The following is a 127,821-nucleotide window of genomic DNA, read 5'->3' as shown; positions in this document are numbered from 1 at the left end:
TTTCCTTTTCCTCTTATTTCCTTCCCTCATATATCTTCCTTTTCCTTCTGTCTCTCTTCTTTCTCCTCTCCTTCCAGCAACTATTTTGACCTTTCCTTCCCAATCTTCTCTCTTTTATAACCAATTATTTCCCCCCTTAATTCTCTCTTTCCTCTTCTTTCCCATCTTCCTCTTATCTAGTTTCATTCCCTTTTCTTCACCTTTTGCCTCTTCTCTTCTCCTTTCTTCTCTTCTCTCCTTCTATCTTGGTTTTCCTCTCTTCTCCTCTTTCTCCTGAAAAATACTGTCCAACATTGAATTAACTTACTGTACAATTGTAAGTTAATTCAATGTTGGACAGTATTTGGAGTAAGCAGGGTGCGTTTGATTTGTGTTTGTGTGTGACATGGTTGGGGTCTGAATGGCAGTGATTCATGGGAAAGGGAGGGGTCCTCCTCCTCCTCCTCCTCCTCTCAGTGGGGTGTTTGAAATGAAGGAAGCAGCAGTTTAACATGAGGCTCTCGGCTGAAAGCTCTCTGTTGTCACTGTGTCGAGGTGATAAGGTTTGTGTGCCACTCAGTAGCTGCTGTCAGCGTGTGAGCAAAGGCATGCAGACACACACCCACACACACACACACACACACACACACACACGTGAAAGCATTGGTTTATGCAAACACAGACAGATTTGCAGATGTGTAAGACAAGCTGTCCATCGGTTGTGTTACTGTGTCTGTCGTGTGTGTGTGTGTTCGTGTATGTGTGTGTATTTGTGTGGTGGTGGGGGGGGTGTTTGTGTGTGTGTGTTTGTTTGTTTGTGTTTGTGTGTGTGTGAGATACATTATCAGAGTCCTGCTTCAAAAGGGAAAAAAGATTATCAGGCTGCAAAAAAACTTAATACAGCAATAAATACTGCCACTACTGCTAATAATAACAATAGTTGTAATAATGGTAATACTAAATTGTACAGTTAAATATTTGACTTTGTGAAGAAATATAAAAGCAACGTGCATTTCAATCAGTTGAGCAAGTTTTGCTGCTAATAAAATAGATATTAACACTTAGTTTCTATCTCATCAATAAATATCAAATTTAATTTGTGTATTTTTTTCACACAATTCCCACTTTCTACTAATTGTTCCATTGTGTATAAGCGATGATAATGAGCTGTGTGGGTTTGTGACAGCTGACCCTCCTGAAGATTATATAAAAAAAGTGAAATGAAAGCATCACAGCTTTTCTACACGTTTTACACTTTGTCTCCTCATCTTCCTCCTTAGAGTTTTTAACTGTCTTGGGGGAAAATGAAAGATATTAAACATCTGATATTTTCTTACATCTAATTAAATGTCCAACTGTTATTAATTGAAGTATTCTGTTTCTCCTCTTCTCTCACAATCTTTTACAGTTTTCTGATTCTTCTTCGCACTAGTTTGACTCAGCCCCACATCACAATACTAATTTAGCAGATTATATATATATATATACAGTATACTCTATTTGAATAAAGATGTTTATTGTGAATAGCTGCGATGGTCTCAAATCTGTGTGAGTAAATGATTCAGGGTTATCTGCAGCGGAAGCCGCCTCCTTTAAGCATATTTGCACTGATGGATATTGAAAGATAAAGACGGGCTTTTCCCTGCAATCATTTTATCTTTAATTACGTGTTATATTAATGTCACTTTTTATATGGAAATGTGATTATATTAACACCACAGACAAAATGTAGGGTTATTTAAAGCCCCTCTGCTTTTAATTTGGTGATTTTCCTTCATAAAAAAGAGAGAAGAATGGGGGGGGGGATTGGACGAAGTGGCTGTTTGAATATGTTTGATCCTTTTCAGTGTCGTCCTGATGCAGATTCACAATCAGCCCTGTGCCTGTCGGTCGGCCTTCTGCAGGGGAGATAGCGCTCTCTTCATTACGCGCTTCATTAATTTAAATGCTAATTGATTCTGCGAGGGGCTTTCAGACTGAGGGCCAAGTCCTGTCTTCCCCCATTGATTGTGTGTGTGTGTGTGTGTGTGTGTGTGTGTGTGTGTGTGTGTTGACGTGTGTGTTTGTGCTCGTGTCAGTGTGTGTCTTGTGCACCTGCTGGATCCTGGAGTGACACGTGGTGACAGAGCAGCCTCTCCTGCCTGTCTGTCTGACTCAAGTGTGGCACTGATATGGTTCGAGGGCCTCCCGAGCCACAGACACAAGTACTGACGACAAAGAAAAGCCTGGAACAACCAGACAGTGGGTAGATCTCTGGGCCCGAGTGGTGCACATGTGAATAAAGGCAGTTGGCAGACTGTGTGTAACAACTGGAAGAATAAAACATGGAGGATGCTGGGGCAGTTAAATGATCCGTGCTCCGTTGCTAGGAGACACCGGGGGCTGGATGGTGGAGATAAACGCTGTGATGATCCACTCCTGGCGGCAAGCAGAGGGTGGGAAAGAGTGGGGGGGGGGGCAGAGGGTAAGAAGAGGGAGATAGCAGGGGAGGGGGTGAGTCATACATGACAGCGGCTTCTCCTTAATGGCAGATAATCTTTTCTTTCTCTCCCTCCATCGCGTCTTTTTCCTTCATGTCGTCTCATGCGTTCTGAATCAAAGTTGCTCAGAGGCTCCAACCTGCTCACGTCTGGTTTCACTGCTTTGGACTCATTCAGACACTTTAAGATGAGTTTTGAGAAAAATAAATAATAAATAAAAAACCTCTGTGATTCTGCAGATTCTTTATTTTCACACATTTAACTGCTTGACAGAGTATAATTCCTCACTGACTGAACAAACCAAACTTAGATTTTTTTTTGTGCCAGGTAATGTTTCAGAGTTTTTACCCCCCCACCCCCACCCCCCCCTGTACAAGTTGTATGTAGATTGCTTTTCAAACCGCTTGTGACTTGGGATAGAGTCCTGATAAACTTTAATTTTATAAATTCAAGGTGATGAGCTCAGAGAAACTTTCCTCCTCGGCAGATTCATTCTTCTGCACCGTGAACCTCAAACGTCCAACAATAAGTGGAGGGGGACTTTGTGGGCCTCCCCACCCTCCTCTGTGGCTCCTCCTGAGATAGAGGGCGTCCTGCTGCACAAACAGTGAGGCACAGAAAGAAGAGTGAAAAAGAAAAGGAACAGGGAGTCAATTTTAGATTTTATATGAACAATAAATATTCTGCAGAAAGATTATCAGGCTAAACCATTTACAGTACACAGAGGAATATAATTATAGGGATTGTAGTATAATTAATAATACAATAATATTTTTTGCGTTCTGACATACGGTTACAATAAAAACATACTGAATTTCTTTTGGAAATGTGAATAGACTGTATGTTTATATGTATATGTATTAATCTATCAACAAATATGTTTCTTTTGCTCCCCTGAAGCTAAAAATATGATTTGATGCAGGAATAAACAGCTTCAAAAACAGTGGGAATGTGAGTGCTCTTGTTTTCTTGGACGCAATGTGCAATCTGATTGTTATTTAATTTCAGACTCACAGGTCCATATCAGTATAACAATTAAATAGATGAAATACCTAAAAATAATATAGAATCACAGTTACTCTGACTCTGTCATGTCTTTTCTTTCTTTATTTTCTTTTTGTTTGAATTTGCTTGTTCAATACAAAATAAGGATTTGATCACAAAACTTTCATAATGTGCCATGTGTAATTTGCGTAAATAGCTCCTCAGCTCATCGAGGCCAAGAAACCAAAATGAGCCGAACACACAGTTTTACTCGGGTACATGGGTAAATCTTCAAACTGGTAATCAAACCTGTGAGTGATCACTTCAGTCCTGTGGAATCTGCAACACTTTTATTTTCCATTTCCTGCCTCACTTGAATAACAACATGGTCGTCAGCAGCATCAGAAACTAAGGTCTAAATCTTCCTTCAGTGGAGCCATGTCTCACCGTCAACCGCAAAAAAGACAAAAGGAGGAGAGGAGTGCTTCCTCCATCGAATGTGAGGGAAGTGGCGGAGCTCTTAAGTGCACGTCATGATTAGTAGTGAGTGGGATGCAGTGGTCTGATTGGTGGAGGGAGCCGGGGGTCAGGCGTTCTGCCAGGAGCTCGTACAAGGCTGCTGATTGCTATTCATCCTCTGATTACAGTAATTTAGACCTGCAGCCGGCCGGAGGGGCCTGTGTCTGGCAGCCTGGCTGCTGCTGCTGCTGCTGCTGCACTTTGCTTAGAGATGTTCAGAATGGAGAGATTGAGGCTGTGAAAAGAACCAAAGAGAAAAACACGTCACAGCCGGACGGAGGAAGTGTGTGTTTCACGCTCTGTGGTCTGAAAGTATGATGAGGACGGAAACGAGAACAGAAACAAATATCTGCTCTCATGGAGAGAGAACACGATATTTGAAGGATGGTCTTTCAAAGTGTTTCATTTCAATTTTGGAAACAATGATGGAAATGCAAATTATTACATCTGCCAAATTAGAATAACACTCAGTAGAGCTCATACCTCCTTCAATCAAGCTGAACAAAATTTCACACAATCATAGAAATTATTCCCATTAATTCTGCCTGATTTGTTTCTTCAAAATTCTTAAAATATTTCCCTTGAAAAAATGTCCTTGGATCTGCCCCCTGATCCAGATCAGACCCGCACCTCACCCCTCCACCAAGTTCCATGGTAATCCATTCAGTAGTTATTGTGTAACGCTGCTTACTGACTGACAAACAAATGAAGATTTGTTGACGACAAACAACTAATCCTGTAAAAAAATAAAAAAATAGATTTTTTTTGTGGGTCCATTTTTTTTCTTCTTTAGGATTTGACACAAAATAATTCCCCTTCCCCCACAAATTCAAAATACATTTCTCCAAACTCTCACTTACTGAAACAAAAAAGGGGGTGAGTGAAATGTGATGCATGAGTTTTCCTCCCTTTGTCTCCGAGCGCCCGTGTGGACACAGTGGAACCTTGAATAATCAGAGCTGATGAGGCGGTTAGTTGCAAATGTTTTTTTTGGAGGAGCGATGCTGATGATCAATCAGGGAACTGAGCAGCAGTGGCCTCTCCACCCACACACACATTACAAGGTTAATCTCTTTATTGATCAATTCTGCAGAATGAACCAATACTTCACTTCAGATTTTTCCCCAGTTTCCTCGGAGCGTGTGTATGTTTGCTTCTCTCTTTGGATGCAGGGATGCGGCAGCAGGATCTGATGCATCTGCAGTTTTGATGAATGATGCTGGTGCAGATAGCATCTCTCCACCACACCCATTATAACCCCCATATTGAGAAAATAAATCATATTCAGCACAACATTAGATTCACATTTATTCACATAGAAAAGGAACGTTTTTCAAAAGTTGTTTTTCTTTCTACAGCAAAGTGGTTTCACATATGTATTAAAAAACAATGACAGGTGTAAAGGGCATAAATATACATTCTGATGTCTGAAGACTAAAATCTTCGACCACAGTAAAAGCACAGACACATTGTGATGATTAGTGTCCACATCACTGTCCATCGTTTAGTGTCGAGTGATTTTAAACAGTTCCAGAGATCTACAGCTAAACTTCTCCTTCTCTCACACACACACACAAACATTCACATATTTACAAACACAGACAGTGTCAACAGGAAACCGGTGTTGTGTGTGTGAACTTTTGCCCCCTTTATTTTGGTGTGTACGTGTGTGTGTGTCATGTGTGTTTGGACAACATGCGTCCATGTGCTCCGCTGCTCGGGGGTGTGTGGACTCACACTCCGCTCGCCCTCTGGGAAGCTGCTTCAGAGGTGACCTAGTTCTCCTGATTGTCAGCAGAAGGCGGTTTCATCAGCTCGCTTTGTGCCGAGGCACTGAACTGTGCCCGGGACCCTGGGATGGGCCAATTGGACTTGTGTAATGAAGCTCGTCACACACACACACATGTATGCACATAAACACACACACACACACACAACACATACGCACACGCTCCTGCTGCTGTCGCCAGGCCCAGGCCATCAGAATTTATAACAGCCATTTATTAACCCCCTCCTTTATCAGAGAAATGTGATTCCTCTGCCGCCTTTCCCATGCAGGCGCTGTGCTGCCATTAAGGTCCATTATTAGGGCGGTGACAGAGATGGAGCGGAGGGGTGTTGATGGATGTCGGTGCCGGGGCCGGCTGTCATTACTCTGTCTATCGAGTGCAGTGTGCGAGACGCTTCCACAAAATGGCCGCGCGGCGACAACATGGCTCCGGCTGCGAGGAGCGAACGATTGGCGCGTGACGTCGGGTACAAAATGTTAAACACATTCATTTGCTGCTTTGTGTCTGCGTGTGTGTGTATGTGGAATAACTTAATGGCTTCAGGAAGCTACGCGATCACATCAAACCGTCCGGCTGCACAGAATCCAGCAGGACCGAGAAATATTTACACAAAGACATTCATCTCCCTGGTCTGTTCAGGAGAAACAGATATAAAGAGGTCCGTCCAAAAAAATATGTACAACAACACTGCAAATTCCCACACTGGGTATGGGCCACTTAACACAACACTGAGTGCAGCGTTAGCCTAACATCTGTCTAGTCTACAGAATACTCATCAGATACGGAAGCAACAACGGTTTTACATTCATATAAATAACAATAACAACAATCCCAGTCCACCCCAGGAGTCCCTTCAGCACTTTCGGCTCCGTTCATGAGTTTAACTGAAGACCAGCTTCACGGCGAGTCCTTAACAACTCCCTTTTTTCTTTTTTTTCTTTTTAAAGACGTGCAGTCGCTGTCCTTGAGGTTGTGACACCAAATCCCCCTGGTATCAAAAAAGGGATAAAAGAAAGATCGTCTCTTTGAGCTCAGATCTGTGCAGGTCAAGGGTCCTTGGAAGTCCGTGGATTTTTATAAGGCCCAGGAGATTTCAGGGGTTTCACAGATAAAAGGGGGTGGGGGGCTTTGAATGGCACAGACGGAGGGAGGGAGAGAGAGAGAGAGAGAGAGAGAGAGAGAGAGAGAGAGAGAGAGAGAGAGAGAGAGAGAGAGAGAGAGAGAGAGAGAGAGAGAGAGAGAGAGAGTAATACAGATCAAGCGGTTTGTTAGTCGATTGATCGGCCTGTAACTGTGTGTTTACAAAGAGCTGACGTCCCAGCAGCATTTCCAGTTTGGCTTCTGTTCCTCGAGCATTTCAATGAATCTTCTCTGGTGGCCATTTTTATTATTACTATTAATGTTTCTTAAATAGAGAAAAAAAAGGGGTTCTATCCATATTCTGAGCTAAATGAGCGTCTGTTCATCTGCAGTGTGTTTTCAGTCAGTTAAGCTAAATCTGTCACATATAAACAGGTAAACAGGTTTTTGGAATCAAACTGAAAGGGTGTGGATGGCCAGGGGGACATAATAACGTTACACCAAAATGCATTTATATGATTTTTGTCCATAATTAAGGGAATAAAGTGTGAGGATGATTTCTTGTTGACCTTTACCTCACTTCAGCTCAATTTGCATCCTTTTTATTGTTTGCTTCCTCTATAATTGTTAATGATTGACTTTAATAAATAGTTTGGTCTGGGGTTTCAACTTGTGTGGCTTCTGAATGGAGGGGCCTGGTTTGGTGAATTTGAGAGAACCTCATGTGTTTGTGTGAGCGAGTTTCTAATCAACTCTGTATAATAAGTACATGTGCAGGAGAAAATGCTAACAGCTGATACCATTAAATACTTGTGTGTTGTCGTATATCTAAAGTGAAAATGACACAAAGGCCTTTTCTCTAGACGTCTGAACAAAGATCTCAGCTCTCTCTCTCTCTCTCTCTCTCTCTCTCTCTCTCTCTCTCTCTCTCTCTCTCTGGTTGTGTGTTCTGATCTTGTGTTGTCAGCTTAAAGTCAACACAGATGTCACACTTAAAATAATGTGGTTTTCTCTCCTATAAAACAACAAAAACTGCAGCAATTCAATTTTTTTGTAGAAAATGGACAGAAAACAAAGGAATCATGTTTCCTTTTTCATTTAAAGGCTCCAGAATGAAAAACAGGCAGTGTGACTGGCCTGAGAGAAGGGGAGGGACTCGGCTCTCTGTAGCCAGAGGTGCTCTGCAGCCCCATCTGCTCTCTAATGGTTGAACACGACGGTTCAGGAGGAAAGATGGTGAACCAAACTGCCCGGCCGCTCTCCCCTCGCTTTTCTATGCAGCAGGTTCTCTGTCGGAAGTAATGAGGCACGTCAGCAGCTCTTTCCCTCTCGGCACCGCGGCCCCAGAGAGAAATGATGGAGAGGAGGCAGAGGAAGATGGAGGGAAAGACGAAAATGCGCAGTGTGTGTGTGTGTCCATCTGATCATAGACTGCTTTTAGGCTCTGCTCCTGGCAGAGTCTCCCTTTTTCATTTTCCTCTCCCTCCATCTGTCTGTCTCTCTCTCCTGTGTTGCTCAGAGGTGGAGGCGGCGTGGATTTGATCTTTTCTCACGCTTTGCTATTGTCATCTTCAGAGACCTGTTCCCAGAATCCTTCAGTCTGTCCAAGGCCTCCGTGTCACAGCCCTCGGCCGGAGTTGGGTCTCAGCTTGATGACCCACTCCCCTCCTGGGTTATGGTTGTACAGATCCTGAAGGTGTGTGTCGGCGTCCAGACAGTGCTCACCTGCAGAAACACACCGGGAAAAAGTCTTAACTTGAAGCTCGAGTTATCGGAATCGTTCACTGCTGAGCTGGATAAAAGGTTTTAGTTTTTTACAGTTAGAGCTGCAACAAACTGTTATTTGTTTAATGTTTCTTTTACATTTTTTGAACTGTCCTGTTAACTGTAAAAATGTACAATACAATACAAATACAATTGAATTTAAATTAAAGTTTCGGCTTTACTATAAATTTCAAAACTTGTGTTTACATCAATATAATTTGCATAAGTCAGTGATCAAGGTCCAGGTTTAAAATATTTCCATCACAAAGTGGAGCTGACTGAACGTGTGTTACCGTGTCATCTCTCCTGTGAGAGCACAGACATGTGGAATAAGCTTTCGTCTGCTCCGATAACTGCAGATGCACTCGGCTCGCGTCTCTTTGCCGATTGCACAGTTCATTACCTAAGACCTCGCAACCCCCGTCCGCTCAATGAGCAGAAGGACATGCAAATGTCAGCGCTGCTCTGATCACGGGAAAACCGGCACAGCCACATTCACTCACCGATGTTCCCGCCCACTTCGTACACGGCGCAGTCCGGATACGCCACCGAGCCGTTTCTGTTGAGAGACATAACGTGCACGGATCAGGATCTGTCATCAGGTGACAAAACTGTTGACTCAAGTTTCTAGATGACTTCTGACTTCTGCTGGAGAGTTCTAACAGATGCATGTATGGTGAAAGCTTGGGTAGCCACATTCTGCTTCCTTTACTTTGTACATGAAAACTTGAAGAAGTATAATGCAATGAATTCAATTCCTGAATAAATGCAAATAGTGCACACAGCATTAAAATGATTAGAAAGCTGAGGTCAGCCTCTGTTGTCCTCTAAACACTGCTTAGTATTGTACCTTCGCATTTTGCCTTTTCCATTTTCGGGGCTGTGGACGAACTGACGGTGGAACTGGCGCTGAAACTGGGCGAGCAGGTCGGAGGTGCGTGAGTTGATGTTGAGCTGAAACTCCATGGTGCCGCTCACCAGATCCCCAACCTGGATCTTCACCGTACGGCTCTGCTTCAGAAAGAAAGAGAGGAAGAGAACATTCAGCACCATAATAAATATATAAAAGGAACAGCAGTAAAACTACACACAAAGAGTTCTGCTTAAACTGTGACCCCTTCAGCAGAAGTTACTGTTTTAACAGATTTGAATCATCTGTGGGTTCTCAAGCATTTGGCAAGTTTTAAACACTTGTGTGAGAATATCACAGCCCAGTATCTGCTTTTCACAGATCAACATGTGATTGCAAGTAAGCAATATGGCGACTGTCAAGAGGAGTAGATGAGAAATGTCTAAATTTCTAAGAGAAGAGAAAATTCACCATCAAATTCAACAGGATTTTTCTGGTGGGTGAGCAAGTGGCGTAGAAGCTGGAGCCTCGTTCAGTAGGAGAATTTGTGAGGGAGCCTCATTGCTGCTTACTTGCCGTTAACTGATATGGCAGCAGCATCATCACTACCATCTGACAGCAGATGCCTCACCAAAGACGGGCAGTTTCAGCCATCGCACGAGAGGTTTGGGTGATATGTTATAAAAGTCAAAAAGGTCCAAGATAGAAGGAGAAGATTCAGTGCAGTGAGATGGGAGTACTAGCAGGAGCAGTGTCATTGAACCAACTCACCTCTGAGGTGTTTTTGTCCGGTTTCTCCCGGCTGTCTGTGTGGATCTTCCTCAGCAGGTTCTTGATGCGACGGTCGTAAAACTGGTAACGTCGGTTACTGTTCTCGTTCACCTTACGCACCTGGCTCATGAGGAAGTTGGGGATCTGAGGGAAAAAGACAAACGGAGCAGCGTTTTAGTTATGCTTATATTTTCTTGCCAAGAAATATCTATACAATCTGAGCACAGCCAAAACCTCTTGTAACTGTTCATAAGGTCTGTTTACTTGAGCAAGAATGAACCTTCCAGTTAAATTTAAGCTTTAGCTGCTATTTCATTCCAGACTTGGAGAATGAAATGTCAAAGCACATGATGAAAGGCACATGTCTGCTTTCTATCACCCACCGTCCAGAGCAGGTCCTGGTAGCGGATGAGGAGCCTCATGACATCAGCTGCTTTCTCCGCATGTCCCTTCTCTGCCCCCTCCGTCAGTCTGCTGGGGATGGCCTTATGGAGGAAGAGGTTGGGAGCCATGATGGTCGCCACGGCCCAAAGGTTCATCCTGTTCCTCTTCTCCCTGGAAACCACCTTACTGAGGAACTCAAGGAGAGCCTGGAGGAGACATTAACAGAGACACGGATACATGAAGCTGGAGACTGAGACGAGTTTTGATCCGGCCTGTACAGAGTTTAAAGAGTCAGCTGAATGATGTGTGAAAAGCTCAAACTGGAGCACAGTGAGCAGTCAGGATGACCGAAACACCTCGGCTGAGAAGTGTGTTGATGCACAGAAGGTTTTAGCTGCCTCCACTGGAGTCAGAGTAATTACATCAGGTGGGTTTCATGCCTCTGGATGCTATAAGTGGAGCTGACTGCACTCTAGTGTCAGTGAGTCATCGTGCTTAATGTAAGTCATTATATAACGCAGCAGTGTTTAAAGTGTGCATTAGAAGCAGCCTAATGTGACATCGTGAAACAGTGTCAGTTTCAATTTAAAAAATTTGGTTGTCAAATTTTACAATTTTTAGGATCTTTTATAAATTCTGTAAGATTCTTGTCATGTTTTCACGTGTCAAGATAAAAGATTTCCAGCCAAAACACATTTTTAAAATATTTCTCCCTACAGATCAAGTGCGTGCTCGGTAAACATATTAAGACTATTGCAAATGTGCTTGAATCAAATTTGTACATCACTCTTAGAGAGTGTGTGTGTGTGTGTGTGTGTGTATGTGTACCTTCAGTGTGTTCCTGTTGGGCTCAGGCAGCAGCAGGATGAGCAAGTTTAACATGTGGAGTTTCTGCTTCAGCTCTGTGATGTCTAAAGAAGGAGGAGGAGGAGCAAAGGTAAGACAGGTTGAACACACAAACACACAAACGCACACACACACACCTACACACACGCCCTCTTCATTTCCTCTGTGTTTGACTGAGAATAATGGGATGTCTAAAGATGAATGGCTTCGTGACAGCTGGTCATTACATCTGTTATTTTACGTCTCTGTGGTTTCATGTCATATATCACAAGTCTCCTCACAAACCAGTGAGTCATCAATCAGTTTATATTAATATCAACCCATCGTTTCATTAAGGTGAAACTAAGATGAGACCCCTCACTCTCCTCTGTGTGTGTGTGATGCTTCTTTAAAGGCTCCGGACTTGTTCATCCTGAGGTTGATTTGTCAGATGAAGCGTCACACAAAGTTTTCTTCATGTAAAGACACTCAGGTGATTATCATGTCAACCCTGCAGAGCTGTCTGTAGATCAGGGCAGCACAAAGATTTGCAGCAGAGGTGAAGAGGAATTCTGTGAATGCCTGCCTCATACAGTAAATATGCAACTTGCCAGATATGCAAACACATAAATCACAAAGTCAGCCTCTTCAGCAACACACCCATCTACAAACTGACACGCGGCATGATTTATCACAGAGAATTATGTAACTATCTGGGAGCAGGACGTTTTGTAAGTGTGATTTAACACTGTCCGGAAACTGGAATCTAATCTGAACAGACCTTTGTCCTGTCTCTGCGGACAACAATGTGAAATGAGTATAACGTGTGTACAATTGTGTTGTAACACTGCAGAAGCATATTGTTCGGTGTGTGCACAGTATGAATCTTAAAAGGTGGGGTCCTCTGACCTCTGACGCCGCTGAAGGTGTTGAGGTACTCGGCGGTGAGCAGAGGAGCGGGCAGCTCCCGGATGAACTTCTTCAGGAGCGCGGCGGCGTCGTTTGGACTCACCTCGTCCCAGCTCACCTGACCCGAGTAGAAGTTGGCCTCCAAGTTCTGCTGCAGCAGCTGCAGAGAGACCGACAACCAGACGTTTGCATCAGAGCAGAGTGACGGCAAATAAACTGTACGTGTAGACTTCTGCCTTGAAGTTATTCGATTTTAGATGCATCTTATCAAGTTATGTTTTTGGAGAAGCTATATAAAAACTTGATTTTATATTACAATAATGTTGATTAAATCTAAATGACAACAAACCTTTAAAACCCAGCTCATTTCCTCCAATTAATAAACATTGTGTAAGCACAGTAAGGAGCAATCACACATAACAGACATGTTTTGCTGTTTATCAACTGTTTGTAATATTCTGATCATAAAGAAGATTTTAAAACCTTCACTCGGGAGCAACAATCACTTTTTGAATGTCAACGAAAAAATGATGTGACATTTATCATTTTAATTATCTATATCCACTAATATGAACATTTTTGTCTGCACAACAATATGGCAGAATCATTGCTCACAGCAGTCAAATCCATGATCTATACTTCTGTTTTCAGTGCACGTTGATGCCCTCTACTGGCCGTTTAGATTTCATGTCTACACAATCAGTGCATGTGGTGAATTAAACACAGAAACATGAAGGGCGTCCTGGCTGCAACTTTTAACATATTGATTTTGTTTCATTGGACCTTGTTTTCTTCTAAATGCCAAAGGTAGTCAAACTCAGTGTGTTGACTTTTCTGCATTTTACCCCTTCTGACATTTTACAGTATTGATATTTGGTCGGATCTTTAGGTCATGGAACATTAATTAATTTTCTTCGCTTTAAACGTAACACAGGAAGAAAGGGGGGACTTGAAGAGTCAATCTGCTACAGTGTTGGATGTTGTGTGACAGGAATCGCTGCGGATCCAGATTTTGTACCTTGATTCTGGACTGAGACCCTGGAACCCGCAGGATCCCCTCCGAGTCGACTCCTTTCTTCTCCAGAAATGACAACATCTGCAGAGAGAGAGAGAGAGAGAGAGAGAGAGAGAGAGAGTGAGAGAGCGAGAGAGAGAGAAAGCGAGAAAGAGACATTAGTGGAGAGCAGGCATTGGCAGATAAGCATCTCTTGCTCACCTCTGCTGGTCATTCTAAGTAACTGCTGCTACATACAGGGTGTGGTCAAAGCCATTCACATTTAGAGGACACAGATCATATTATCTGCTCAATCTTAAGATGTTGTTTATGAACTAATCTATATCGTGTACCTCATCAGGGGTTAAAAGCTGATGCAATAATTTTGCCCTCAAATACCACATTATAAAACCTTGACCTTACCAGTGTTATGCATCTTATCTTGAGCACAGCATCGTCTACATGACCAGAAAGCTCGTCCTACACTTTGACATTGAGTATCAACACATATATAAAAATCACAAGCTGCATCATGTAATCTCATCACAACGACGTGACCGCCGGCTCCTGAGAGGTTTGTGGAGGTCATGTAACACAACATGGCAATTTGGGTTCTCACCGCCTGCAGGAAGAGAGGCGTCGAGGTGTTGGGCTTCACTTTCTGATCGCTGTCCAGCAGCGTGGCCAACTGCACCCCGAAGAGAGAGCTCTCTGGAAAACATTAAAGTGTCCTTCAGTTGCTCAGTCCTTGTAAAGCATTGTGCACGTGTGCCTAGATCCACACTGCAGTGCAATCACTGCTGATATTGTGTGTGGGTCAGCGCACCTACATGCAGTTACTGCAGTGTGTCAAAATGTGGCTGCTCACTAAAAACTGCACAGATTACTTATTAATAATAAATGTTTTAAGAAAAAATATATAAGCATAGTATTTATTATTTTATTTTTGTTCGAGTGCATTGTAAAAATATTAAGAGATTAAAGCATATTCAGATTTTAAACATGCTGAAATAACAAACTGCACAGAAACAGTTTAGGTAGAACAACTTTTAAATGTCAGTTTATGTTATTGTTTTTCTTTGTCTCAAACAGAAAAAAACAACACTGCACATTCCAAACAGATGTAATCTACAGGACTATTTCAGTGTGTATTTTCCTTCCTTGTGTGTGCATGAACCCCGAGAGCCACCGTACCTGGGATTTTCCTCTTGCCCGACTTGTGTCTTTTGACCTCGAGCTCCAGGAGGTCGCACAGCGCCGTCATGTCGATGAGCGCCAGCTGACGCACCTTCTTCATGTCGGTGTGGGAGAGGTCCTGGATCCGAGTCACTCCGAGGCGGCACTTGGGGCAGATCACCCGCTGAGGAGGTGACAGCGAGGGGGGGAGGAGAGAAGGGAGGAGAGGGGTATTGGAGTTGGGGGGGTTGGAAAGAGGAGATAAAAACATGAAGAAATGTTAAACCAATGTTTAAAGCAGAGGAGAGTAAATCCAGAGCAGAGGAAATGGAGACTTTTATAAATCATTTGCAAACAGCAAGTTTATGTTTTTATTGTTTGAAACTTTATGAGGCGTCGTCCTGTAAATGCAGCAACTGGATAAATCCACTTACAATTAACCTCATTTAAAAAAACACTAATTCCTCCATGTTACTGATTAAATGTATTTAGGCCTGAAAAAGGAGAACAAATCTACTGGATACAACAACTCTGCTTTTGTTATGAGCTTATTCCTTTATTCCAAATAATCCTGTTATGTAACCCACAGTAGAGCTGAGTAGCAATAACTTTCAATGTGTGAGTGTGTATTTCTAATATTATTATTATCATTTTCCGGCTTACACAAAAATTCAAACTCAGACTGACCCAAATATAGAAAATAGACTGAAATGTTAAATAACTTCTGTGAAATATTAAGTGAAAACGCTGAACTACTACGATTGATTTTTAGAGTTGCAATTATGTTCATTTGTCACTTAATACAACCAAATCCTAACCACAAATTAAGCAAAAATTAAATCAATGGTTCAAATATGACTTTGGAGTAGATTCAAAGTTTGTTTCCTGCAATTGTATTAAATACTTTGAGCAAAAGAATACAAGAACGTAGAAAATCGTTTTAAATGATTTTTGACTGGGTTATAAAAAAGTTAAGAGAGTTAAAAAGAGATTGGAAGATACTCGATTTGAGACTAATAACTTAAAACAAAAAGAAAGAAGCTTTGGTCAGAGTGTGAACAACAGTAGTGACCACTTATCAGGTTTTAGTTTTGCATTTCAAATGGTTTAAAACTCAGTTCTAACCTTGGAAACTTTGTTTTGAATTTTACTGACACTGGCTGAAAAGACAGATGACCAAAGATAAATTCCACCCTGATGCACAAACCAAACTGTGAGTAGGTTTTGCAGTTCATCATGTGTGTCCTCTGCCTTTCCACAAAACGATGTCATTCTTATCAGATCCTCTTTTCTATAAACATTCAATCCGGCTTCAGTTTCCCTTTTATGTCCAACATTTCAAAATTACAGTCCTTTGGGACCATGAGTAGGAGTAGGTTCAGTGTTTGGGTTCTTACAGGCAGCGTCCCGTCCTCCCTCCTGCGTTGGCTGTTGTTATGCGGCAGTTTGGCCTGTTTGAGGAAGATGACGGCCTGTTCGCAGTAAGCCACGTCGGTGATGAAGAACTCCTCTTTAGGGACACCTCGCCGGTGCTCAGGTGTCAGAGCTGAGCAGAAAACACACACACACACAACGGACAATCAATTAGTTATTAATATTTTGGCAAGTCCACTGCTGAGGTGTAATGGAAAATTTGAAGGCACGTGACATATTACATAAACCTGATTTTGTGTAACTTCACTTCTTTAATATTCTTGATAAGCGACAGAATCTTTGTTGTTGTTCCCCCAATCACTGGGTAGTTTGATTTCTGATTCACTCTCATCACATTGTGTAGCTCTTACCTGAAAGTGGTGTCTTGGCAACAGAAGCCATGCTGTCTTGAGCCGGGTCTTCACCGTGCTGAGAGTCGGGCAGAAGAGTCTGGTGAGAAAGAACATCGACACGTCACACACACAAATACAACAAACTGAGTGAGTTACATTTCCTCCGTCCCTTGGAGCAGGAGCAGTGTTTCACTTTGTCCTCTGAGCGGAGGAACACGGACATAAAGACTGCTTCTTTTGACGAAAGGTTGATAGCGATCAGGAGAACACCGTCTCTCAGGACGTCTCAGACAGACAGGGAGGACAAAGCTTGGCCTTTACATACGATTTGACTGTATTGTCACAGGGCAGCCCCTCTGCACACAGCCAGACACGCACAATGCACCGGAACGATCCGACGTCTCGCACTGGGTCCTGACTGTCACATGGGAAACGGGTGCTCTACATTTTTCTGCATTTATTTTATGGAGGGGTGGCGCATGACCCAGGGAAGAACCCAGATCCGGATAAACGGGCAGATCCAGGATTAATGTTTCACTTTCTTTAAGTGAGGAGATAGGGTGTTAGCCTTGGAGGAGGTATGCACTTACATAGCGTCCCTGTAGTGCTTCAGGCCAGACAGGCTCTGTGTTTCACAGCAACAGTAATAGTTCAGTCACATTTGAACATTTAATGCAGCATTACAACAAGTTTAGTGTTTGGGGTCTGGGCTCCAACTTAATCACTCCCCCATATGATTACACAGGAATGATGGGAGTGATGAGCAAATACTTGTAACCCCCCCGTTGGAGCCTACAGGTGGATGCTGGGGTGGTGGAGGGGCCGAAGCAACTGGTGGCAATACTGTGGCAGCAGTGCAAGCAAGAGGGGTTGATGGGTCAAATTCAATCAAATTTGATTTGTATAGCCCATATTCACAAATTACAATTCGTCTCATTGGGCTTTAACATGGTGTGACATCCTCTGTCCTTCACCCTCAGCAAGAGTAAGGAAAAACTACTAAAAACCCTTTTAACAGGGTAAAAATACGTAGAAACCTCAGAGAGAGCCACATGTGAGGGATCCCTCTCCCAGGACGGAGAGAAGTGCAACAGATACCACGTGTAGGAAAACAACAGCGAGGTATGTCACATGATGTATGTCACATGATTGGCGCAGCATAGCTCGAGTTGCCTGCCAGAACTAGCATGTCACAGTAAAGTTGTGATACGTGAACTGTATGTACGGATGTTACCCAGCATTATGAACAACATATATACATATATATATATATATATATATATACATTATACCCTTCAATTACAATAATTTCCTTCTCATCTATGAAGATCATTTGAAAACTTGTGATCCTTTCTTTTTCCTCTTCCACCAGAGCCTCAGGGGTCGGTTAAAGGACAGCCTTCCTTACACAGGCCGAGACTCAGAGACTGAGTAAAGTCTTAAGTATCTCACAGGCCTGACCTGAGAGTTGAAGATGTCGCGAACGTCGCGGGGCGTCGATTTGTTCCTCTTGCGGAGGGAGAGCGTGTAGGAGTCCAGTCGGCGCTGGACGGCCTCGGCCTGCGTGCGGGTCAGAGTGGACAGCAACATCACATTGTCCACATCTCCGCTGTCCTCGCCGATGAGGTTGGACAAACCAGCGTCAGCCAACCACTGCTCCTCCTGCTCACCTTCTGAGACACACACAGGCGACACAAATGAGCGTCAGACAGGACACACATGAATACACACTGACAGAAAACAAGATGTGACAGTACTTTTCAGTTTGTATAAACTTTGACCAGCTGTCTAGATCGTGTTGCCACAGCAATTCCTTTAGTTTGTCAGAATCAGATGCCCCAACCATATCTCATATACATCTTCCTTATTATGTCAGAAAATGTACCTCCGCATGGCGGGAAGTCAGTTGGTCGGTCAGTCGTTTGGGTAAGTGTAAACTACTCAACTAATTTTCATGAAATTTGGTGGAGGGGTGGGATCTGACCAAATTTAAGAACCCACATTACACTTTGGTATCAGGGGCAGATCCAGGATCATTAAAAAAAGGCTGAGTTATGAAGAGCTGGTGCACCTGGCTCTTGGAGACTAAATACAGCATTTGGCACAGGGTTTTAAAAGAGATGCAAAACCAATATGTTTACCCTCTTAAAATAAGAAACCAGGCACAACAGACCAACACAGTAGAATCCAGACTTTAAAGGTTTTACTCATTAGTGAAAAAAAACAAAGCATCTTTGTTTAACATAAAATCAAACGCACCCATCAGAGGTGGAACTAACACAACCAGATAGCTTCAATGGACACAATCAAATGTTGTCCTCCTCAGGTCAGCACACGTGAGTGGCTGTTTGGTTTGTGGGAACAAAACATCCCTGCCCATGAGTGCTTGATAGCGTTGTCATGGTGATGAGGGCTTCTTTGCTGCATGAGCGAAACCCGATATGTTGCCATGGCAAATGCATCCCCTCATGGAGGACGTCGGGAGCAGCTGTGTTAAATAAAAGGCGTGTAATTCTCCTGCATAAACCCATGAGGACGGCTTGTATGTAATCTGCATCCATCGGTTTGTGCTCAGCGCCGTATTTACCTTCTGACTGTCGGGAGTCTCTCCTGCTGCAGTCCAGGTCCGTGTAGCCACTCCCCTGTCGGATGGTCTCCACCTCGCTCCAGAAGGAGTCCAGGCAGAGTTTGTCGGGGTGCTGCTCCTGGTCCTGGGCGGGTAGCGTGCTGTGTGGGTGCTCAGCGGCTGCCTGGTCCTGCGGGCTGGCCCAGGGCTCCACACTCATCTCGGTGGGGCTGGGGTCTCTGGTGCAGACAGACACACACGTAAAGAAATCGCACGCATGCATGCAAACGGAACGAGCAGAGACACAAAGACACATACAAACACAGGAGGAGCAGTGGAGAGGGTGTGTCAGCCGGGGGGGGGGGGGGGGGGAGCCCAGAGGGATGGAGAGACAAAAGGAGAGGGATGGAGGAAGGGCCGGCGTGAGGAGAGAGATGGCGAGAGGCAGAGGGGGGGTCTCTATTGTTCTTGGGAAATGTGGCCGGGAGAAAAGGTACCCTGTGCATCCACTAGATGTCAGTGTAGTGTTGTGAAATCTGTGGTCACACCCCTCTTTCAGCGGAAACACACACATGGGCTCCACCCACTGACAATAGCAGACAAAACATCTAGTGAAAAATTCAAATAAATATAAAAAACACAATTCATCTACACCTGCTGTGTTCCCCTTCTGAAAACAAGCAGGGAAAACACACTCTGCTTTTCCTGCACTCACTCAACAGAAGAGGATGCTGTTCTCTGACAACAATGGACACCACACACACACACACACAGCTGGTCCTCCCACCCTGCCGCACTAAAAATGTGACCCGCTGCTCTCAGACACAGGAAGTGGTCAGCTGACTCACTGGGTCGGCGTGCGGTTCAGTCACATTCCTGCAGTCAGCACATCTCTCAGTACGTATCTGAGGAATGCCCGAGTGAAGGCACAGATTGGAACAGAGACAATGATTGCAATTGTTGCCTTATGTATCACAGCTAAAAATAGTGATCGTGCTTTTGGCGTTGAAGCAATGTTATCAAAGATGATCCTCGCATCAGCTACTGCCGGCCGGCTGAACCCAGGTCAGTGCTGTGGTGTGTTAAGCCAGTTTCAAGGCGTCTCACGTTGGGGTGGGGGCTTTGATGTGAGAGTTTCAATAGATACTTGTTTAATTCAGAGAAAACCTCTGTTTCTACCAAGGGCAAAATACAATATACCAGTTTGGTGACTATTCTCCTGTCTCATTGAATGTGATATTCCTCCAAACACAGTGCTCTAAAGCAAAAGGCCCCTGTCACATAAAATATGATTAATGACTTCTTTACTGCAGTGATGGCTGTCTAATGTAATTGAGTGAAATGGGTCACACTATGTTTTAACTGATCTCAGAACCAGTGTGGTTACATTCCGACTTTCGGACTTTCCCCCCAAAGAGACGTTCTAACCCTCTACATGTCGCAACCGTGAGATGACGCTGAATGCACAGTGAGGAAGAGGAGGAGATAAGCACAGATTCTGTGTATTAGTCCGGGATCAGCAGTGATAGTGAAGTAAGTGAGGGGGTCAGATGTCGGCCCAGTGAGACGGACCGATCGATTATTCCTTCTGAGCGAGTATTTAGTCAATAAATTGACAGAGAAACACTCAAGTGAAATGTGAGCTCTTGCCATCTGCCGAGCTAAGTGCAACCAGCAGATCACATCCCTGAAGATATTATATTTACTATGACTTATCTAAATCAGAGAAAATCAGCAAATAATTGAAACATAGAAGCTGAAATAAGCCAATGGGACATGTTTGTTTGCTAAGTAAAATCTGCACGACCCTAAAAATGGCTATTATATGATAATCTCCATTAAGTGTTCTGAAGTTATGTGAGATCAAACCTTGCGGAGAGAAGAGCGATGAGCAGATTTGAATTTTATCTATAGCATCAAATCAGCAGATAATCTGAGTTTCCATGTTTGGATAGATACTGTGCGACTGAAGCATTTCCAATACAGAAGTGTTATTTTCATGCATCATGTGGCTCGCTGCTGTATCCCTCAAACACAGCTGTCCAAAGCCACAACACGTGCCCGCAATCTGCCCAACATATGCATAAATACACATCAAGCCTGAGAAGATCACAGGTCGGCAGACAGCCGACTCAGAAGCAGCCGCACTAACCAGATATTTATAAATGTCACCATCTTCAAAAAGTCATTACACAGACCCTGGGGCATGAACTCCACAAACCATAACGACCAAGTCTTCAGTGACATGTCAGCAGGTTGCAGTTCCCAGTCGGAGCTTTTATCTTTACTGTAAAACCCTTCACTCCAGGCGCAGACAACCTTCACCAAAACCTTCATGGATTGGTTCCTGCCGCTCCGACTCCAACGCTCCTGTTCCATCACACATACCTGGCTTTTTTCTTGGAGGACGACGGCTTCACGCGCTTGCTCCCCAGCGGGCTCTGGGCAGGACGAAGCCTGAAACGGCTGAGCCTGGTGTTTGGAAACGGCATGCTGGACCTGAGTCTGGTCACCACTACCTCCTCTCTGCCTCCCATGTCCACCGTGCTAAAGGAAATCCAGAAATTACGGTCCGGCGAACCTAGAGCTTCATCCAGTCTTTTTTAGAAACCATGTGAGTGAGAGGAAAAATGTGTCCACGGCTCCAGTCTCTGTGTGCGGTGGCAGGGAGGGAGTTGAGAGTCTGCTGGGGCTCAGGGCTGAGTGCTGTGTTTCTGAGCTGGAGCTGGAATGCAGGAGGGAGTGACGACTCCCTGAGCATCAACACATAATTCACACCTGTCCCCTCCCTCGTACCTCTGTGGTGACACGCCCTGCACTCTTGATGGCCGACAACTTCCTCTCTAGTTCAAACAGGACTCTATTACCATTACACTTCAAAACACTGAAACAGAGACATTCCTTCTTCCAAAGTGCTTCGAGACTAATGGACGATGAAGCCTCCGGCCTCAGAGCTGACTCGCTTCTATGTCCACTCACGTGTCCATCGGTCACTTCACTGACCAACTCAAAGCTTCTCTACCTGCGCTAATTAATCAAGGATTCTTTGTTGAAGAGATGGGACACGTAATCACCTCGGTGGTCCAGGAGGAGCTTAATCAAACAGATCAAACAGGAGGAGGATTTTCTCCCGCTTGGGATTCAAACTATGCAACAGGTTTACATCATATCAACTATCACATACTTGTGATAGTTGTGACTGAACAGTTGCAGTACACAGACATCAGGTAGCTGATACCGGTGCATGAGACCGAAGGAGAGAGTGTGAGTGCGTGAAAGTTTGTGAAGTGTAACAGGTCTGCTTGTGAGCATCGCTGTGACCCCCCCACCCCCACCCCCACCCCCACCCCCCACCAAGGCCCCCAGTCAATCACTGGCTCCTCATCTCTTTTGAATTTTCTCTTGACTTCCTCATGACATCAGCTGAGGATGTAAACAGACAGGACAAGAAGCATCAACGTGAGGCGAGGAGAAAAGCAAGAAAGACATTCCCTGCGTTTGGGTGACAAAGTGACATTCCACTTAAACCCACAAGTGTTTGTCTTTTTCTAAATTGTTTCCTGATGCACACGTAATTTTGTACATCAACTGAACTTTACCGTCATTTGTTCAGAAAACTATTCTAGGAATGCATTTCCAGGAAAATGTATCTTAAACCTGCCGTGCAGCTTAGGAACATAGTTACCTCTGTCATACGACTCTGCTTTCTATCAGATTATACACAGAGTTTCCAACCCCTGGAGCTAAACTCATATTACTGAAATTTGCAACTTAAAGAATTCAATTTTTTTCCAGGGATTCCTTGTTTTGGCTCAAGGACCAAGAAGAAAATCTGAATTGTGATTATTTTTAAACCTGCTAATAAAACCCTGAAACCATGCAAGCGATTCATTTAAGCTCCGCTATGAAACAAAACACAAGCTCCATGCTATGTTTGTGAAAGCACAATTAAAAAAACAAGGATTAGTAAAATGTCATGGTGCTATGCATTGTTTCTTTTTGAATGGACTTGCCATTAACACTGAGAATCAACAGGAAAACGTCCCCTGTGAGAGGAGAATGGACAAAAATGTCAAACTGTTCATGGTGGGAAATAATTTATCGTAACCCCGGCCACAAGAACGTGGGTCAAGGAATACAGTAATCCACTTGAAAAAGCAGTTTGTATTGAAAGCAACACAGTGTTTAATCCTCGTGGCTGAATTCCACTGCAAGCCTCTTAGCTCACAGAGAATGCAACAAACACAGCCTTGTGAAAGTGTTTCTACTCAAGATCTGATACAGAGCGTATTAAGACCTGCAGTCTGAAAATCCTAAAAACAGGGAATGACAAAAGAAGTGGTCTCAAAAAAGACAGATGCACCACACAGCAAAACAGGAATATACTAGAAATTAAACAATTGCTCCCTAAAATAGTTCCTCCAACTACTAAAAACACCAGTCCTACTATGAATCATAGATGAATAGTGTTTAATAATCCTTCCCAGCACCTAAACCCAGTTTAGTCTAATAGTTTGAGCCTAATCCATACATTGGCCTCATGCTCCTGAGTCCATATCAGCAGCAAAGGCCTGATCCTACCTGGCCTTGGCGCGCCCGATGGCTCTGCCCGACAGCAGCAGCAGCGCCGCCGCCGCCGAGCCGCTTCTCCCCCACGGCATCCTGCTGTTTTCCCCCAAGCTGCCGCGAGCCGTAGGAAACAGCAGCTGCCTGCCCCTGGCAAGCTGTATTTCCCTGTAACCTCTTCAGTGCACAAACACATTTAGGACAAAGACAATCTCAGTGTGCCGGCGGGGGGGGACGTCACTACATCGCATCCTGGGGCAGGAAAGGAGGTCTGCATGGAGGGGGTGCAGATTGGGAGACGAGCTGAGTGGTTGAATATCTGACCAGGGCAGAGGCTCAGACACCAAGAGAGGGGGGAGACTGTCTGAATGGTTGGTAGAGGTGGTCAGGGCCGGAGCTGGGAGCTGAATGCACGAGGACAGCTGCAGGCCTGACTGAGGGCCCGGCTGGCTGAGCGGCTTGACTCAGTGTTTGGATAATGTTACACTCATTTCCACCACAGGGACAAAGAAATATGGAAAACATCCTTTGCACTGGTGGCATCATGTTCACCCATTTATAGACTGGTTTGCTTAAAGCCAAGCACAAGAAACTGTCAGACTGATTTTTATCTTAACCCCCGTTCTTTAATTCCTATGGCTTTCACCAGTAGCTGGGGCCAAGGTACAGTATTTTGTTAACTATCGGGATTGAATATCAATCAATCAATATTCGCACAGGGTTTCCAGGGGCACACAGGATGTGAGGTCCTCTGTGGTGTGGATCTCATAATGTGACATTTTAGACCTTGTGCACAGGAAAAACCTTTTAAAACCAAAGGACATTGAGAAACTTTGGATCACTTGCACACTGCCCACAGATGAAACACACAGTTTTAATGTAAGTGTCTCTGCTTGTGCGAATAGCCCGAGGTTTAGTCATCCCATAGAGCCGTAGTGCAGATTTATAGTCCAAAATGAATTCCTGAAGTGGGCGTGTTTAAGTCGACAAAAACTTCATACTACAGGGTCGTGGGTGAGTGCGGCCAGCTGCTTTGACTTATTTTTGGCGGCTGCGGCTCAGGAGCGGCTTGTCAACTATCAGTTTTTCAATCCCTGTCTCCCGAAGTGTCCTTGAGCAAGACGCTGAACCCCAAATTGCCCAGACGGCTGTGCTTGTGGTGTGTGAATGGTATGTGAACAAAAAAGGTGAAGCATATAGTAGCGCTGTGTGAATGTGGTTTAATGTGGCTGTCATGTAAATCGCTATAAAAAAGAAAGTCCATTTATATACTCATCACTAATGGCACGATATTAAAGGACAAACAGGACCTAAAGGAGCCAATCTCAGTTTTGGGGAAATACAGAAAGTAAGCCTATGTGTATACGGCCTACAAGTGGAATGTAGAAGCATGAGACTATGCACTTTTCAATTTTTTCTATCGAGATCCATGAGTTATACTCTGAGAAATCAACTTATTTAGATTTCCCTCCTCACTAAATCCAGTATAACCACCTTAACTCCAGCCCTGTGACCTTAAGTCATATTCTGCTCTTATCTCCTGCAGGAAACCAAAACCTTCCTTAAGGTGTTTGAAATGCCTCTTTTCTTTCCCTTGAATCACCTCTGTTGTTCTTGGCAAGTCGTGCCCTTTCTCTCCTTCACTGACAATCTTCCTTGGCTCCAATATGTGCCAGGGGGCAAATCGTAGAAAACCTGGTGGCCCGTCTCTGTGTGACCCCACAGATGTCATGTGACAGACAGGGCAGCCTATTGCCCCACTCATCCACTTCTTGGCAACCAGGGCACGGAGTCGGGGCAGAGAGGAATATGAGGATTGGAGAGAGGAGCACAGGAGAGGAAAGAAAAACATGGAACAAGAAAAGAGGACAAATAATGACAGTGGCAGGTGTGGCAGGGGAGGAGGGAGGGAGGGGACGAGAAGAGTGGAGTGATATATTGACGAAAACCACAATGACATATTTCATTATATTTGAACTGACACAAAATGGGGCCCAGGCCGAGACTCATCCACACATCCAGATGGTATGACTTGCCAGCACATGGTGACAGACCCATGACGACACATCACTCATACCAACCACTCCAGAGGTTCAGTTAAAAAAACCACATGCCAACACAGTGTGTATATCCACTGGCGCACACACACAAAACCACAAATGAGTTGATCGTATGATGCCATCAAATTATATTAAAAATATTCATGTGTAATATATAATATAAAGCGTATATGTAAACCAAGGCAAAGCTGAGCTGCAGCGATTAAAATCCTGCATCGTGACGTTTGGCGTGAGTCGGCGAAAGCTTTAATTATCTGGTTGCATAGACATTGATGCATCAGTGAAAGTAAATACGTGACGCTGTGAATGAGAAGCAGAGCAACATTCTTGAATTGTTCTTTTAGCTGTTCTCCTTTAACTGTTCACTGCTCAGCAAACAACAGCAACACCGACTGTCAGCCGCCACATACGCACGGACGTGTTTTCATTTCTTAAAGAGACTATTGTTGAAGTAAAAGATAAACAGGCCTGGTGAGTTTAGGAAGATAAATACCACCTATGATCATACTCGCTCATAAATTATGACACGTGACTCTGGATTCCTGGCTCTGTCTCGATCACCCTGCAGCCATACGGTACATCAGTGTCATGCAGTTTAGCTGCACACCTGCAATCTTACTGGAAATGATGAGCACCTCATCATTTTATAACCCTTGGAGAATAAAACGCTGGAAATAAGTCAGGTGGTTTGCATGAGCTCCACAGAGGAGCTTGCACGGCTGACTTGATCTTTAAATCACTGAAACGTGATCTGTAACCACGGCTCTCCAAAAGATGAAATTCAACCCACTTCCATATTTCTTCTACTGACCAAATTCTCTCTGTTCTGTGTTCTCTGTTCAATCTGTTCTTACAGACGCTCCTGGCAGCAGCTGCATCAGTAAGAAGGAGATCATGGTTACACTTTGACTTCAGTTCATTTATTAGGGCCCGAGCACCGAAATCGGTGGGAGGCCCTATTGAAATTGTAATTGTATATTTGATCTTATTACATTAGATCAAAGATATAACCAAGGGGTGGCTTTGGCTGAGGGGGTAGAGTGGTCCTCCTCCAACCTGAAGGTCGGCAGTTCGATCCCCAGTCTGACCCATCTGCATGCCTAAGTGTCACTGGACAAGATGCTGAACCCTTAATGGCCCCCGATAGAATAACAAAGTGCTGCGAATAGATGCACTGTATGAATGTATGGGTGAATGTAAACCTGTACTGTAAAGTGTTTTGAGTGGTCATTAAGACTAGAAAAGCGCTATATAAATACAAAACCATTTACCATTTACATATATCATATAACGTCCATCTCCTTGCAGAGGCACCTGTCTGGTTTTGGCTGGCATCTGGTATTTGTGTTTCTGCACCATGCAAACTTGCACCCGTATACTTTCTCTCTCGTGCATCCACATGTAATCATTTGTTAATCAGCTTGGTTGCGTGCATCTCCTCCCTTTGTCGTAGCCGAACGCCGCGGTTTGTGTCAACGGAAACAAACGATGTGTCCTTGTGTAAAGTGGCAGCAGCTGGTTACCTGAGCTGTGCAGGGCTTAAGCAATGAAAGCTGGAATACCTGCTCTTCCTTTGCCATATGGAGCAAAAGGGGATTACAAGACCAGAACGACTTCACACTATGACTCTTAAACGTGGACGCGCTCACCCTTCAGCCATGCTCTCAGGGGATTATAATAGTTGTAAAACATGGTGGCGTGTAGTTTCCTTATTTACCTCCCTCACCATGACAGGTCATCGTTCATAGGAGACACAGGGAGTTATGAAGAATGCACACGCGTGGGCAACTCCACACAAGGTGCTTCTGATGCTGGTGATCAATACAAAGCACACACACCAAACACATGTCATGGGAAAACATCCCTCACAACAACAAGGTGGAAGCTTGTTCTGTGTTTTAGTGAGTAAATAAATTTGGATCATTTTTGACCCATGCTTTGCATTAGAAGGATCATCATAAGGACACTTGTCCTGCGAGTAACCCGCTGGAGATGAATCATTGTTAAGTAAACACCTCGCATGGGGACACATGCAGCAAACTATGCAACACGACCACAATCCGTTTGAACACGTAATACACAACCAGGGAGAGCCAGAGTTGTCATATTTGCACAGGGTATTTAATTACTCCTGCGACTGACTTAGTCATCTGACAGAAGAGAAGTTTTTATGACAACTTCAGGCTTCGGGTTCTTTATCATGTTTTGAGGGGGGACCTCAGGGGTATTTAGCTGCAACATGCAATATACCACAGATGTCACTGAATCCTGCACACCGAACCTTTAACACATCCAAAAAAAGCACTTTTACCAACTTTACTCACAAAAACACAGCACAAGCACCTCATTGATGTGAGGGATGTTTTCATATGACACGTGTTTGGTGTTTTTGTGTGTGTGTGTGTGTATTGTAATGATCACCAGCATCAAACGAAAGCACTTTGCGTGGAGCTGGCCACGCGTGTGTATTCTTCACAACTCCCTGTGACCTTCAGTGTATCACCGCACTTCACACACGGGCGCTTTGTGGAAAATGACGAATCTGCGACCGACAGACAAAATCTGAAATAAAGACAACGAGTCACCAGTTGCCCTGGTCACCATTGAAACTGGAACACCGGCTAGGAAAACAAAACGACCGGGACACCCTAGCAACCAGAAACGCTTCCCCTCGGATGGACTAAAAACAAACAAAGTTTACAAATTACAAATGTTAGCACGTCTTGCTTATGCACAGAGCACGTGGTGGAATAATTCTAATTAAACTGACTGATGGAGAAAGAAGTTTGCTTTTACCTGAGAAAACATCGTCGACGCCGCGAGAGGTGATGGTTTCTCCATGAAGAAGAAGAATAGAGACGAATCTCACTGTGAAGGATAACACCAGCACACAGGTGTCAGGAGACAAGAAGGAGAAGAAGAGGATGAGGAGGAGGAGGAGGAGGCTGCTCTGCTCCCTCCACGTTACCTTCCTCACCTTGCGGCTGACGTCATCACGCAGGGGTCCACAACAACAGTCGCACGTGATGAGCATATGGATGGATAGATAGATTGTACAGTGTCATGTTGACACTCATTGTAAAATCATCAAATCTCACGAGCTGAACACTTTCCCACTATATTTGAATGAGAGGAATTTGGAGGAGGGGGAAAGTGACTGTTGTTTTCTGTTTTTTTTTCTGCTGCTTCCACAGTTCCATTGTATTGTTTATTTTTTTTAAGATAAGATACATTTTATTGACTCCAAACACATACACAATCACACAACATGCAGAGTAGGGAAATCTGTCTTCTGCATTTGTCCCATCTGGACACACAGAGCAGTGAGCAGCCATGCACAGCGCCCGGGGAGCAGATGTTTGCGGAGTAAGGTGCCTTGCTCAGGGGCACTTAGACAGTGGGGGTAGGGAGAGTACTCTAGCCTAACATGCAGCATGACTCCAGGCCCGCTGCTTCAGTCCAGTCTAAAATCATCTCAACACCCACTGGATAATATATATATAGATATATATATAGCTATTTGAATGATTCCCTGACTTCTACTTTGGTTTCACTGACAGGTCTAAAGTTTAAACTATTACAATAGCTGACGCTTTTGTCCAAAGCGACTTACATGTTTAGTACACTCAACATTCATGAGGGGCCATTTAGGGGTTCAGTATCTTGCCAGGGACGCTTAGGCATGCAGATGGGAAAGAGTGGGATTTGAACCGGCAACCTTCTTGTTGCAGAGCACCCACTCTATCCCCTAGGCCACGCTCTCCCCTATGTTTATAGTTTATGTGTGTGGATGAAATTGTTTGGTTTTCACATTTAGCTTTGTGTGGTTCTTTTGAACGTTTCTTCCAATGACTGATTGAAATTGAATCACTATGTTAATATGATGTGCACCTTTGATCTATGTGTTTCCATTACACCCACAATCCACCTATCCTGTTCACCAATGTCTTCTCACAGCTCTCATATCCATCTGAAAAATAAATCACCCTCACTGTAGACATACTTATGCTGCAGGAGTTATTTATTTGTGGATATCGCCTTTCTAACCCACTGTCAACCAGCCTGACTCAGCTGTCTCTCCGCCCCTGCGTTCTGTCTTGCTGCAGCTCGTAGGTGGAGAGATCATTCCTCCCGGACAGATAAATTCTCTCTGGCATCCTGTTTTTGTTTTCATTGTCCTCTCAGTTCACACTGTGTGTGTGTGTATGTGTGTGTGTGTGTGTGGGAGAGACGCACAGATAGACAGAAAGAGGTAGGTAAAAACCAAGAGGGACAGAGAGACAGTGTTGTGCAAGTTCACACCTTTTTTTCTCATTTCATGGTTTTAAGGTGAAAAGTGAGAATGAAAGACTTAACTTGTTAAAGAAAACCGTATCCATCACTACCCCTTGCCTTTACTGTCGGAATCTTTATCAGACAGTGTGTAAAAATCCCTCAGATTATAAGAAGGTGCATCGGATCTCGGATGTAGTTTCTGAGTCTGCGTCTCTGCTTTCTCTTGCCATCTGTGTATGAGACCGAGAGCTGTTGTGTTGCAGGTATGGCCTGCCCCTTTAAGGAAAGTTTGTAGTGTGTGTATAAGGAGAAGTGACAGACCAGCTAGAGGTGATGCAAGTGTTGCTCCTGCTGTATGTCTCAGAAATAAAGTGGCCGGTAAGAATCACCCAGATTGTGGACATCATTAATGTTTATTTGTGTCGACATGACATGAGTCAGTACAGGGCTCTTTTGAAATTTTGTATTATATATTTGTATTGTTTTTTATAGCTTACAAATTTGTCTGCCTGTGTGTGCATCTGTTTACAGTCCAAAAGTTATTTGGTAGGAGTGTCGGAGTTACGAACAATAAGTGTGTCGTGTTTGCTGGACTTTGATAACGTTACACATAAAGGGAGAAGTTTCCTGTCGTCTAGAAGCGATATACAATATGAACGTGTTCACTGTTCATATTCATTATTTGTCATTGAGTCACGTTCAGTTCATCTTTCTCATAAAAGTGAACGTCTTTAACGAATTTTGCGTTCGGTCATGCACAACACTGCAGAGAGAGCACAGAGGACAAGTGAGACAGCCCACGCTCTTCCTGCCATTGTTTCATCTCAGGGACCCACATCAGGCTACGCCTCCTGGACACCAGGCCGCCCCCCCCCCCCCCCCCCTCCTCAACCCCAGCCTTCTCCCACCCTGCGGCTCCATGGAGACTGGAGAATATGCCTGCTGATGATTGCATCCCCTGCTGAAGGGCCCTCACAGAGAAAACAGAGCAGCTCAACCTGAAATCTGAACTCCGTGAGAAGTCACAAGAGAAAGGTGAAAGGTTTGGTATGCTTGTCTCACATAAATACTTCAGACAGTTCAGTTTCAAGAGGGAAATTGGGTCTTTTCTCACTGACTTGAATGTTTCAGGTGGTGAATAAGTCAAAATGATGTGAGTGAACGTTAAATCTCTAGATTGAAGTCAAACTTTTTAAAATATATAAAACTACAACATCAGAGCATTTTACAAAATACCTTTTTTCTGACGAATTGGTGGAATTGTGCTTCAGAAAGGGTTTTAGTTGCAAGGAGATCCTCCCATTTAGTGCATTAAAACAGTGTGGTGATCAGTATCAGAGTTTGGAAGAGGTGGCCTGATTTGTGAAACTGAAATAGCTGCTTATGGACACATGTAAGGATAGTGTTGGTTACACAGAACACTCGAAGGCAATGCCCTTGATCAGTCCTCCAACAGGATTTGATGACCTAGTGGGAGGAGACTTCATTCTCGACATGTTGATGTTATTCACAAACGTATTTTAACTTTATTCTCAACTTTTCCTCCTTCAGATATTGTCTTTTTAAATACCTATTCTAATCATTGATTCCCCTCTCCATTTATTATTTTCTCGTGAAAGTAAAAAATTTGGTTCATGTGCTTTGTGACCCTTTTTTAACCTTGTACAGATTGTTAAGCCCTATTAGGTTAATTGTGATTTGTGAATATGGACTATACAAATAAATATTTGATTTAATTTGATTTGAACATTTCTGCCTCATTCTTGAATAGCAATATGTAAAAAAAACTTGTTTTTCTCATGCCTGACCATAATACTATAAAATCTAAAGTTTTAAAATAATAAAAACTAAAGTGTAGATTTATACTATTCATCAGTACCGGTTGGTGTCACTGTGATGTTCATGTGCACATATGTCATTTAATACGTCAAGATTTATTTTGTGACGGCCGAGAGCAGCTTTTACTTTCCTATTGAGTTTCTGCGGCTGGTCTCTGAAGAAGAGGTTTAACATGAGCGGACCAACTGCATAAACTCTCAGACAATGGACACTATTCATACAGGGCTAAAACTGCTTTCTATATTTAACCATATCTTCCTCATTCATAGCAATATCCTGCTTTGGGATTAACCCTGATTGGAGCTGGGCAACAAGAGTATCAGTGGTTGGATGTGAGCTCAGCAGCACGAGTTGTGATGACGTTTGACGAGGGAATTAAAATACGTGTGCAAGAGAAAATAGTGATTATAATAATAAGAGGGAGAAGAGAGTTACTAGTTGATTTCTCTTATGTGATATGATAAAGTTAATCTTGATCCACTGGGAAAATTCTTGTTAACATTTCTGCAAAAAACTGAGGTCAAAGTGTGTTTTTCTGTTCTGAATTTTGTGTTAAATCCTTATGAAGAAGCAGGTGAAGTAGCACGTGTGTGTGTGTGTGTGTGTGTGTGTTTGTGCGTGATGCAGTGCTACAGTGTCACCTTCCTCTCACTCAGCAGCCTATGATTGCTCTTGCTGTGTTGTTGCTGAGGCAGGAAGAGTCAGTGTGAGGGGGCATTAGTGTCACTCTGCTGTTCAGGTGGGAAGGTGACACCTCACCAGAGCCCCCTTGTGTCATAGTCTGTGCACTACAGAAGTGTCAGCACGTGAACACGTTGTAAATCAAAACAGTATTTCAGCACATTCAAACAGTGACGTTAGAGGATGACATGGTCTAACACGTATTTATGAAAATAAATATTTGTGGCTGTGTTCAGGAACCCAGCAGTGTGATTGTTTGAAATTGAAATATTGCTTAATTTGTAATAGCGCAATTGAACCACTAGAGAGCCCTACTGTCTTTCTATATGGACAAGAATGACATTGTCTTGATTTCTGAATTTACTAATTGGAATGTTTCTTCATAGATGTTTTCTGTTCAATATAAATAAAAGTAATTGTTTTCCATATACCAAACTGAAATAAAATGGTTTATCCTGTGTTATAACTGAGAGATTAAGTGTTTATGCTTTTTCAAAATAAAATTTTTCTCTATTTACAATAAAGTGGTTAAACCACAGAATTAAATGTAAAAAGTTCAAATGAACATATTTTACACACTCAACTGTAATCACATTTCTAATTTATACTCTGATTCGCAGGAATATCTGAGGAAATCTGTGGTGACCAAATTTCAGCGGTTGTTCAGATTCAACAGAGTTTTCAAAGCTTTTGGCTGAAACACCACCGTCAGTATCTTCACTCCTCAAAAGCTCTGAGGATCTCCCACAGTAGCTCTGCTGCAGAGTCAGATCTCCGCAGGCCTCCAGCAGAGAGTGAATTTACACCACTGCTGTTATTGTGGGTGGTTGCTGTAAAGACTCTGGGAAGCTGCTGTGTCATTTTTGCAAACACACACAAACACACACACTGACATAGACACGGTAGCCTTTTATACAGTAGCTGCCAGCGACTATAATTGTTCTGGCAGTGGACTGTGATCTATGTATAGACGTGCATTTGAAGCCTCCACAGTCACTGGCACAATATGACAGGGACAGCCACACAATGCCAAGAAGAGATGGAGAGACCAGCGGGCAAAACATTAATTTTATTATTGCCAATGCAGATGAAAGGGAATGTCAGCGTGTTGCTGGCGAACAGGACTCGGAGAATTATATGGTTTACTGACAAATCCTCCTACAGAACACTCAGACCTTCAGGTCCTCAGAGCTGCAATATTGTTCCTCTCAGCACGACATGTGTGATAATCGTTGGCGGCTGTGGAGCTGTAGAGAGGAGCGGATGTTTGAGAGGCAGAAACTGACAGAAACTGAGAGACCTGCCTGCAGCCGGTGGTGAACAATAACTACCACACTGAGTCCAATACTCCTTATGTGAGTATAGTTCTGCAGAGGGCCTACATGTGGGTTACATGCATGTCAGGAGCACTGCTTGTATTTCCTGTCCCTCATGCTTTCCCCTCTGTCTCTCTGTTTCCTAACAGGCCGAGTGGCGTCCATACAGAGCTGCTGCTGTACTTCAGTAAATTTTACTTGTATCAAAACTTGACATACAACATTTATTTTCAAGTAATTTTTACTTTCACTCCACAACAAATTTCAGCAAATATCCTTTTGTGTCTCCTCTAATTCTTACAATGAATTGTTTACATTGTTTTTAGGTTATTTTAAAAGTAATCAATACTGGGTAATTGGTTCATTAATCCAATGAGAGTCAGCAGGTGACATTAGAGCCCGCCTCCTGCAGCAGCGGAAGGTGTCTATAAAATATCAACAGTTAAACCTTGGACAACCACAGAAACCTTCTTAGATGGTTTCATATATAAGTAATTTTCTTAGGAAAGCGAAGATTAGAGAGAAGTCGGAGAATTAAATTGAATGTTGAAGGTTGTTTCTCGCACCATTACTCATCTCAAAACCACTCAGATTTCTGATCGCTCCCATTAATATGCTTCAAAATATCGGTTTCAAAACACAAGTATATGAAAAGTAGATACAACAAGCTCTTAGTTATTTCACATTCTGACATAACATTTTGACTGATAAGGTGAATATCTTTATCTAGGCAAGGTTTTCAGAATGTAAGTCTCCCACTTGTAAGAGTGTGTTTACAGTGTAGTACATCTGAAAATGCAGAAAAAGTCATTGTAAAGCAGATTTTGTGTTGTCAGGAAAACCCATAAACATACTCTGATATTACAGAGCCACTGTGGAGTAAATCTTTGCAGGACAACAAATCGGTTTAAAGAATTACGAATATAAAAACAATAATCCAACTGTCAAAAAGTAAACTCGGCATCCCTCTTTTTTTTGCGCTGAATGTACATGGCTTTGTTCCATCTTCTAAATTCACGATCCTTGTCTTCAACTGAGACATCAGCATTATGCAAATCACGCCGGACTAAAAATGCTGCCAGGAAACCTTTATTTGTGGATTCTCTTTCCTCGGACGTAATGTAGTGACGCCTCCATCCTTTCAGTTCTCAGCAGGTTCGCTTTTCAAGAAAATAAATGTACCAGTTAGGGATTGTTGAGACTGCAAAAAAATGTCATTGGGGTTTCAGGTTTTTAAGTCGAAGGCTGACGTAATGTCTCTTTCCGAGTGCAGTAGTAGAAACTATGTGCAGGGAAACCTCTTTCCACTTCAATGCCAGGACAGAAAAAGATTTCGAGCAGCAGTGTATATAAAGTGAACATGGAGATTTAGTGTCACATCTAAACACGGAGAAACATCTCTACTTTCTACAAACCCACTTTGAAAGGTAATAATACTCAGTCTCTCACAGAGTGTTGCAGATAAAGTCTGCGAGAGTAACATGGAGCCAGAGATCAGATATAATTTAATCTGCCTCTCTCTGCAAGAGATCCATTCCCCTTTGGACTCTGTTGATGACAAATCAACCGCCGACGCAGCATTTATTTTCCATGCCAACGGTTCTTATTTACTAGCTGAATGAACTGAGAGGCTGCATGTGTCTTTTGCAACTGTTTCATTTGCATATCAAAGAAGCATTATGTCTCTAATCCTGTGGTTTCTGAGGGCCTTTGCACACTTTAAATTCCCAGAAAACGTGTTTTGCTTAGTCACCCCACTTAGATGTTTGACCACTGCTTTGTGACATCATCATCTCGGCATGTGCGTAGTTTGATGCAGAGAGAGGAACACTGGTCTGAGTCTCACATTGAATTTGAGTTTAAAATAAGATTTTCGGTCTCTGGGGCCAATATTGGCTTAATATACAATATGCAGTGTGACTTGAAAACTCCAGCTCACGTAGTCACATACAAGGAAGTAAGATTCAACTTGTGCCCATAATTTTAACTTTTGAAATTAAATAAGTCATGATTTTGTGGTTTTATAATATAATTTTAAAGGCACTAAAACTTCTAATAACTGCTAATCATTTATTTAGTAACAAATAATACATGTTAAAGAGAAAAAATATTTTAAAGTTTTAGCTCTTTAGAAGTTTCTAATGAGTTTATAAGACCTGTTTTTGGTAATGACATTTCAGACCAGAATTATTATTCCAAGCAGAGTTTGTTTACATCCATACATGCCCGGCACCTTTATTTTCTTCAGTGAGATTGTAAATTAATACGTCAGAATAATGGAGCAAGTCTGAATTACTTTACGTGTCAAAAACGCATAAATTGTTCTCGTCTTGAAATGAACAGTATAATACATTGGGACAGCGAGACAGCCGATGAAATGAATCGGTGTTTTGTTTTGTGGGTTAAAATAAGTTGAAGAATATTTGTAAATTGTAAGATAAAAGTGAGTCGTAAAAGTAGCATTGATATTGCTTAAAATGTGAAAATACTCAATAACAGCAATGCTTAAATAATCTTCCTCAGAAATATCAAAATGAATTGTCTAAAGTGAAACTACTGGTCATCAGAATGGCCCTTCACTGTGTTATATGATCCTTTATGATAAATTGCATCATATTCTATAAAACCGATATGTTTTATTATGAAAAACCTGATTCTGCAAAGTAACTATAGCTCTTAAATACATGTCGTATAATGTTCAAAGTTCCCAATGAAGAAAGTACAATAACATTGTAATACTCAAATGTACTATCTTTGATCAAGTAGAGTAATCAAGTACATATGTATACATGTACTGTAGGTAAGAATAAGTAGTCATACATATAGACTCAACTTCAAACAGACGACCCATTGTTTGCTCTTAACAAGGATAAAAAGTTAAATCCATTCCAAGACTCAGTGTAAAGTCCATTCCGGTAGTGTCAGCTCTTTGTGATAACTGTTGCAGGATGCAGGTCGACCATTAAAAATCCACAGAGCCCCTCAAGGAAAATGGGGCAATGCATGAATACCACGTTACATTGTGATAAATGTTACACGGATTAATATAAGTGCCAGCCAAAAAGTTGAAAGCAGTCGATAATCTGAGTGGACCCCATTCTCGTTGATGTGCTAATATCTTAATTGCGGGATTTGACAAGGCGGACTCTCAGCTGGCAGCAGCTGCTTGGCACTGATCCACTCTTCCCCACAGTCAGGAGAGAGGGATGCACAAAAGAGGAGGTGGATCAATGCAGGCCACTGTGGAGCAGATTTATAATATGATGTTAAAAAGCATTACTCAAAAAAGAAAAAAGGAAGAATTAGTCACCAACGTTGTGTCTCTTTGTCTGCCTGAAGCTGGTGAAGTGGAAAGTGTCTGATTTCAAAACTCACTTTGAAACACAGTGTTTAATGATCTGATTCATCACTTTCAAAGACACCAGAATTAACTCAGGCACCAACTTCAGAGGAGTCAGACAGAGACCTGACTTTCATTACCTCCGCTGTGGAGGTTATGTTTTCACCCCTGTCCGTTGGTATGTTAGCAAGACTGTACAAATACATCTCAATGGATTTCAACAGGACTTGGTGGAAGGGTGTATTATGGTTCAGGGATTAACCCATTCCATTTAGGTGAGGATCTGAAACAGGAGGCGGACATTTTCTTGAACATTGCTAGATCAGGCTAATTTGAACATTTTCAGCAATTTTCCATGGATCTTGATTCAGGCAGAGGATTGATATCTATAACTGAGTGAAACTTGGTGCAGCTCGATTGGATTTAAGGGACTGTTTGGACTAGGCGGAGGAATGAGCTCTACTGACTGCCCTTCTAGTTTTGAACAGTTACTCGTGGCCTTTGTTTTTGCCGTGCCGCTCCCATAAACAACACACTCCACCCCATTCTGCAGTTTGGGAGAATTGGGGCAAGTGCAAATCCATGAAATATGTAAAGAGTAAAGTCTTAAGCCATTTCCAGCTGCCGTGGGACTTGGGAGATTGGGGTTAAGAGGAGAGCGAGCGGAGGTTAGGAACAAATACTAGATTCCATCAACAATTTGGCTGTTGACCCAGATTCTCAGATTCTGTGGTGAATGTTTAAAAATGTATTTCCCAATTTGAATCCTACAGTCTGTGTTTGGATATAATTTTATTTTATGGAGGTGACTGGGCCTTTGCTGCGGCTGCTTCTAATCTTTGGAACAATTTACTTTTTCTTATCAGAACCGCTTAGACCCCTTGAAATTCTTCTCACTGGCTTTTAATTAGAGTTTGAGACTTGAGTTTTATCTGCTGTTATGCAATTCTCAAAATATTTATGATGTTAAATCTGTTATTGCTCATTGTATTTTGTATTCATATTTTACGGCTGTTCATCATTTTGGTTAACTGTGGTTGTCTTAAACGTGCCATATAAATAATATTTCAATTAAAATGCTATGATCATTTTGTTCCCCATTTCTTAGGAGTGTTACTGTGGCGGTTTGTCTGACCTCAAACGTCCTCCAGCCCTGAGGAATCCTCAGAAGCACAGACCTGATAGCGTTATTCTTCTCTGGACAACAATAATAATTGAGTCATTGATAAATAATTCAAAAGAGAAATGGATGCTCGGGCAGCTCATTTACTTAGACAAGCTTAATAAATTCAGGTTCCCTATGGGGATCATGAAAAGTTCTCCTGGCCAGACGCTGTTAAAGGCACCATGACATCATGAACTGGTCTGGGATCTGCTCCACTTAGAACCAGGGTTCACCATCATATCTAGAGCTCAGGGCATCAGGATGGTGAACCACTGTGTACACTTTATTTACTTTATTTTATCAGATTTCTTTCAAAACATTTCAAATTGGACCAATTTAAAAATATCATTACAAATAATATGTAACTTTCATTGTGGAGCCCACTACTCTCCCTTTATATTTCTGTCCCTGATTCTTATTTCTAGTCAAATGTTCATCAATTATTGAGCACTAGGTTTTTGACTCAGCCTCACAACTGTGCTTCCTTGCTTTTTACCATAGTGACCTGTTTGAGAATAAGAAGAATAAAACGTTTAAATCTGAGCCTTTGGTGATAATTCTATCATCAATGTTTCAGTTGCAGCAAGATGTCTTCATTTAGAAAAAAATCGGTCATTGGGCTGACATTTTGAATGGAATTCAGCATTTTAGGGAAATGTCTAGAAAAACAACACGACTACAAATCTCTGCCATATAAGTGAGAAATGTCCTAGTGATGGGAGAAAGGGTAGGGTGAGACAAAAGACAAAGAAGAGAGAAAAACCCAGACACTGTGTTAATTTTTTATCCCTCAAGGTCTGCTGTCTCAGCCGAGGGGTGGTGCAGTGTCATTTTACTTTCCACTTTGCTGTAATTTGACTATTCATACGATGAGTATAAATCCAACAAATTGCGAAATAATATTTCTGGATAAGTGATTGGAAGACCCTTATTCTTGCGAAACAAGAATTAGGGTTATTCAATCATTGACTACAAGCTTATCCAACACAATTTTAATGGCCATGATGCAGACACATCCATATTGTTATTTACACCAGGCTCCATGTGTCCTAAATCTTTTATAAGGTACAACAGCACAGTAAAATCAAGTTTGCCAACCAAGCATGCTGACATGCACAAGTTGTCAGTGCCTGTTAATAACACAGAGAAAAATAAGGGAACATGCATGTACAGTCAAACAAAGAGGACGATGCTAAGCCTAAATGACTAAACTCAAAGATGCAGCTCCAATATATAGGCAGGTAACAGGTTAATAAGTTATACAAGTGTAGAGCAAGATGGATGTAGTCAGTAGCAGACCTCTGACCTGGACGACCTGACTCTGGTCGGGTCCAAAACACATCTTGTCTTATACTGTCTCTGGCTTTTTCTGTTGCCAAGTGAACTTCATCACAGAAGCTCATTATTTGGCAGAATCGTTCCGCTTACCAGTGTTGCTATCTCTTTGGCTCTTTTCAGGTCAACTGCACTTTGGCTTTGGGTCTGATTATCTCCAGGTCCATATTTGGAATCTGTGTCACTGCATGTCACTTTCAGACTTGGCTCCATCAGAAAAGGCATTCATGCATTTCATGGTTTGGTTAGGTTTTCCCCAGCAGGTCAGATTTAGTGAAAGCCTTTTTGGTGTACCAGCTCACAGGGGAATAAGAACCTGACACAACTTGAAAGGTAAAGCAAATTGACCTAGACCATCTAGGGGGGTTATGACCGTCACTGAATAGGCTTTAAGGCAAAAACTTAAATCTCTGGCCGTCATGAAAGCCTGTTTATTTGGAAGAAAGGCAAAAACTTGTGGAAAGATGTAGCGTTGGTCTGAGATGAAACCATTACATTTTAGTTCTAGATCAGGGGGGTGGATCCAGGAACTCTTCTTTACCACTTTTTTTAATATTGTGAGATAAGGAATTGTTTTGATTTCCCACAGTAAATTCATGGTTCTTGGACCACCAATCAGGACTGATTTCTATGAGTGTGTTCAATGTGATAGAATTAGATTGCATATTAGAGGACTAGGGCCTTGGTGGAGATGTTCACTCTACTGAGTACCATATAGTTCAGACTGTATTCAGGTGGCTGATATATTTAAAACAATCCAGATGCATTTATATATATATATATTTACAGAAGCCCAGTTCCAGCTCAAACAGGAGGCTTTACATGCCTTTATTTCTAAGCCCGGGCAAGCTCAGACCCGGCCCACTGACAGGATCTGCTCCTTCAAACACAAGGACTGCAGAGACTTAACTTATACCTTCTGTGGCCACATCTCTGCGAGGCTCTGTGTGATGTAAACTTTGTCATCTGTTCAGTTCGCAAAGGCCTGCATGAAATTTATGGCCAGCCATCTGTGCAGAGATCCAGTGTAGTCTGTGTAGTCTGCGCCCCGGCAATACCTTTCTACCTTTGAGCTTCATTCATGAACATTATTTATATGGTGTGATTTACTTTACTTTCATCGTGTAAATTACCTCCTAAACCAACCACTGTATGATGTAGGGTTATGTTTACCTTCTTTATTATAGGGTTTTAGTGACATTTGTTTGGGAACTGGGTTTCAGAATTTATTTAATCTGTGGCAGAAAAATAGGCAGCATGCGCCTTCAGAAAATCCTTCAAATTAAACTAGACTAATAAATCACACATTTCTGACACATTCATACAATTCGACTATAGCCATCACACAATGCTGTTGGGGTGATTTAGGATTCAGTATATTGGCTTAAGGACATTTCGACATGAACATTAAGGCATCAAGTCATTCAACTTCTGGTTAGTGGAGAACCTCTAAGGTTCTGCCATCTTCAAGGTAATATCCTTCATCATATAGGAAGTATTTGTAGGGAAATCAAAACCAGTGCTCTAACCTCTGAAATATGAAACCAGATACTAACAGCTGGTCAGCAGCTGGCCGTCAAAATGCTTTGGCTTCACTTTGGGGGAGCAGGTAAATCATCAAACTTTTGCTTTTAATTTGCAGCCAAATTTCTGAAGAAGAAGCAGTTGCTGTAGTTTATCAGAGGACATAGAAGAAGACATGAACAACTGGGTCCACAGTATGACTGTTAGCCCGCTGCCCCCCCCCCAACACTGATTGTTACAGAGCACAGATATTGAATTTATTGTGTCCAAATCGCACCAAATTGGAAAATATTCATGTCAAGTGCGTAACTGATAAGATAAACAGCTCTTGAGATATAGCTTGGAACACCCCTTCAAGTCGGAACTTCGACCCGGAAGGTCAGAAGAACCTCACCACCCCTGACTTCGTAATCCAAGATGGCCCCTCCATATATCAACGGTGGTGAAAGCTATTGCTTTTGCTGTTTATTAACACGTTTTACTGCTGTGTAAGTCTGCCTGAAACACAGCGTAATGCTTCATTATGACCTGTTTTTTATAACAGTGGCTCGCTGGATATCCTAAACACTGTTCCTGGTCAACTGGAAACGCAATCAACTGGGATTATCTGAAGTGTAATGGGACGCGGCATTAGTACATAGATTAATCTATCTACGGGGACCCCCGTGCCGGGCCCCTCTTGGTGCACTCCTGCATCTTCACTGTGGTTGTACCCGCCCCTGTGTCTCCTCCTCCTGGTGAGCCCCGCCCCCCAAGGAGTGAGAGAGGAGAGAGACGCTGCAGACACACACACACACACAGAGTTACTCATACTCTCTTACACACACACACACACACACACACACTGTTACACATAGTTACACACACACTCTAAGCGTTTCTCCGCAGCTCGGCCGTGTCTGTACTAACGGGACAAGTTGGAACCTCCGGGGTCTCGCAGGCGGCTCCTCGCTTCTCTCTCGGAGGTGAGTGCCCACATCCAGGCGGGTTGACAGTGTGTTTGCCGGAGGGTCAGTGAGTGAGTGAGGGGTCGCGACTCATCGAAGGGGGAAGACGGAGGTTTTTTCCCTTTTCTCTCAGCGGAGGGAGAGAAGCGGCGGCAGCGGGCAGGAGGAGAGAGGCATGTCCGGCGCTTGTTGGAGCCGGAGCGGCCGGAGCTAGCCGACTTTCAGCGGCTCAACAAGCCGCGGGTTCGACCGTTGTTTCCTGGCGCTGCTTGAAAAATACAAATCCAGCCGCTCGGTGGGAGATTAGCTTCAACGTCCTCCCCGGGATGTTTCCACGTTCCACCGCTGCCCTGCTGGCTCGTCCTCCCGCTGCTGGGACACTTGGACCCAGTTTGAAACGGGTGGAGGGTTTCCTGTAGTTTGTGTAGTAAGCGACTCGAGCCGCCTCCACCGTGCACGATGAGGGGTTCAGGCTCCCGAGGAGGAGCAGTTGTCTGATTTGGAAAGTTTTCAATGGGAAATTTGCAAACACCTTCATTTCCCCTCGTTTTCTCTACGTGCAACGTGTTTGATTTCATGGCTCCGATGCTGGAAATGTGAGTTTTTAAAGCCTTTTTACATTTTTTTTTTCAATATGGCAGTTTCATGTTTATTGTATCCTGAAGTAATCTGGTCATTGGTCAAACAGATCTATGAATCCTTCATTCAGCATCAGAAAATGGAGAAACATGCCTATTTTAGCTGTAATTTCCCAGAGCAGAAGTTCAAACCTTTATTGTTTTGCACAGCAAACTGTCAAAACATTTCATTTAAAATGATAAATGATGGAAAAGATAGAAAAGCAACATATGGGACGATAGGAGCAGAACATATTTGATATGTTTGTTATAACGATAATGACCATATATCATAATTTCATGATTTAAACAGTTGTTGCAGTCCTTGCACCAATGATATTCAGTTATCAATAAGGCAAAGTAACATTTGAGTTAGCAGGAGTCAGCAATACCATCCGAGGGCTCTGACTTGATAATGATGGATTTCATGAACACTACAATTCCCTGATCCACCACTTGAAGGGTGGGATTCATCACTGTTACCAAAAATGCCTGAAAACTGGGAAAGGACCAGCGTTTCTATCATGGTCCACTGTGACAATATGGTGAAAGTATTTGGCTTGTTATAAGTTCATTATCAAAACTGATTAATCTTTTTGATTGAAGTACCAGTTGATTATTTAATCAATTAACCACACGCTTCAGTTTAACAGCGAGTGTTGATTCCAGTTTAATCTCTCCCAGGGTCCAATGGGAAGGTTTGGTCCAGTTCACAAACCCAAAGATGATTTAATCTACAATAAAATAGAGATGAGCAGGAATTGCTCAGATTTTAAAAGCCTGAAGCATTAAAATGACTCATATTATCAATTGTATCATTCCTATAATGAGCCACATCAAGAATCTATGAGATTGTTAGAATCCCAATGACGACAGATCTGTACCATGAGGGTTCCAGTCTCTTCTTGTGCTGCCCTCATTCCCTGTCTCATATTCACACACCAACACACACCACCATCAGTGGCTGTGTTGTTCTCACTTGGTGCCAGATGCAGACTTGGTTGAGGTAGGTGTCTGACAGTGTTGGCCTTTAAATGTTTTATGTGTGGAGACGTCCTGAGCGCTTTCCTCCTGCTGGTTCTCTCAGAATCGGCACCGCCTGTCAGCTCACATTAGAAAAGGGCTGTTAAAGAGAGGGACATCTGCGACACACACACACAACGCTGTATTTACACATTCATAGACATTACAAAGGGGGAGTGTATCTGTGCATACACCTAGATTGTATTTGTGTGACAGCTTTAAGACACTTTGTGCTGTGCACCTTATCTCCTATAAACAAAGTTCAGGGCTGAACCAAACACTATAGAGTTTTGTTGTAGTTTTGACTCGTGATAAACTAAACCCATAAGTCACTTCAGCCTCTGGCTCTTTACATGTGATCTGTGCTCATTCTAAGATGGGGTTCAGCGGCAAAGTGAACCAAAGGTTTGACACCAATGTGTCGTGCATCGCCAGTAAGGCCTGGGGAATTTAAAAAGAGAACATCAAGCTTAGCAAAGACTGTTTTGGCAAGGAGGCAGAGTTAAAAAATAAATTTCCATGTTCAAGGAGTGTTTGGGCGGATGAAACGTTTTCTTCATTTGCTACATGTTGCTCCCAGGTTGTGTCGCAGGCGGTTTCTTGTCACTGGTTGTGCCAACAAAACAAAGACAAACTTAAAACTGCTTTGAGGTTCAGCATCTTTGTTCTCTCCAGAGGAAAACAGGGCTTCAGTTGCAAAGGGTTTCTGCCACTGATCATCTGTAGAGAGCAGTGCTGCCTCAAAATGATAAACTGCAGGTAGAGCTTCAACAATTAGTTGATTAATAGTCAACTGGCAGAAAAGAGATTAATCGGTTGTCGTTTCAAACAAAAATATCGAATATGCGCTGCTAGCTAATGCCTTCCTTCGTCATACATAATAAATTGATTATCGTTGGATTGGTGTCTGCCGTTGAGACAAAACAGGGCATCTGAATGTGTCACTTTGGTCTATGAGAAATTATAACATGTTTTTTATCTATTTTCTGACATTTTAGTGACAAAATTATTAATCGATAACAAATAGTTTTGACTAAAATTGACTGACTCCACTGACTTGAGCTGAAAGCTTAAGAACTATTGAGCTCTGCTGATTCTTTTATTCTCAAAATGTCAATATGATACATTCAGATGGTATTGTAAGCCGTCAGCAAATATGTCTGTCACATCAGTTATACAACAAATAAGTCGGTTGACAAATGCAACAATTATATTAAGTAATGATTAATCTTCTAGGTCATTTTTCAAACAAGAAAAGACCCAAAGACTCTTTCCAGCTTCTCATTTGTATGGGATTTGCTGCTTTCATATTTCTTGCGTGACAGTAAACTCAATATATTTAGGATTTGCAATCTTGCGACATGGAGTTATGCTTCAGGAAATTTGTGCTAGATTGAAAACTCTTTATTGAAACTCGTCGTTGCATTAGGGATTTGTTTATTGCACATGCAGTTAAGCTGGATATTTGGGGAAATTATGCACAGTAACTAATGTTTTTTCCCCAATGTATTTCTTTTTATTTCTTTTTTTGTCCAGTATTAATACACAGACATCAACACACACATACTTTACATATAAACAATACACTGCTTCACATTAAAACCAACAGTTCCTCTGGTTTCTCAGATGATCAGACAGTTGGATGTTTTCAGTGTTATGACAAAATAATATTCCCCTGAGTGTCTGAGCAGCCCCAGCGGTTTCCTTCACTTCTCCCTCTTCACTGATAAGCTGCCTCTGTAATATATTCTGGGCAGTTTTGTGCAGAAACTGATGTTTAATTATTTCTACACGGTGATTTGGCCGTTGCTAATAAAAACGCTGAAACCGGAGCAGCCTCGGAGGCACACGAAAAAAATAACCGGCTTTACTTTAGCCTTAAATACAACCAGGAATGAAGCAGTGCACCGTCTGTAACTGACATCAAAGTCATGTCAACACAGTCACCACCACCAAGTACTGTCTACAATTCGTAATATAATTTTTCCCCGCTTTACTAGTCCTCATGGAATGTCTATTTGTTATGATTTGAGTTGGAAATCTGTTTGTTGACCCCCTGTGCCTAAGGTGTCCTCTCTGAGCCATGCTGGATAGCACTGTGCTTGCCTGCTATTGAAAAGGGATTATACTAGATAAGCGATCTGATTACAGCGAGCAACTGGGCACTGCCTGCTAATCTGTGGTCTTAATACGGAGACAGGCAAATCTCAGGGCAGCTATCAAGGCTACTTAGAGGCCCTTTGAGTTCACTGTCACATTTGGTCCACTTGGGCATTTGTGATAAACTCTAATCGTTGATTTAGAAGTGTTGGTTTTGTAGATCTTGAGAGTTTATATTTTTGTATAGTGGCTGAGTTGAAATTGTTAATTATTTTGTTTCCCAAAAATATGTGAGGCAAAGAGAAACTGTTCAAAATTAGAGGCACCAAGAAAACAGGCAAGTTGTCAAAAATGAGAAGGTGGAACCACAAAATGTTTGCCTTTGAATAATCCCAGTGGTGGTATGACGCAGTTTACTGCAAAATAAAAAGACACCTAATTAAAACAAGTGGGTGTCTAAATTATAGTATGCTCTGTGTCCCTGGAGTGGGGGGTTTTGGCCTGAAGGGATACTTAAGTGATCAGTAGACGTAATGCTGGATCCCCTGCTGATGGATGCTGGGATATCCTCATGTGACCCCTCACCGAGAGGATAAAACCACAAACATCATTGATTGTAGAGAAGAGCTTTGGTGCCATGCCATCTCAGTCGATCCGTCCTGTAAGTGTGTTTGTAAGGATTTTAATTTGCAGATGATCTTTGCCCAGATAAATCAATTTGCATTCAAATGGGATTTTTAAGGTTTCAGGTACATGTTTAAGGCTCAAGTCTTCCCTCTTCTTATGTCTCAGTTGCTGTTACGGAGGGATCACCATAGAGGCAATTCATCTTAATGAAGGTGCTGACCGATTGCACACCATCTTTACAGAACTACCGAATAGGAAATCAATGGTAGTTGAACCTTTCCTCTTTATTTATTTTTATATTTCACTTTGACCAAAAACTGTGGCCACATTCATTTAGTGGTTGGTGATGTGATGAAGGTGTATTCAGAAAGGGCAGTCGCTTTATTTTTTCAGACTTTGTTATGTTGCAGCCTCATGCTAAATAATTCATCTTTTTCCTCATCAGTCTACACTCAATAGACTCAATAGTTAGAAAACAGAAACACCTCTGGCGGTGATGACAGTTTTGCAAACTTGGAGTTGAAGATTCTCTGCCATTTCGTCTCTGCACATCCTCTCAAGCTCTGTCAGGTTGAAAGGGGATCACTAGTGGTCAGCTTTTATCAGGTCTCTCACTCGAGGAAATACACAGAGGCATCTCAACGGTGCTCCTGTGGATGTATCATTAGAATGACTGTCCAGTTGGAAGAAGAACCTTGGTCAGACGTCCTGGATGCTCTGAACCAGGTTTTCATTGAGAATATCTCTGTACCGTGGTCTGGTTCAGCATCGATAACCCTGACCACTGAAAAGCCCCCTTCCAGCATGATGCAGCCACCAGCACGCTGCACTGTAGGAACGGTATTGTGCAGGTGATGAGCCGATCTTATTCACGACTTATTGCTGATATCTGACCAACTAGAAAACCATGTTTCTCGCATACTGATTGTCCTTTAAGGTGCTGTTTTCTAAACCTCATTCTTATGTGTATCTTTCACTGAGAAGATGTGTCCGTCTGTCCATTTTGCCATTAAGCCCAGATTGGTGTGTTGCAGTAATGGTTGTTCTGTATTGTGAATTCTTTTAGATCATAAAATCCTTCAGATACTGATTATATTATCTAAAAAGTACGAAGTCAACAAACATGTGACATTGGTTATTTTCCTGAGCTGCTTTCCGACATGCACTGAACATGATGGTCTCCTGGAATATCCGTAGGGGCTGTATGTGAAAACGCAAATGTCTGAGTCGGTTGCTCCCGACAATCTCAGGATTTGTTCCTTCCAACCCTCTAGTAAGAACTCAGGAGAATGTCTCAGTGAGCCCATGTAAGAATGCAGAATAGGCACGACATTTCTAAAGAGGGACAAATGCAAAACCCCACAAAGAATACAAATAGGATGGAAAAGAGTTGCTTTACACGGAGACAACGCCAATGAAGATGTCCATTTTGAAAGACAATGAGATTAAAGAACTATTAATGTGAACATGTCTGACCTAGACAGTCTCTTGCTTTGTGTTCATATTTGAAAAGTCTTGATAATATCCAGATCCAATTGTCCAGACATGTGTTCATGTCTGAAAATAGCTTATGAAGGATTCAAATAGGACACATTGATTTTCCCTCTTGGTTCTTCATGCTGGCGTCCATCCAGCACTGTGTGTTTGTTCCACGAAAGCACAAGATAAACATCGTCTTTAAAGGCTTTCATGCACAAATGGCCCGGCTGCATGTGTGGATCACTGCATGCTGCTGTGTTAAAGCCCAGCATATCTCGTAGATTGCTCCTTTTAAAGTAGAGCAACCAATCAGACTCGGTGAAGCATTGGGAACAGGAAGTGAGCTCATGGAGTTTGTGGCTTGCACTGTGTTCAGGAAGGCGTTTGGCTGAGGGGGGTGTTGTCATGTTTTTTTCCTCACATTGTTTAGGAAAGCACAGAAAGCCTCAGCCCCTCCGCTGTAGTTTGACTTCAGCACATGGTCACTGATTAGCATGAGAGATCTGTGGATTTCCCTGTGTCCTATAGTTCTTGAATCTTCATAATAGAGCTCTAGGCTTCTGAAAACATTCCTTTTTCCAGCCCCCCTTCATGCAGCCTTTATACATCCTGAATATAAGGGCTCAAAAAATAACCATCCACATCTCCTGATGAGCCAAATGCATTTTTCAGATTAGATGAACGCAGCTGTGGAACTTCAAAGCAAAGATTCAGTCAACATTGAGAGTGTTGTTGAAACGGTCCCTCTGTGTGTGTGTGTGTGTGTGTGTGTGTGTGTGTGTGTGTGTGTGTGTGTGTGTGTGTGTGTGTGTGTGTGTGTGTGTGTGTGTGTGTGTGTGTGTGTGTGTGTGTGTGTGTGTGTGTGTGTGTGTGTGTGTGTGTGTGTGTGTGTGTGTGTGTGTGTGTGTGTGTGTGTGTGTGCTTTCATGAATTCTGCCTGTACTGTTTGAGATGGGCCCTTTAATGTCTGCTTTGCTCTGTCTTACGTCTCTGTCAGCGCTCTGCACCCATTGGTCTGAAATTGACCACACACTCTGGTGCCTGCTTGTACCAAGGCGTGTGTGTGTGTCAGGGTGGCAGAGTGTTTTTGAACACACACACTTGTTACCACTCGTGTTTTACATTCCTGATAACCGATGTTCTTCAGTTGGGATTTCTTCAGAGCAGGAATTCCTTCAAAAAGTTTTCATAAAATATTGATTAGTGGGCACAAGTTTGTCGGAAAGCCTCCTTTTAGGAATCCTCAAAAGACTGTGTGAAGTGTCTAGACAAGATGCTGGGTGAACCGGTTGCAGCAGTAATTTACAGAAGGAACAGGAAGTTTACATGTGGCACAGTTCTGATCTTTGTACTGCTCCAACTCTGATGCAGTGACATGTTCAGCTATCTGCCGCCGTGTCTCAAAGTCCAGATATCTCTTTACCTCCACTGATTAAGTTCGGTTCTTCTGTCCTGGTTGTTCTGTCAGCAGGGTGGGGTCACATGATGTTAACAGCTTTCAAAGATATTTAGTTTAAAGGAGCGTTTTTTTTTTTGTTGCTGCTCCTGTATTTCTTCTAAAAGGGCTTTTTAACACGTCGTAAACTACTGCAATAACGTTCAAGGATAATAACAGGCACATTTTTTAAATTGTAATCTGTGACTGTGAAAATCCAAATTGATGTGAGCCATTTCTAACATTGAGAAGATAAATATGGACAAATGTACTTTGATAATCTATAGCAGAATAGATAACCAGTAAGATCCAGATCTGAATATTGAGTGAAAAACACTATTTGTATTTTATGTTGTTACTTTTATCAATGCCTAACAAAAACTAGACATAATTTGGAAATATTATATTGTAGTTGATGTCTTAACTCTTTGTTTCTTTAAATTGAAAACCTATTGCTCTCTTATTGAAATGCAGATTTTTATTTTTACCACCACTTCCAGGAATGACTGCCACCTCCTGTTTAAGCACATCTCTGTAAATTGACAGAAGTGCAGGAGATAGGGAAGTAATGTGGGCCTGATTGAAGGTGGAATATATATTATGGGATCAAGTGTGTGTGGATGTCACTCTTCACTCTGTGAATCATTTTCTTGAAAACTGTGATAAAATTGTCTCTTAGAGATGATGTTCACACACTACTGAGCTGTTTCCCCAATTACACTGCGTGGGAAGAGTAATCACCGTCTGGATTATGTTCAGAGGTAGTTTTTCGTTTTTTCTTTTAATAAATGAAGCACTACATTGATTGATGACAATGGAGTAATTAGGAGGTGGTTATGGTGGTTGACATACAGTGTCTGCAACTGGGAGCAGCGTTCACAACCACTGTCTGGTGGGTCGTTGAATTCAAGGTGTGGTAATACGTTGGTGATGAAGTTGAATATAAACCTAAGTTGCTGCTGATAGGCTCTGATTGTTTGTAAGCCACACCACACCTTAACGGGAACTTATCTCCGACTTCGCCCAGTATCTTAGAAATTGGATGAAATCAAAATCAAAATAAAAATTTGGGGACAAACTGTCTCAGATTCAGACTACAATCATAAGTGCAAAAACGTGTGGACTTGAAGTTTTAAGTCAACGTTATCAATTGATTTGTGGCCAGACTCCCACTTTTTGACTTGACCTTCAACTGCTGTAAACAATCCCCAAGTGACAACTAAGCTCACTCAGCTTACGCATGCTGAGAATCCCCAAACTGTCCAGCAGGGAGAACAGCTTGTGGAGCAGATTGCGGAGATCGACTGTACTCTCATCCTTTTTGTCTGCCTCTACTTTTCTGAATCCAACAAGCACCCACAGAGCTTTGCTTTGTTTGTAGTGAAACTAGAGAAATCTGCATGCACAGCTCTTACTATGCCCATGCTGGCAGTTACTGGGACAGTGCAGGCTCAATGTTCACCCATCTTGGTTTAGTAGTGGATAGGAAGTGACACTTACTGCAGGCTGGCTGAGTCTGAGCCTTGTTTACTCGGGCTGGGACTTAGCCGGGGACTCAAACCATCATTAGGCAGCGAAATGACTCAACAGAGGGACATAGCTCCAGACAGAGAGAGAGAGAGAGGGATGACTGGCAGGGGAAAGCAGTTGGAGGAACAGTTTAGAAAAAAGCGATGAAACAAAAGAAGAGAGGATATTCTCAAAATTGCCTGGTGATAGTGAACCGGACGAGTGCAGCAGGGGGTGCAGTTAGAACCTGGAGGACAGGGCGTGCTGTGGTCAAACCCTTTTTATAAATAAACAGACAGATTGGTCCAAAATAAACACAACTCGCTCATGTCAGTGTGGAGCAAAAGGACGAATAGCCCCACCCAGACCCGGAACAGTACACCAGGCTTTAGACATGGGCTGCTGCTGTTGTGCAGAGCGGCTGCAGGCCAGGTTTTTACCCTCCGCTGGGGTTGAAGCCTTTTGTGAAAACCTCCCACGCAGGAAAAACTTCAGAAAACACCCAGTCAGGACATTTATCCGTCTTGATTTGTGGGAAGGAGAGGAGTGTAGGAAAGAGTTGGAGGCTTTAGGTTTGTTTTTGTACGCTGTAAACCCGGTTGTCACACTGCCACCTCCGGCCTGCACGCTGCTCTGCTGATCTAACAGGAAAACATGGTAAAATAAAAGCTGCATGTGTGTCAGGGAGTACCAAAAAACCAAAACTAAGATGAGAAGCAAAGTGAGACAACAGATGGCAAACAGAGGCAGAGTAAGATGAATAATTAAACTCTTCTCTGGACGTGGCAGGGCATGAATCCTTACTGCCTGCTGTTGCCAACAGGCGAGTGATGTTCCTCTCTAAGTCTTCCTAACAGGCTGTAAAACCGCGGTACAGATGCCTGCGTTTAAGCCGCTCACTCAAGGGAACCTGCTACACGCTTGTTAAATTATGTAGGAAAATTGGACGTTTACAGTCCAGGAGGTCATAGGCAGGTGTGAAAGGAACTAAATCTGTGTCACGTCTTTGAGACCATGTCTGTGTTGAATAAATTATGCAATACTTGTGCAAGATGGCACGTTAGGGCTTGATGCCCCCCCACTCCAGTAAACTGCAGTGACCATGTCGTTTGTTGTGTTGTCAAGTCACAAACAAATTGCCTCTGTGAATGTTTTTTTAAGGAAGAAAATGCAATTAGAGCTGTAATGACCATTACCGCAATACATTTATAGATAAGTGAATTGGCAGAAAAGTTATTTGCAGCCATTTAGAGATTTGAGATGTTGTAACTGTTTCAGTCATTCGTCGGGCAAATAGGCCAAATGTTCTCAGTTTCAAGCTTCTTCTCATATTACAGGATTTTCAGTCTTACTTCATTGTAGATTGAATATCTATCTACGCTAACTAATTATGTCCTTATTAAGTTGATGGAAAAAACGATATGAGCACATATAATTATTTGCCACAGGAATAGTTGAATATGAATGTATTTTAAAGGGTTCTGAGAAAAAACAAACTTTCACCTTCAACTTCCAATCTGCTTCAGCATCTAACTTGAAACAATGCAGATCATGGCCATCTTGTTTTTTTGGCAGGATCGATTCTTGAAGTGCTGTATATCTCCCTTTGGCTGATTTCATGATAAATAATAGCACTGCTGACAATATGTGTTGAATTAACTTAAAAAGGCTTCCTTAGCAGATCATTCTTTCCTTATGAGAAACCCCAGTCTACACGAGCAAAGATAAACAAAGAATCTTAGGAGATGCTCTAAATCCTTCAGTTTGCAGTCTGTCTGCTGGGCAATCTGAGGCCTCGGCCTCTTTATGACCTGCTGCCGAGGCAGTGGTGGCTTGCTCAAGGATGGAAAATGTTTCTACATGTGTTTGTTGATATAGGCTTGTGTCTCTGTCTCTACTTAGCAAATTATTATTTATATTGTTTCTAAATAAAGAGAAAACAAAGCTATTTTTTTTTATTTCTCGTTTGGTGGTGGTCTCAGGACAAATTATAGGTTTGTGTTTAAAATGAAAAATGTGCTGCATAGCTGCAGTACTGATCGTCGTATATCAAAACATGTCAAAATATTTGGGAAGTCCTTACTGACATTATTACCACCCTTGGCAGATGTTTGATTGTGAGTCAAGGTGGATCGGTTCCAGGTGAGAATTGGAACTATGAAACTACCTGCTAAGTATTTATCTAGTGTTGTTTTCTTCTTCCACATTATGCAGCTTCATTTTTATTCTCATCACACAAGAACAATGTAGGAGATTGACAGCACATCTCAGTATGTCTCAGTCTTTGAAAGGGGGCAGGCTGCTTTTGTAGATTCTCTGTTCTTGAAAAGTCTTGTTGTGCATTTTTAAATCATAACTTTTGTTTGATTACCATTAAACCCCTTATTCAAATTAATCCCACTAAAAGGTGTTTTGTTCTACCACGATTCAGCTGCTTCGAGTCCCCTTTAAGAGTCAGATAATTTCTTGGGTACTTAAGGGTGCAGTGTTGGAAGCTTATCCAAGCAATGTTTGGTAAAATGCACGTGTCCTTAGACGGGTTTGACATGTCTTCAGAGACATTACAAGACTGAATCAAAGTGGAATTCCAAAAATCTCTGGGCTTATTCTGGCTTATGTGGCTGTTGTGATGAAGTATATTTAGAATGTTTTGCCTGTGGCGCTGCCTCCCCTCACTCAAAACAAGGACAAAAAACAATATAGAAAGGTAGGGTAACAAGACAAATCCATCATACTTCTATAGAACTACTTTCTCTGAACGAGAAAATGCTATAACGAGTGAGAAAAACAAATACTGCTGCACAGCAATGACAACAACAAGGGTTTGTTGTAGTGTCATGAAAGACTTATTATAGTTATTGTTGCTCAAGTAAAGAGAATGTAAAGATACAGGTTTTTAAAAGACAAACTGCTGCGACTCATTAATTAATTAGTACCCTGAGAAATGGGAGAATTCCCAAAAGCATCAGAACATTTAGTCTTATAAATGAGTTAAAAACATGTTTATCACTGCATTTGGAAATTGGAACTATACCATCTTGGTTGAATGTTTGCTTTCCCCCCAGGATTGGCCCACAGGCTTGAAAAGGGCGTTGACCGCGATGTCTTACACCTTTCCACATGGGGTCATTAGAAGTGTGTTCTGGCTTTGACCAGGTTGGCTAAATACTTTATTGAAGACCGAACAAAGGCGGGTCTGTTGGCCGAGTGTTGACCGGGCCGTGTCCGGCAGGGCGAAGTACTAACATGAATTGGGTTAATAGGAATTATAATGTGATCTGAGCATGACTGTGGAGCGAACACAAGTGGTGTGTTGCAGTGATTCATATTTTGCTAACAGGGAAACAAGGATTTACTGCAAGATTGCTGGCTTGTTCTTTACAAGCATCAAGCAGAAGGCTTATGTGGACGTGAGCTCATGTAATTTGAGCGCTTGTGATCCGAGCTGAGCTTATTGCTTCATGTTCACAGTGGAATATTCAATCACTTTTGGCCACTCAAACTAAAGCCACCAAAATAAGTGTTGCTGCTTCCTGGCTCAGCTCTGATTGCAGCTGGCCAACCGTGGCATCCTGTAGCACCTGCACACCTTGGGTTTGTCGATATGCAGTGAGCTGTCGAGCACTGCCCTGGTTCGTTACGACAAGGGAGACAGTGACCCAGAATCAAGTTGACCTGAGTGCTTTAAATCAAGGCTCCACAGGAGGAAATAAATTCTCTCCCCACCAGCACGCCTAGTGCCAACTAGGACAAGTAATCCAGACAGAATAAAAACGTCCTCTTAGAGGACGCAGAGGGAGAGAGGGATGGAGGAGTGAACACTTGACAGGGCTGATGAAGGGAGAAAGAAGGGAAGAAAAAATAGCCAATGGAAGGGAGAAAGAGAGCGAAGAGTAAGATTGTTGATTGAATAAAAAGTGGTGTATTATAACACAGTAGGTCCCTTTTTGACAAAAAATGGGTTAACTCAATGATGCAATATGATTTGAATGATTTTGCATAAATTCCTGTACTCTGTATTTGCAGTTTTTATTAGACGTAAATTAAAATACAAAACTAGCACAATATAAAGTTATAAAATGCAAAGAAAAATATACCAATAAAAACTATAAACAACCAAATATGAATAATGAATTAAAACTTCTCACCGCAACTGGTTCCACAAACATGAGGCAGCAACTGCAAAAGGAGACCGGGGACAAACAAGGGAGTTGTTGTTAGATCTAAGAGACCGATGAGCAGAGAGACAGTGAATACTTGTATTCAGATGAATTAAAAGCCATGAAGAGAAGTGAGGATTGGACTCTAACTTTTAGTCCAGCCATGATGTGATATAACTGTGACTTGAGTCTGGATATGACTCTTAACTGATATAACTTGTAGAGACAGCTCGGAATCAAACTTTAGCACCTAGATATTTTTAATGGAACTTCACATATGGCTTGATGTGGCCCAGCTTACTAATCCGATGGCTTCTGGACTTCAAGGCATCAAAGATGATTCATTTTGTTTTGCTACACTTCAGCTGAAGGAAATTATTTGCCGTCTTGCTTTTAATTTCCTTGGAACAGTCTCTGGGAGGCTTTAGGGAATCACTAGATTTAAGTGGAAGGTACAGCTGTGAATCATCAGCGTAGACGTGACCGGAGATACTGTACTTCCTATGTTTTGGAGGGAGTATGTACAGGCTCAAATAAACTGGCCCAAGGCTATATAGGTGACAGCGGCAGAGGACGAGAAAAATCTTTTGCCTACAGCAAAAGAGGATGTTCTACGTTTGAGGTGGGAGTTAATCTTCCCTAGAGTCCACATACTAGCAGATCATTTTCATCACTTTAAACAGAGTTATGAGAGGATTTGAACCATGACTTAATGAATTAATCTTGGTTTTCAGAAATGTCAGCACTTTTGATAAGCCACGTTTTTTCCACTGGGCCACAGTTGAGTGGGTGTTGAATAGAATGGACAAATTTGCAGTGGAAAATTTCTCAGAAATGTCGATGGCTGTTATGATAGATCAAGATTTTCCATTAAACTCTGGCCTGTGAGAGTGTGCACTGATAATCTCAGAAAGAAAATTGTTCTCAATTTAATTACAAACAGATTTTAAATATTTCAAATGAAAGCATGGGGTGATATTTTTTCAATTTTTCTGACAGATCAATGTAAGGGGGGGGGGGGGCGGGGGCTATTTGAGGGAAGCTACAGAATCCAGGAGTAATGGAAGAATTATTCGGGTATCAGAATCAGTCAAGAATGAAATGTCACAAAGCTGTCTTTTTCTTATTTTTATGCAGAATCAGGTTCTAAGTTGTCTTTGTGTTGAGCCAAGCTAACCAGCTGCTGGCTGTAGCTTAATTTTTACCGTGCAGAAATAAGAGCAGTAAAATATCGTTATAATCTCAACAAGCCTCGTCAAAAAAAATTAGAAATGAGTTTTGTGGAAATCATGTTTTATCTCACAGAGCAATTTTGGTATTGGTATTACATCATCACAAGTGCTGTAAATTATACCCAGTCCTGCTAATACTGCATAAAATACTCTATAAGACGTGTAACTGCATTACTCTTCTTCAAAATTGAACTCTGTTCTACTAAGATGAAGAGGCCGCCTGTTTCCTAATTGGACATTGAAAATCCATTAGGATGCTTTTCAAAGTTCAAGATCTGAGTCTGAAAGCACGCGTTTGTTTGTTTGTGTGTTTGTGTGTGTGTGAGGAGCTCCGTGACTCAGTGAAGGGTTTTCTGTTGATGTGTTTACATGCTGCAGCAGCTGCTACTCTCTTTTTTTCCTTGCCACTCATATGCTCTCCTCTGCCGCTGAGTAATGTCTCCTCTTTTTTTCGTTGAAAAGGAAACTGCTGCTGTAGCTGGAGAGGATACAAACAATTATAACGTAAAAAAGACATCTGGACGTAAAGCTCTGTCGGATTAGGTGTTCATAGCAGAGAAACCTTATAGAGAATATTAAATAAAAGACACATCAGGAAGAAATCATCAAATGTCCAAAAAGTTATATTTGGACAAAATGCTGATTTAGCAGAACAAATATAGAAATGGCATTTTTGAAATGTAAGAGCAGAAAAAAAACATGTTTTTCAAATCAGGGAAATGCAAGAAAACTGCCCAGTTTCTATTTACAGTGAAGCAAAAATAATAATACAGAATGGACCTAGGGAAAATGGTATTTACTGTTTAATAGCATCACATGTTCCATCAGTACATTCAAACATTAAAGCTCTGTGAAATACTCGTGCACCACACCCTGCAGCTCTCCTTGTCTTTCAAACACAGACCTGCCTTCTGTCAGTTTGACTCCACTGACTTTGGTTTGACATGGACAGGGGTCGTGTCCCGGCTAATGACTGCAGTTGTCAGAAAGGTCAGAAGTCGAATCTCAGTGTAACAGTCAAAACCATCCACTTCCTGTTGTAGTGGCCCTGTGCTCTGTCAGTGTTTCTTTAACACTGCCTCTGGTCCCAAAATAGTTTCTGGTGTTTTATAATGAGATGGAAACTACACAGAGCATTTAGATATTTATGTGTGCTACAACCCGTTAAGGGCCTATTAGCAAGTGATTAAATGCAACACGTTTTTTTCTAGAGTCCTAATTGTGGGTGATCCAATTCATTGATTTTTCTTACAGTGCAATTTCCCAGCAGAACCCATCACCTTCCCCAACACCAGTAACCCACACTGTGTTGACAATTACCGCATGAGATTGAAGTTATGGATTTGGTTTCCTCTCTGATGTCCATTCACTTCCGTAAGCCGCAGTAATGAAAGCAGAGCAGGCCATTGCTTTGCTAAAGCATTAAAGGTTCAGCCAGATCATGAAACGAGAAGTCATTTCAATCCAACAGGCCATACTGCTCATTTTAAACATGAAATTGGATCGAGCTCTTTCTGTGCAAATTACTCTACAAAATAATCCCCTTTGTTATCTTCCAGTAAAGTGGTGTAAGAAGTGAATGTAGACTGAGTGAGAAACGTCACATCGCTTTGCAACACTCAATTCTCTGTTTCACATCTCCGTGAATGAACCATGTAATGAATTTACCCCCTCATCTTCTTTTTTAACTGTAATTAACACTGACATTAACTTCACAACCATGAACCCAAGTTAGTCCAGTGATTAAAGACCAGGGTGTGAAACAGGGGTTCTGCAGTGAGGGACGAGCTTGTATCTGCGTGGTGAATGATGGTCTATGTCACGGGTTCGACAGCTGTAACTCCTGCTGCTATCTGGATGAATGGTTTCAGTGAGCTTTTTAATCAGCTTGTCCCTCCTCTGGTATTAGTAGGTGATTAAATGAATTAGTAGGACCTGGAGACACGAGCACTGGGCTCGCACACAGGGGGTCTCTGGGACTCTGTGGGCCATGGTGATGGGGCTACAGGCGGTGTTTGGAGGGGGCAGAGTGGAAGGACACTTTTGTCTCCTTTTGCTGAGGCCACTGTTTCCCGGGCAGGCATACACACACACACACACACACACACACACACACACACTCATTCTAATGACATTGAGTTGTTTGTTCAAATCACACAAACACACACGCATGAAGATAAAACGCCGACACACAGACACACTCTGTCAGACACACTAGACCATTGTGTGGGACACTGCCGCCAGTGTGTCTCAGTGTGTAGCGTCCTGACATGGCACACGCCTCCTCGCTGCTAAATGTCATGCACTGATACATTATTGGTGATACAAAATGCAACAAGTTTGTGCGTTTGTCTGTGTTTCAGCATACTTTTATTAGTACTTCTGTATTGTAGCGGTGTGTCATTGTGTTCTAGACGCTTGACCACATGAAACAATACATTTGAATATGGCGTTTTGGTTTCTTACAATGCAGAGACAGGGTATTGATTTTTCATCAATAAAGTAATGGCCCAACTATTCAGTAATCAGTAACCATTAGTTGCAACTATTGTCTGTAGGTAGTTGAATGATCTTCTCTTAAGGAGCCCAACTGTCCACTATTCTATTTCATATTTCTTTATTTTAATTCAGGATTAATTGTGTCAGTCTGTTGTAGTAATTGTAATATATCTAAACACACAGAACCTTTTTGTTAGTGCTGCAATTTAAACTTACTAAACCTGATTGATGACGACCGGTGTAGTTTATAACATGTCAGAGAAGGTGATAAATGACCATGGCAGAGCTCAAATTAAAGTGCTTTTTTTATGCAAAACCCATAGATATTAACTGTCACATAAGACAAAGAAAAAGCAATAAACCCACAAGTGATTGTGTTACAACTTAAGCCTGAAAATGATCAGGGAAGCTGTAGCTGTTTGACTAATCGACTGTAGACGTCCTCTTTTCTCACACCTTTTTGCCGCCTCCTGCTCGATCGTGTGTCTTTGTCTGTGCACGTGTTTGTCTTTGCATCTGCCCGTGTCAGGCAGAGACTGATAACAGCATCAGGGCGTCCCCTTCTAACAGCAGATGATGTACAGTGATGAGGGCGACAGGCGGCTGTGAAGGTCACAAGCAGCACAAACACATTGACTCTTTTGTAGTCGAGTCATGGTGAGCTGCTAATTGAGTTGCAAGCTTTCATACTTTGCACCTCTTTGTTGAAGTCCTGACTTTAACAGGTGAATCAAACGCCTGAAAAGATGACAAATTAACCTGCTCAAGAAAAATGATCTTTGTGCTCATGAAAAGCATAATGGGAAAATTTATAAAGATTATAGACATTCATAATAAGATGAACCTGACTGAATGGGAAGCCTTCAAAATGACATGGCCTTAATTTGAGCTGTCAGGTGTGCATAATTATTCACATAATACAAAAACCTTGTCTTTGTACTTTAAAATCATTTTACCTCTTTCCTGGTATTGTCAGCGTTGGATTTGTCATATTCTGTGTTCCGGGGTGAGGAGGAGGTAGAGCTGATAAGAGAGAAGATTTAATAACCTTCTTGTTTTTAACCACGCAGCCTCATTTTGAGCTTCAACTTCATTAGTATTAATGTATTCTTTGTCTGCACTAAGACACTGATTCTGTTGGCACCCACACAAAGACGTTCAACACAAGGGTACAGACTTCTGCTTGAAAATTCAAATGGGAAAATGCATTTTTAAATTCTTTTAAATTGAATAGATAAGACTGTGTACGTTGCATTGCCTTCATGAATGGGTGATTAACTTTCCACTGACTTCAACTTTTCACGGACTTGACCTCACAGAACTCTGGATGACTGCACACAGTGTATTCAGATGATTGAGATGCGTTGTTTAAAAGCGAGTGAATACGTGGCCTGACAATTGGAGATAAAACTTCAGTCTGGAAGGGAAGTTTCTGATATTGTTTCCACTGTTTGACTTCCGCCTTGTACCCAATCCAACTCCATCAACTGACGTTGTCTGTTGCTTTAAACTTTATCTTACAGTCTTCATCAGTGGCCGGAGATTTCTCATGGAGAAATTTGTAGAACTGTGTTATTTTTTTATTCAATAGCAATTTTAGGCTTTCTGTGAGGGACAATTTTCAGGACTGTACTCACCCAATCTAGTCATTTTGCTTGGTTGTTATGGAAAAGTTTCCGACTGGTCATTAGGTCACATCCCCACTAAAACCATTCCATTTTAAATCAGTATTTGTTGCCGGGGCCAGGAGAGTCTGTGGATGAGAGGAGTAACAACAGTGATGTGCTTTTAAAACTTAAATATAGTTCTAAGCATGCAGTCGTGGTGGACTTGTTACAGCATTTACCACATACTGTGTGTTGTATTATTGTGTTGGTAGCAAGTGGACCCAGAGTTGAAATAGTTTTGTCAGATTAAATGACGGCTGCTGGCAAATATGCAAGCAATGAAAACCAGTGAATGTGGAGGAAAACAGGACAGTTAATATTAATAACAGGTCTTTGATGAATTCCTGCCTATCGTGTATCATGTGCTGCACAGCGCTGGGACACACTGTCCTGCTGTTATCTATACGTTTACAGTGAACTGCTCTCTGTTCCAAATCACATTCATGATGATGATGATGAAAGATCTACACTGATCTCAGTCCATCAGGTTGTGGAGATATTAGTGAAATAAAGCTGATGACAGCACCGAGCACATAGACACAGGGCAGGCTAAATGTTTTGGTTTCGTCTCCTGTCCTTGAGACGACATATTGGCCTCAGAAGTGTGGAAGCTTTTGAACACCCACAGGCGCGTTATAATAGTCAGTGATGAAAAGGAGAAAATGGATCATAATGACCCGAGTGCTCCGTGACAGAGCCTTTGTACTGAACCATCAGGAGGCCATGACAGGCACATTTTTTAAAATAGCCTTTTTTCCCCATCCTCATGCAATGACCCTGGAAAATGTGAGCCGTTTGTTAGCATATTGCGTTTTTAATGCTGTCTTTCGGCATTTTTGTAATATGCAGTGCCTGTTCTAAACCCATCTGTGTGTAATGGACCCGTTACTTGGCCTGTGAAAAGTGTTCTGCAGAACTCGGTATGCAGAACCCCGAAGCCGCGCCTACCCTGCTGCACAAAGAGTTGTTCAACTCTCTATTCAAAGTTTGGTGAAGTCCGGAATTGAATACCGAACTGGAGAATCAGTTGTTGTTGCCGTTGCTGAGAATGTGCTTGTTTCATTATGAGGCAACGTCCATTATATTGAAGAGTCTCACCCGACGCTGCTACAAAGTGCTGGTTGCCTCTTTATCGAACACAAATTGCTCCAAATCCCCATACAGGCCGACAAACAGAGATTTCTGGAATCAGGAGATAATATACTTTCTCTTAATGGCAGGTTGGCAGAAAAACAAGAAAGTCAATGATGGTCTAATACTAAAAGGCAGCACATAGAGGGGTTTTTAGGCTAAGAGCATTTTCTAAAGTCCAAACCGTTCCTGTCTTATTCAGCCCTGTGAGAGGCGGAGTTGCATTTTTGTGATCTTGCAATCACAACAGAGTAGAGGGAGTTTCGTGATAATGACGGCAGCTAGCAATTTATGAAAACAACGACCTGAAATAAAATAGAAACAAAACAAACCTGTGTCTGTGGTTTCCTTTGTGTTTAAATGCAGTTTACTCATAGATGTAACAACTTGATGATCGTTGTCTGACCTGCCCGCTTCCCTTTTAAAAGAATCAGTATAATTTTTGGGCTGTGCCTTCTCCATGAAAATGTGAAATAGCGTCCTTATCTGTGGCGAGAGCTGATATAGGTCAATCTGTGATTTGCTGCCATGGTCCCGGGGAGCTGCTGTGATGTCACCAGAGGGCTTACAGTTATTCAAAGTTCCCCCCTATGGTTTACATATCTTCAAACAGTTTGTCTTCTGCCTCCTGTGAGGACATCATATCAACTACACTGAATATTGTCTCTATTTGTGTCTTTTCATGCACTGCCGAAGCTCTTATTTGTTCAGCTGTTGTTAAAGTAACAGAGTCAAGACCACACACCAGCACACAGACTTCCCTCTTGAATTTCATAATGTGTCTCGTCTGTTATCTGTCTGTCAAATGTACACTTCCTGTGTCATTGCCCCTAGAACAATGCGTGATACAAACCTAGCCTGACAAGATGTGAAGAATAGTGAAACCACTGTGAAGCTGTTTTGCACAATGGTGCCCAACGGCTGTCTGTCCTTTTGAACGCATGTGGTTTAATATTATATTATTGTTCAAATAAAGTTGGAGAGCAAAGGAAGTTCAGCCGCAGCATAGTCCTGGACTCCTGCTGTTGTGTATCCATGACAGTGCTCATTATAACGACTGTAAATTGAGCAAGTGGCAAGGGGGTGTTAAGTCAACAATAAGGGTAGTCCAACAAAATATTGGATCTAAGTGCACTATCCCTGCCTTACAATCCAAATCCCAGACTTTCACATCTAAACGTCTGTTATATTCAAGCTGTTGAGTGTTGTTCACAAATGCTGATTAATCTTCCAAGTACTGGGTAAATCTCTCTGTATTTAATAGCACACTGGAGTTTTAAAGCTGATCTTGCGTTACATTAACCAGTATGAATTGGTTTACAATTGGAAGAAGGGAACAGTCGTAGTGACGGAGACAAAGAGGCTACAGCAACTATAAATGGCGAAGCGTCTAAGAAAAGATACTGATGCTCCAGATAATAAAGGTCATTGAGAGGAAGAATTAAAACGTAAAGTGACTGACGGTGAGGACATTCAATATGACATGCACCAGTCCAAAGTGTTGATGTAATTACACTTAAGGCCAGAGGGGGCACACAAATGTACTTCGCTGTTTGAGACCAGAGACCTACTTATTCATGTGTGTGCATGTTTGAAAAACAATTTACTTATTTATGATCAAATACGTTTTTACATTCTTAAGTCTGTTGAGGCAAAATAGTGATTTGTATAAATAAATAAATACGATAAATAGTTTTTGAAATTATGATTTGCCCATCATCTGACTATGCTGCTGCAAATCTTTACAAAAATCCAGTCTTTGACAGAACAGACGTTTCTTTGACTTGACCTGCGGGTAAAATCGGGAGAATTGAATCCGGACTTTCCCTGGAGTTATTATCTTTTTTTTTATTATTTCACGTTTGCGTCTGTCATGCGTTAGAAGTGTCATCAACAAGCCCACACGCACATGGTGAATCCAGCGGGGGATTCCCTGCTGGATTCACACATCAACCTCTTCTGGATTTCTACGGACACTATACTTGGCGGCCAGGCCCGAGAAAGTCAGCAGAAACTGCGGAGGTCTCACTCTGACATTTGCGTTCACGCGTGTACACAATACAGAGGAACTCCAGAACTGAGTTCAGTTGCATGACTGAAATCAGCTAAAGTGATGTAAAAGATGACTGATTTTGGTTTTCAGTCTCTGACTTATGTAGGTGCTTGTGTTGCTTTTTTTTCTCTGTTTCTACTGTGTGTATGTGTGTATGTGTGTGTGTTTGCGCATGCATGTGTGTGTATGTGAGTAATATCATTACCTCTGCTCTGATTCCCCTGATTCGATCAGCAGTAGCTCTTTGGTTTCTTATTCTCTGTGCTAATGCCACTCATCATCAAAGACGGCTTGAGAAAACACTGGACGTTCCTTGTTTGTCGCACGTCTTTTCTGAAGGTAATTCACTTTAATATTTGATGAGATAAACCTGTTTTCTCTGCTCATGCGGAAAATTTGTCCTGCATCACGTGATTTGACAATCACTTACCATCGTCTGGTTTCAAACATAAAAGAACTACAACTGCATTGAAGAGCATGTGCAACAATCTGCAGAGATTGAGTGATGTGTGTGTTGTTATAGTCCATGTCAAAGTGTGTATGTGTCTGTTAGAGGAGAGGTTTCAAAGTCTGTTTGTTGGATAGGTTGATTGTCTCTCAGCTTGAGTGGTGGGGGTGCATGTGAAGGGAGTGATTAATCACGTCCTCTCACTTTGTTGATTAACTTTGGTTGTAGACTGGGTAATTAAAGAGTAAAGCGCCTCCTAGAGGAAAGAAGTTTGTTCTACTCATGTACTGTAGGACATGATAAGGCTCGGGTGGTTATTAGTCAATCTTATGATTTGTTTAGTTTACCTCAGATTGATGGAGCAGATCTCTAGACGTCACAGGACTTTACTCTAGTGTTTGGGTGAAAGGTCACTGAACCAGGTCTGGGTAACTGGGTAACTGAGTAACTGAGAAAGTTTCAAAAACTGCACTAAAACGACCAAAGTTGAACTTTTTTGCAGATGGTAAATCTCTGACCTTCTTCTTTATTTGTTTATTGGCCGGTGGTAACCAGCGTCAAAGAAGTGCACAGTCACACCCTCAGGTATTTGAATGATGATGTTTGCTTTGATGATTTCTATTCTGTGCTCACATCTCAGAGGAAAAGAGAGAAGGGCACATATTGTCTTGGGCAATTCGCAGAGCATCAAAGAAACAGTGAACCTTTTTGTATTTGACAAAAAATCAATCATGTTGTAAAATAAAGCAGTGCACAAAAAACATTTGATAGATGTCAGTGGTTTTGGGTTGTGTTCACTCTTAGATCCAGTTTGTTTGTTGACCTTTTTCCTGTATGTTCTCCACTGTGTGTTTCTGTTTTGACTGCTAATTTAAATTAGTTAAAACTCTTTTGATATCTGCATTATAATCATATCAATGCTGCATATTTAGTTTGTCTTTCTATGTGGAGTCTGCAGGTTCTCCCTGTGTCTGCAGCAGCTCCGGTCCCATAGTCCGGAAACATGTGATTGATGTTAGGTTTATTGGAGACTGAACATATGAATGTAAGAGTGAATGCTTGTTTGTCCCTGTATGTTGTCCCTGTGATACGTAGACGACCTGTCCACGGTGTTACCCGCCACTCGCCCAATGTCAGCTAGGATTGGCTCCAGGTCTCCTGTGACCTTCAATGGATAAGCAGTATAGATAATGGATGGATGGAGTCTGATTTTACTTGTGATCATTTAAGCGAAAAAAACACAAGATGATTTCTTTGTAGACTGAATCATCCTGAAAAATCCATCGAAATAAAGTATAACATTCTTTCTCATCTGGTAAAACAAAGTGAAAATTCCTGGATCTGCCATCAGATCCGGATCTGCTCTTAAACATAAAGGGCTGTTCCTTGGCCTTGGCCCCACCCCTCCACCTTTCAATAAAATTCGAACAAATGAAAAACTAAAAAACTTATCACATCAAATGCACTATAACTGCATAAATAAAGATGAAGAATGTGCTTAAAGAGAAATATCTGTTGTACCTAGAATTGGCCTCGTAAGTCTAGTCAAATGTCAAGAAAGGTATGTTGTAATAATGATTGAACTTAAATGATTAACATGTCCACCAGAATTTAGAAAGATCATATAAAGCTTGATGAGTATTTCAAAGTTTTCATCCTGCCAATAACAAACTGCAAGTATTTCAGCTTCTGCTGGCTCATATCCTCTGAAATGTTAACAGACTTTTTTTAGTCACAATCTACAAATGAAACTATGGCAGACTGCTCAGCACTCTGTGTTTCTCTTCTGCCGTCCTCCGTCTTCCTTGAGATTTTGCAGAGGTGAGCAAAAGAAAAAAAATTGCTGACAGCTTTAGTTTGAAATTCCTCCAGAATAATTTGAGACCCTGCTGCTAATCCTCTTGTGAGCGACCTTTGGATCTCAACCCGGTCTTTACAAATCATTTGCTGTAAACCAATTTGCTGTGTTAAACACACCTCTCAGCTGTTTCGCACGAGCCCCCCCCGCAATCTCCATCTCCACTTGTCATCCGCCTAATAGGTTGTGTAACTGGGGGAAGTTCAGGGTGTGTGTTTGCATCACTGTGATGGAAACTTTTGGAACACTTCGGAAAGGTTTTGTCTGGATACTTTTCTGAGCTCCTCACTTGGCTGCGAGTTGATAATGTTAGATATGACATCTGTTCACTGGCGCACATCTTTACTGGTTAACAGAGTGATGCTGTAGGAAGTGATTGTACTGCTTGTTTCCTGTCCATGTTGTCAGCAGTAGATAGGTGGTTTTTAACTGTAAAGGAAATGTAGTGCCGGTTTGGTGGCAGACAGAGTGGATGTAGCTCAGCACTGTGGAGCGTTTCATCAGGCGATGCTACTGGGTGCAGGGTTTCATTAGTCAAGGTTGCAGAAAATGAGGAAATATTTACCAGTCTCTATGAAATAGTAGGTAAGAGCGAGTTTCATTCACAAACCATGCACGTTTTGTAAACTATGGAAATCCTAATGCCATTTGTGTTGGACTGTGTGTGTTTGTGTGTGCGCATGCTAAGTTATTAGGAAGGGCTGGACTTTTTAGGAGAACGTTTTCTGGCTGCAGTGATAAAATGTCTGCACATTGTTAAGAGTGCTTTCAGAGGAAGTGGTGTGACTAAGCTCGACCACAGAATACTGTATGCTTTCATTTACTCTGTATATGGTGAGTTTAATTATATTATCCAGGAACTTGACTGACACGTTTGTTGAGTTTCATACACTACAGACACACAGACGATCTGACAGTGCAGGTTGAAATCAGTCAAACAAACGTTGTCCACGATAACAGTCACAGTAGATCAGGGTAACAATGAAGTGAAAAAGCCTCGCTGCAGCTCAATGCCCTGGTTCTTCTTTTCTCCCCTCTTAATCAGTTTCTCATCATACTGCCGTCTACTTGTCGCGTTCAGGAAGCGGTTAACCTTGCATGCAGGCTGGTAGAATGAGATCTATAACGGCTCTCGAAGCAAATGGAAAATTGAGAATGCAACTGCTCTCTTAGGGGTACATTTATCCACTTACTCGAACCTTGAAAGGCATCATCGTGACGGCTGGAAAATTATGCACATTAATGGAAAAAACTGGAGCAGGAATGAGAATGAAATGTTGATTTGAAATTGTTTCACCTTGATGTGAACCGCGCTGTTGGTCAGAACAGAAATATAATTGTGTTTCAAGAAAATGCTGAGACAGTTAGTCAGCGACTGGGTCTTTCCCCAGTGGCCAAAGATTTACTCGAAGTATTAAACTGCATCAAACAAGCTCCAGGTAGTTCAAATTTGTGGCTGATATTTTTATAAACACCAGGTTTTCATTTTCGTTCTCCTCTTTCAGAAAGTCTACCACAGCTGAAAGGATGAGGATGACGATGGTGGAAGGAGGCCGCAGCCGAAGGTGCAGCCCTCGCTAGGAAAAACAACATTCTCCCCCAGTTTCACCCCTCCGTCATCACCCCTCCATCACTGCGGTCCCGTCCCCCTGCCGTCATGGCAAACCACTTGGAGCTGATCCAGGAGCTGCAGCAGCTGGACAAGGTGCCCAGCCTGGAGAGGCTGAGGACAGCCCAAAAGCGGCGTACGCAGCAGCTGAAGCGATGGGCCGTGTATGAGAAGGAGATGCAGAACAAGAAGCGAAAGGCAGACAAGAAGGGACGCAACGCCAACAGCTTCCAGCAAGGAGAGTCCAAGAGGCACGTGTCGTTCGCCGCCAGCGTGGCTCTTCTGGAGGCATCGGCCAGGAATGATCCAGATGAAGGTAAGGGCAGTGAAAAAATGATTTAGGATTTGTGCAAATTATAAAAAGGAAGTATAGATTAATGGCTACACAGCTGCAGTAAAACCACATGACTGATTGGCCAACATAATATATGCAATGCAGATTTATTTTAGTTGTAACAAGGCAACTAAGTTAGAAATATGCGCTGGGCTTTCATTCATGAGCTCGGAGTGAAACTCGGCACAGAGCTCAGGGATGCCACATTTGAATAATTACTTTAATTTCTGCCTAACCTCACTTCTTCAGCTGGATATCAGAATGCCAAGGTCAGGAAAACGATTAGCTGGCCTGCCCACTTAAACTGCCTACTAGCTGAATTTATTCTGTGAGGAAACTGTTTTATCATCGGGAAATAATGGAGTTGTCACACTGAGATGAAACTCTGCCAGTCTTTTAATTAAAGTTTCTATTGACAGTGGTATTTGTAGATAATAATTGTTTTCCTCCCCAACGACGCTGTGGCTGAGCTAACAATGTGTCAGTGATGCAGGGATGATAAAAGGCTGCTTATCTTTAAGATATAGCATCTCATTAACTTCACTTTGACTTGAAATTAGATTGAACTTGTTTTATCACAACGGATGCAGCCCACGGCAAGCCCGCACACTATCTCTACAGATATGGAAACAAGCGCAGGGGTTATTTATTTTCATCGTCTTTCTTACGGAGCAGAAGCTGTGCTACACTGTGCGAACACATTGACAAGAACTGGCATGTAGACGCTCCAGCTGGAGAGAGAAACAGAGGGAGGCTTGGGATTGGTGTTGCCTGGATGTCCTTTTGGATTTTACCATCATGTGTAACCTAAATACAGATTTGATAAAAATAGCTCACAGTAGAAAGGATATCACCTCACTGGTTTCATAGGAAACTATGCTTTAGTAGGTTCTACACACACAGTGTTGCTGTGTTAAAGGTTTTGGAAATGGTTTGAACAGTGTTGAAAGGTTTTTGCTGTGCCTGGCCATACTGTGTGTAGTTACCAGAAAGTCTTCTGTGTGTGTCCTTATGTTGGTGTTAAAATCAAGAGGTATAGATGAAGAGGTGAAACGTCACATGCTATTAACTATTAACATGCAAGAAGTGTATATTTAAAATGAATCAGTGATTTTATTTTAGGTGTTATGGAAATAAGTTTATCCACAGTGACGTTCCAGAATTATTAGCAATAAACTCTGATTTAGAAATGATATGTGGTCAAGACAACATTAGACATTGGTGAATCATCACATTTTCTGAGCCATATGCGAAAGAAAACATTCTTGTGTCAAATGAAGCCAAAATAAATGTGTTTGGATCAGATGGGGATCTGGCCAGGAGGCGGGAGTGAACTGATACAGGGCTGCGAGAGTGCATTACTTCTAGGGAAGATCACATTTATAAATGTTCCAGTAAATACAAGTTTGTGTTCTGAAGAACTGCTTTAAAATGTGGCTCCCTTTCTTAAGAAGCATGGCAGTAGAGGAATTTCCCATGGTACCAAGCACACTGCAAAAATCCCACAAGAGTTTGTAGAGAGGAGAAAGGTGAAGACTCTGACTTCACCATGTATGTCGCCTGACTTTTGAAATTACTTTTTTAAATCCGAAGCTAGAGCAACAAAAGCCCGATGGCAAAGAGCATTTGTAAAAAATGAAAGAGTGAGTGATGAATAGCAGAGCATCTCTCAGCAGATTTACGTCTGATTTTATTTTGAAACAAACTAGTATAAAAGACTGGAATCTCAGTAATGGAGTTTTTTGGTTGAATATTTCTTTTGCATAATTCTTCTTGAGCTTTGTTTAAAAATAAATATTTGTATGTGAAATGGAGAGGGTTGGTTATTTCTAAACATTGTAGGGATCCTGACCAGGTTGGTTACAGCATGATTTAAAGTACCAGTCGCTATTATCAGGAATAAAATAGTTTCATCCCTCGCAAACATCTGGTGAAATGGACTAGTTCATTTGAACCATATAAACTGTGGTATAAAGATGGACGACACATGGCTGAGGTCATAAATCCTGCCTCCTCCATATTACTGGATGGGTCTTGGACCAAAAAGTCAAAGTACAAGTTTATTCTCAAGTTTGAAATGTTTATTTCAGCAGAACATAGTTAGTTTGGCCTCTTCTCTCTAACGTCAACACTTCCCCAGACGTGATGACATTGATATGATGTGGAGTGATGAGCAAATATCTTTGACCCACTGTTGGAGCCTACAGGTCGATGCAGAGGTTCGAAACCGACGCTCGGCAGCGGAGGTGTTGACAAGCAAAGGGAGAGATGGGACATTATTGCCGGTTTAATAGACCGCCAAATTGAGAGGGTGTGTATAGAGGATTGTAGTGAGCGAGGAACATGAGTAGAGCAGTGTAGCTCGAGTTAACTGCCTGATACCGCAGCTCCATCCGGATCACTACAGTGCAGATTCTGGCCCCAAATCAGCAAGATGGCGTTCGTAGCTGGGATATTTAAACCCTGGCTAGTAGGAAGAAGTGGAGACACGTCGTCCATCTTTAAAAATAATCTCAGGTTTGGACTCAGTAAGAACAAGTTTCTTTGTTTTGTTTTGATTTATGTGCCGAAGCTTTGTTAGTCCTTTTTGCTGCAGGGGCATAGTAACATTTGCTATCGGCTCTGTTTAATGAGGGTGACCATGAGAGAGGCATGGAGATAAAAAGGAAGGGAGGCAGGATGTAGTGTTGCCCACACAGCTCCACTGGCAGCTGGCTCGCCCAGGAGCCTGATAATCTCCCCCCTCATTCCCTCCGGTCCCCAATTGCTCCATCAGGCATCATGACTCCTCACGCTGTGCTGCTCCAGCACACTGCTCACACGGCTGTGGGCATCTTTGACAAGAAAAACAAATATTTGACACCATCATTGATTTCTCTTGCATAGCCATTTTGAAAGACGTTTTTGTGAAAAAATAGGAAAGAAAATCGAATCTGGCGGCATCTCTGGAAACCAGCATCGACTCTGAAATTCCCCGAAAACAATGACAAATTACAAAAAGAAAGAAATGAAGCCACCTATCAACTTGTTTTTATGAATAGAAGGAAAGAGAGAGCAGGAGGGAGAAGTAAAAAAGAAAACACAGAGAGAGAGAGAGAGAGAGAGAGAGCGTGAGTTTGACTTTGACCCGAGGCTGACTCGACCGGCATCAAGGCCAAAATAAGATGAGGGCTTTGATTGGCTGGGCCGACTCCTATTTTAATCCCTGATTGGTTAGAGTGGATGAGTGAATGTTTTGCTGCTCATTTTTCTCTGGAGTTGCAATCAGTGCGGCATTGTGTTGCCTGGAGGGCACGTGTGTGTCTGAGCGTACGTTAACAAATGTGTGTGTGGTTATTTGTATGCAGGTTGTATAGTCCTGCTGGTTTTTGAGCTTTACTGTATCTCGAACAGTAGGGGGTGTTATTGAAACTATGATGGCTTCATTGACAGGTAGGTATGTGTCTTTGCTTGTGTGTGTGTGTGTGTGTGTGTGTGTGTGTGTGTTATTGCTTCCGTACTTTGAAAGCTGAGGGAGCAGACTCACCAGGCCGTGAGGAGATTCAGATAGACTGAAGCTGCAGAGGACGCCATGTGCATTCAAGCTATGTGTTTGTGTGGCCGTGACAAGGACAGATAAAGAAGCATATTTGATCTTGCATGAATGTAAACAAACTTCTCAGTGTTGTTAGAAAGTTTGTCTCAGCAGCCAGAGATACCCTGAAGGTTTGAGTGTGAGGGGGTGAGAAAGAAGAGGAAGCAGACGATTGGATGCATTCCAGAGTCTGATTTCTAGGCCCATTTCATCGCCCTCTTGCCCCCTCACGTTGATGAGGGATGATGACTGTGAAATTACTGTGAAGCACCTCAGTGTCTCTCTGCTCAGCTCCCTGGCTACGGAGACTGATCGGTTTTCCTCTCTACAGAGAGCTGCTATGCTGCAGAGGAGCAGCCACTGGGGTCCGAGGGGACTGTGAACATATACACATAGAGAGAGTATGGACCGACCTAAACACTGTTATCTTTAAAAAGATCCAATCGAATAGGCAAAGAATGAAAATACCCACAGATTGAGGATAATAAATGGCTGGAAAATGGTCTTCATTCTCTTTCAGTCATTGTGATCATGGGAACATCATTTGTGTCATTCCTGTTGTGTTTTACCACTCCATGAACCTACCGAGTGTTTTACAGCTCAGTCTTTCCCATCCCTGAACTCCATTTCAACACACACACACACACACACACACACACACACACACACACGTACACGCACACGCACACGCACACACACACACCACAATGATTACCTCTAATTACCAACTGCAAATCATAACTTGTAACTAGATGTTAGAGAAGCCACACTTACAATTCACTTTCCATTTTTAGCCCTGCAAGTTTCGCTCTTGGTTCACCACTTATTTATTTTTTTACAGCCATATCATCACCATAAAAATATAGGGAGGGCAATAACTCCTGATTTAAGAAAAGCAAAATACTGTAGCAGCGAGTAAAGCCTCCTGTTTTTCATATCTAGGTATGTGTGTGCAAATTAGGCCTTGGAGGAGCATTGTCTTCTTCTGCTGCCTTATTAGAGCGGTAAGACCATCTCCTCGGAGGCCAGTGATAGGCTTAGCTGCTCGCCGGCATATGGCAGCAGCAGAGTGGCATTAAAAAAGACACACAAGAGCAGTGAAAAGAGACAACGATAAAGAAAAATAACAAAGAAGGAAATCTCAATTTTCAAGAAAGCGCTGACCTCTGACAGTGGTGTCTGTTCTGCCTCTTTTCAGCTCTTTTACACTCCATCTCTCAGCAACACGTTAAGACACTACATGCAAGTTACCCTTTAGAGCAAAGACGGTGACAAACACACTTTGGATTCAAATTATAACACTATCATATTCTACACAATATACAGGACCATATTATAGAATATGTTATTTATGCAAAGGACATTTTACTGACGCATTTTACATCACATGTGGAGATAATACGGAAAAACAACAACAACTACCACTGTGTTATTGATTTTCCGTTCAGCGGTGTTGTACGTTTAATTGCTACCGAGGTTGGTGCCCCCCACTGTTTGTCCAACATTAAGATGTAATGAAATAGAATGGGAAGCATGGAGCCAAGTCATATTTCTAGCTAATTAACAGCAGCATCGTTTTTATTTTTTTTCCGCTGGAGTGCCCCTGTTGTTAGTCTTGAACTTTAGGATAAGAATCTTTATTGTTATTGTTTATTTGGGGGACAAGTGGATCACATGGCTCGATAAAATGGGTAAAAAAGATAAAAGGTACCTGACAAAGTTGGTTCATACTGAGATGTTCTCATACCGTTTTGTAAAGAGGTAATTTCCAGTGTTGTCGCTTTAGCTTGAGCCAACTCAAATGTCGGCAAATTGGCAATATGTAGTTAAATGGCTAAGTTTAGTGTTTGTAAGACTTCACTTTCAATTGTTGGTAGTACTGCTGACTAGCGATAGGCCATACATCAGCATAGCATCCATCACAAAATATTCTAGTTTAGGATGAGGCATCAGTCATCAGGCATGAATACATTTAGTGAAACAATCCCCAGCAACAGTGTTCGAGACATTGGTCACTCTGATCCAATACAGTCTGAACCGCGACAACCACCACAGCACAAGTCAGCCGTGAGTCCTGTTTACTAATGAACACTCAGTGGATCGATCGTTGGGGCCGAAAATTTCCATTTTCAGGAGGAAACGCTTCATCCGTACGACAGTGGATTTTTCAAATCGTGTGTCTATTGGCCCAACAGCCAGTTAATTGGAATCTCCCCTAGCGTGGTCGCTCCTCTAAGCACCGAAGTCTATTTACCAAAACCTTATTTCTGTGTCACGTCCAACTCCTTATTTACTAGTCCCAATATTTCCTCTTTAATTATTAAGAAGCTGATTAATTGGGAAGTAGGCACTCACAATTTGTCTGAGGTTGAATACTCTCCTTGTCAGTTACGTTGGGGAAAATAAATGTCTGCTAATTAGAGGCTGTCAGTAATAATGACAGAGCGCTGAGCTGAAAACCCCTTGTTTTATCCTCAGTGATGATGCAGGTCTTTCAGTGTTGCAGTAATAATCTCAGATCCAGACAAAAGAGAATTGGTAAATTTCAAAGGATTTATACTCACAGACATTTGAACAGTAAAAGTTGCCTGCAGCTTGTTATCCAGAAACTTCTTTCAAATACTTTCAAACACTGTAAAACATTGGATGTGATAAAAAGGAGCAGAGATATGATGCACTGGCTCTCCTAGTCTTTGTTCTTTTTTCTTTGTGGATTATATGACCTTAAGTAGCCTTTTACTGTTTGATTAGGTTTGTTACAAAACCCCCACCAAAAAAAATCTTGAATAACTCTGCTATAGATTTGAACAAAGAATGTATATTTCTCAGTAATAACCATTGATCTGATGAAGCAGGTTGTTTACTCACATTTTCAGGTAGGCTGATGTGACCCCTGACCTTTGATAAATGTAGCGCAAGATGGTCGGCCTCTGTTTTGCATCGTTTCCAAAGAAAAACAATGATGAACTATTTGTTTGAGTTTATGGAGTGAAAAAGTGCAGGATATAATTTAACATCTGAAATGTGTTGTTTACTGTAGCTATGTTTTTTTTTTTAGCTTTGTGGGAATTCCTGTCTTCTTCTTCGGTAATGATCAGACTGGAGCTGAGACAATAACGCATGAATTATTAGTGGGTAGAAAATGAGTACGCAATAACCCATTGATTAATCATTAAAGTTATTTCTTAAGGAATAAACAATTGGCCCCAGCCTTTTGAAATTATTGTTGTTGCCTCTGTCGGCCCTGTTTCCACTGGTCAAATAACAACATGTGGCTTTTGCCTGCAATGAGAAATGATACAGTCGCTCTCTGGTCAAAGGATTCTGCAGTAGCCAGAGCTCCAAATCCGATTGGCGCTGAGAGAAACATGACACCGGGTGAAAAGCTGGTTTCTCCTTCTTTAATTGAGCAGCTTTAATGTTGACAAATGTAAATTTCCCCTTTGCGCACTATGACGCACATTGAACTTTCTGGCATCTGCGATTAAATAGCCATGAACGTTAATCTTTGGTATTTTCTCTTTCTTGTTTTGTTTTTTTACATCTTGGGAACATCGTGTGACAGCAATCTTTGTCTTTGTTTTCTGTAACAGCAACACTGGCAAGTGTTTTTATCGTCGTATAGCATTTGTCACCGGGGAGAAAACAACAGAAAGGCAAAATCCTCTACTGGCAATAATATGTACATGTGCTTGTTTGGTGTAAAACAGGAACATGATTTTTCACAGTTTGCTGTTGTTCATCGCACAACGGCCCTTTTTTTATACTGTTTCCTGAAAATTTGATTGACTAAATGATAATTTATTATATAACAGGACAATGATTAGTAAAATACTCAATAGTTGCTGCCTGTGACCCCTATGACCCCATGTTTACATTAGACCGCTGACTAAAGGGATTTGAGTGTCTCTGTGTTGGCTGAGCTTTCTTATATCTCAATTAAACCTATCAAGCAAAGAATTTGCATTTACTGCATCTAATCTGCCAACATTTGAATAAGCCATATGGTATTTTCTGGATGCCTCCTTCATTTATTGATTCATGGGACGAGTGTGATCCGTTTCACGACCCCTGCGTCTCTCCTGGTGACCAAAGTGCGGCTCATCATATCGAGACTACTTCAACATCGGCCCTTTGCATGTTTGCTTTTTCCACTCGTGCATTCACCGATGATTTTATGCAACAATTCTGAGCAGTTGATTATTTAAGTGGGATTTGACATTTCCCACTCTGAGTGGGGCTGCAACGACGACGGGGTTGAGATCTGCAGTTTTAATGGATCCTCATGCTTGTGGCATCTATCGAAAGATTCTGTGATTATGAGGACGGGTCTTATTCTCCTGACAGCACTTTGCTCCTTCTCACCATTTCTTCTGTCGGTTTGTGAGGTTTTGGGCCATTATCTTCTCCTAGTTCTTCTTTTAGTCAGCTCTTGTGATTAGGGCAGCGTTCATTGAGTCTCTGGCAGCCTAGAGGTCAACAGAACTCTATTCATCTCTAGTCTGTCACACTCTTTTGCTCCCCCGCTCATGCTCTGTCACTATGAATTAACATTCTTCTGTGGGCTCGTCAGGGCGGGCTCCTCGAGGCGCTGCTGCTGCTCGGCCTGGCACACACTGCCACTGCTGTCTCGTCCCTGCCATGCAGGTTCACGTGCCTCCGCCAGGGCAGAGGGGTCTGACTCACCCCGGTCACGTTACGTCATTTGGGAAAAAGAATACTGAGGAAAAACCCAACAATACAAACACAAAAGTTGAACTAATTGTTGTGTTGGGAATATATGTTGTTAGTTGGAAGAACAGGATTCACTGGGCCATGTAATTATCAGCGCTTTGGCTTCTTTAGCATCATAATTGAACATGCATCTCGGCCGTGTAACTGTCACAACACAACAACGGCTCATTTATAAAACCTGAGCAATGAACTGACTACCTCTGCTTCATTCTGTCCCTACGCTACATCACTCATGTGCCTTCATAGTGCTCCCAGGAAATCCACATTATTATTGTTGTTATTCTCTGCTGGGTCAGTTGCAGTCTTTAGTGAACCATACCGCACTAAGCGATTGTCTGCCAATGAGCTTGCTGAGCTATCTTTCTCGCTCTCCGTCCCCCTCTCTCTCTCTCTCTCTGCTCCCCCGTTTCCACATCAGTCAAATCTCCTGGGAGAGCACAGACTCTCAAGTTAACTCTTATTTCCATGGTAACTGAGGCAGATGTATAGAGGTCCAGGCAGCCATGGCCCTCGGATGCAAAGGCACAAATTGTGCATCATCATTGCTGCTGCTGCAGGATGTGGTTACGGCTGCTGGCCTAACTCGCCATCATGTTAAACTGTCAAAGGTAGACGTCAAATTTAATGACGCCAATCTCTTGCCAATAAAGATTTCAATGGGACAGAACTGTCATGAATGTAAAATAAGACAATCCTTTATTAGTGCAGGGGATTTTGCTTTGTTGCAGCACCAAAGACGACGGTCAAAAAGTGGACATCAAGAAAAGTAATAGATGAATGAACATGTAATGTAAAAACAGGAAATTTTGTTTTGTTAAATATAACTTGTGACGAAAATCGTTCAAACGTGGGAAAATGGCGATGGAATCTAAAGAACCAAACGCGTTTACTTTTGGTTTTAAAAGTTAATTTAATTTCAATTGATATCAAAAACTGCAGACACCCTGCATGAAAGTTACTGTCAGTTATTGTTTTTAACAATTAACATCTTGTTTTTCAAGTCAAACTGCCTGTTATCAGCTTCTCTGAAATCCCAGCTGCTATAACGCGTCCACAACCATCTCGTCTCCGGCAGCACGGCAGCTTCACCGAATCCTCAACACATCCTCCCCACTGACGGGAATTGAAGCAAATACCTGTCTGAGTGACGGAGCTGTTTAAATGGCACAGTGAGTCAGATTTGATCCACTGCTGCCAATTCCCTGAATGCCTGCTGCTCCCCCACTCTTTTTAAAACCATCCTCCAGTGTCTCTCCAAATGCCCATCAACCCCCCCCCAAACACACACACACACACACACCCCACTATAAATCCGTCAATAGGATTCAGGATTATTCAGTGAGGATTAGGCCTGACCAAACCAAACATGGACGGTCACATCATTACCAAGATGATAATAAAGTCTAGAACTATGTATCTGCTGAAGCTACAAAAAAACTCGTACAGTACTGAAGGTGAGAAACGTTTGAGGTGTTTCAATTTGAAGATAGGTCATTTCATGTTTGAGTTAAAATTACTCAGATTTTGAGCTAAACTGTAATTAACTGTGTTTTTGAATTAAAGCTGATCTAGCCCTTTGAAGTAGTGATAATCTTTACTCTTATTAGTTACACGCCTTGAAAACTAAACCTTAATGGATTTGATAAGGGATTGAAAAGAAACCCACAGTCAGAGGTCAGATTAGAGGATAGATTTTAATTTGATAAAATACCAAATACTAAGCCGACTCAACTGAAAAACCCTTTATCACTTATTACGGAGGCTGTGGAGTGGAGCTGAGCTGGGATGAACAAATGCCAACCCCTGCAGCTCTTTGTATCCGTGGAGCTGTCGATCAAGAGAGGGCCAAAAATACCCCCGGCTTTAACTCCTTTTGTATTGTGTGATGCATCTATTGTTTCAGAATTTCCACGATGACATATTAGAATCAGTAAAATGACCTGGCGGAGTCTAATTTTTTAGAGATTAAGAGATTCATAGTGACACACAAGAGAGCACAAGAAGATGTGGCTTAGGCTCATATTAAAATAATAAACAGATATTCATGAATTCCACTGGTGTGGACTCTGGCCTGACTAGTTTGACCGAAATACATGTTATTTTCAAAGCTGAAAGGAAACCCTGACACTATGTGATAGTTATATAGACTTGAAGTTAATTCAAATGAACTAAATTTAGAGTAAGCTGTGACCAGAGACATTATGCTTTGGCCCCATCCCCTTCTCGCCAACACTCTATATGTGGCATCAACATTCACAAAGATTCAGATAAGAACTGATTAGAAATTTGGTGATCAAAGGTCAAGGTCCCTGTGACCTCACAGAACAAGTTTTCCTTCGCCAAGCGTGTTTTGTTTTCATCTGCCTTTTTTGTGTAAGTTTGGGCCGGCCAGCATGCAGACAGGTGCACTTCAATGCCAGTCAGTGGTGAGAATGTGGGAAGGCTGATGTGTCAAAGGAACTGGCACAAATTTAATAGGAACGGATAAGAGACTGTTTTGTCTGTGTGAGCAAAACAGTTTCCCTTTTTACTTCAACCCAGGAGGTCATGTCTTCATGTGCGCTTCTTTAATTGTCAGCTGGATTGCGAGAAAAACCTCTGAACTGATTCCCATAACATTTTGCGGAGTGGTACGGTCTGACCCAAGGAAGGACAGATTTAATGTTGAAGCGGATTCCAATGCGTGATCTGGGGCATTATCCTCGATGGAGGTGTGCTCACTCTCAACAATCCTCTTTTAAAAGAAAATAAACAGTAATTATGTCAAAATAATGGCTGCTAATTAATTCCTTTATTCTTATTTTTTACTGCATACATTGTGGGTATTGAGTCTTGACAGACATGGACTGCACCTGCCCCTTGACTCGTTGGCTGAGATGCTGATTCAGTGCCAGACAACAGTTCCCCTGGCATTAGTCAGCGTGTCCATAATGTCAACCTGAAAGATTTGCCTGTTAATTACATTTTGAAGAGCACCTCAAATCTGCCCCAGAGTGAGTACCAATCAGCTCTTACTAATCAAAACCTGAGATCTTTGAAAGACGTTGTTCATAATTCTCCCTCAGTGTTTTAATTTGTTCCCAAGAAAACACCTGCTGCCTCCCAAGCCACATTTTGTTGTGTCTTCCCGTCGCCGTCCCTCCTGTGCCATCTAACTACATCTGCTCAACTCGCCTAACATACAATTAAAGTCCCTGAATAGCTCATCGTGTGAAGGATAATTATAACACACAGTGGAATACTAATTATATCAATGATCCTCCCTCATAATGTCCTACTAAAACCAATGTCATTCAGCTGCTACTTATAAACGTGCAGAGTGGCCTGCTTTTCTGCCCCCCCCCCGACAGGAAGACAAAGCTAACGGGCCTTTTTGGGACATAATTATTTTGTTTCCTGCAAACTACTGCTCTGTTTGTCAGTTTAACGCATTTGGATTGTTTTGAGATTACAGATATTCATTTGTGAGAACTGACTCACTCACATTATCAGACTTTTCCATTTGCAGTAAATTAGCAAAATAATTAACAAAAAGACGTTATGACAAAACCTAATCATGACATTAGTGAAGAGTAGAAATGTTTTTTATCAATTACCCCAGTGTGGTGAGTTGAGGAGAACTTTGTCAGAGAACAGAGCATTTTTAAGTCATTTCACACATCTAGACGCGCTGGACTAGGACAAGGACTAGTGTCAGAAACTTGGACTATGGGCAGAGAAGGTCTCTGGTTCGTCTCTGGTTCAACTCCACGGAGAAACAACAAAAAGACAAACCTGGATTGATCTGTCCAAAAATTCAAGAGGATTCTCCCTACCCTGTCTAATGCCCCTGAGCAAGGCACATTACTCCCCCAACATCTGCTCCCCGTGCGTCGTACATGGCTGCTCACTGCTCTGTGTTAAATTTGCCTAAAATTGCATGAATGTGCCTGTGCATGTGTTTGGGACAAATAAATTAATCTTAATCTTAATCTTCAAAATGTATAAAACAATTAAGGTAAATAGTTTTCAGCAATTTAAAAAATCATGCTAGAATTTAAAAGAAACTAAGACATAATAGAACATTTTCATTACATATTTTCTTTGTTCATTTCAAATGAACTAAAAATACATAGTCAATTATTTATACACTTAAGATAATCGTTTTTCTTTCTATATTTAAAGGCTGCAGAAATAAGCAGTGACTACACACCACATCCATTAACATTTTTTTCCACTTTATAAGTTGATGGCTTTCCTACTTAAGTATTTGGTTCTCCACCCGCCAAATGGTTCCATATGTTCACCAGTGACCCGCTTACTGTGTCAATCTGCAGCTTGATTGCTATCATCGCTTTGTAATGAACACTGTTTGGTGCTGGGGCCGGAAATGACACCGTGAGAGATGAGATGAAGGTAAACTGAAACACAAGCTGCAAAAGAACTGTTATCTCAGCGTTTGTTCAGAGCTGAGAGGAATCTGAAGGGTTTGGAGACTTTTCTCTGGGTTTGTCATTGTATGAATGAACGAATGAAACTGTTAATAACACCTGCTTTGCATCATGGGAACAAGTGGAGAGACAGTTATCTAATAAGTGCCCAGGGTAAGGTTAATATCCACTTCACTGTGGCATTAGTTTACGTATCCCTGGTATTTGTTTTGACTTGTGAACACAGGTTGGGGACTTTCGTTCCTCAAGCACCAACTTTGATGTGTCTTTAAACGGATGTTGTGGAAAACACCAACTCAGAGGCTCAGGCATTAATTCTGCTTCCTGTATTATGTCCAGAATGTTTTCATCTCCTTCTGAAAACATGCTATAGGTTGATGAAAGTGAGGGGATTTGAGCTGTATATGTAACAGAGTCGCTGTGAGACGCCTGGTGTTTGACCCCTGTCTCTGTAGTTCATTTAAATCATATTAAAAGGTTTTACACTGCACCCTCGACTATTACACACTCGCTTTATTCAGTGCATTAGAATCTGCCCTCTCACCAGTACATCCGTGTTTCAGGATGATTATAAACCACAGTGACATTTTATTAAGAGTGATACTCTGATTGCTGTTTCTTTGATAAGGTGAAGAGAGATTCACTTTAAGGAAAATAAACCCTCCTCTTTAACTTACTTCTTACATTTGAGCTCACGTAGCCCCTCTCATATCACCATCTTTACTCACTTATCCTCCCTTCACTGGCTATATGAGCCTATGGGCAGATCAGCATGAGTCAGCATCCCAAGCTCAACCCTGACCATAAGGACATCCACGCTGCTGCTCTTCACTCGGCTGCAAAACAAAATATTCATCCTCCATGATAAAAGTCATGCAGAGTGTTCGGCGTTTCTTTCTGTACGTCAGCTTTAGATTGTACGATCCTCGGCTGATGTTATAGATCAGAGTGTCTGGGCCTGTGATTGGCCGTGATATGAAGTTTCCTCATCTGTGGTATGTCAGCGATGTTTTGAACAGGAGGAATAAGGCTCATCGACATGAATCCTGACATAACTCATTTACACAGATCCCAATCTGTGTAAATGCAAACAGGAAGTTATCGTACTTGTACAGGAGGGTGATATGATCTGATTTATCTATAGTAAATGATTGTGTGCAGTGTGATGAATGACAACACAAACCAGGCTTGTGTTGTAAAAAGACAAAACTAACGATGTGAAGTTCAAATTCGTAGTTTTTACATCCAATTTCGCCTGAAGGTTTAAAGAAAGCTTTGATTACGTATATTTATTGATCCTTTACTGACTTTAAACATAAGATACAAAACAAACGATTACTCTCAAAAAATAAAATAAATAAAAATTAATTTATTTTTAATATTGTATAATTTGGTCTGTAAAACAGTGAAAAAATGTCATTCCATCATTTCAAACCCAAAGGGCATGTGCATTTTTGTCTCACCAGCTCATACATTCAGATATTTCAGGTTCAAAGCCTAGTAAAATTCATCCTGATGGGAACACAAAAGTCTGGTCAAAATATCATTGCAATCCATTCAACAGCTGTGATGACATTGCACAACACAACCTGAAGGAGGTGGCTGAGAAAAGGTCAGGGGATCACCACAGTCATTAGAATATATCCCCTGGGGACATCAACCCATGCATTCAATCTTTGGTCATCTATTATACTTTAAATCTTTTTAATCTGTTTATGTGGAACACAGATTAATATCTCCCTCCCTAGAGCCACTCATGTAGAAACTATATTTTGCACAACATTAAGCAAAAGGAAAAACCACACATAAAAAAACATAAAAGAAACTCTGATGTGTCTGATCACTGAATATATTAAATGCTTGAACTATTTGCTGTGGCTGAAAACTGCATTGGTACTTGACTCTAAAGTACTTGTCATCAGTCAGTGTTCAGGAAAGTTGTGGCCTGACTGACTCGGGGATTTGACTCCACTTGCACATGGAGTATTGTCGAGGCCATCTGAGATAACAGGAAGGAAGGGAGTGCTCCTCTTCCTGTGCTGCTGTTTGTAACTTTTTTTATCTTTTGGGAAGCATCTCGTCCAGCGCCGTCTCCTCCCTCAGTGGGAATTCATTGGGACCTGCCCAGGAAGACGTGCACGAGATCCCTGCAGATCTGTGTTACTGGCTTGTGGGGTGTCAGATAATCACCATGGCAACTCTGCGATGTAATGGATGGTTTTTAAAGATTTGTGTGTGTGTGATTGTTTGGTCCCATGGGGGGGGGCACAGACAGACAGACAGATAGGAATCTGTGTCTCAAGCAGCTGACGTTCAGTTTTCCATCCTCACTCTTTCTCCTCTTAGTATCTCTCTGCGTGATGAATCACAATGTTTCACCCCCACATTTACTTGGTTACTAGGTTTGCATCATATATCCTTTATAATCCCATTTTCCCTTTCATCATAAAACTCACACACCATGGGGTGAGATCAAATAAAGCTGCACATATTAGGCCCAATTTCTCATCAACTCTGAGGCTCCATGCTGCTAGTCAGACGTTAAAGAGGCAAAACGATAATTGCCATTGCAACAATCAGTCAGTGGAACCTCGGAGAAAGAAGTGGCAGATTTTGTTGATCGAGGAGTTTTTCATTCTTTCTGTGGTGTTTGCATGTTTGTCTCTGTGTCTGCGCTGGTTCTCTGGCTCAACTAATCCTGTGTTGTTAAATGTTGATTTTTCTAATGTGTTAATCGGACTAAAGTTGATAATTAATTTTCCTCAGTGCTCGTAACGCGTAATCACGAGTTGCCATGATCATATGTGTTTGCACATTATTGTCGATCTGCCCTGCGTTAACTAATGTGTCCAGTTATCTTTTAATTGGATTATGGTAATTAGTCGATGCCTCTAAAAGGATTTTGTTTTTGTTATTGATGCTCTCTCTGTTTTTTCATTTAGAAAATTGTTTCCACCATCGATCTTTCAGCAAGGTGGGAGTGTGTTTGTTTTACTGACGTGTTGGAGACAAATCGTCTCTCAGAGCTTTTTTTTTTAATGTTTTGATATGATTGAAAAGTTCTGGCAACAAATCAAGACAAAGCTCAAATCCATAAACAGCATAAGTATGTGATGCATAACGGCACATATCTGTAATACAGAACAAATCAAAACTATAGGGGAGAAAACAGCATTTTGATTTACTGTTCAGATGAATAGACTCAGATCACACAAAGATCAGTTTGTGTTTTGAAATTAGAGTCACCACCAAGGCCAACTTGTCCACCAGAAATGCCAGATTTTTGTTTTCTTGAAGAAGGTCCGTGAACTATTCCCTGGGAAATATCAGCGATAATTTCAAAAAACACTACAAACTGATTGTCAACAAAAGTGATAAAAGATTCCTGGATTTGCCCCCTGATCCTGATCTAGAGCCAGTCCCATTACACATCCTTCCACTAAGTGTCATGGCAAACTGTCCAGTAGTTCTTGTATAATCTTGCTGAACAACAAACAAATGGACATGGGTGGAAATTAAGATATAAAGGCACTGATTGTAAATATATTTTGCTATTGTCTACACACACACACTTGCCCCTTTTTTAAAAGAAGAAAAAATATTTACCAGTATAAAAAGTAAGTTGTTAAGTGGCCTGAGTATTGACGTATTTGAATGTGACTGTGTGAACCTCTGACAGTTTTACTTTCTTATGTCACAACCTGTCAACACCTTCACCCTGTGTTATATACACACTTATTACCCATACTCGCATACACATACCAGCTCCGTATTTAACTACAGTAAATCCACGACAGTTGGATCATTTGAATTTCATGAGCACTTTACTGAGCTCTGTTTACGCCGATTGGTTCAGACACAACAAAGATTGAAAATCAAAGACCGAATATTCCTCTTAGAAATGAGAAAAAAATCAAGCGACAAGACAACATAAAATATGTATTAAAAGAGAGAAGAAACAAATCAGAGTAATAAAAAAACATTCGTAAATATTAAGAACATGACAATATTAAAGTGTGTTTTTCAAATCGAGCCATCTCTCCGGTTTTTCCTCGAGCTGTTTACACGTCTCTCTGTCTTTCCCTCACGTCGGCCGGTGCATCACCAGCATCACTCAAATCCATTTCATCCTAAGTAATGCATCAGTGGCCAGCCCCTGCTCACAGAGAAAGCAATTCAGCACCACTGCATATATCATGGTGCATGCCGGCCTAAAGAAACCAATCAAACACCAGGCTGTTTGGTGGTGGTGAGCAAGTCCGTGCTGCTACATGTCCATTTCTTAATCTCACACTGGTTTGCAGGCAGATACTCAAAAAATATATGTGGAATTTCCAGCCGGGAGAGCAGGCAGCACTTTCTGACTTGTGCCTTCCCCCTCGAAGGACAACATTACAAAACTGTCACCATCTGGTAGAACCGAACGGAATCGGTTTCTCCGTTGCTGTGTGTCTGTGTGTGTGTGTGTGTGTGTGTGTGGTGAATACTCACAGAGAGGAGAAGCTACACAACGTGAGAATTGAAGGTGAAATGGCGAGAACACAATCATTTCTAATCTCAGACCCGTTTTTTAGGTGTAAATGTGTCGTGACGTACACACACCAAGCCACACTGCAGCGCTGCTTTGTGTGTGTAATACCAGTCTGTGTTAAATAGAGAATAATAGCAGGGTGTTTCAGCAGGGGATATGAGCAGGTGCATGCAGCCTCTTAATTCACAATTTTTTTACACCACTGTATCTTCATGAAACTGCTGATCCCTGGGTTGTTTTATAGTCATGCAAAACTGTAGTTGCATTAAAATTGCATTTTTCTGAGCAGTAGAATATCAGCGTTGTTGGAAAATGGAATCGTCCAGACCAGAATAGAGATAAATGTTGCAGTTTTTAGAAGTTTGAGTTCATCCGGCAACTTGTCTAGTTCAATTTGTCTTAAAGTTGTTTCAACGTGTGTTTTGCCCGTTTCTTCAATATTTAGTGATTTACTGCAAGTTGCTTACATTAGAGCAGGTACTCTACTCACCCTGTTGAATATATGTTTTCTCAGTTTTTTCTTGTGTTTCTGGTTTAGAAAGGGTTGAACACTCATGTGTTGCATCCCTTAATACATCCCCAGTCACACTGCTCCAAAAAGACCTGCAGCTGTTGTGACTGTTCCACATTCTCGAACCGAGATTGTTCTGTGTCCTCTGATCAGACAAAAGATTGGTTTGCATTTGCTTGTCACAGACTCCTCTGGTCTTTAAAGTCTGTCTGCTTGAAAATGTTTTTATCATAAGCTCAACAGGTGCAGAGCTGATGTAGAAGTCATCTGGTAATACGGTCAGTGGACAGTTTTAGTAAAGTCACCTTCATACCCTGAGAAAACAATGGACGTGAAGCAAGATACATCTGAAACTATCACTCATCTGTTTGTGTGAACACATGTTCTGTGCACAGAAGGACGGCGTTAGTATTTAGAATCAGACCTTGAGAGTGTGTGTGTGCAGCTGTAGTGCTGGTCGTCAGGCAGGCGGCTGATCACATATAACCCTCATCATGGGGATGAGTCCTTGGTCCTCCACTTGATATTTTCATAGAAAACGGTTAAAAGCTGCAAACTTTCATTAGTTATGAAAGTGGAACATAATGAATGTTTGCTTGGAAAAAACTTCGGACTAAAGTGTTATCAGTGGAGGTGATGGTGAAATAAACATGACACGAAAACACATCTTAGTTCCATACAGAAACTTGCATGCTGATTCAGGCTCTAATGCAAAACTAAATAATTAATAATATGTTGCCAGTGATACTTATCAGCAGCCTAATAGATAGATAATGAACCCATTAAGATTCAGGAAGCATATAATGGTGTTCGGCTGCCGATGGCTGCACGTCTTCATCATTCTCCTTCCCTGTAGATAAAGCTCTGGCCCCAGACACATTTTGTCCAAAGTGCAATATCCCGTTTTATCAAGGTATTCACATCAAACGCAGATTGTTGATTTTATACATTATATACACATCTGTGACTCTACTGTGCTTTGCTGCACTGACACTGTGTCTTAGTGTCCATGCCAGTGTGTAAATCTGCGTCAATAAGGCAGAAATACAAAGAACTGTCCTCTGTGAATCGAAATTGGAAAATGGACCACAGAGATCAGTGGCTTCCAGAGACTTCCTTTGCATTGGATTCTCTATTCACATTATTGAGCTGTGAGGGATGGACTGTTTTGAAAAGCAGCTGGAGCCGGTTCCTGCGAGCTGCTGAGCCTTGGCCCCAGATGTCTGTTATCTCAGGAACAAAGGCTTCAGAGAAACATAACAGGGAAGAATTAAAGATCAAGCAGTTTGGAAAACACATGTTTCTGAGCATTGCATATGGAAAAACCTTTATTCTATTACAAAGCATGTGGTGCATCTCAGGTGGTGCATGTGTATGTGACCATTCTTCTCTCAGTCTAAGGGACAGATGTGATATTGTCATCCCAGATCTCTCTCATCTCTCTTTCAGCGCTCATCATCATCGTGATCAACATAACCTGATTCACTCATTTGCTCTGGGTTTTTTTCTGTGGGAAATAAAGGCAGGTGCCAAAAAACCGGGGATAATAATAACGTGGGGAGGAGGCGTACATGCCGCCGCCGCTTCCTGCCCAGGCCGGTAGATTTAGCGGTTTTAGCAGTCGGGCAGCTGTCCAGTGTGCAGACTGTGATAGCTGATATTTGCTGAATTAAGGTCCGGGTGGACGGTTTATCTGTTCGGACCATGAGACAGACAAACAATGTAATCCTAAGCGTGATTAAGTCATCCTCCATCACTAACCCGCCCTGCCTCCTCTTCCCCATCATCCATATTTCCAAGGTCAGTTGGGTAACATCCTGGCAGCGATGCATCAGGATGATGTCCACTGATTAATGGATCGCACAAATCAATGGGTGATTGGTCACCGGTTAACAAAAGGTTAAGTTGCGGTGCACCTACAGGCTGTGAGAGCAATTACCAGGAATTGGGTTTTATGGAATCTCATCTCATGCTTGTATCCTGCATCTGTTGTTTTGTTTGCAGCAGCTTGAACATCTCGTTCTCTCTGAAATGCTGATTATAACTGAGCAGCTGTAACATCAGGAAACATGCGCGCCTCCTAACTCGCAAGTGTGGACAACAGACTGACAAATTTCATTTCTCAATCACCAATGTTGTTTTTTTAAATAGAACAAGTGAAGCATGCAGACCTCTGCCTCTGGTTTGATTTCTAAAATGCATTTATTTAAGGCAACAGAAAGTCATCCAGTGTTTCAATAGAAATGTTGCTCAGAGTGATGTGAGACTTCATGTTTCTGTGTCTCTCTCCATCAGTTCGTTACCTGCTGAGGAACAACGTGAGTCCAGACCTCTGCAATGAAGACGGCCTCACCGCCCTGCATCAGGTGAGACTGTCCCTCTCGGCCTTTACACCACTTTGATTCTGTTATATAGCCTTACAGAGTGTAGTAGCCGGGGGTCAATCAAGAACTGAAGCATGTTTGATGCTAAACCTGTTTAGAGATTAGCCGCCTCACAGCACCAGGGTTAATGGCTCAAATCCTTTCTGCCTGGAGTTTGTCTCATGTTGGCATGGGGGGACTCTAGATTGATTGTGGAGGAGTTGGATGATGGTTTGTTTCTGTGATGGACTGAGGACCTTTCCATGTCCATGTGAGCTGAGGTTGGCTCCAGCCCCCCCCCCAGAATGGTTAATAATGCATCTTCCTGCTGTGAAAACCAGACATGTACTTATGGTCGAAAGCAAATAAAAGTAAAATTGTCAGTTATCGACAACCTGGTGCATAATGGATCTTCCTAAACTGAGCTTTGCTTAAAGTAAGTTATTGAGTTCAATTTGAATTAAGTTATAATCTACTAGGGAAGTTAAACATGGCATTTTGATGTTTATGTATACAACTAATGAACAAACTGTGCGTCATTCAGTCTTATTTCCTCATTTCAAAGGCTTTAAATAACCCCAAGTTTTCTGTGTGGGTAGCAAACTCAGACTTTCTGCATTGGACATGAGAAACACATTATTTTGATAAATGTAATGTTGTTTTCCTCATTTTCTGTATCATTTGGGTCCACATAGCCTGAATGTACTTCTGCTTCAACAATGTCACCTGGCTTAATTTCAACAGTATATTGGATATGAAATAGTCACGACTGTATAAAATATTACTTTTGAAAAGGTGCCTAACCTGCCCTTTCAAACTGTGTAATGTAATATTGAGTTAGTTCTGTTGTCAACAAACATTCCGCAGCTCCTGGTTTTTAAGCTGGTTCTTTACCAAGCAGCAAAACATCCCAAGTATTTTATTTTTATAACATTTATTATTACTTTAACCTTTGTAGGTTAAAGTAAGGGGAAGGAATTAAAGGCCTTGTGCAGAATAGTGTTGAGCTTTTCTCACTCTGAAACCTTTTTTTTTTTTAAAGTGAGGCAATGAGTTCAGTATTGGGGAAATGTGGGAAATTCATAGAGGAAATCAGGAAACTGTTCCCTTGTTAATTAGATCCATTACTGCTGAGCTAATCAGAGCCTCCACCTCGTCCAATCAGTGCCCCACATCGCAGGTGTCTGCATAGAGAATGGATCGTGTCTCGTTTGCCTTTTTTCTTTCCTTAATTTCGAAAAAACAGAGACCAGCTGGCAAAGATCTTTCATATTTGAGAATGGTTCTGAAGCAAGATGCGTGTAAAGATGGTGCAGATACTGACTGAGCAGGTTCAACTACTGCAGATGAGAGACGCTGAAGAAAAACATCTGTAAACACAAACAAGCGAGAGTGATTGTTCGTCTATAGAACAAAGACTTAACTCACAATTTGAATGTGTTGGTTTTCTGTCACGTCCGTGTCAACATGAAATCTCAATAATGACTTGAGGGAATTCCTCCATATTTGGTACAAAGGTGCACGCAGATGAACTCATTGGAATTTGGCGCTCAAAGTCAGGGTGCGTGAACGTATTATCTTTTTAACGCTGCCGGAGCATCTTTTCAAACTTGGCCCAAATGGTAAGATTTGGGTGGTCAAAGGTAAAGGTCAAAACTCTTGTTCTGCTCATTTATTACCTCAGTGTCTTCTCTTCATTAACTTTTCATCCTCCCCGCTCTTCTCATTTTTCCTCCACAGTTAGTGATTACTATTTCCTCGGACAGTATATGCCCTCTCTGCCTCAGCTGACACAGCCCATCTCTCTCTTTCGCTCTTGGCTGCTCAGAACCTAATATCCAGGCTCATGCTGGGAGGCAGAGAAGAGAGCAGGCGAAAGGAAAAATTGACCATCAGTCTCGACCAGTGTGGCTGGTGCTTTAAATGATGTGGGCCATTGGCTGCCAGGAGATCAGATTGACCTTTTTGTATCTGAATGTGTGTGTGTGTGTGTGTGTGTGTGTGTGTGTACGAGTGAGTGTGTGGGAGAGGCTGATAATCAGCTGTTTCGATGGGTCGGCTCGTACATTGTCTTCAAGATGAGACCTTTTCACTTCTGATGCAATTTTACAAAATACCACCGTATGCACACAGGCAGAGAGGAAGACAATAAACACGCACAGGGAATAGCACATGTACACACCATCACTGTTGCCAGAAGATAGGAAGTAAAATGGATCCTGAGAAAAGAGTGTTTTTTTCTCTCTCTCTCTCTCTCTCTCTCTCTCTCTCTCTCTCTCTCTCTCTCACACGCACACTCACACTCACACCTGCACCTTGAGCGACAGGTTCAGATAAATGAAGGAAAGCTGTGGGGATGTTTCTCTAAATGAGATGTCATTCCTATCTAGGGTTGGTTTCACCTCACTGAAATGAAACATTAATCATAAATGGCTTGCAGAAGCACTGTATATGCCAAGACACACACACACACACACACACACACACACACACACACACACACACACACACACACACACACACACACCAGAGGGACTGTCATTGATGTAATGCTTTACCTAGCCCTTGACCTTAACCTAAACCTAACATTAAAACAAGCCCTCACCTCAAAGTTGAAGGATTTACAGTACCATAATTCACTTCTTTGTCCCCATAAGGATGACAAATTCCAATAATGGGACTGTGTAAACAGATTGAGGTCCCCATAGCATGAGTAAAACCGCAGCACATGGATTCACACACCTGTACACACTTCACAATTTACTACGTCAGCCTGTGATAATCAGTGGGTGCTTCATGAAATCTCCTCGATAGCTTTAGTTCTGGAAGGGTCGTAAATCATTTTCTGTATTTCTTGGTTAGGTTACTTTGGGATAGTCTGTAAGAAAAAATCGAGTCTTCGAATGAAGAAATATGCTAATTTGCTTTCATGCCAAGAGTTAGATGGTATCACTCCCATGTCATCACAAAAGGAGAATGTCTGGAACATTCAGTTTGGTGGGGGGTCTTTGTGTTAAGCAACATTGTGTTAGAAACATCTTCAACTCCCTCACTGTGAATCTTCAGGACAGCTTCTTGCCCTATTCTCACTAGGACTAACTCTGACATTGTCTTATGGCTTGGGGGGGAAACATTCAAGAAAATATCCTGAGGAACGGACTCTGAAATCTCTCAAATTGCACATCCAGTAAATGTCGGGACTTCAGCCGCTTCATATTCACAAAGCTGCAGTCAGCAGAAAGCTTACCTAACCGAGAGGAATTAAACGTACTGTTGGGATATTTTTGGTCGGAACATCCTCTGACTCACAACAAACACACAAACACACAAACACACCTACGTCACATTGTCCCATATTTGGTCGGGTCACAGCTGTTCTCCGGCTCGGAGCTCTGGCGTGTCGTCACCCAGAACATCAACAGACTGCTGCTGGAGTCCCATTTAAAAAACATTTATTTCAATGATTCAACCAATCGAACACTTACACAGAGACGACTGAATTTGTGCTGTTCTGATCGCCTGCAGGATTTGATGATTTAGTTCAGTCAGCTCTGCCAACATGTTTCCATGTAACAAGCAAAGGGACCGTCAGTTTACTTTGTGCCATTGTTCTTGTTTCGGAGGTTTCCTCAAATGCTGGTGCCCTGTTTAAACAACCTGTTAAAAGCAGGAATGTTGCACCTTTATTCAACTTGCTGTTCTGTGAAAGGTACGAACACAGAAAGGGGCCGGTGTTGTTGTTTCACCTCTTTGTCGAACTGCAGAGGTCGTCACAGAGATGAATCGATGCTCTTGTTAAGATAGATGACATGACAGCTCCCAAAAATAAAGCCAAATCTTCTTGATCTCCCCCTGGTGGCTGACCCCGCCTCCTCGGCCAAAAGTTAAAGAGTGCCCTGGTTTCAATTGGATTCTGTTGATCTGGCAGGTTTGGTTTTCATTTGTTATTTAATGCATGGTAAATTTGTGGTGAAACCAACTTGCTACGACTGGCAATTGGTCCAGCATGTGTGTCAGTGGGACCTTGATGACGCAGCCCCACATTATAGTCACTACTGCACTGACTCTGGCTTCAATTGATGTCAAAAGTAAAAGATGACAATGTCCATATTTGGGATATTTTAGCTTTATAATGGTAGTAAGTGGAGAAATGTTGTTCATCTTTGTATCGAGGGTAAAGCAGCTGAATACGGACAACATCACACACAGGTACAGCGAGAGAAAATGGGTCTTATTGGCTGTAGAGCAGGATCACTGTGTTAATGGAACTAATTTATGTAAGAGAGCGACAGGAGGGAAAGAAAAAGTGAGGAAATCATGTGTAACAGCAGTTTGAATTGTGCTGGAGCCCAGAAATCCTCAGTAGAGGCCGCGTACCTGTTCTCCTCTGAAGTCCCAGCTGCTTGTCACAGCCCAGATTTAATTCATTCAGCAATTTGGATTTAATTCTGAACAGCTGAACTTGGCATCTCGGGCGTCTCAGACCTCTTCGCTCCTCATGAATTGCATCTGTCGCCTGAGCTCTTGTAAAATTTAAAGCCTCTGTTAACCTTTAACCTCCCGCAGTCTCAGCTGTACTCTCAGCCACCTGGTGCGGCTCTCACCAGATTTAAACTCACAGTATTTCAGGTTCAGTGTCGGCGCTGTCAGCGACGGCCTCATTGAATTTCAACCATTCAGTCAGAAGTCTGCAAATTCAGCTGGATCCTCAGGCCGAGCCACAATCTTCTCAGCCCACTGATCCCAGCAAGACTGTTCGCTGTTGTTTTCCAGCCACACAGACATAATTTGGGCCTTTGTCCGGTACCACAAACACACACACACACACACACACACACACACTCTGTCGTTGTGTGAATGAAAGGCACATTATTTCATTGCTTGCTTCATTGTCTTGTTGCCGGGACAGGAGGGATGGAGGTGGTATACAACAGATCTGCAGGGGAAGGCTAGACGTTTAGCGTGGTTGCCAGGTTGTGGGTGCAGGTATGTTGTGATTTTAAAGAGAAACGGCTGAGACATTAGCGTAGCAGGTCGACTCTGACTGTGAGTTGTTAGCTGGTGTTTTTTCTGCAGACGTCTTGTTTCTGCAGCTTCAGTTGTGAGCTCATCCATCAGCGTATCTGGCGCCTCTGTCAAGCTTGTGCGTCTTTTTTCCTGCTGGTTTTATGACGCTGCTCATTTTTCTCTGAATGACTATCTCCGTGAAACAATTCAAAAACTTCATACATGCGTCCACGCCAGCACAGATGGGGAAATTATAATAGAGACTCATTCTTCTGTCCCTCACTCTTAACAGCTATTTGAACACGTTTGACACCGGAAATTACATTGGCTCTGTAGACTGGTTTCCACAGAGCATTACGGCTGCTTTTGGCAGCTCTACAAGGTCTCAAATCCGCGACTGGTTGTTCTGTGGTCTTTCTGTTTCACATCCCAGAGCAGCTGAATACATTCTTTAATAAATAAATAAATAATATAATGTGTGATGAGCAGCACATGGTCCTCTCACACTGTGCTGGATGCAGATTTTCCTCCGATAAAATGAAAAGTGAGCCTCCTCCTGTGCCCTATAACTGGGAACCAGATCTACGTATATCGGAGCTTTCATTTATTCCCTTTACTCTTCAAGCCACCTGACTGATTTCACTATCGTCTAACTCTCTTTAAATTCACATACAGAGACTTCTCACATGTTGAACTTACTCCACTGAAAAAGAAGATCAGGCTTTGTGGGTTATAATTAAAAAGAGCATGACCACACATTTTGGTTAATACTTTGTACTAACTAGTTATTCTGATTCTGTAGCTCTATCAGCATTTGCAGGGAAACCCTTTCCATAGAGAAGTCTTATTTAACTCTACTGTACCTGTTGATCCACAGGTCAGACTCTGTTTATGTGGGACACATAATGTAAACAGCAACCACAGCTCAAAACCCAATATGAATTGGATTCCGGTGGTCAATTAGATTTTTAATGCACGAAAAAAACATAGTGATAAAAAAAGACAAATGAGGCCTTAATAAATATAAACCACTGTTGCAGTATAACCATTGAACACCAAATATTTCTATGTAAATTTTCAATCTTTCCTTTTCTGTGTTAGATTCATATTTTTGCTGTGAAATCTTTAGACCTGGGTGTAAGAAGGTTTTGAATCGTGTTTCCAGTCAGTCAGCGTTTGTATCTGCTTTACTATTCATTTCACCTCTGATCTGTTTGTCTGCTATCAACCATCTGCATCTGTGCAGTTATTTCATTTCCTTCCTTGTGCTGTATATTAAGATACACATGCACCTACACGCACGTACACAATGTCAGAGACGTCCCTACAGATAAAGCTACAAAACTCAAAAGAATGCGCGACTAATTTTCTCTATACGTCTGAGTAGTCAAGTAGTTTTTTCATTGTACTGAGATCAGTTTTTTTTTTAAATAGGAAGGTGGAAACACTGATCAAGAGCAGGTCACTTAGAAGAGTGGCTGCTGAGGTTTTGTTTTTTAGGTTGACAGAGATGACAAGTGACGTCTCAACCACCAAATCCCCTCACAGTCACTGAACCTGTTTACTGGATGACACTGATACTCGTTTCTAAGAAGAAAGAATATTTATTCTCGGAAAAATAACATTTAACAATTTTATACAATATTTATTTTTGCCTTGATTGTGTTGTATGGTGATTCAAACATAGTTAAGAGTTAGTTTCTACTTTGTACTTTTCCCACTTTGATCTGTTACTATTAGCACATTAGCATAGGCGAGTCCTATAAATATATAACTTGGACATTTAAGATAGGTCTGCTGTTATTGTTTTCACTTCTCAAAATGACTTTCGTCTGTCCTCTATTTTTCTCCTTCTCATCATTTCTATCCTGTTGGTTTATGTTAATGTTTGTTCCTCTGTGTGACTGTGTGTGCCTGTGTGTCTGTGTGTGTGTGTGCGTTTGTGAGACTTGCTCTTGCAACTTCACTCGGATACAGGAAACCTCTAGAGATTACACCTCAGCTCCTCCAGGTTTATGTGATTTACATAATAAACCTGTTACTGTTGGACTTCCATTGGTGGAAGCTGTGTCCGAGACTTGTTGATGTTAAATCGATGTTCTGTTTTTCACAACCAAGACCTCATAGACATTTATTTTGAAAAACCTCACATTTGAGAATTTAGATCAAACAATATCTGGAGTTTAGTTTGAAAAATATGACTTTTAAAGAGACTATTATGATCAACAATAGTTTCAGTTTTGGGTTTAGTTTATGTAATAAACAGTTTAAATGTTAAGAGTGCTTAAAAGAACAGTTTTCTGGTTTGCATCATCTTTGTGCATGTGAGCAACCTGAAGTGAGAGTGATGAGCTGCTGAGAAGAAGAACTGTTGTTTTTCCACAAACATTTTCCACCAGAACAATTAAATGATTTTTCGTCCCTGAAGTATTCTGCAAAGGTTTTAATGATTCGGTGGATAGCAATGAAAATTGGAAGCGAGTACAGATTTGTATGTTCACCAAGTTATAAACTAGTTAGTTACCTGTCCAGGGTCCTTGCCTCCGTCCAAATTGCATGCTGGGATACACTGTTACTTTCCAGAAGCATTTACATGATAAATGGTATAAAACAGTACAACAATTGAATGTATATCAGCTGCTTTCATCACTATTTATCTTTTTTGGTTTTGATTTTCTATTATTTATTTGACATTTCATCTTGACCGACATCAGAGAGGAAGAGTAAAGTGAAATAACGGCCAAGTGACTCCTCAAATTTAAACATTTTCTTTGGGAAAACATCTGTTTCTAAAAAACACATGTCTATATGACGTTGACTCTTTGTCTCCGTACCATGAACTGCTGTGAGGAGAGGTTCGATATCATGAGGCCGATTTTAAATCAACAGCTTTTACCGGCACAAATACTAACGTGTGTTCGTGCTGAGCTGCCCCTCTCGCACTTTCAGTTTTCTGATTATGTCTGACCCTCCTACTGTGACTGCATAATCTCATTCTTTATCCCCACATCCGCGTCTTTCAGTCTCTCTTCCTCCCTCTATGTTGTTTCCCTCTCTCGTCTATTCTGTCGTTTGTCTTTGTTTAGCCGTGTGGTGCTGCCACACTCGCACCAAATTAGCTCTGATGGAGACAACTGCTGCTGCCGCTGACAGCAGTTTGATTGGACGATGATTTTTATGGAAAATTCCCCTTCCTACCCACCCTGTAATCACACCCAGTTCAACGAGGAAAATACTTTCTGTCCCTCTGTGTCTTTGTTTCTCTGTCTCTGGATCCAGGGAACAACCCACACAATGCCTGAGATGTCACACTGACTGTGAACAAATTGGCCTAATGTGTTCTCAGTTCTGTTGCCTGCAATATGCTGTGAAAGGACTTTGGGGCGATTCGCTTTACGGACTACTTGTTCGTCGGTGCTGTTGCTGACAAATGAGTCTCTTCTCATTCTTGTCTTGCAATGATTAAGGTGCTGAGGCGTGTGGCATCAATGCAGAGCAGCTGATTACTCACTGTGTGTATTGTATATGCTACATCAGACTAAAAGCTCTTTTTCACACAGCATTTCATTTTCCTTCAAACAAGAGGAAAGTGCAAGATCAAGAGCTCAAGTTAAAAACAGCAGATACACACTCACAGGTCCTGCAGTGTTATATCTGGCTTTTCTTTGTTGTTGTTATCCTGCCCCCTTTGTGTCCATCTGACTTTTTCCGTCTGTATTTCATCCATTTTCTCACTATTTTTGTTTTATGTCTGTGTCTAAGGTTCTGAAAATCACATTTTCAGAATCACGTTTGTAAACATGCAGCATGTGTCTTTGTAACGATAGATTACATATTTTGAGTGAAATAAGCAGTCAGCGCCACGGCTGCATACTTCCACATTAAAAGCACGGTCACACATTAGCAAATGAAGGTGAATGTCGCTGGTCAAAGTTCATCAAAGTTGAACTCCACGTGAATCCATGCAAATGTTTTATTGGAAGAAGAATCAGAACTGAGTGAGAGTTGAAGGTTTCCCACTGATACATTCCTGTGATCATACTCTAACACTGCAGTAAGCAAATGTCTGTGTGGAAAATGTGATGTCACAAACCTAAACTAAAATCCTGTCTACTTGTGGGCTCCTCATCTGCAGGCGGCGGGAGCAAAGAAGAGTTTTAGGTTGTGTGATAAGCTACTTGAGTGGGAACTATTAAATTATGAAAAATAAACAAATGTCTCCTCTCCCCTCCTCCCTCCTCCCATGTCCTCTGTCCTCTGTCCTCTGTCTCTTCACAGTGTTGTATAGACAACTATGAGGAGATGGTGAAGATCCTGTTGGACCGAGGAGCCGGCGTCAACGCTCAGGACAACGAGCTGTGGACACCTCTGCACGCTGCTGCCACCTGTGGCCATGCAGGACTGGTCAAGATTCTCATTTCACAGTGAGTCATGCAGATGCTCTAATACATCACACTGTCTGAGATACAGAACCACTCCGCCCTCCATCATGAGAGCTTCTTTCAATTTTATGAAATGTAATATCTGGCTAATTAGGCCTCAGGGAGAAAGAGCAGCGGTGCTACATCTTTCAGCAAAGACCACGTTTTTAATGAATAACTAAATTAATAACACAATGACATGTACCATGATCTGTCTGATTCAGTTCAGCAGGTCATTGATTGATTATTCCACTGATCAATCATCTGGGAAAGGGTTGCAAGTAAAGATCAGCGAGACTTGTGTCAATCAATCCAAGGTTAAGAGTGAGAAAACATAAAATGCTGTACACGCACTCTCAAACACACACAGAGCTAAAACTAGAGTGGCATTCAGTAGAGCACATATCTCTGCCAATGCCAACAGTCCCCTTCAATGCAATCAAGCTGCCCTAAATTCCACACACTCATAGATATCAGTTCCATTTTCATCAAGATCCATGAAATATTTTCTGAGAAATCAATGAAAATGTCGAAAAACTTCCCATCTTGCAAAGAAATCACCAGAATGTGATGGGTTCTTTCCTGACTCATAACGCATCCTTCCAACAAGTTTTATGGAAATCCATTCAGTGGTTTTTGTTTCATCATGCTCACAAACCATCAGCCCAACAAAAAATGTACAGGGATGAAAACATAACCTCCTTGGTGGAGGTAAAAAAAATTCAGTATTGGGCTGCAGGAGCTAAAGGGTTATTCTGACACAAAAACAACAGGTGATGCAGTAAAGGAAATGCACACATTAATAGCAGTAGTCATTTAAAGAGGCTCCATTTTTTTCCCACTGTGTGAAATGTTATTTCAAGGCTGGAAGATGTGGTTATAATAATATGAAGGCATCTTCATCCAGTTTTTAAATACCATTCATACGACAGCTTTTTGGTGTGCTTCAGTCACTCATTGGTTCAACTTGTAATTACAGTTTGCTCAGGGTCATTAATTTAGACTGAGTTCAGTACAACAATAACATGAGACGATTATGTCATCGTGATGCGATTCCACGAAAAGTTAATGAACAATAATACTGAATTATCTCTCAGCCACAGGGAACGTAATGATTTACAAATGGTTGTTATTAGTCGTCCCTGCTATGCAAATGTATTTGAGATTTAATAACACTGACTGAGGTTTTCCAGAGCCGGGGCTCTCTTTATATACGACCCGGCTGCACACATGCAATCAGTACAGATGTGATCTCACACAATGTTAACGTTTTTTTCTGTTGTGATGGTGATACACTCAAAGAGGCACGAACAGATCATACAAATTAAGATGCTGGATGTGAACACACCTCGTATTGTGTCTGCCGCATGTGGACATGCGGAGCTGAATCAGAGGCTATTAGCAGGAACAGGAAACAATACACACACACACACACACACACACACACACACACACACACACACACACACACACACACACACACACACACACACACACATACAGACACACTGCTGCCATCTGTTGACATGCAGAAGTTGTCAAACCACTCATCATATCACCTGGACTCATTATCCACAGTGAAGTGATGAAAGATTCCAAAAGCAGCTGAATGAGGCAGATAAACTTGTTCTGGACTCAGGGAATTTAACAAGCATCATCAGTAGGTGCACGCTCAGATTTATTTTGTCGTTCCTCTCCAGGAACCGCTGATGAGTTATGGATCAGCGGTTTTCAGCAGTTTTTGGCTGTCAGGACCGATGAGAGTATGAAACAAAGCCCGTCTGTTTTACTATGATTGATGAACACACTGCTGATATAAACAGGCCTTGGGAAAATACCTGAAAACCTCACGAAATTAGATTAAGCTCGTCAGTTACTTTCTCTCCTTTTCAAGTGTCTCTGGATGTCAGATGATCAGTTCAGTGTCACATATTTCAGTTTCCCATGTGAAACAACTTTCCCTCCTATACTCCTGGATACTGTACAGTTATTAAATTATTGTTATTAATCACTGACCTGCTTGTTTTCCGCAGCGGTGCAGATCTGCTGGCGGTCAACTCTGACGGGAACATGCCGTACGATCTGTGCGAAGACGACCCAACCCTGGACATCATCGAGACGTCCATGGCCAACAGAGGTAGAGTTAGAATATTTGAAGAGAAGCAGAACCACACACACAGCTGACAGAATCTTTTGGGAACTGATTAGTCTGCAGATCAGACAGAATCGATCTTTTCTTCACTTAAACAGCTCAGTCCATCATCAGCCAACAGAGCTCTGTAGACAATGCTAACCATGCTAAGTCATGTTACAGTAAACCAAGAAAAACCATACGTACACTTACCTCAGATATCTTAAGGCTGGGTCAGAATTGAACCTGCAACCACTGCAGGTCGACTCAAGCCTCTGTGTTATGTCTGATCTGTTAAAACCATTTTCGAATCTCATCTGTGCACAAAGGCAGCACCATGACTGGCCTGTTATGTTCCTGTTGAGCTGTTATAAAGCAGATGATTGGCTCATTGGAGGGAGGTAAAAGATACGTGTCGTACAAATGCACCATCTTTGTGGTTAAACACTTAAGCTGTTGGGATTATTTAAGAGTTTTATTCTCTGGTGTGATCAGATAAACACTGTTTAATCCAGCTCCTTTTATTTTGGTGTTATTGGTTTTATAGTGTAACAATATCACTCTTGTCTGAGCTGCTTCACATTTGAAGAAATCAAAGCTGGATGGACCTGCTGTGCCCCGTTAGAATTAGACATGATGGGATGATTGCTGTTTAGTAGAAGGATTTATCTGAAGGTGAATATCACACAATTATCCTTGTCTCTCAAACACTTTTCTCATTTGTCTTGTACAATGTACAGCTTCTTCTTTGAAGCTTCTGCAGGAGCAGACTGCTGAGGGAGATGTCAGCAGGGTGGTGACCTCAGTGTCTCGCACAGTTACAGGATTGACACCTGAGATATTCAAAGTGCTCTCTCTATCCTGACGGGATGCCAATTGCTCAGCTGTATATTCCTGCTTTGTCACTGTAAACAGCCGCAGCCGGCACAGTTTGTCTGAGTGACACGACTGACAGACAGTTCGAGGAGATCGGCTCTGACATGCACATAAACACACGTCTGCTCACTAAGGAAGGAGCGGGAACTCACTGGTTCTGATGTGTTTGTGATAGAATCCAACGCTGAGATAAAAAGTCATGGTGACAGACGGATTTATTTACATTCAGACTTTTTAACATGGAGTTTTTGTTTTGTTTTCCAATCGATCAGCAGACCTACAGGCGTGTATGCATGTGTGTTGGTGCGTGTGTGTATGTGTGTTTGTGTTTGAACACTCAGTTGGAAACAAGGGTTGGAATTAGACCCAAATGACCCAGTGAATGTGTGTGAGGCTGTGGTTTACTGTCTGTCTAGTGTGCACACACAAGCTATAGCAAACAAGAGAAGGTTGAAAACTTTCCTTCGACAATCTAACAATAAATCCCACAGTTGGAGCTGCCTCATGAGAAACAGCAGGGAAACGTGTGAGTGAAGCAAGGTGGAGCTGGAGAGTGATGAGTGCTCAGTTGTGCACATCTAAAGGTCAGGAAATCCCTGTTGTGAGACGCAGTGTGTCTAAAACAAGTACAGGGTTCATGATTTCAATTTTCATTATAAATGGGACACATGAAAAACAATCATCCTGGATGAGAGACAATATTGGAAACCTACACGCATGTCTAATGGAAGGAGTAGAGTGAAGAGAGAGACGTAGGGAGCAGACGCTAGAAAATTAGGTTCTGGGTTTACAACAGGATCTGTGGAGCCGCAGAATGCAGATGGCGCTACACTAGGTGAGAAGAATGATTATTAAGAGGATCAAAGAGAGAGCGGCGCTGCTAATTGCTCCTGTAATGTTCCCAGCACTGTACTGCTGGATAAGAGTTCTCTCCACAGACACACACCAGGGATGAGCACATGGTCTTTCTCTCTTTCCTTCACACACACACGCACACACACACACACACGCACACGCACACACACACACACTCTACTTGATATGCGGCATCGACTGATCTGCCTCTTCCTTGATCCTCCCCTGTAGAGCCCCGTTCATCCTTGATTAGCTGCAGTGATGAGGGGGAAATATCCACCTGGAATAGAATTGGTGAAAGAAAGTTGAGAAAGTACAAGAGTCAGATCAACTGGCTGCATATTCTCTGTGTTATATTCAGGGAGGCATGGTGGAGGAGTGGTTTGAACTGTTGCCTCATAGCGAAAAAAGGTTTGAATCCCATTTTGGACAGGGCCTTTTTAGGGGTTTGTATTGTCTCCTTGTGTTTGCAGAAGTTGTCTCCGGCTGCTCCGGCCTCCTCCCACAGACTGACTGGAGTGAGGTGGTGGTTTGTCACTGAGTGTTGGGCCTGTAATGGTCCAGGGTTTAATGGTTGGTTGGATAATGTATTCAAACAATAATGGTGGGGATAAGACAAATTAAAGTTTTGATTCAGAGCTGAAATTACTTATTGATAAGTAGAAAAATATACAACAATTTTAGGTAATTTGCAGCACTGTGAAGTAGATTCTGATTTCAAGCTTTTCAAAGGGAAATCTGCTTTGCTCTTTTCTGGTCACTCAGATTAATATGTGTATTGAAATGAGATTCATTATCTAGTTTTGAATAACAAATCAACTCATTAACACACGCCACCGTGGCCATCATGATCTCATTTATCAGTCTACAGATCTTGTGTGACCGATTGGTTTAAAACTAATTTAAACATGCACAATGACAAGGTTCTGTCCGGTCTTTTATCTGCTTATGTTAAATTGAATAGCTGTAAGTGTTTGCACAGTTAATGAGGCTGAACAAGACATTTGCAGAGATGCAGGAAACTGCGAAGGATGCTTTCCCCTGTTCTACTCCAGCCGTTCTAATTTGAAGGGCTGTTAACCTTTTCCAGCTGAGAAACAAAGCAAAAATGGTTTGTTTCGAATTTTTTTAACAAAGGAAATTTATTTACACCCACAACATTAACAGACTCTTTTCATTACTGTTTATCTGGCATTTCTTTATATTCGCTGAACTGCTCGGTACGTTTCTGCTGAGCAATGGAAGGTGGAGGTTTTCACCATAGTGTGTGAATCACAGCACTGAGTCCGACCTGGCAGCAGAGCGATGGATTACAGGAGACATTTTTATAGCAGTTGAGACAGAATCACCTGAGATTTAGCACCATAAAAGTTTGCAGAAAGATGGAAGAGGCCCAAATGTTAGTAAAATACTGTTGCAACTAAGACAAAATAGCCCATCCAGTATCCATCCATTATGTATACTGCCTTTCCTCTGGAATCTGTCCCAGCAGACATTGGGTGAGAGGCGGGGTACACCTCGGGCAGGTTGCCAGTTTATCACAGACAACCTTCTTACCACGGACATTATTTCATTTCTACTTTATTCCGAATGCTTTAAAAACCTTTGGCCCACGTCGTTTGTTTTCTAGATTGATGCCACACAAGAAAAAGCTGTGTCAGGTTCAAGTGTGTCTTAAAATCCAGAAAATGTAACTTTCCTTGTACAACATTCACTAAGTTAGTAGTATATACATCATGCCATGTGTTTTGTCCCTGCTCTGACATGTCTGAGGTCCTGCCCAACCCTCCACGTACCTCAGATCAGTAACTGTCCCCTCCAGCAGTGACTGACACTCTTATTCCTGTGTGTTCGAAACTGACAGGCATCACCCAGGAGATGATCAACGAGACACGGGCGTCAACCGAGAGGAGGATGCTGGGAGACATCCAGGAGCTGGTGCGAGTGGGAGAGGAGGTCAACCAGCAGGACTCTCAGGGAGCCACACTGGTGAGACACTCTCTGTCAAACCCACTCAGAGTTTCGGGCGGCTCTGTTGAGTGGTTAAAAAGGTCCAGGCTTTTGGACAACACTGCGGCTGCTTGGGCACTTGAGAAGAAATGAAAGTGGTTTTGACTGTGCAGTTTAAAGCCAGTCATCAAACAGTGCTCTCCCTCAGAGCTGCTTGTCAGACACTCAAATAGCTCAGAGAATTGGCCTTGACTCTGTCCGAGTTTCCTCCAATCCAGAAGATTGCGCCTCCGAAAGAGAGTGAGCTTTTACAGGAGGTGTGGTGGTTTCTGGGAAAGTGCTGCAGAGTCTCATCACTCCTCTCTGATGGTCTGCACTGAGAGGAGAAAAAGAAATGCTCTGTACATTTTCAAAGGAGCATCTTTATTATGGATTCACCTTTTTAAATATGATGTGCTCTGCAACACTGACTCATCAGGCTTTAAAGTTAATCAGGCGTTTAGAAACTCATTATAATCGGCTTGAAGGCAATTCAGCGGTTTGACTTCAAAATGCTCCCCAGGTATAAAACTGATCTGCTCATGAACTCTGAACACCAGCAGCCATCATTTAAAAATACATTCAGAGTAAACCTGTAATAATAAATATTTACAATAAAACAGAGATGAGGAGTGAGCGAGAGTCATTAAAGCTCAATTTCACCATGGAACTTGAATAAACTGATGCAAGAGCAGCGAGTGAGGCGATCGCGGCCGTTTGAAGTGAAACACAATTCTCTCAGGGGCCGAACAAACGAGCACTAATTCAAATTCTACAAATAAGAAATGATTCAATTGGAAATGAAAGATAAAAGGCTTCAACGGCAGTCGTTTTAGGAATTAACAAATAAATATAAAAAAAATAGTGAATCTGGTCTATTTGCATTCCCAGCAGAAAAGCAGTGAGATGAATCTTGATCGAATAAACAGTTACTGTTGGTTTACAGGTGAATAAAACAAACAGTTCTACGTCATTTAATTTGACTGTGTAAATAATGAATACTAATTAGAGCAGAGGATCCCAAACTTTTCATCTCAGCCAAGGATCCTCGACAAGATAGAAAACATTCATGCATGTCCCTTGGAATCATTTCGATCCACCTCTACTGGATTATATGGGAGAACAACACCTATCCGACATGTATTAAAAGTATTTACTTTACCAAACAAAAGTTATTATACGCCACACCATTTTAAAAGAAAGAAGGCATGTGATTAAAGACGTGCGACCAGCCAGGACAAATTCCAGTAAGACACACGTTAGAGAGGACATGCTGACTTGTTGATAATAATCATGAGAAGATAATGAAGAACATACTTTAACTTTTACTCATTAATGTCCTGTTAGTTTGCTCTGATTCTCTTTTGCACCTTTTATGCCACAACTAAGACAAATAAAATTCAAAAGGTTTATCAATTTCGAGGACCGACCTGATGAATACAGAGGAAACTTAAGACATGAAATATGCGTCACTTCATCCTTGGGGCCTTTCCAGCCAACTCGCCATCCAGTGCATGATTAACTGTGAAGTAAGGTCACTAAACATGAGCAAATCGAACACGTTCATTTCATTTTCAAATGCCTGAGAGAGGAGAAGGTGTAAAGCTACTCACTGGCACTTTCCTCTGTGTGGAAACAAGTCAGGTGTCTATTAGTGGGGGGAGGTGCGTCTAACACAGTGATCACTAAATGGGTTTTGTTTGGACGTACAGCAGCGGAGCGGAGCGTGTGATACCAGACGCCTTAATGAAGTCTATAATGGGTATCAGGGATTTACCGTCGCTAACAGCAACGCAGTGACAGATCGATGGGTGAAAATAGCCAGGGGACATTACATAGTAGTAGCCCAAAATAACCCTGTTAATCTTTAAAGTCTTACCACAGATTGTCTGATTGAGCTGCTTGTCCCCCTGTATTCTGCGTCCTGTTAATCTTCATCCGAGCATGATGAAGCAAACTGGAGCATGCTTTATTAAAAATCGCCGGCACAGACCCAGAGGAAGAGACCAGCGACTGGTAGGAAGTTACGCAAGGTTAATCTTTTGTTTTCCGGCGGCACACATGGTGTGTCCTTATTTTAACGTGCAGGAACAATCGGTTTAAAATCTGAGAGGAGAAGCAGAATGTTCACGGAGCATGAAAGTTTAGTTTGTAGGGCTGATAAACTATTGAAGAGAAGGCAAATAGAAAACTAGAATGGCACTCAGTAGAGCACACACTCTGCCAAGCCCCAACAAAGCTGCACCAAATGCCACACACTCATAGATATCACTTCATGTTCTTTTAATCAAGATCCATGAATAACCTCTCGAGAGAACGGTTAAAATGTCAAAAAGGGCAATATTAAAGAAATAAATCCCGGATCCACCCCCTGATCAAGATCCACATCCAGATTTAATGGGTTCTTCCCTGAACCATAACAAATCCTCCCATGGAAATTTGTCCAGTGGTTTTTATGTAATCCTGCAACTCGTGAGGAAGACAAACACACGTTATTGAAAATCAGCCAAAAATAACTTAAATCAAAAACAAATTGTTTCATGTAGAGAAAGCAATCTTGGAAAGATGCTTCTTGGTTGGCAGAATCGATTTGACAATGTGGTTCAGGAAATGAAAAAGATTCACATGATGAACATACATTTTAACTGGAAATGCAACTTAAAACCACAATTCTTGTTTTCCCATAGAGATATTTTTTATGCATTATTTGTAGATGTGGTTTGTGCAGTTCTTTCTACAAAATGTTTGTTTACATTACATGTCATTTGGCAGACTTACAGTTAGTGTATTCAACATCTATGAAGGGCCATTTAGGGGTTCAGTATCTTGCCCAAGGACACTTCGGCATGCTGTTTATACTGTTCACAACCCTGGAGGAACTTTGTATTGAACAAGATGCAGGCACATCCTCAGCAGGTGTACAGAGCCTTAAGGGCAAACACGCACACGCACACGCACACACACACACCTCTGAATGTTTCCGGTTCACCTGCATGTCTTAACATCGTGGGCAAAACGTAGAGAAGAATTAGACAGAGTCCATCCCAGCATGTTGAGGGCAGGAGTCCGGTTGCATGCTGGGTTCTCAGTGATATTGTGTGAGGAAACTGAAATGCTCAGAGGAAACAACTGTCAACACAGAGAAAAGCTGCGGACATTATGAGATGTGTGATTTTTGCTATTTGAGAGTATGGGAGAGCGGTTCAGACAGAAATATCTCAACAATGACTGTGGTGATGGTTGACATCTCTTCTGATGACACTCTGATGTTGACGTTGTTGGTTTCCAGGAAATGTCTCAATATTCATGGTCCCATTAGAGAGAATACAAGTCTGTCTATCTCCCTGTCATGAAGCAGTCTTCCTCAGCACCAGACAACAAGGGGTAGAGCCTCACACAGCTGATACAACTCAATGTCAAGATGTTTTATTATTGTAGCAGCTCAGATAAATATATAGTAAAACTAATCCCCTTGAACATGGCAGGTGCTCAGAGATCAGGAAGCCAGTAGAATAACTGATGTGCTGTGGATTCACATTCTGCTTTGTCAATCTGCTGCATGCTTCACTGTAAATATGTGGAATGTGAATTTTAAACATTGGAAACATTTGTAAAATACACAGCTTTTATTGAAAATACTTTTTTCACTGTTGTTTTCTCTCTGCCTCTCTCTCTCTCTCTGCTTCTGTAGAAGCTTTTATTTAAGTGAGTCGTTCAAAATGATGCAGTTTCATATCGAGCGCATGTGTCTGAACCCCTGCAGAGCACAAGACTGGGATTTCACTCAATCGGATACAGTACATCCTAATTTCTGCAAGATCAATAAAGTTGGGAGTAATTTTCTGGGCTCTTCTCTCTCTCTCTCTCTCTCTCTCTCTCTCTCTCTCTCATCATGTTCACATTCAGAGACTTGGTCCTCTTCAGGGACAGAAATCGTTCAACTCTTATTTCAGACCACTCGTTTCCATAACATGATGATATCTGTCCTCACCAGCCTGAGGTAGAGTGAGGTCTCAGGTTACTGACACAGTAACTGACTCTGTGTGAGAAATTATCTGGATTCATCATTGGCTCGGATGAAATGATCACCTGCTCTGTGTGGAGGTGTCACAGATTAACAGGATAACAACAAGCACACAGAAAATATTCATTCATGCATCTTCACAATTATGTTAATCATGTTGTGAAGTGGAGCCTTTTTAATATTTTGGGGTTTCATGAAATTGTAATTTTTCTCCTGGTTTCCTTGTCAAATATTATGACATTTCCAAATTGAGAGTAGGTTTTATTTCCAGAGTAAAACTTGAGAACCGTATTCATTTTTTTTCAAGAAACTTTACACGAATATTAATCAGGCAGAGAAGTCATATCTTCGGTTTCATTCAATTAATTATTTCCCCTATTTCCATGGCAACAAGTTTGACTCTGCCTAATTGAGGGCAGGCTGTGAACTCAGAAGTCCTCATCAATAAAACAACAGGAAGACGCCACACAGTGTTTGTTCACAGTGGCAATGACTTAATATATGACATCTACCCACTAAATAGACAATATAGGCTTTGCTTCTTTCTGGAGACACTGGACTGTTGAGGTGGGAATACTCAGCCCTGGTGTCCACTGCTTAATTCCCCCAAAATATGGATTTTATCATATAAACGGCACAAGGGGGACATGTTAACAATTAACCTTCTTGATTTCACTGGAGGGGGACATGAAGTTTGAAACCTCACAATGTATTTGACGCACAGAGCAAATTGACTGATGGGATCAATGTTCCTCCTCTGCTCTCGTAGCTCCACATCACAGCAGCTAATGGCTACGTCCAGGCTGCAGAGCTGCTGCTGGAGGGGGGCGCTCGCATGGACCTGAGGGACTCCGACGGATGGCAGCCTCTCCATGCTGCAGCGTGCTGGGGTCAGGTGAGGTAAACACAACAGGAAACAGGAAACTGATAAGCACAAGCACTCCGTTGACGTAATTGTCTGCTGTTGCTGTGCTTTCAGATGCATGTGGCAGAGCTGTTGGTGTCTCACGGAGCCAGCCTCAACGCCAAGACCTTCCTGGAGGAGACCCCCATCGGTATATTTGCACCTCATCACTCCCTCTCAACACGCCTGGTGGGGGGTTATGAAAACAAATGTCTCATCTTAGCGGGGTCTTTCTTCAAAGTTGTTGAATCAATATCAGGGGGTATTTACCACTAGATGCTGATTTACATATTGTTAAAGGGAAAACGAGAACAATTTAAATAGAATTATCGATTTTTTCAATGTCAGTTTTTAAATTTTTTGCAGAATTTATCTATTGTATTTTTGAAAGTATATATTATTAGTAGCATCATTGAGTACAGCAGTTATCCTGTCCAACACAAGGGCGCTGATAACGCTGTTCTGTCCGTGTCCCTTAAAGACCTGTGTGAGGACGAGGAGTTCCGAGCCATCCTGCTGGACCTCAAACACAAACACGACATCATCATGAAGTCGCAGCTCAAACACAAGACCTCACTGTGCAGGCGGACATCCAGCGCGGGCAGCCGTGGGTAAGTGCTGACATCTGCTGGTGCGGTTTGGAAAGAGAACTGATGGATAAACGGATCAAGCCTCCTCTTAACCTTGTGATTAAAGATCAACATTAAAGGATTTAGTGAGACGCTAAAAAGAGTTTAATCACATTTGAATTGGGTTAAGAGAATATCATTCATTCTGTATTTGCTGGTGTGTTTCTAGTCCTCTCACTGTGATTTCTACCCGTGTCTAACAGGAAGGTGGTCCGGCGAGCCAGCCTGTCCGACAGACACAACTTGTGTCGTAAAGAGTACGAGACAGAGGCCATCGTGTGGAGGGGGGGGAGAGAGGAGAACCACGAGAAGGAGAAGGAGTCTAGTGAGGAGAATATCCAAGTTGTTCATGTACGTTTTTAAATATTCTTTTTGATCGTTTTTTAGAATTAGGGAACCTAGTAGGAGAGGCAGTGGACTAGTGGCAGAAACTTGGACTATGGGCAGAAAAGGTCTCTGGTTCGTCTCTGGTTCGACTCCACGGAGAAACAACAAAAGACGAACCTGGATTGATCTGTCCAAAAATCTAAGAGGATTCTCCTTACCCTGTCTAGTGCACCTGAGCAAGGCACCTTACTCCCCCAACATCTGCTCCCCGGGCGCCGTACATGGTCGTCACTGCTCTGTGTGTCCTGCACTAGATGGGTCAAAAGTAGAGGTTAAATTTCCCTGACTGCATGAGTGTGCCTGTGCATGTCTGTGCATTTGTTTGGGACAAATAAATGCAGCTTAATCTTAATCTTAGTTAAACGTTTGTTACACTTTTAAACACCTGGACCCACAGACCTCCTGGATAGTGGAAGACCCAAACTAAAAGATTAATTTAAAATACTGCAGGTTAAAAGAAATGTCAGAATCTCTGTTCCTCAACTTCCTCGACATTCACTTGTCCCAAAAAACCTGACTCAGCGCTGCTCGCCCTCAGTTTCTCAGCAACACTTTTGTCAAGCTTGAGGTTGACAAGTTGAGCTGTTGTCAAGAAACCTTGAATGACAGACAGATTTCTACATTTATAGCTTTATGTCTCTAATCTGCAGACTATAGGTGTGTGGAGACAGAGACATCCTGAGGCAGGACTGCAGAAAAACCCTCTAAAAAATGAAATGTCACGTCACAGTGGGACGCCTGGGATTCACTGAGTAACCATTTGAAGGAAGGAATGCAGCAAATGAATTGGCCTTCCATCTCTTTTTTTCTAGCCTGACAGGTTGGCAGCTTGGAAGAGATATGTGATCTCCTCTGGCTTCATGTATTTAATTCTCAGAAAGAGGAGAAGCTTTACAGTGGAATTAAAGTAATCCTTATTGATGCCCTGCAGGTCAAACCGGTCGTCGCTGTGGAGCTGCCAGACAAACCCAAGCTGCCCACCATCCTCAAAGACGGCAGCAACAAACAGAACGGCCTCATCTCCACCACAACGTCCGTGCCGCCGCAGTCGCCCTCCAATGGCAACACGCCATCGTCTGATAACGGCGCGATGGTAACCTCCCAGTCCAACCAGGAGGACGCCTGGCCAAAGGAGCGCGCCCAGACTCTGTCGGAGCTGAAGAAGCAGAGGTCGGCCGCCAAACTGTTGAATCACCCCTTGTTCAACGGCCACCTAGGTAACGGCTCCACAGACTCCTTCTCCGATGCCAAAAACAACTCTGAGGACCCCCGCATGCCACTGGTCTCCTCCAATGGCAGCGCTGTTTACTACACGCCGGCCAGCGGTGACCCGCCCCTCCTCAAACTGAAGCAGCCAATGGAGGAAGAGCCGCCGAAGGCGCGGACGTGCTGCTGTGTGTCGTAGCGTCGCCGCCAAGTGACGCGTTTGCACAAAGAGGATGAAAGTTAGGAATGTGCTGAAGGAAGGAGGGAAGAGAGTGAAAGTGTTCCTGTCTTTTAACGTCCTGTTCCTCCACTTCTTTGAAACTTCTTCCAGAGAACATGAGCCGCCTGAGGAAGGTCAGAGAGAGGGTTTCTCCCGGTCACGTGTCTCCTGCTACAACTGGAGAAACCTTTCACTTGTAGCATAGAAGAGGAAAAGACTTTACCTCCAGACGTCACTTGGATTAAAATTCCTTTTCACACAGGACATGCCAACCAGCCATTGGATAGAAAGAGCACAGGATGCTGTTTCTCAAAGTGAATCAAAGTTTTTTTAAGCTTTTCACCGGGCAATGAATTTTAAAATCACAGGAGTAGAGACGATCTCAAGGTACTGCATGTTCTATCCTCACAGATGAAGACAGAGAAGAGCTTTGTTTGTAGCCTACAAATGGATGATTATCTTGTATTTAAACACATGTCCTTCATCAAACCACAATGCTCTGCTTTTACGCCTCATTCTTGTCACTATCGCGATGTGCAGGAAACCCGGAGCTGTCCACGTGTCCCATTGGTCGTCTTACGAGGGTGGACAGAGCTAATCGTAGCAAAAAGAGATGAGACGCCTCCTCTGAAGTGTCCCCCATGTTGAAATGCAGCCAGCATTAAGTAAAGGGAAGGAATGCCATAAAACAGTGTTAAATATACAGGAAGTGTTCTTCTATAGCCGTCTTGTTCTGCACTCGTTTGAAACTGTTCATCACTTTTCTGTCAACCACACGTCACCTCACCGTCCTCTAAACTGACAGCTCATCCTCACGCGTACACATTATTTAAGCAAACCTGGTTGAAAATGACTGTAATTTTCCTTATTTATGAAATTAATGTAGAGAGAAAAAAAAAAGACATAATGGTTTCTAAAAGTGAGTGTATTTATTATGTGGCTGGTGTGTGGAGAGTGTGAATGCGATGTACAGTGAGAGGAGCTGGAGAGCCGTCCAGCGAAGCACCTTCTGATGTGGAGACTCAAACAGATGAAGTGAAGACAACTGTCTGCTACACGTATGTTATTAAAAACACAATGACTCCATCCTGCTGGGATAGATTCATAATTGTGTCACTACAAATAGCAGTGTTATTTGTTTTTTTGTTTTGTTGTTTATTTTCTCCTGGTGGCCATTGTGTGGCTTTATCTTCTTCCAGTCACTGTATTTGTCTCATTAACAGAAACTGTAAATGCTATGTACTGAATTACTGTAAGTATAGTATGAGTTGTTCTGAGGACACACGTTGTTTCCACATGAATCCACTCTTTGATTTGGTTTGTAGCGATGTCTTATGTCAGATCTTCTTTAACATGGATTCACAAACACAAAATATACAATTTACAGCCCAAAAACCAGGAAGAGAATAGTTTCACCTTTTGGGAAAAACTAATTATTTGACTTTGGATTTCACGCCCATGTGCTTTTTACTCCAGAGATGTAGCAGCAGCTAGCAGCTGGTTAACTCTGCACTAAGACTGGAATCAGGAGGAAACATGTAGCCTAGCTTTGTTAAACCAAAACAAAATCCACCCACCGACACTTATAAATCTCATTAAACTACAAGTCGTATCTTTACTTAATCTGCCAATGAAACAATGTGTTTATCTGCCCGACTGTTTCTTGGCAGCCAGCAGACTCCAGGAATCTGAGGTCTGCAGGTGCCACCAAGTTAAACTTAAGACTGTTAGGACCATAATGAAGGAAATGTAGGGTCTATAACCTCCCTATAATTGAGAATGAGGTGAAGTTGCCAAATCTAGAAAAACTCTCAACCTGATTTTCAGTGATCATTTCTACGTTTTTGTAAGTTTATTACAGCGTTTTAATATCTGAATTGTTGAGATAGATCTACAACATGTGGCAACATTACCAACTATGCAGGCCTCAAGAAAAAACATTTCAAACTGTGACAGAAGTCGCTTTAAATGAAGTTAAACACAATTAACAACTACCTAAACATCCGGATAGACCTTGTACATAATGTTCCAACATATTTAAGACTATTTAGGCCTTGAGTTCCTGATTATAGATTTTTTTAAGACCCTGAAACAAACATTCTTATCGTGTTTGAACTGCTTGCATACACGAAATGAATTGTGTCTTAATTATTCCACAGGGCCAGGATGACTAATCCCAGTCTTTATCCTAAGCTAACAGGCTGCAGGCTCCATCTTCATATTCAACACTGAGATATGAGAAATGTTTCCGATCTCCTGATCAGCGAAAAAAAGAAAGCAAATCAGCCATTTTCCTAAAAGATTGAACTCATTCTTTCATCATATGAAATCATGTCTCATATTCCTGTCAGTGCCAAAGAGTCTTCCATGGTATTTTGAAAACTTTAGGGGGGGGAGGCTGTTGTCATAGTTTCAGATGAGCAACCCCTTCAAATGTGATTACCCAGAATTCCTAAAAATGACTTCATCCCCAAGACATGAGCAGTACAGTGTCAAATATTTGTACGGAATATGAATACGTTTGTAAATAACTTATATTTGTGTCCCTATTATCTGTTTACATGAACAGAACTTACCCACAAGGATGAACAGTGTTAACAGACATTTGGTTGTCTAGAGCAAAACTATGAAACTGTGTAGACCCCTCCTCAGTGTCCAGCAGCAAGTGTCTCCTCCTTGTCATTCAGTGTCTGGTAGGTGGAAGTTATTTGTGCAAATACTCTGTAAAGGTCAGTTTTTTAATGTCACAGGAAGCGGTTTTGTTTTACAACTCAAATTGAGGAAGAACAAATTGTCAAGAATTGTGTCATTCTCCCCTCGGCGGTGACATTGTTTTGTTGTAAGTCAGCTGAAGCTCACATCTGTTCCAGCTGCTGATCTCAGATCTGCTTCCTGGGGATTGAAGTTCCATCCAACTGACGTGTACTTTTATGAACTACACCCTGATCAGTTTTAGCCAGAAAGGGACTTTCACCTGTTAAAACGTATCTTGTGTTCTCATGGTAAATAGATCAAAGCTTGTGTTTGACTGCGAGCATCACTGTCTGTAAAGGATAAGATTATAAAGAAGAGACAAACTACTGATTTTGTAATTACTGGAATATATTGATGGGTGCATTAACATATTTTGAATAAATTGTATATTTTGAGAATTTTACACGGCCTCCTCTGAATTTTAAAGCTTCTGTGTGCTGTGCAATCAAATGGATCTTACATTTACCACCAATGTGGTCACGAGGTTATGTTTTCACCCCGTCTGTCTGTCTGTCAGCAGGATCACACAAAAACTACTGAGGGGAATTCCATGAAACTTGTTAAAAGATGGGACAAAGGACAAGAAAGAACTTTTGAATATTGGTGCAGATCCAGGCAATTTTATTTCCACATACTCTTTCTCTACCATTATGAGATATTGTATTTGTTCTTTAGATTTTCATAATTTTTATAAAGAATGATTTATGAAACAACATGAAAAAATTATGTGTGTAATTTTCTGCAGCTTAATGAATTTGAGGGGACTGTCGAGCAGAGGTATTTGCTTTATTGAGTGGCTGCAGAAACACATTTAAAGTTCATAATTGAACTGCATGATTGCATAATTTATCTTGGCCCAACACATGAATAACACCCGCATCTGGATGCATTAAATGCATGTTCAGAGAAACTGCTGGGAAAATTTCTGCTAAAATGCACAAACAGGTACTATATGTTCAAGAACTGCAAACTAAAGCAACTGCTGAACCAAGTCTTCAATTTTCCTCCTGCCCATTGGAGCATTTAACATAAGATGTCACTTTTATGCATTTAACGACTTCACTAAACATTTTAAATGTTTTTGTTGCTGTCTTTCAGAAGCACTACTATTTTTTCTCAAAATGTTTTCAGACACTTTACTGCTGACACCAGGTGAATCTTCTGAATGCACTTCATGTCGTATGAAGTTTACAAACAGTTTCTCTCACGCTGAGACGTCTGCTTTCTCTGACCTCTCCTTCCACATCTTCTCTCTGTTCTGAGACAGGCGGCGGCTGGAACATCCATCGTCACACAGCTGTCAGGGCCTTGGCCCAGAGTCAACTGCTTCCTTTCTTTCTTTCTTTTTTTCTAGACTTCCTCCCTCTGCTGGTTCTGGGGTCAGCAGGGGTCAATATGTCTTCAGGCGGCCAGCAGCAGCTTGGATAGACAGAGAACTAAAAAGTAATGGTGTGTTTCTTCATGTTTCTCTATGTTTATTTTAAGGTTATTTTGGGTGTGTCTAATGTCCCATGTCTATAAGATTTCCCCTGCAATTTGTACTTTGTCCACCCTCAGATTCTGCTGAGTGACTGTTTAAACAGAAAACCATTGGCTTACAATGTTGTTTATTCATCCCTTTATAGATGTAATTCCTAATTATAGGGGAGTAACTTATAGGCATGGATATAGCTGCCTGTCTTTTATGGAGAAACCTTTTCACAGTGCATAAAACTCTCATAAAACAGCTTCGGCTCGCTGATATGTTTGCTCAGCGATTTGAAAAGCAAATCAGCAGAGCAAACAGGAAGTCATTTGTCAAACATATGCGTCAGGTCACAGCCCTCCATGCGTCTTGAGCAAACGTTGGGAGAAACCAGCCTTTCATCTGAAGCTGCCTGGACACAGTCGGTTTATGTCTAAGACATATAGACAGAGAGGAGGACAAAGGTGCTGAAAACACATGATCTTGGTGGCCTGGCTTTACCATTGCACCGGAGCTATGCTGAACCAGGGCCAGATGGCTCAAGTCCCAGTCCTTCAGTCCTCTTCACTGGAGGGTGAAGTGGATCGGTGCCAGAGAGAGCAGGCAGTCACACACTGACCACTGCGCTGAATGCATAAACAGAGGGATGGTAAAGGACGGCACTGAGGGAGGACAAAGTCGGAAAATGAATCAATGCCAGGACTCGATGAGACACTGACCAGTTGATGGAAGAAGGGAGGTTTTCAGTCATGGAAGAATGAAGGCTTGCAAATGCAGGGAGGATGGCGGGCCCTGAAAGCGGGCCTGTGCTGGGAGGAGGCTATTGACCATCCTGCCAGTTTGCCAGAAGACGGATAGAAGATCTGCACAAAAAGAACAAACGGATGGACGTCTGCCCGGTTCCCAGGACCTGCTGGACTTAACCCGGAACTTCAGGGTCCTGTTTGACCTGAATTAAAATAGTCTAAGTAGGATGAGTCCATGTGTGAAACGAACGAGGATTCGAAGTCTGTCACTCTCAGACAGGAGGCCGCACTTCAGACCAACAACTACTGACATTCTGTTCTAAGGCTGCAATCATTTAAAGACAAATGGAAGCAATAATCAATAAACAATAGATAGTCTTTAATCAAATATCAGGAACTCACTCAAATAACCCATCTGATGAACAGTCACCTTTACGTAAACAACATTTCAGTCAGCATCCCAAGAAGTTTCTCACGAAAGGCCCCGATCCAGGCCTCTGAGTTCAGGTGAGAGCTGATAGGTTGAGAAGAACTCCTGCTTCCTGGGACTGAGCAGGACGTTAGGTTTTTTAACAATAACCACAGACTAAATGGTAAATGGTCTGTATCTATATAGAAATGCTCTAGTCTTGATGACCACTCAAAGTGCTTTATAGTTCTGTTTTTCCCTTCACCCATTGTTCAAATACCTGTGTCAGCATCCTCATCAGCAAAGGCAGCTGAGTCTCCAGGAATCTCCAAAGAGTCACTGATTTGAGTCAGAAAACAGGGTCTAGTTTGCAATGAGCTTTGGCTGTATTGTTTGTTATAATGTCAAGGAGAGCCATGTGTTTTTTTAGTTCTTCAATTAAATGAGAAACACACCGGCAGCATAGTTTAAATAAACCTGCTAGACTGGTTCCTTCAGTGCGTCAACAGACCTGCAGCACTTCCTCCCTTCAACGGGTTATGTCCACCTAGCGTGTCCTAGATGCTGTAGATAACCATCTGTCAGTGCAGGGTTCTGACTGTGTCCTCCTTACTCCGCTGCACGTACAAAACACAATCACAAGCAGCACTCTGCAATCTGCTGTTCAAACACGGACGGGAGTCTTTTATTGGAAAGTCGATAAAACCCTGAACTGTAAATCAATGTAAAGTAGAGGAAGCAGTGACTCTGCTCACTTCACACTGGGCCTCGCTTGGCATCATTGTGGCTGACGCACCAGTGACGGAGTGATTATGAAATCCATCAGGCGGCAAAACCAAATGACCACATCCCACTCGTCACTGAACATTGAGGTGGAAGTTACATCAATATAGAAACAGCTGATTTGTCACTTTATGAAGCACGGACCACAAAGTCCTACTGAAACACAGTCTACCAGAGGGTGGACGAAATAACAAGAACATGATCATTCGGTACATTTTTGCAGGATGAGGTATTTAGTCTTTCATTTTAAAAAATTGCCAAGTTTACAAAATGTTGAATATCTTTATCCCAATCCCCAAAATATGCAACATGATTTTGCTTCAACTTCAATGTGGTGTTATAGATTCTGAACTAAAATATAAAAATGTCTCCAGGGATTTTCACCAGTCATCTTTTCCGTGTCATGGTCTGAGTGGGGCTGTAAAAGCACTACAGTGAACTTCTTCTTTTTTCCGTCTGTCTCTGAGCAGCAGCAGACATCCAGTTCTACTGAGATGTGTAGACCCAGAGCTCTGTCCCTAAAGGCAGATGAAAGGTTTCACTCTCATCTATTAAAAGAACGTATCATCAAACCACAAACGTCAGAGTCGAAAGCCACTTTAAATCTGCCCACATGTGGATTTTGCTGTGCTGACTGTTTTTTTTTCTTTCCTTCTTTCCTCTCAGCAAAAGAGACTTGCAAACCTAGAGCAGATCAGGTTTTTCACATGCATGGTGCAACACTGACCACAGAAGTCTTTCGGCTTCCTGTGACATCTACACTTCTTTCATTTCAAAGCCAATAGTATTCAGAATTAGATTTTATGATCCTGTGCTTTCCCAGCAGTTTCCTTTCAGTTTGAGCTTTGGTAGACACCTCTAACTCAAACACATGCAAATTCCACGTGAGAAAAAAGAACGAGAGAAGAGGCAAATGGAAAAGAGTTTACTTTTACATTAGAGGTGTGGCCTTCTCCATGTCTCTAGTTTCTTTCTGTTGGTTGAACTGTCTTATCTCTACAGAACATTTCATCTCCAAACACAGATAACCAACGGCAATGTGTTCAGACTTATCCAAGTCCCACTGCTCACAGGGAACAGAAGTGAGCGGTAGTCTGTTAAATTGATATTGTGAGTCACATGATAGAGGAGTTTATACCACCTATCCCTATGTGATTATAATAAGAATTGAATTTTGTTTTTATGCAATAGTTTTTGCTAATGTTCTTGATCTGTGCTCTCAATCATGTTATGTAATGCTTTGCTAGGTTATGTTTAGGCTATAAGCTGTGTTAGGCTCGGTTCGGCTATGTTACGTTACCTGGCGTGTGTCATGATTTTGTCATGTCATATTTTTGTTGTGTTCACTTTAACCAAGTCTTTGTTGTTCCTTACAGTTTCGCCTTGTGAATAGATCTTTATTATAGAAGTTATAATATCACCCTCACCGGTTTAGTCAATAAAATGTATGACATGCTTGCTACCATTTTGTCAATATGACTCAACTTGCTCCTTCTACACTAACTGGAGAAAACACTCATAAAGTCTTTATAATGAATAATTGAACTTAATCATTATGATAGCGTATTTGCTGCCCAGCTGTTAAGACACATGTAATGGTTCCCAGTGACAGCACGCGGCCCTGAGTGGTTTCATGACACAACCCACTGAGGAGACCCGCCACGGTTACACCTTTAAATTGCTCCTCCCTCCCTCCACTCTTCTGCGGTTGCGCGTCAGTGCTCATTGGCTGTGGGTGATAATCGGTCAACAGAGGAGCGGAGGGAGGGAGGCAGGCAGGACAACAGCATGTTTACAGCTGCTCGCGGGCCCGGAACGTGACGTGAACGAGCCGCTCGCTCTGTGAGCCTGTATTAAAAACACGCGAAGAATCCTCCGGCGGGACGTGGACGACGATGTTTCGGTGGCGCGCGGGGGGCAGGCTGTGTGCAGCGGCCGCGGATCAGGCGCTCAGCTCCCGGGGCTGCTGTTTGGTGCGAGTCGAAGCGAACAGACCGTGGCACGTCACCGGGACGTTACGCAAAGGTCACCCGGTGCAGCGCAGGTCCGTCTGTGGATCCGCGGGCTCCAGCACACATGCGCACCTGGGCACGCAGCAGCCGGAGCCGCGACCGCTGCTGAACTGGGATCGTGGGGTCGCGGACTCGGACCGGAGACACTGGGAGCGAGTGGCCGAGGGTCTCTTCAGGAGCGTGCGAAGCGAGGGCGGGAGTTTAGATGTGATCAAGCCGCCGCCGGTGCACGCGAGGAGGCGCCACGGCAGCGGAGAGCCGCCGCTGGGCCATGTGTTGTTTACAGGCACCTGGACAGTCTCCAGCAGGACCATGCACACCGGGGCTTCATCCACCGCTGCGGCCGCCAAGAGGAGCGACCCCGGGGAGGAGACGGGCGCCGACAAACGGGTGAATGTAACTCCTCAGCTCGATTACTGTTTGTGTTACCGCAGTGATCCTTTCATATGGGAGCAGGGCTCGTGTTGAGCCGGTCTGTCTGTGTCCCGGTGGCGCCAGGGCTGAAAACAAAGCGTGAAATATGCAGAGAGCAGCTCGTCGGTGAGCAGGAGTGTGCTCACTGACAGCCATGACGAGAACAGGCTGAACATGAGGCCCTACGCTGTGGGGTCTGTTACACATACACACAAGTCTACTGCATTACTGATCTTTGTAACACACACACAACCTTTTACTTCTCTCTTACAGAGGACACTCATTGGCTTAATGACCCTAACCTTAACAATCACAACTATACCTAGCCCTAACCTAAACCTAATTCTTAGCCTAACCCCAACCCTTACCCAGCTCTAATCCTAACCCTAAAAACAAGTCTCAACCCTCATGACCTTTGAAAGTGGGGCAGAATGTCCTAACTCTGTAGGCTCAAAATGGCCAGGGCTCAATGTGTTTCCTAGCCTCTAAACCAAACCTAACCCTAAAACCAAGTCTTAACTCTTAACCAGATCTTTGAATTTGTGAGAACCAGCCAAAATGTCCTCACAATGATACTGTTAAACCAAAAATGACCCTCATTACAAAAGACAGACATGCAGACTATTTTTTGCATTGACATATATTAATTTTGGCAAAACCTTATCCCAAAGCTTAGCCATGAACAGTCAACGACTAACCTTGACATAACCACTATTCACTTCTAACCCCTAAACAGGCTTTAGTCCCCCTGAGGGCACAACAAACTCATCATAGCTCCTGAGTCATGAAGTCCAAAACCATTAGCAGTGAATAAGAAACTGGCCTATGCTGCTGTGCTGGTGAGTCAGCAGCAGTGGGAAGTGGATACAGATGTAGGTGAACCTGCTCTGTGGTGAGCAGTTCTTAGAAAGCACAACACTATAAAAAAGGGGACCACACTGTAGTATTATGTGTTTTCTTCCTGTTATTCTATATTACATAATCATCATCTCACACAAGGATCTCATGCCAGCAGCTCTGTGAGGCTGTAGGCTTCTTGAGGGGCTTCAGCAAAATGCTAACCTTAGCTTGCTAACATGCCGACATTTGCAACATGCTGATATTCTGTATTCAAAATGTTTATCATGTTCACCGTCCTCGTGAAATGTATGACCTGATGTCAGTACAGTAAAAGCTCGACCATCATCTTATATCACCTTGGCACCATGTGTTGCCTGAAGTGTTATGGCAAGTCAGCCAGTAGCTGTTGAGATGCTTCAGTCTGTACCCAAGTGATGGACTAACCTACACAACACCATCATCAATACAGCTGTCGCTAACAGGGCTAACAAAATATTTTAACTTGCTCACAAAGTGAATATTAAATTAAGGTCAAGACTAGTCTGACTCACTGGGTGGGGACTGTGGGTGCTTGGTTGCCGCTGGCTGCACATTTCAGGCAGCACTCTCCAGTTTGGCTGGAGAAACTCTGCCAGTCTGTGAATTTAGATAAACGTGCTAGTTTTCTGGAATTTTTCTGGAATTTGGTTCGTTAAGTGTGTCACGAGAACGGCAGCGTCTGTCCCACCGTGACAGTTCTCCCCTTTACACAGCTCTTCAACGAACTCTGCTGCCGGATTAAAGGTGGAACAACCAGGCCAGCCTTTTGTTTTTTTGTACGTTTTTATAGACAGAACTAAAGCACAACATTCCCGCCTTAAACAGGTTGTATAAATAGAGGGCTACTGTTAAGCTTCAACCTCCGACAGGAGGCTTTCACTACTTGACCGTTTCCCTCGTGTTCTGTCTGTGCACGTGAGTGTGTCTTTGTCCGTGTTGGCGTGCCACCGTGACCGTGCATGTGTTTTCATGCCTCTGAAAAGCTGTTATCAGACACAGCAGTGCCACTGTTCCCCTCCTATACACCCTCCCTTGCACAAGCCTCTTTGGCCGCACACTCACATGACCCTCCCACGCTGCAGCCCGCCTTTACTTTTAGCTCGGCCTGACTCGCCTCTGAAAAGCAAAGGCCTGCTCCCTCGCCCACTTCAGACTTTCTATTGTCCATTGTTTGCACGACAGTGAATACATCAACTAAGGACTAAGGCTTCATGCAGGCGGCTCAGATTTATATTTAGCTAAACAAATTACAACAAAGAGAAAAGATCATTTTGTTCTCCTTCTGTTCCCCTCTTCTTCATCTTCTTCTTCATTGTCTCTACTCACTTGATTAATTGTCTGAGTGAACCCCACAAGGGAAGACAGTCAGAGGAAAACAGAATGTCACTATAGCAACTCAGGCGCAGATGGATATGAACAAAAGTCAAGTGAATGTATGAATTTCACAAAATCATCTTAGATTATTACACCATGTGATGCTTTCATGTTTACAACTAGACTGAAAAGGGAGCATGGACTCGAATGTAAAAAGCAGTTTGAGGGTATAGACTGTAAGTAAAGATGTCTCCACTTCTTTAAGTTCTTCAAAACTTAATAACTAAAACTTGAACCAAAACAAAAATACCGGTGCTGTCATCGTGCTCTATTGATGTAATTTGGAGCCAGAGTCTGCTCAGCAGTAATCGTGGAGTGGAGCCACAGAATTGAGGTCTCAGCTGTGAATCAGGATGTTTCACCCTTCATATCACTTAATTCTAAGAAACACCTGAAGTGACACAAGAACATTTTTATTCAGTATTTAAAATGACATTTTATTTTGGTGTCTTTCTAATCCATGGAGGAGGAAGGGCTTATGACCAAGACTGTAGCCACCAGGAGATGATCTAGCTGTCAGCATCAATCTTTATATGCAGTCTGTGGTTTGAGGCCCCGAGGTCATCATGTAACCAGAAATTAATTAATTTTTTTTTATGAGAATAATTTTACAACAAAAATGTGGTTATACATTTTATAAACGCTGAAGCTTTATACATTTCTCTTCAGTTCTTTAACTCATTTGGATTGGTCCCAAATCTATCTAAAACATTGTTTATACAGAACCCATGTTTGTTTTATGGATAAGAAACATGTGACATTTAATAGTCACTTTTAATTCACATGCCAATGTTCTGTCTCTCATTATTTAATCGTCTAATTTCTACTATATCATAATCAGCCAACATTTTGTCCTCATCATTGTGTCAGTTGACTTTGACTCGATTAGCTTCTATACTCAGAAAGCACCTGTTAAAGAAGTCTCTGTGGAGGCAGCATTCCATGTACTTAATAAGTCGTCTCAGCTTTGTAGGAATCATATCAGTAGTTTGTCTAAAAATACTTCACGACATGCAGGCCGGAGCTATTTCCTGTTTTTTTAAAGAAGGATTGTGTTTCCTCTTGCCAGAGGAACACTTTTTTACTGGGAAGGCTACAAAAGAGCCAGTGAACACGATGCCCTCCTGCCGCTTAACACTAAGCTTCTACTGGAAAGAAAGTTGAAAGCTGGCAATAAAACGGAAACTGTGATTATTCTTCACCAAGTATATTTAATCATAATGGAAAATCCTGAGTTAAGCTGAGGGGGATCCATAAAAGACATTTAGTTGTAATTGTATCACCACAGCAGTGTGATCAGATAAATGAGTGGCAAACAGGCCTGTGAGCAAGGTCTCACATGTTCACCCAGAAACAGAGTCCTTCAAAGTTGTTCAGATATGCCCTGATTAAAATAATTACTTTATTCCACACTGAATCATGCAGAGTTATTGCTACACAGCTCTCTGTGGGTCTCTGCTGTAAACTCATGGTCCTAAGTGTTTAAGTCCCGACACTTCAGAAACCCACTTGAAATGCTGTTGACACAGATGGATCGAATAGTCTGAGAAAATATAGATGTGTGTCTTCAGTAAATTTGCAGTTTTGCTGCTCAGTGTCAAGAAAATGAAAATCAACATAACACACAAACTTCTTATACACTTAAATACTTGTTGCACAGGTTCGACTGCAGTTAACATAACCACAAGTGGAAGTGCAGCCCGCCAGGCACTATTCAGATTCCTTTACTAAAGTAAAGTAAGGTTATTGCTTTACGTTATGGCTTTGTCCGCGTTGTGTAATCATAGTTTACGTATGAATCCGAGGACGTTTATGTAGGTTGACAGCAGCTTGTTTGGGAACTATAGCAAAAATGATGTTGTGTAAGCGTTGCGCCTTGCCATGCATTACCTAGGGGTGCCGTACCACTAGGCCCCCATAATCATCAAACCACACAGCAGCAGCAGCCTCATGTTTAAACCCAGCTCATTCAGCTGCACAGTGAATAGAGGAAGCTCATAAAAGTTCAGGCTCCGATCGACCTACTTGGATGACCTCAACTTTTAAGCAGATGATGCACACAACACACTTTTTTTGTTACATTATGATGAGGGTGTATTTCTATATCTTGAATCTTGCTCTCTAGCTCCAGCTTCTTATATATGAGTGTGCCAAATATGACTATCCTCTGTGTTTCTCTCATAATGTGGCGTCCTTATCCTCCTCTCCATATTTATTTGGCTCACTCTCAGATCTTTTATTTCTGTCTTCATCCAGGACGAGCAGAATTTAAAGGAGGCCTCTTCTACGTCCTCGTCTGCTGAAAAGGTCCCGGAGGAGACGGAGCCAGAAGGAGGGAAACCAACCAAGACCCAGCAGCTCAAGAAAGTCTTCAAGGAGTACGGAGCAGTGGGAGTCTGCTTTCACATCGGGATCTCCCTCATGTCTCTGGGAATGTTCTACCTCCTGGTATCCAGGTAACTGAAGAGCTCACTGCTTGCTCTACAGGTGGAGGGTCGGGGGGGCACTTACATTAAGTCTGGCTGGGAAACGCAGCTGCATGGGTTCTTACTTTCGTTTAGTTTTAGTTTTGTTTGAATTTTTTTTCTTTTCTAAATTGATATTAGGGATTGAGTAGAGCCGGGTTGATATGGATATATATGTGTATATATGTATATATATATGAGCAATTTAATCAAAACACCTAGAGCGTTACAATAGTGTGATGTGTGTTACAGTTTAGCTGCAAATAACTATTACTTTAATTAATCTGCTGATCATTTCAACAAATCACTTTGTCTCTAAATGGTCAGAAAACCGTGAAAAGTGCTCATCACATCTTCTTTGTTGACATCATCATAGGAAGAGAGTTTGGTGAAAAGGACCGTAAACCATAACAGACCTTATTAATGGTCTGAATCAGTAAGTGAAATAAAAGGTGCTGTGACTGAGGGAAAGAGGGAACAGCGAGCAGGACTACAACGCGGCCAACAGTGAGTGATGTTTGAATGCATCAAACATCACTCACTGATATTAGCTTGCAGTGCCAGAGTGTAGGGTTGTTATATTTCCTTTAAACCTAAAGACGAGCGCAGGAAGTGAGCGACCTGTGGGCAGCTGTTCCACCGAGGAGCGCAGAAACCTGCAAATGGGCAGGAAATGGGACCTGTAATGTGAGAGACAGCAGATTGCGGGCTGGAGAAAAATGTTCCACTCACTCAGCCACGTGGTAGCGCCTCTGCTGTTGTTGAAATATCGCGACTGGCTCCATCAGACACTAAAATCTCGGGCGAGTGCTTGAATAAAACATGCGGGCGTTTCCTCCTCTCGCTACCGCGTTCTTAGACTTTTAACTTTTCAACAAGATGTGCAGAATTTCAAATCCCTGACATTGATGGTGATGGACAGAGAAACGCCGAAGCAGCACAACACCCACCCACAGTTCTGACGAGGAGAGCATACGTTCCTCACCCTCGTCTCTCTCTCTGTCTGTCTGTCTGTCTGGCCACATGCCAGGGCCTTGAATATAGGCAGAGTTTATCTGACGGCGCGGTGATTTCCTCCTGCAGCTCGTAATGACCCTTGAACTGAAACCTGACTCTGTAGCCAGCAGCCATGGAGCATTATCGCTGTGTGTCCAGAGAGCCCCGGCATGTGGCCTGCTAATACAGAGCTGAGAGCTGAGTAAACAGTCGGCAGTGTGCAGATGAATCTTTATATTTAGCAGAGTCAATTTCACAGAGTTGTTAATGTGACAGTGAGAGAGGCTGAAACGCCTGGAGCTGCTCTCAACCTCCTGTTTTCACATTCTTCACATATTTATTTCCATAAATGGCTCAGAAAAATGCAACACAACTTTACAACAGTGTCCCACATGGGCAGTGTAACGTGTAGCTGGATAGACCCACGTTGATTTGTTTGATTTCATGTACTTCATCTTGCAGTGCTGCTCGTGCTAATGTCGCCAGTTTAAATGGGTCAACAGGAAAAACTTATGAAACATTATAGATATTGTACATAGCTCCCTCTGGTGGAAGTAAGAGTGAGTTGCACCATTTACACAGGACCAAATACACACTACACGTTGGGATTGTGTTTTCATTTATTTTGGGGCATTAGAGAACCTTCAGGTGTAGATGTCAGTATTATTCCAGTATATAACCACCCCGTAGTTTGACTGGGATCTTTCTGTGTGGAGTTTTCATCTTCTCCTTGTGTTTCTATGTTTTATTTTTTTAAGTAGTTGTTCAACTGCCAAGTGGGACTCAGTGCTCTGATTAACACGTCACAGGAAAAACCTCATCCTCCCATCGCTCAGTAGTAAAGTGCAGTCCAGGCAATATATGGATGATACCTTTTTAATGTAAATATTTGTACGGATTTGCAGTTTGTTGTCATTCAGACAATAGCTTATAGAAAGTGACCCTATTGTTAAAAAGTAATGCATTGGGATTTGTACGTTTTGGATTTCTGAATGTTGAATGTTTGACATTATTAATTGTTATTATATTTGTTTTATGTTGTTAGTGTCCTTACTTGGAATCTCTATCCACCCATCTTACTACCTAATGAGAGAATTCATGGTGATTTCACACGTATGATGCTGCAGTGTTAGTTTATGAGTCTGAAACTAGACACTCCTATGTGTAGTGCGCATGTTTTCACTCTTGATAAAAAAGCTGAGGAAGAAGTCGTGTGAGTGAACCTAATCTGTGAACTCTCTGCACCTCTAACCCGCCGGCTGTGTCTTCTGTCTCCGCAGTGGGATCGACATGGCGGCTGTGCTTTGCAAAGTGGGATTCAGCGAGGCCGTGGTTCGCTCTAAGATGGCGGCAGGAACCAGCACGTTCGTCCTGGCCTACGCCATCCACAAGCTCTTCGCTCCGGTCCGCATCAGCATCACTCTGGTGTCCGTCCCTCTCATTGTGCGCTACTTCAGAAAGACTGGTCTCTTTAAACCCCCCACACCGGCCCCCTGATGCCCCCTGACGCCCCCTGATGGACATAGCTCAAACAACTGTATATTTAATTACTCATTTGCTTTTGGCTACAAATGCCTCATCTCATCTCTCATTGCATTTTTTGAATTCAGGTTAAATATTTCTCTCCTAAGATCTTGTTGTAACAGAATCCTGTTTCTGTGTGATTTAAAAAGACATAAGTGTGACAGTTCTCGTTTCACAAAACCAGAGAGAAAAGTGCACAAGAGCTCAAATATTTATAAACAATCAGATGTGAGATCAGGGATTTTGAGTTTTATTGCTAAGATCTGAGTGGGCAGAGTTTTGTATTGATACTGTGAAGGTTGCCACCAGGGACACCAGGAAGGAACAAGCTGATTTCTCCTCCACTGTTCCCTGAGAGCTGACTAGGCCATGTTCTGGTGTTATGTGAGTCAGCAGAATAATTCAGGTTGTCTCCATCTCCTACCTCCCACCTCCCCTTTCTCTCACCTTTGCTTTGCTCAGACTCTTTCTCTTTCTCTCCTTTCTCCTCTCTCCTCTCTCCTCCTCCCCTTTCTCTCACCTTTGCTTTGCTCAGACTCTTTCTCTCTCTTTCCTCTCTCCTCTCCCCTTTCTCTCTCCTTTGCTTCGCTCACACTTTTTCTCTCCTCTCACCTATCCTCCTGTTTTCTGCTGTTCTGGTTTTGCCTCCCTTCTATTTTTCTTCTCTACATCTGTCCCGGCTTCCACTTCCTTCTTTCCTCTCGTCCATTTTCCTCTTCATATCTCCCTGTTGTTCTCTAGCTTTGCTAATACCACTGCCCAAACAGTTTGCAAACACACTAATCTCTGAGTGAGGCTGATTGTTCATTGCAAGCTTTGAATGAAGAATGCTGGACATTGAACTTTAACCAATAAACATGAAGTTGTCTTTTATATTTGCTGTGCTTTTGTCATGAAATACCTTATTAATAATAATAATAGGGGCCGAGTACCAAACGGTGGGAGGCCCTATTGAATTTGTAAGGATTTTTACTATTATTATTATTTATTCCCAATGGGGGAGGGGGGGAGGTTCAGGTCCTAGACATGCTAAAAAAATCATGAAAATTTGCAGGAAATTCAAGGCCTATGGATATTTTTGTATTCTGGAGTAATTTGAAATGGGTGTGACAAAATGGCCCAACAGCGCCCCCTGGAACGCATCCCCTATGTTTTACCTTTGACTGATCTTCACAAAGAAAAGTCTCAGTGGGAATTATGGAGAACACAACAGGGAGCCTGCCATTTTTAACATTGAAGTACTTGTCCCAGGGCTTTCATCAGAGCAACTTAACAAACCTAAGAAAAAAAATACAAAAGGAAAAAATATGCAATTTAGTTAGTTTTTTTTTTAATATATATATATTTATATAAATGCTTGTGCTCGGGCCTGTTAGTGCTACAATGTAGTATTATAATATTAATATTATTATAATAAGCTATTTAAGATTTCACATGAATTTGCTTTGCCCCTTTTTAGTATAGAATTGCTGTGGATGGATAAAATGACTGTCAGGGCAGACCAATACGAACGGAGATAAATGGCAAACGCTGCTGAGGACC

General features: G+C 42.2%; 3 protein-coding genes across 5 annotated transcripts; 2 read left to right on the top strand and 1 right to left on the bottom strand.

The window, feature by feature from the left end:
* Positions 1-5,245: 5,245 nt before the first annotated feature.
* Positions 5,246-23,555, bottom strand: LOC133969277 (rho GTPase-activating protein 40). Of its 2 annotated transcripts, none has more exons than XM_062405657.1 (15): positions 23,419-23,555; positions 18,859-19,076; positions 17,733-17,944; positions 16,290-16,368; positions 15,903-16,051; positions 14,524-14,689; positions 13,949-14,040; positions 13,354-13,431; positions 12,336-12,495; positions 11,430-11,512; positions 10,601-10,807; positions 10,218-10,361; positions 9,447-9,610; positions 9,100-9,155; positions 5,246-8,557 (listed from the first exon to the last, which is right to left on the bottom strand). In XM_062405657.1, exons 1-15 carry the CDS (start codon positions 23,496-23,498, stop codon positions 8,451-8,453), a joined length of 1,995 nt encoding a protein of 664 aa, XP_062261641.1. In that variant the 5' UTR covers positions 23,499-23,555; the 3' UTR covers positions 5,246-8,450. The 2 variants fall into 2 exon arrangements, with proteins under 2 accessions (XP_062261641.1, XP_062261650.1); XM_062405666.1 differs by having other exon boundaries at positions 9,447-9,607.
* Positions 23,556-41,765: 18,210 nt separating this feature from the next.
* ppp1r16b (protein phosphatase 1, regulatory subunit 16B) lies at positions 41,766-113,615 on the top strand. 2 transcript variants are annotated; one of them, XM_062405635.1, is made up of 11 exons: positions 41,766-41,903; positions 67,229-67,648; positions 87,742-87,812; positions 97,095-97,240; positions 99,271-99,374; positions 102,964-103,088; positions 107,882-108,007; positions 108,092-108,167; positions 108,498-108,627; positions 108,849-108,996; positions 109,964-113,615. In XM_062405635.1, exons 2-11 carry the CDS (start codon positions 67,381-67,383, stop codon positions 110,435-110,437), a joined length of 1,668 nt encoding a protein of 555 aa, XP_062261619.1. In that variant the 5' UTR covers positions 41,766-41,903; positions 67,229-67,380; the 3' UTR covers positions 110,438-113,615. The 2 variants fall into 2 exon arrangements, with proteins under 2 accessions (XP_062261619.1, XP_062261628.1); XM_062405644.1 differs by lacking the exon at positions 41,766-41,903 and adding an exon at positions 66,203-66,304.
* Positions 113,616-118,337: 4,722 nt separating this feature from the next.
* On the top strand, positions 118,338-127,152 carry fam210b (family with sequence similarity 210 member B). The gene is made up of 3 exons (XM_062405621.1): positions 118,338-119,017; positions 123,551-123,750; positions 126,036-127,152. Exons 1-3 carry the CDS (start codon positions 118,511-118,513, stop codon positions 126,250-126,252), a joined length of 924 nt encoding a protein of 307 aa, XP_062261605.1. The 5' UTR covers positions 118,338-118,510; the 3' UTR covers positions 126,253-127,152.
* The last annotated feature ends 669 nt before the right edge of the window (positions 127,153-127,821 follow it).

This window comes from Platichthys flesus, chromosome 2, assembly GCF_949316205.1.
Source record: "Platichthys flesus chromosome 2, fPlaFle2.1, whole genome shotgun sequence".
In the NCBI taxonomy this organism is placed as follows: domain Eukaryota; kingdom Metazoa; phylum Chordata; class Actinopteri; order Pleuronectiformes; family Pleuronectidae; genus Platichthys; species Platichthys flesus.
This window is presented reverse-complemented; position numbering and strand designations above follow the sequence as displayed.

Coding starts and splice junctions, on each gene's coding strand:
- LOC133969277 (XM_062405657.1), bottom strand. CDS start 23,498: ATGCCGTGGGGGAGAAGCGGCTCGGCGGCGGCGGCGCTGCTGCTGCTG. Junction 16,052..16,289: donor TGCCAAGACACCACTTTCAG/GTAAGAGCTACA, acceptor TTTTCTGCTCAG/CTCTGACACCTGAGCACCGG. Junction 10,362..10,600: donor ACCAGGACCTGCTCTGGACG/GTGGGTGATAGA, acceptor TTTTTCCCTCAG/ATCCCCAACTTCCTCATGAG.
- ppp1r16b (XM_062405635.1), top strand. CDS start 67,381: ATGGCAAACCACTTGGAGCTGATCCAGGAGCTGCAGCAGCTGGACAAG. Junction 108,008..108,091: donor CTGCAGCGTGCTGGGGTCAG/GTGAGGTAAACA, acceptor CTGTGCTTTCAG/ATGCATGTGGCAGAGCTGTT. Junction 108,997..109,963: donor AGAATATCCAAGTTGTTCAT/GTACGTTTTTAA, acceptor GATGCCCTGCAG/GTCAAACCGGTCGTCGCTGT.
- fam210b (XM_062405621.1), top strand. CDS start 118,511: ATGTTTCGGTGGCGCGCGGGGGGCAGGCTGTGTGCAGCGGCCGCGGAT. Junction 119,018..123,550: donor AGACGGGCGCCGACAAACGG/GTGAATGTAACT, acceptor GTCTTCATCCAG/GACGAGCAGAATTTAAAGGA. Junction 123,751..126,035: donor TTCTACCTCCTGGTATCCAG/GTAACTGAAGAG, acceptor CTGTCTCCGCAG/TGGGATCGACATGGCGGCTG.